Source organism: Amblyomma americanum, chromosome 2 (genome assembly GCF_052857255.1).
Source record: "Amblyomma americanum isolate KBUSLIRL-KWMA chromosome 2, ASM5285725v1, whole genome shotgun sequence".
Lineage (NCBI taxonomy): Eukaryota > Metazoa > Arthropoda > Arachnida > Ixodida > Ixodidae > Amblyomma > Amblyomma americanum.
The window spans coordinates 39,587,015-39,716,590 of NC_135498.1; the positions used below are offsets into that span (position 1 = coordinate 39,587,015).

The 129,576-nt window shown below is 48.2% G+C and overlaps 2 protein-coding genes across 6 annotated transcripts in view; both read right to left on the bottom strand.

Annotated features, from left to right (window-relative positions):
• Positions 1 to 15,973, bottom strand: part of LOC144121053 (cationic amino acid transporter 4-like) — a 17,997-nt gene extending 2,024 nt beyond the window's left edge. Inside the window, exons 1-6 of one of the 2 annotated variants that reach the window (XM_077653976.1) lie at positions 15,658 to 15,973; positions 13,020 to 14,029; positions 6,684 to 6,992; positions 5,410 to 5,760; positions 2,655 to 2,763; positions 1 to 509 (exon numbers count right to left, since the gene is read on the bottom strand). The exon at positions 1 to 509 is cut by the window's left edge and continues 2,024 nt beyond it. In XM_077653976.1, coding sequence (XP_077510102.1) covers positions 280 to 509; positions 2,655 to 2,763; positions 5,410 to 5,760; positions 6,684 to 6,992; positions 13,020 to 13,958 — 1,938 coding nt within the window. In that variant the 5' untranslated portion in view covers positions 13,959 to 14,029; positions 15,658 to 15,973 and the 3' untranslated portion in view covers positions 1 to 279. Of the gene's footprint in view, positions 510 to 2,654; positions 2,764 to 5,409; positions 5,761 to 6,683; positions 6,993 to 13,019; positions 14,030 to 14,316; positions 14,399 to 15,657 lie in introns of those variants that run through there. The other variant, XM_077653977.1, reaches the window with a different exon arrangement.
• Positions 15,974 to 21,748: 5,775 nt separating this feature from the next.
• LOC144121054 (cationic amino acid transporter 4-like) lies at positions 21,749 to 118,441 on the bottom strand. 4 transcript variants are annotated; one of them, XM_077653978.1, is made up of 6 exons: positions 118,099 to 118,441; positions 32,800 to 33,744; positions 28,784 to 29,089; positions 25,877 to 26,218; positions 24,520 to 24,628; positions 21,749 to 23,872 (listed from the first exon to the last, which is right to left on the bottom strand). In XM_077653978.1, the coding sequence occupies exons 1-6, from the start codon at positions 118,207 to 118,209 to the stop codon at positions 23,727 to 23,729; spliced, it is 1,959 nt and encodes a 652-aa protein (XP_077510104.1). In that variant the 5' UTR covers positions 118,210 to 118,441; the 3' UTR covers positions 21,749 to 23,726. The 4 variants fall into 4 exon arrangements, with proteins under 4 accessions (XP_077510104.1, XP_077510107.1, XP_077510106.1 ...); XM_077653981.1 differs by lacking the exon at positions 118,099 to 118,441 and adding an exon at positions 87,834 to 88,669; XM_077653980.1 differs by lacking the exon at positions 118,099 to 118,441 and adding an exon at positions 58,108 to 58,240.
• Positions 118,442 to 129,576: the final 11,135 nt, after the last annotated feature.

Sequence of the window (129,576 nt, forward strand, 5' to 3'; positions counted from 1 at the left end):
TCACCGAATCATTTGCTCCCTATGATTTCTGGCAATAAGTAAGTATAATGCGACGTAAAGCTGCATCCACAGACAAATCCTGGTTCACTTACTAGCGACACATCTATAGGCAGTAATGTCTTGTGGACGACAGCATAGCTGCACAACATAGATGTAGAAGGGTGACGCTCTCCGATTCAGCGCGGCTCAGCACCAAGCTTCCAACTGTTATGAATGACAATAAATACAGACGCGTGCAAAGCGACATCCAAATAAGAAAAAAACAAATGTCATGTACACCTAGGACGAGGATTTCGGAGGTGGCGAGGACGAAGAGACGAGTGGCTCCTTGTCGTCGGTGACGTCACCCGCCTCGGCCAGTCCCGTGGCCGACACTTCCTTGTCCATGGCGCCCCATTTGCGGGGCTGATCCCGAGACTCCATGGCCAGTAGCGAAGTCTGAGGAGAGATGACGCTGTCCGGGTTCAGCTTGCTGTGTTTGATGCCGTAGGTAAAGTAGACCAGGAGCCCTGCGCATCATTGAGGGCGGACGAATTTACGCACATTATCAAGCGCCGCATCAACAGCGGTGCGCCCCCTGTTATGAGTTCATTGCAAAACAGAAGACGAAACACTAAATGAAAAAAAGACGTCCAGTATCCCATGGCACACAAAAGTTCTCTTGACGGAAATGAACGAATGGTGCAAGAGTTGAAGTGCCAAATAGTGTCCAGCACGAACCTACGTTTAAACGTGTGCCTGTTCGTATTTGAAAAGGTGAGATATTAAGATCACGGTGATAGGTTCTCTTAGGAGAATTCTTAAGCTGAAAAACGAGGAACGACAAGGCGAATTCATCCGCTCAAAAAATCCATAGGAATTTAAATCGTCTCTGTGACTTGAGGCTCATAAGGTTAAATGCAAAAGAATGCGAGTGATGGCATGAGCTGAAGGTAATCAGTAAGAGGGATGAGGTGAGGAAGTTCGCTGAGATAACCCGGCCGTACGCTGCTCAGGGAACGAGTGTATAGCTGAGATTTGGTTTGGTTTTGTTTATTGGCGTTTAACGTCCCAAAGCGACTCAGGCTGCGAGGGACGCCGTATTGGGGCTCCGAAAATTTGGACCATCTGGGGTCCTTTAGCGTGCACTGACATCGCACAGTACACGCACCTCTAGAATTTCGCCTCCATCGAAGTGCGACCACCGCGGCGGGGATCGAATCCGCATCCTTCGGATCAGCATCCGAGCGCCATAACCACTGAGCCACTGCGGCGGCCGTGTTAGCGGGCATTTGTCCCGTATAATTGACTCAGCTGTGGCTCAAATAATGACGACATTTTAAGTAATAAGATAAGAAGTTGGTAAGAAATTGAAGGCAGGTCAGAAACTCCCTTTCATAAAAGGAAGAGCGCTAGGGGACCGCTTACTCCCTTTTCGCTCCCTGCTGTTTAGAGCGTAGAGCAAATCGCATAAAAGTATAAGACGGCATATGGCAACCTGAAAGGAGGTTGATACTTTTCTAGATAGCTTTTAGAAGGCTTAGCAGATCTCGTACGCGTGACAGACTGTTTACTTCAATGTGCGAATATATTCCCCAAATATTTATGCTCATGTTAAGTAAGCTTCTTGAGGGAGCAATCGCGATCACCGACATCGCAATCCAGCATAAATACTCATTCGCTCAAAATGCATGAACCCAGTCGCAGTCGTTTGGATGTTATTCCCCCGTTTTTAGTTGGGCTTCCTGCGCGAAAATAAACATTGCCTAGTTGCGCTTCGTTAGGCCTTTATCCACATCTCTTCCTGCTTTCCTATCTAACTCCCACAACAACAACCCGCACTTTCCGCCGGCATACATGAATGATGAGATCTCGGATGAGCCCCAAGTCCTAACATATACTCCCTGCCGCCACCCACCAACCATTGCCGAGCAGCTTCGCACTGCCATGACATGCATAAGGCTCATAAATATGGGAACATGTCGCATGGGACTAGTTCCGTTCAGTGTGTCGAAAGCCACGCAATAATAGGCAAAGTAGTTGCACTACAGTACGTCTACGCCAGACAATGCAGCCACGCTGGAGAAAGCAGTTCAAGGCATCGCTTGTTTATTTACTCATTACTGCGATTGATGTGCTGCTAACTACTTACCTATGTACGTTACCCCCCTTGAATAAATGGTGAGATTCACACGAAAACTCGAGCAAACACTAACCATAGATGCTAGTGCATCTGTGGCTAAGGGAGGGTATAGGCCGCGAAGTTGCGGCTGCCGTTTTGATGCAGGCAACTGCCGAGGCAAAATGCAAAGACGAAAGCGCAGTTGGCAAGCAGACCTGGAACTAACACACAGCTGCTATTGGAGCAGGCGAACAAGCGACGCTTCCGCGTTCCATGGGACAAACAGCGGTGGCTGGCACCAACTCCTCCTGATTGCTTTTTGTGCGAGCCGTAATACGTCACGCACCAGCGACTTCCTCGCTGCATATTGCGCTCCGCTCAGTATAGTCATGTGATAGTGAGGTTATGGCGTATATTTACGGACATAGCCTGCGTGAGGCGGCGAAGGGCGAGGGGTAAAATTCAATTAGATAAAATTGAGCGGATGATTTTGTCCGCGTTGAGTATGATCTGGTGATTCAATTTGTTATATAGCATCTAAGGTCGAACTTACCAACAGCCACCCATATAAGCAGCCTAGCCCACGTAAGTGGTTGCAACGTCGTCATCAAGGTGGCGTTGATGATGATGCTTAATGTGGGCAGTAGCGGCACCAGTGGCATCTGAAAATGAATGCAAGTCACGCGCATAGATCAGTGAATGCATGGACAAATGAAAAGAATGGCTTCATGTATACAGTGAAGAAGAGAGTGTGGAGAGTACTCAAAGCAGCCCACCTTGATGACGGGTCCATCAGACAAAGTCACCGGAGGGAGTTTCGTTAGAAGCAATATATCTGGTTATACATCATATTTCTCTACAACTTCACTGATAATGTCGTTGCTGCCGTAGCTTTTTACAGCAGAAAAAAAAACTTTGTCGCTCTTCTCGTTCATGCTGAGTAAATTAAAGGGAAGCAAAATCATAATCATTAGTAGTTCTTCCGCTTAGATCTGCAAGCGGTGTTATGCTCGTGAGTCGTGTTCAAGAATGTAGCGAGTACATTATAACAGAAACTGTGTCACTCCTGATGTTTATCTTATTACCTCTGTCGTGGCTCCTTCCGGTTACTTTTGATAAGTAACAACTTTGTCAAAGCTTGCAATCTACGTTGCATACGTCTGCATATATTTTTGAAACGTAGGCAGATATGTCTATATAGCGCCCCTGGGGCGCCGAAATTGACAACAGTCATACTTAGTCAAGAGTCACTACCTTGAGTTAGCAAAATTTAAGGCCACTTCGAAAGCTCCTATGCTGGAGCCGAACACAACTCCGATCTGGCACCTAGAGCTTTAAGTGCTGTAGGCAAGCATTGTACGAAGCCTCAACCCTGCCCTTTTCAAATGAGAATGATCACCATTTTTTTAGTTTTTGTTCAAGTGTTGTCAATTTCCTAGAACCTTTACCACAACAGCTGTATGAGTAACTTAAATTTCCTGTTCATAAACCGCAACTGTTTCTTGGATGAAAGCGAAACAGATTTCAGTCCGACAGAACTACTTCACGAGGCCTAACCGGCTCACCGAGTTTGTGTAAAGCTTGGCCTTGATGGTGACCTTGGACCAACCATAAATAAATAAAATAAATACTGCCGCGACTGGGATTCAAACCCGTGGCGCGGCGTACAGAAAAGCTGCACTGGCCACTGCCCGAGAGCACTATGCTATCGCCGCAGGCAATCACGCTTCGTGTTAAAGCTGCTACACACTCTCGCGCAGTGCATTGCACATCATCGTCTTCATCAACTAATACCACTATCGTAATGGTATCTTTATTTGAAGCCAGCCAGCCAGCCAGCCAACCAACCACTATCGAACTAATATACACACTCTCGCGCTGTACATTTCACATCGTCGTCTTCATCGACTAGTACATTTAATATCGTCGCCAGATGTGCCGACGACCCAGCAAAGGAGAACCATGAGCCAACCAGGCTAAATACATGCTTTCGCGCCCCTCCTCGGTTTACCTACGTTAAAACAATACCGCTTCTTTCTTTACAGTGCAAGCGGCTATCGATGGGGACTGTCTGAAAGATGGAAACAGCGGCGGGGGAAACCCGGCCTTTGACAAAGATACGTACAGCAGACTGCGAATCGCTAATAATAGTAGTACATGATACGAAAGCTATGACCATGGCAATCGCGCATTCCTGTGACTATTCCGGGGAGCGAGTATGACGTTCCTACTGTGCTGTGCTGTCAGGTGTACTTTGACTAACTCATCTAGCGTAATGGGAAATACCAACACGAGGAGACGTTCCGTTGGCGTTCGGATATGGAGACCTAGGGCTGCTTTGTAGAACCCCCGCACGCACTGCACACGCTCCGGGAAGCAGGGCCGCACATGACGCTGCTCGATGTCGCGCCCACCGAGCAGGTCCGTTGGCTGACTCCCACGTGGCATTTCCCGGGAAGGACAGGCTGGTCACGTACCACGCCACCACAATGTATTGCCGACTCGAACAACTCCGGTTTCCACCGGGCGGTTAAGCCTCTTACAAAATCTTACACGGTCATGTGACGACAGCTTCAACGCTGTCTCTCCCTACGCCAGACAAGTTCGCAGCCATGTTGCCCTGGATCTCCGACTGCACCCTGTGCGGTGAACGCTCAGATGAAGCCCACATACAACGGGCTTTTACCGCTGCTCTCCCTAAACTATAGCTGTAACTCAGCACACTTTTGAGCAGTGGGATGTCGCGCAGTTCAGCTCGGACATGGCTGTCCAACGCCGGGACCTCGATCGAGCCACCGAGGTCATCACGAAGCACGTAGCGTCGCCCTCAAGTCCCCTTTTTGTTTTTTGGAAATAATGAAGTTTTTCCTCCTCCGTACAGTGCCACCTGTATTAGTTTAGTTTCCCTGGTATCACGTTGTCGGTATCATCGTTCCGCCTGCACGCCTGATTCCGTATGCAGAAAGAGAGACTATGCACATGTCTACAAAGGTGCTGAGTCGGTGGCTAGACCATTTAACCCTGGTCTCTATCGTCCTGCAAAAGGCAACAGGATTCTAACCGGGGGCTCTTACCCGGACCGGGGATTTAGAGTATAAGTACTTCCCCTCAGCCACGAATCCTGCAATAATTCTTCGGGTGTGTGTCTATTCGTATTCTATCAATGGCAGTTCATGGGTAATGGTAAAGGACTGCAGTTTGCGGGACATCTGCGTGGCGTCATCACTGCGTTATTCACTTCGAAAAACCGCTATAGCTCTGATCCCTCGTAGTACCCTGAGGGTAAGCGGCTCCAATTTACCGTTTACCTTATAGTGCAGCAACGTGGTCGACTGCTGATGCATGAGGATGATCACGAAGCAGAAGAGCGCCACAAGGGATAGCAACACCACGAGAAGGATAGCCCAGACGCTTCCGCTGGAAATCGGCCCCATGAGCAACTGCGTCAGGAAGCTCAGCAGGAAGACGTCCAGGGTGAGTGTCGTGATGCAGTACGAGACCACGATCCCCGGCGGCTGGTTGAACGGGTAGAGCCGGTGCAAGAAGGCGAACGTGGCCCGCAGCCGACCGGCCACGTCCCCAGCACCGTCGAAGACGCCTTCGTCTTCGGGCATGCACGAAGGCTTGGTCATGTCGGGAGGTTCCTGGATGTCTTCACCCTGCGCGAATTTTCAGCCGCGAAAATTTTTGTCAGATGTTGAAAACTCAATAGGTACCTCGAGAAAGATGCAGAAGAAAGACAGACATATTTCCGGTCGGCTGCCCTGCGCTGCGAGAGAGGGAAATAACGGGACAAAATGTGGGGAGAAGGAATAACCCAACAAACTGCGTGGACCTCGATGCAGGTAAATAGCCTATAAATAGGCACTGAGGAGCCATGACCTTAGCTACTCCATCAACCGTCGGGTTGTCTTATGAGGGATGAATCGACGATGGTCAAGAAAGGTTTGATATCGGGATGCGACGGAAACTAACGAGTCTATTATCACTGCAGAATAACTATGCGGAGTCTGTTTTTTTCATAAAACAAGTAAGCCAAAGATTTTCGCCTAGCAAAGCAATACATTTTCTAGATCAGAACTCAGCCTTCGCAGTTAGTTGGCATTGGTAGAGCAGCAACTTTACTTTTTTGCTGCCAAGAGAGCCTACTGACCGGGGATTGTTTACACGCGCCACGAAATTTTTTAGTTTGTGCCTTCACTGACAGCTGAATCTGAAGGATATCAACCTGCTTCCTTGGGGAAATTTGTCTGCCGAAGGTAGAATGAAATGAGCACGAGATTAACTTCACTTATAAGCCAGTCACCGTCATCATGAAGAGAGAGCCAGGTATACAAGCGTCTATTGTCCACACGGTTAGACAGGATACTGAATGGACGTTTTCGTCAGCGTGAGCAGCTTGATATCGGCGATAACGAGTCACTTGGTAAGCGACCAGTCTGCAGAGCCGCTTCACATGCTTCCGTTTGATTCTAATGAGAAACTCTAGGTGCACGTAAGAAGACACGACCGCTTTGCCAGCATGCATGCTTACCACAAGCAAGTACCTTAAATGAGCACGAGAGAACCGTGGCTGTCTCACCATGAGCCTGGAGACAGGCATGTACCGCACGATGATGAGCGAGGCGCTGACCACGAGGTAGGCGAGCAGCGTACCGATGGACATCATCTCGACCAGGGTGTGGATGTCCAGAAAGACGGCCAGGAAGGCGGACAGCACCGAGAAGGAGTACATGGCCGTGAGCGGCAGCTGCGTGCGCTGGTGCACGCGCGAGAACCAGGCGAACAGGAGACCGTCCTCGGCCATGGCGTACACGATGCGCGTGAGCGCGTACACGTTGCCCATCAGCACCGTCACCATGCCGCACACGGCGCCGATGATCACGATCACCTGGGAGATGGGGAGAGGGGGAGGGGAGAATAATAATAATAATTGGTTTTTGGGGACAGGAAATGGCGCAGTATCTGTCTCATATATCGTTGGACACCTGAACCGCGCCGCACGGGAAGGGATAAAGGAGGGAGTGAAAGAAGAAAGGAAGAAAGAGGTGCCCGTAGTGGAGGGCTCCGGAATAATTTCGACCACCTGGGGATCTTTAACGTGCACTGACATCGCACAGCACACGGGAGCCTTAGCGTTTTGCCTCCATAAAAACGCAGCCGCCGCGGTCGGGTTCGAACCCGGGAACTACGGATCAGTAGTCGAGCGCCCTAACCACTGAGCCACCGCGGCGGGTAATGGGAGGGGAGAGGAAAGCGGGAAAATCCTTCTTACAGTTTGTTTGCGTCTCCTACTGAAGCCCTTAGTGCCTCTTGCTGAGAGGAGTCGTTTAATTAGTGCCTTAGGTGGTGGTGCACAGTTCCTTCTCCTATAATACCTTACAGTGATAGCTGTATGATGGACATTTTTCCGGCATTAATGATAGAAGTGGTGTGTATGGTTTATGTCCAAAAGCTGCACCTCGGGACAATGAAGGGCTCAGAAATATTGTCGACCACCGGAACTTCTTTAGCGTGCAGCGATGTTGCGCAGCATACGTGCGTGTTTTCAGTTCGCCTCCAGCGGAATGCAGCCTCCACGGCCTGGAAACCATCCTTGCGACCTTGGGAGCAGCGGCTGAACGCATTAGCCACTGAGCAATCCCTGCGGACCTCGGCGTAAATGACTTCGCCAAAGTGTAGCATATCATAAACAAAAATTGCTGCGTTCACTGGCTGCCCGACAATAACGTTGTCTAGGTGAAAGCTCTCCAAGCCGAGGTCAGAGCTCTAAGCCTCAATTTAGAGCACGAGCATTGAGTGGAGTAAAAGCATCAAAGCAATTATCGAGGGCAAATCCAACTGCTTTCGCGTGAAATGATCTAGAAATGCAATTCAGCGCCGAACTTTTTTCACATTAGCGCAAAAAGAAGCATGACAGGACGGGCACTATAATAAGTTGAGGGGCAGGTTGCTGATGCATTTTTTTCTATAAATTTATTTCAGCGCTGTAACCTTTTCACACGAGCACAAAGACAAGCATGACAGCGCCTGTCCTGTCATGCCTGCCTGTGTGGTCGCGTGAAAAAAAAAATGTAGCGCTGAATAACTTTTATAGAAAAAATGCACCAGCAACTAGCCCTGCAATGTGTTGCCCAAGGTCCCGTATATCTTTTCTTGAAGGGCTTCAAATGGGCCCAGTTGGTTTGTAATCTTCGACATTGTTATTGCGCTGCTCATGGTTTACACAGACAAGAACGACACATAAAGAGAGGGCGTATGCTTTTTTGCTCGCACAGCCATTATATACTAGTCAATGCTTACACATGCATAATTAGCTGCGGAATTCTCCCCTGCCCCTGCGGACACTGTAGGGGAGTGCCGACAATATTCAAAAATAAATGGTTTTGAGCCGAAATTCAGCCCTGCGGAGCATGCACCTTGTGCAGACCGTAGACAGGAAATCACGGTATGCCCCGTGGTCACTTATCTGGGGTTATTAAACGGTGGCGGCTCCCACCATCTGGAAATCCAGTTATTGGCTTCTCCATTTTCTTCGTGTTTTGAGCAGCAATGAGCAGAGGTGGGCAACCTCATGAGGTTTCGACCTAATGAGGTCGACTTCAACCTCAAAATTACTTCAACCTCACGTCGTGAGGTGAGGTTGAGGTGAGGTTGGCGACGGCTCGAAATTTTGTGAGTGGGGTCAGCAAACCAGACCTCAACCTCACGCGTGAGTTTGAGGTTAGTGAGGTCGTCATTCAGTGAGGTCGAAATTTTGAGGTCGAGACTTTCTGCAGTTGCCCCGTCTTACTCCCACGAGTACCGCTTCCGAAGCGGAGTTGCAGCGCATCACCGCAGTGTTCATGCAATGACGCGTTGTGTTCGGTTTCCCCTGTTTGGACAACCAGATGCCACAGTTCCCTCTTAGCTTCCGGTGCCGCGCCGTAATGTCCGTTCAGAACGTGCCTACAGGACGACGCACCTCTCTGGTATTCCTGGAAGGAGTGTTACTGTCACAGCACGCCACTCTCCCTCCCCATTGCCCCGCTGGCATAGCACCCGGCTGCCTGCCGGTCGGCTCAAACTCCCGGGAGCGCGCAAAGCACGTAACTCCCGTTGACCCGCGGTAGCTTTGTTTGATGCCGCAAACGAATCAGTTCAGTCCAACAAGCACGCAATAAATTCGTCATAGCGCTGATTACCCCAAGCAAGACTGCTTCGTGTTCATGCTCGTTGTCGGCGCTGACGTCATGGCTCTTGCCTTGCAGTCGAATAAAGGGGATCCCGTGTACATTACAAGCTGACTTAACAGAAACTGAAGTAGTCGGCACAGGCGAGAGAATGTGATTGAGGTGGTTCCTAACAAAGACACATGCGGATTCGACGAAAAGAGAACGAAGCCAGAAAAACCTGTATAACACCGTCTAAGCTTTTGATCGGTGACTTCCCCTTTCGAATCTCACACTTATTCTGTATATTACCGTTCCGTAACGCAAGCAGATGCAAATATAATTTCATAATTTCACTTTTTTATCCTTGCGAATAACCTCTCATTGGACTCCGGTTCCTTGCTCCTTCTCGGAAACTCGCTTATTATCCCGTAACACCGCACAGCATAGCGGTGTTGCAGCGGCGAAAAAATGCAAAACTATAATGGTTATGTGGTAGCGGATTCCTTTTCCTTTTTTTAATGAAGATGTGTGAATGGAAATGATTACATGCTCGCGCTGTGCTGCTGAGTCGCTGTTTCAAACCTTCTAATATGACCTTTAATGGTCCACGCTGTCGTTAGCTTCTGTTTTTAGTGTGCGATTTTTGTTTGTATGTTTCTAATCATTATCCTTTTTTTCTTTTCTCGTATGGGATCAGTTAGGTTGGCGGCCTGTCTTGCAGACGACCAGGCACTGCACGTTATCTTTCCTTTAACTATTTTGCAGAGACCCATCGTTCACCTTAAACGGCCTTCGCAGAATGCTAGGGTGGTGCTGTGGGTAAAAAATGTCGAGGATGCTGGCGTACCATTGATTAGTTCAGTTTTGAAGGAAAACAAGTCATTGACACAACAGCTTGTCTCAAACTGGTTGACGAAATGGTACCCAGAATTCTGTTGAGGCGTATGAGTACTTAGGCGGTTCTTTTTTTCCCCGGGGTGGGCGGGGGGGGGGGGGGGGGGGGGGGGGGTTCGCTGCGGGGAAATTTGAGTGGAGAGCCATGGTGCTCTTGACCGAGAGAGCGGTTCACGCTGCCCACTCTAGTTCAGTTATTTTGACCTGTGTGATTTTAATAGTTGGAACAGTGTTCCAAGACGTAATCTTACCCTTTCTTTTAAAATGCCGCGGGTACACCGAGTCATCGGAGAATTCCCAGGATATCGAAACCATTACCATCGCCACCTGGAGGGAAGTGGCAGAAACGGGCGAGTGTCTTGACCACCCAGGAACATCAATATCATCATTCTTAATTATTGGCTGCAGATATTCCTATTTTCCCGCACAATAATTCTCTTCGGTTGCTGGGTAATTTAAAATATTTATTCAATATTCTGGAAACTTTTAATTTGGTAACGCTCTATCGGACTTCCCCGAGCTCATGAGGGTACACTGTTAGCATCATCATCATCATCGCCATGATCTCGAGAGTCAAAGGCATGTGTCATTGCATGATCTTTACAGTATGTCATACATGAGAACTGGAGCGTTTACCTGCTGGACAATCCGAATGTCATTAATGTGGACCGGGTTGTGGGCACTCTTTGTAATGCGTCATGCGCGCATGTGTAGTAATGTGGGATCTATATGGATCTTGAAATGGGGGTGGAAGAGGGCTGGGTGGGGACCTGGTATGACGAGAAAATACATCGTTGTCACGTGAGTAGGTGTGATGTCATATTACAGTGTCGTCACGTGAGTAGGTTTGATGGCACATTACATCGCTGTCACGTGACCTGGTATGACGACATACTCACATGTCGTAATCACTAATTATACTAATTAGTCTTAGCGTTACCTAATTATAATAATTAGTATTAATTAATTATGCGACGTCATCATCTCCGTCGCGTGAATCGTCGGCTCGTGACGTCGCATGGCGCTGTTTCTTGCGGACACTTTTTTGCGGATATGACCTTGAAATTGAGCGATCTAATGCTATCGCATTAACAAAAGAAGCCGCTCGCTTCTACATAGACATAAACACAACGTGCCTTTGTTGGTGTACTACAGTCACAGCTTGTTAAGTGTTTTCGAAGGCAACATACCGAGGACTGAAAAGAGCATTCTCGCTATGCCGGATACAGCTAGAAAATCGAAATATACTGATATGCGTCTCCATAAGCGTCGCATTGGAAAGTACATTTACAACCAGTTTCTTTATATTCGGTAACTATTCTCAAGCCTGAAAAGAGTATCGTGAATACCTCCCCTTCCTCCCAATTTCTGGTAGGTGGTGTAGAAGGGCTGTGCTTGTCAATTGCCGGTTCGTGCGCGAATAAGCGAGAGGATTCTATTACGAACAAGCACACACGAAGCAGGTTGCCAAATATTGACACATATAAAGTACTCAACGACGTACTGGTAGTAACCGCGTATGGGACACCCCTGCCCGCAGTCCATATACTCTCTGAGGGTTCATCCCAAATTATAAGCTTCTCGTATTGCGTGCACATCAATAGTGTCTGTACCCACCTTATTAAATAATACCATAATCATTTTGGCTTTCCTGTCTCACAGGATTCTCAGAAATTTTTTTAACTAAAAACTTCTTAATCGCTTTATGTTTTGTTTTTCGTTTGTTTTCTGAGGTCGAGCAGCCGACCTCAACCGCCCAATTTGAGGTTTAGGTGAGGTTGAGTGAGGTCAACAGTGGCCTCCGGAAAAGAGAGGTGAGGGCATCTAAGGAGACCTCCACTTCAACTGATGAGGTTGAGGCTGAGTGAGGTCGGCAAATTCTTTTCGAGGTTGAGGTGAGGTACAGATTTTTGAGGCCAAATGTACACCTCTGGCAGTGAGTGACTTGAAAGCCACAGGGGCCATGGCAGTCTGGTGAGCTTCTAGTTTTGGGCAACCCGGGCGCCAGGTTTTGATGAGTGGGATTTATTGGGAGTTTCGTGAGTGCTAAAATTAAAGACCACTTGTCTATAGGTGCAACTGCGTCATATGGAGCATATGGGTATAGGGGTGGAAGACATCGGCAATGCGTCTTATGTTGTTCCAACTGTGGCGCGTATCACTTTCGACATCCCCGCGTTCGACACGTTACTGGGATCCTTACCCTAGCTTGATTACAAAACATGCACATTAGTTTAATGAGGAGATAAAGATAACAGGATATACCTCGCTAATCTTTGGTATAGTCCACCCACAGTCTTAGTAATATTGCTGAGAAGGCACCCTTGGTTTGACTAGGTGTAGTGCACTTGTTTTGCAGTACAAATGTGCATCTTATAATGCATCTTACGATTTTGTTGGGGGGGGGGGGGGGGAACAGTCGCAGAGCAAGGGCTCTCAATAATATTGCTGAGGCAGAGTGTGACAAAACAAGATGTACTGCTGATCAACGGGGGAGACTTTGTCACGATGACGAGCCTGCATACACTGTCACTCCAAGACTGTCGGTAGCCGATAAGAAAGCGATAAAGCGAGAAATGTCACTGTTTATTTATCATAAGCACAACTACGTGACATATTGAAAGTTTCCAGAGCAGAACAAAAGCGGGGAAGAACTGCCATTCGTCTCTGCCCGAAACGCGCAATTATAAAACACTCCTTTATTGTCGACTGCGAGTAAGTTTAGAGAAGATCACATACGGAGGAGCTTCGATGTAATAATCGACTGACCAAAGGGTTCTTCCCATTACGTGCACTCTGTATCTAAACTCCTTGTAGAGCCACATTGCAATAGCACCATAGAATGTTTGGAATAAATGTAAATCGCTTACCTTTGCCCACGTGGCACCATTGGCAGCCAGAGCGTCCGGGAGACCAGACTCACTCGTTATGTCTGTATAGTTCACCATGAGCGTCAACACCGCCGAGATTGAGATGTAGATGACAGTTACGATGCTCATCGAGATGAACGTCGCGAGAGGCAGTGATCTCTGCGGGTCGCTGGCCTCCTCTCCAGACGTGGCGATGGAGTCGAACCCAATGTACGCGTAGAAGCAGGACGCTGAGGCAGCCAGCACCCCGTGCCAGCCGTAAGGCATGAATCCTCCCGTAGCCGGATTGGTCCAGTTCTCGGTCTTGGCGAAGTACGATCCCACGCCTATGATGAGCAGGGCGATGCCGATGTTCACGATCGAGAAGATGTTGTTGATGTGCGACGAAGCACGGACGCCCAGGGACATGACGATCACGAAGACCACGATGAAGACGAATGCGAACAGGTCCGGTTCCTCCGAGAAGAACGTCGCATGTATCTTGCCCACGTGATCCGCCATCCACGTCCTGATGACGTTGCCTAGCAGCGAGTCCACGTAGGCACTGCAGGCCCTCGCCACGGCGGCTAGTCCGATGACGTTCTCCAGGACCACGTTCCAGCCGACCAGGAACGCCCAGAACTCGCCGACGGCCAGGTACGTGTACGAGTAGGCGGAGCCGGCCTTGGGAAAACGAACGCCGAACTCGGCGTAGCTGAAGGCGGCCAGCAGGGATGCCACGCCGCTGATGAGGAAGGACAGGACCACGGCGGGACCGGCCACTGATTTGGCCACGGTGGCTGTGAGGACGTAGATGCCGGAGCCCATCATGTGGCCGATGCCGAGGAGGGTGATGTCGAAGGTGGACAGGCATCGTTTCAGGGACGTCTCGAGCAGGTCAGTGCCCAACGGTTTGGTTCTCCGGAGCTTGCGGAGGAAAGCCTTGAAGCCCGGTTCCATGTTGGCGAGAAATGTATCGGGAGACTAGGCACGAGTACAGACGTTTCCGGTCAACTCCTGAGTGCGACAATCTGGAAGAGTGAGGAAAGGGCTTCAGCACTGTGCAACTGCAGAATCTTGCCACTCGTTGATCAGCTAGCACACGAGAGTCACTGTTATCCCACTGTTTTTCGAAACCCTTGCAACGAAATTCAGTCAACATAGGACATAACAGTTTATAGCTCATATGTAAACCGAAATATTCCTTATATGTCCCGGAAACCGTTATATCGTTCGAGAACAATAATTAGCGTAGGATATAGCAGCAAGCTTAACATCTTTAGCGTAGGAGGTCAGTAAGGAGGCTGCAAAAACTCACGGATCTTTTTAAGATTCCAGGCACTTGCAAACCGAGCGAGTAGAGCGCAAACAGCATACTTTCGTGAGAAACGTTCAGCAGCACTTCACATGCTGTCGAAATCGGATAGGAGGAAATGACGCCAGTTGGCTGTCGTGGCGTTGACTAATGTCGTATTGTGTGCTCGATAAATTCCAGCATTTTGTTTTGTTCCACACACGTCGGTGCGAATTCCGTCGCCAGCCTTTTCCACGACCTAATGTTTAACAAATGGTGCTGTTTTATACCGAAAGGCAGACAAGGGTGATGACGGTCACATGGTCTTCCAAGAATGTGCTCAATAAAATAAAATGTAAAGCTCTGTTTTCAAGAGCATTCGTTGTGCCGATGCTTACCCTAAGATTTAAAGCAATTGAAAACAATTGCTTTCTTCGATAGAGGGTTGCTCATGTACGTATAAGGAAATGCCACTTTCATCTGTCTACATTACCATCCTCAAGCTTTTTGCTGCTTGGTAGGTGAACGCTTTTGGTCTCTGCGAATGTAAATTAGAGGATATAAAATCACCTGCAATCGCACATTATCTTTACCAATACTTTTCAAGAAGTGTCCTGTGTTGTTTTTTGATGGCGGTGACTGCAAAAAAAAAACGCTATCAGATTTACACAAAAGTACACAACTGTCTAGAACTGGAAGTAAATATTGCATTCCTGAATATAAGGAAGTAATTGTGCATTCATTACAGCCGGTGTACAAATGTCGGAAAACACACAACGTCCATTGACATATGGCGTTCACCTGCACCGTGTGGTATTTCAGTACGTTTTCTTGTATGTTCTCAGTAAAGTAGTTCTTGCGTGCTTCATGCAATAATACCAAGTTATTTGCACATAGCTCCAGATCCTTTGCAACAAGTATCAAAGTTCGCACGCATCCCACAGCGAACAGCAGCCGAAGGCGCGGCGTTCAAAGCAACCATATGTGCTTCGCTGCAAGAACACTGAAAGACCTCGCTCTATAGCTACTACGGCAATGCGTATTTGCACTGCTTAATATCGTCGTTCGTAAAAACAAATTCCTCCCACAGCCGACGTATACAATCTACCCGAAATCGACGCGGCGAAACTACAGCGACCGACGAAATGCAACAAAGGCTTTCCATGCGGAACCATATGTGCAGATGCCGGAACTCCAACGCGCAGCTGGCAAAAGCAGCTGACAGTCGTTAATTAAGAGATACAAGAGCGCAAACAAACAGGGGACTATTTGTGCAAACTACACGGTCTTTTTCTATTATCGGGCACTCGCCCACGTCCTGTTCAATTGCTAATGCCTGCGATCCATCGACTAAGAGGAGCTCACCTCTCCTTCCACCGCGGAGGATTCGTGCAGTCAGTGTCGCTGCGGGGGATCTCCTGCCGGCGTCGTCAACATGTTGTTCCACGGCCCGACCGACAGCCCTCGTGCAAATGGGCTTATGACCCGCTGCTGGATGGTCAGTGAGAAGCAGTGTGTGCGCGTGTGTACGTTGCACGCAATGGCCGCTCCCCCTTGGACGAGCGAATCACATGCGGGGCGTCTCGCGTGGGCGCAGCCGATAGAGGCGGCCTGGGTCTGTTCGTCAGGGTCCCCCTCGCGCGATCAATAAACTCCGCCGGCGAAGCACGCTGCCTGAACCCCGGGCTGGCTCACAGTGCGCGTGCGCCATGAGTCAGAGCCGCCGCAGGGGCAGCAGCAGAAGGAGGAGCGGGGTTTTTGTTTGCCTGTCTGGACCGGGAGTGTCTGTCTCGAGCGGCGCCTGGCTGTGCACGCTCGCTGACACGTGTCCTGGCCTCCAGCACTCAAGGTTTCCCTCCCTCCCTTCTAGACCACGACCATGCGTTTCGACATCGGAAGAGCCGCCAGCGGAAGCACGTGTTTTCCTTTGCGCTTGTCGGTGATTGCATAAAGTGAACACCGAATGAAAAAGGGGGACGCCAAAGACAGTTGGTAAGAGGAAATGTTTGCAGATGAAAGAGCCACTTGCACATCTCCGACGCCTTGAAGACAAGTGTGCGCCGTGTTGTAAGGCGACGGGCAACGACTGATGATAATAATGAAAGCTTTATCTGCAAATAAAGACGTCTTTCTTAACTACCACTCTCTCCCTTTGTGCAGCCCTTAGTACAGGAACCTGGCCAAGTTCACTTACACCTTCCACCCAGCCAGCCATTGCTGGCCAGCTGGCCCGTTTCGGTTGGGTTCATTAAGGCGTTCCCACCAAGAAATCAGTTGCGCAGTCTGGAATAGGTGGAACTAAGATGATGATTTGGAACTGTTAGGCTGTGTTTTCTATAGCGAGTCTGCCTTCACATGAGGGGCAGAAAGGGGTATGAGAGGTGGGACGTAACTCGACGTAGAACAGAAGCGTCATATGGTATGGTGGATTTGACATCACGAATATACCCGTGGGCTTTGATGGACACCGTAGTGGAGCGATCTGGAAAATTTTCAGTAGGAAAGGTCCATTGGCACAGATTAAGTCAGCGAGCATACTTTGATAAAAATATTGCCAACGGCCATTTTTGAAGGCCCTCTCAGCTCATCCTGCTTAAAGCCTCCCCGTGCAGACACTGGTCTCATAAATGTGTTCTCATTAATGTAAATTATGATCATTCAAATCACTAGAGGAGCGTTATGCATGAGGAAGATTAGTTTGGGTTGCCTTGAAAGCTTGCGAACCATAATGAGGGACGCAAGTGCTTTCCGCAGGAATTCGAGCGCAATACGGGGAAAGCTCCATATAAGTTGGACCGAGGAAATGTTCAGATAAGGCAGGCATTACAGAAATTCCCGGCAGACCGCATTGTTGCGCGGTGTGTTGTGCGTTAGACAGTACTCAGAGTCTGCCGAAATTTGGACGCAGGCAGTGTTTATAAACAAGATTAAAACTTTTGATAAACCCTCGCACTTTCAAAAAGCAGTTCCGAGTGTGAAAGTAGTGGTTGTGTGGTCCATTTATCCCTGACACCTAACTGCGCTTTCTACGCACAATGTCATCGCCAAGAAAAAATTCGGCGGACACTTAAGACTCCGCCTATAAATGTATGACGCGATAGCGTTGTGGGTCCCGTTAGCGGCTCCGCTTGATCTCATTAATATATTACCCGATCACGTATCAATGTCACGTGACAACAAGCATACAGTCGTTACCGTACACGAACCCCTCACCGGCATCTATTTTGCGACTCGCTTAAACAGTATGCCCTTAATTACGTCGATTTAATCCCACGCATACTCAGCCGCAAGCTAATACATAATCTAAAGACCGTACATAAAACGATAATCGCCATTCTTTCACCAGAATATGGCGTCTACAGGGCGCTTACCCATGTCACCGTGCGCGCTGCAGCAAGCCCAGCATTCCTTACCACTGCGCTCGCGAAAGAGCTCGCAATAAGCGAGTAAGCCGCACCGTATGCCGCGTAATGGAACGCACGCCTGGCCGCTGTTTCTGTGCTATCAGGTATCAGGAATAACACAGACAGAAAGAGGTGCGAACGCCAATCAACGGAGCAAAGACCGACATTTCAGTCGACGAACAGTCTGGGCTGCCACATGACACAGCAGTTTCTCTCAAAAAGAAAAAGGCTGATAATATGAGTTGCATTCATTCAAATGTTAATCCCTCGGGAAGCGCCCGCATGAGAGTGCATGGGCCAGACCATTTTCTGCGAATAAATTACTGGGCCCGACACATGTTGAATAAAATGAAAACAGTAGCCTGACGCCGACACAGTTTTTGCGCGCCAGAGTCATTAAGAAAACTGTTTGCCGCATTCTCCTGTATTTTTCCTCCCATTATTATTCGGTCATCTATGAACAACTTTGCGTCGCCAACTTCCACTCTGCGTTCGTTATTGTCCCTGCTCTCCATATGATCATGACTTTTTTCCGATCTGCGCGCTTCTTATTTATTTAGTTGCCTGCAGTCCACCGCTTCGGGCACTTTAAAAGGCAAGAAGTAATGTACTAGCGGCAAGAAAAATAAATGGACCACGAAAGTGACGTCCAAATCTACTTTCCTGCTATTTTACTTTTTCATTTACTTTTCTTGTGACAGTATATACTGTTAGAAAATGCATCCTCACTACGCCAGTGCCTACTGATCTCCTAATTAGCATCCCGAGTATCCCTTTTCTTTGCCCTTTAACCTTGGCGGACTACCTCGCTCGCGCGCCACACGATAATTTCAAGCTTTATGGGGTTTTAACGGCCCAAAGCGATTCAGATTATGAGGGACGCCGTAGTGAAGGGCTCCGGAAATTTAGACTACCTGGGGTTCTTTAACGCGCACTGGCATCGCACAGTACACGAGCCTCTAGCATTTCGCCTCCATCGAAGTTCGACCGCCGCGATCGGGATCGAACCCGCGTCTTTCAGGTCAGCAGACGAACGCCATAACCATTGATCCACCGCGGCAGCCCACGATAATTTCAAGCATATCGAAAGTATGCCACTGACCTTGTCAAAGGCGTGAGGAGTCAGGAATGGCATCGAATCGGACGATCCCATTAGCGCCGGATCCGACACTGTAACGAAGAATATTGTTGCTCTGTTCCTTTCCCCGCTTTTTCTGGTACTGCATTTCGACATGATCGTCTCAAAACATTATGATGTCGGCTTTGTAATTCCCGACACTGGTTTCTTTTCAGCATGTGTGAACATTCGAAATTTTCAAATAGAAAATCCAATATCCTTCTATTCTATTCGATGAACAAATCAAATAGGGCATGTTCAAAACGATTCGAAAAGAATGAATCCCTTCTCAAGTTTTCGGATAGTTTCGGAATAAAGTGCATGCAGTTCGAATAGGTCCCGGTGTAGTCTTTTTTTTTTTTTCTACGACCGCTTCAAAGACAAGACTCACTCCGACGTCGCACAGCATGATGCCGCGATCGGTCTGTCCTAGGAAGAAGGTTCAACGCCACGGCGAGGTCCTTCCATATGTCGGCGTTCATAATGCTCACTCATCTAGCCTTGAAGAGTTGGCGATGTGACAGTGTTGAGCCAGGCGTAGCAAGCCCAGACTTAACGCCCGATTTCGGAGGACATGGCTCAAACTCAGATCCTTTTCGTCTTTTGAGATTTGACGCTATAGTTTATTCGCTGCCGTCATCAGTCGCAAAAGAAAGTTCTCCTGTGGCTATGACATGACGGTCATAGAGGTGATATTCTGACCTTGTGTTGCGTGTTCCCTAGTGGCGATGAGTGTTGAGTCTTTCGGCAGCTACAGGATTAACTTCATGACTTATAGTGACGCCACTAGCGATGCGATGTTTGGCATGAATTATACTCTTGTATGAATATTCACACCAGTAGCGAATGTGTTACTCGTATTCAATTGGTCGCTTTGCATCTTGCCGCTTGGAGGATGCTCACGGTAGGTGCATTCTCCCTGCCCATCGGATACGGGCAGGCAACGACCCGACTACAGAGGACACCGGCAAAGCCCTGCTCAATTCTGTCTCTACCTGCCGAAAATTTATGCCGGCCCTAGCTTGCTAGGCTTGCTCCTGCTTTCGAGGTGCCCTACGGCGTACGAGAGACTAGGTTTCGGCCGACACATATAGTAGTGGTTCACTTTAATGAAAGTAACTTCAAAAAGAATTAATTACTTTTGCTATGAAATCTCGGCCCTAAAGTAATTCGTTGCATTACTAGAATACTCAACCGGAAAACTGTTTCATTGCGGCACAAATTACCTAGAAAAGTAATTTAAGTTAGAGAAATTTCATTCCAGTAATTCAATTACTTCTTTGTGTGCGAAAAACTATACCGCTGTCTTAGCAGTGCTTCTTGATGGGTCCACGGCTTCCGTTCAGAATGCATTCCGCACACACACACACACACACAAAAAAAAAAAAAACACGACACGGGGCTGATGGAGCATGCGCAGGCGGGTTGCGCATGTCCTCTCAGCCTCGTCTCCCCTGCTTCTTTTTTATAAGTTTGCGCTATTCGCGCTAATTGAAAACTACCGCAACCTTCCGCAAACTTTCACACTCCAGCACTTTCAGAAAACAGAGTGCTAAAGAAATGGTACGGTTTTAACGTAGTTAAACCGAATAGACGTGCGAAAGCTTATGTTTAGCATGGTTGCTTCGTGGTTTTGCTTTGCTCGGTCGTCGGCACGTCTGGCGACGATATCAGTTCGATTGTGGTATTAGTTGATGAAGACGACGACGCCCAATGCACAGCGCGAGAGTGTGTTGTAGTTTAACAAGGCCTGATCGGCTGTGGCGATAGCCTAGTGCTCTCGTGCAGTGGCCCAGGGAAGCTTATTTGTTCGCGCCCTGTGGGCTCGAATCCCAGTCGCGGAAATATTTATTTAATATGTTTATGGTTTGACCAAGGTCACCCACAAGGTCAAGCTTCACAAAAGCACGGTGAGCCGGTTAGACCTCGTGAAGTATGAAGTAATGCTTTCGCATAAAGAGCCGTGCAGTGGGGCACACTACAGACATAAGGTTGCCAAAATTCTCATTTCAACATTTACATAATCATTTTAACAAACAGGCTATTCTTCGAGCCTTCTCTCACTGCCCTTAGTGAACACGTCACTTGACCGGCCGTTCAATAAAATCTAATTTCAACGTGGCCTATACGGCCCTTAAGTTTTGATAGAGCCGCCTAGAGCGACTTGCTTGCTGCAGTTCGATTGAGTTTTGAAAAGATTGGCTGGTGTTTGCCACCTCGATCTAATTCGAGCACCTCATCCTGTTCTTCATTAAATGGGATGTAATTGGCCGTAGTGATGTTAGGAAGAAAGTTGAAGCACAGTGTTGAAGGGCGAGCACTATGCTATCGTGATTTAGCGGACAGACTAGAACTGGGCATCTGATTCCTGATCAATTAGAATATATATTTATCAACATAGAAGACATAGAAGAATTCAACTGCATTATCGAGACGGTGACAGTTATTGTAATTAATCCTAATAAGAGGTGCAAATTGAAAGTGGCACAGGCCTACGCGCTTACATCCAGGCATGATGAATAGACAGCCGAAAGGTTGTGTATATATATATATATATATATATATATATATATATATATATATATATATATATATATATATATATATATATATATATATATATATATATATATATATATATATATATATATATATATATATATATATATATATATATGATTCGCAATAAGTAGAGTGCAAACACAATACACTGTACTGATGGCTGACTTAAATGCCAAAGTGGGCAAGAAGCAGGCAGAGGGTGACTATTGCATTGGTTCAAGGGACATCTGGAGTGTGCGTTGTACGGTTGAGCCTGCTTAATTAAATTCTCTGCTTTGCTTTGGCTGCGACGATGACGCGGCATTTTCCCGCATGCAGTGGCAGCAAGCAGAGGCGAGCGGATGTTGGGAAATGAGGAGATTGAGAGACAGTTCGGCAACAGTCTCCGTTTGGGAGCAATTTCTTTATTACGTGGAGAAAAAAAAAACATTAGCACCACTCTGGTTTATTCTATTGCCGTCCTCAACAAAGGAAAAAAACAACAGCATTCGAGGTTGGCAAATTTTCAAAGCGAAGATGACAACTGTCGCTTGAACGCATGTAAACACGGTAATCTGTTCATTTCCTCCACTTTTTTTTATAAAATCAGGAACTGCACCCAGCAGTGTTTCTCGCAGAGAAAGAATAAAGTGTGACTTATAAACGGACTTGTTCAGTTCTTAAATTTTCTTTTCCTAAAATGCGCATTAGGCTGCCTGTACGATTAGAAAAAAACAAGCTGACAAAAGAAAATGACACCTTGTGTTCGGTTCGCTCTCAGAGCTACCTTACATAGCAAAGCTACTATGTACACATATGGTACACGTATTTATATGTGCACTGGCACTTCGATGCACAAATATATAGGTACATGCTACCTTTATATACATATCTATAGGTTTCGAGCCGGCATAAATACCTCTAAAGGCAAGTAATAAGTATAAAGAAGTTAAAAGTAATGTCACTAAAGTACTGCCTGCGAGCGCTTGAAATTGTTTCTGCTAGCAAATGCCCACTTTAAAAACTTTTGCTATTACGTTTATTAGTCAACACCCACAGGTTCCTGAGAATTTAGGCCAAAAGTTTAAATCAGTTAAGCGGTGTAGAGGTGGCGCGAAAAACTTCGCACCTTTGTTAAAGAGAGATTAAGAATAGTATGTTAAAAAAGCTGCAGTGAGAAAGCTAAGACGTATAAATAGTTATGTCTGCAAATTATTTACAAGGCGCACCAAAATAGCGGTGAGATACATTAATTAAAAGGAAAAGGAAGCCATGCAGATATCTACGCGAAGACAGACCGGCGAACACGACGCAAAAAGCAAAAAGAAATACAATTACAAAACTGTAGACTGAACTCAGGTACAAAAAAAATCATGACTTATTTATAGTACTGAACAACGAAATTTTTTTCAAGAGATATTAGCCCGCTTTTTTTTCTTGTTCCGAAGTAACGCGCCAGGGCGAGGGAAGATATTCAACTAAAAATGGCGCATCCTGAAGAGTAAAAACATATGTTTGAAAAACATTAAAAGTCAACAGACCTTTGACATTTCTTATAAAGTGACCGTTTGGTTGGGCGCAAGATCAGCGTGACTCAAAAATGGGCGATTCAAAACTGGCGCTGCTTTGACAAATACTGTTTGATCATTCGGCTCGAGATGAGTTTAAACCGGCCAGAAGTAGTGTGAATGTTGTGCGACAATTCGCTCAGGTAGAAGCAAAGAAGGCTACGTCCTCTAAAGGCAAAAAAAGAAACATTGAAAAAGCGTTCTGCTTTGGTCATCACATCTCGTCCCATCTGACGCGTTGAAACGGGACGATGAAAAAAAAAATACGAAGAAAGTTTGTGAAAATGTGAAGGTGATCATTCCAGTGGCAAGTTCAGCTGCCTTCGTCGATGACACGAGATCTTCCGCGAGCACGCGCAAGGCGTGAGGAACGGAGGATTCCATCCACGCATGCTGCGGTGTCCGAAACCGTTCCAGGGCGAACCACTGGCTGCATCCGTCCTGCCTCGCACACACTCACATGCTAGATGCGCCGTTCACAGCTGTTCGGACAAAACTGCGTGAAGAGAGTCTATGTACAGATGATCGTAGTGGCACAGTCGTGGTTGAGGCGCGTGGAAGTTGCCGCTGCTCTCGCGAGCGCAGGCACCCCACTGCCTGCTCGTCTGTATGCACTCACGCGTACCTAACAAGGTGGTTCGTCACCCGTCTGTCCAACTTGAAAGCCCGTACGAAGGCCAGCTTCCCCTGGTTTTGATGCCAACGACCGTCGTATCGTGCACACGCTGTCCATGGACACTCCAGCGTCACCAGCGTCGAAGCGTGACACGTCGGAAGAGGAGGGGGGACCGAACGAGCCCTCCCTCAGAGGTGGCTGTTGACCGACGATTGCTGCTGAGATTTCCCATTGGTAGCGGGGCCGCCATCGACGGCGTGGTTGTGACTCGGCTCCTGCGGCTTGTTGTTCAGCTTGCTATGCTGGGTTCCGTAGATGAAGTAGCCCGTAAGTCCTGCAAAGAGGGAAAACAAAAGCAAACATTTAAACGAGAGTTGGAGGCTTTCAAAAGAGCTCGTGCCGGCGTTCGCGAGTCGTGCAAAGCTCGACTTTGCGCGCGTCATAGTACGTCATGCCACAGGGCTCTCACGGTCCTTCTGTGGACATTCCCGACTGAAGTCGTGTGCCATAGGCATGTATGCGTGCTTGAGCAGTGCACCGGGTTATGCATGGGCTGGAGCTGACTGCATTTTGTTCACAACCGATATAAACCATGAACTCAAACGCACTCTTGAAAGCAATACTGCGAAATTGTTAGCGTGGGTTATACATTCGGGACGTAGCTTTACGACGCTTTAAACATGTTCTCAGTTTGTACTCGAAATCAGAGGCTTTATTAAATTTGGGCATGACAATTCTTTTTTCAGATGACGCTGCCAGCTTGATAAGATGCGTTATCAATGTATGGAGGAGTGAGGTGGGGCCGCGTTCGTTCGTTTGAATACGTTCATCAGCTAGAGTATATTTTAAGTCTCAAGATAGTGAACGCGTAGTATTAGACACATACCGTATTTACTGGAAACAATTATTTTCGCATCAAGAAATACCTTCGTGAATGCTTGAGTACTCCAAGGTAAAAATGAACACAGTGATTTTGCTCACCTATTGCGACCCAGACGAGTAGACGAAGCCAGGTCAACCCGTGCAGTGTCGTCAGGAGAATAGTGTTCACCACGATGCTCAGGATGGGAAGAAAGGGAACGAAAGGCATCTGCGCAGCAGAGTAGAAGAAAGCAACACTGAAGCCCGCTCGCTACGTGGAAGCGGAAAGGAACGAGCATTTCCAAAGCAGTCGGCTAGCGCGTCACTGTTGACATGACTTATGAAACAAATTCTGCTGAATACGAAGAAGGATTGGAGTACATAAAAAGAAAGGCACAGCATGCAGTGGCTTGCAGATGAGTTTATTTTCCAATATCCCGCGCAAACATACGCCGGCATGTAGAAAATTTCAGTAATGCCCAAAAGCCATCGACATTGATATCACTATTATGATCCATAGCGCAGCAACAAAACAAATGACAAACACAAGCGCTAAGCGTTAGCGCTTGTGTTTGTCCCCTGTTTTGCTGCTGCGCTATGGATCATAACGCATACCCACTAGCCCGAACCCTCAGCTTGTTAAATTGATATCACAGTACCCTCTTTAGCTCTTACATGCATAGCTGGTTAGTGATTCCGGGAATTCGATTTATTTTTCCCACAGGGTGACAGAAGAAATCGATGCGCAGTATTTAGGAAATAAACACTGCGCGAAGTTAATGCTATATCTTTTTGCTTCCCTTCTTGACCTTCTCTTACGCACTGTTACTGATCTCAAGATTTTACGATTGCGTTTGTTTCAAGTTTCTTCAACGAAGCAACGCACTCAACATTAGCGAGGTTAAAACTGTGCACTGGTTAGTTAACAGGTACCGATAGTAAACGAAACAGAAATTACTAATGTACAAGCAATCATTAATCTGTATGCATGCATTCCTGCAAACATACGCCCAACATTTGAATAACGCCCAAAAGCCATTGACATTGATACCACAGTACCCTCTTTAACTCTTACATGCATAGCTGGTTACTGAGTCCGAGAATTCGATTTATATTTCTCATAGGGCGATAGAAGAAATTTATGGCCAGTATTAAGAAAATAAAACTTTGGGCGCTTTCGGTGGACTCACACCATCCACGTGACGAGTAACTGCCATAACGCTTCGAGCTCCAGGCGCAACCCACCTACCTAACTATAGCTACCCGGACATGGCAGATATGTTAGTTCTTGCGCTCTAATGGCGTTAGTGGTAAGAACACTATTTTTTTCTAAAGAATTGTCCTCCGGTCGAGTAACACTTCCCAGCCTAACCCTAGAAATAGCATAAAAGTTCGCCCTTTTCTGCAAACAGCATTCCCATTAGCGTTGAAGCTGCCCGTACCAGGAGCTGCGGGAATGGATGATCGTGGGGCCCACCTTGTATCGCTGTTCGGTGATTGCCTGCTCGTGGATAGCTATGAGGAAACACAGCGTCAGTAGGACCAGCAAGAGCACGATGAGAACGAGCACCGCCCACCAGACGCCGCCCGCGATCTCGGTCCAGAGGCTCTGCGCGTAGAAGCCCAGCACCAGCGTGTCGACCACAATGCCGAACACGCTAACCGAGATGACCAGGTCCGTGGACACCCCACCCAGCACGGAGGTCATGAAGCTGAAGCGCGGCTGGATCCGGCAGTGGCTGCCAGCGGACGCGGCGGAAGCCGGGCTGCCAGAGCCGTTGGCCTGCTTTTCGGTGATGGCTCCCATCTCTACGACGTCCTGTGATTGGTTCATGGAAACAAGGGAAACAAGAAAACAACGTATTGCAAAGTTACCATGAAACAGTCGCGGTTTGTAGACGCGAATTGGAGGCGTGTAAAGAGAGAAATAAAGACTAGAGGTGAAGAGGTCTGCCAGAGAAGCTTGTCTGGCATTAGCAGTAGCGGCAGTAGTAGGGGCCCTTGAAGGAAGCAGGCAAAGACCCAGTAACTGCATTTGCAGTGAGAAAACCTAAAAACACCTTATATTTGGCCGGTCTCTTGAATGAGGAAGAGTGTGAAGACGGAAGGTGGTCATGTCATAGTGCAATGTCCTACACAAGGGGCCGAGAATAAAAGCCCATGTCAACGCAAACCCAAAGGTGGAAACGATTTGAAGGCAGCCTGTTCGAAGAAACCCCCAAAATCTTCACATGGAGCTCGTTCCAGTGTGAGGAACATGAAGGCAAACTAATTGATAGCCCTTCTTCAGCGTGTCATGGTACCGTTGGCACTGTTGCGAATGTTATGCGCATACATTTGCATATGTGCTTCGATGCGGACAGTTCGTGCGTGCGTTTTGATCCCTTCCTAGAGAAGAGCGTTGTCACTTTCGCAAGAAATGTCAGCAAAACAACTGTGCGCCGACATGCGCCGCATGCCATTCCTTGGGCACCTCCTGTAGTCTATAGAATTTCGACAGCACCATCTTCGTTCTATGTCTCCCTCTTACTACTCTCCTTTCGCGTATCTTCCCGTACACAGTAGCAAGCCAAAGACAGGTTTCTCCGGATGAATTCTTCATCGCTCCTACTTTTAATGAGACCATCATCACATCACATAACCATGATCCAAGAAGCTAAAAACACGTCGTTACAATGGGCTTATAGTGAGCTAACCCGCCTCGCTTTTCACTGCCCGACAACTGTGAACAGCTGGTGTGTTGGCCAAGTGATTGTGACCAGCTTTCAGTCAAGCTTTCAGCCAAATAAAGCTGACGGCCGACAAGTGCGTTCGTCTCCGCAATGTGTGCACTCGTTATCATTTGTAAGTATTACGTTCTTAATAGCTATGCGCAGGAACATGAATGCATGATATTACGCACCCAGTAAAAAGGCAGCAATGAAAGCGCTATCTAACTGCAACCATGCAGCCTGGTACCTATAATATTGATATGTGGCGAAGGCAGAATGACATGAAAGAATGGAGAACGCGCGGACAGAAAGGGCTGAACAAGAAACAGTCTCTAACTGTGTCCAGTACTCTTCTAATTGATCTCAGAGAGGCGGTTGTCCTCTCCTCGACGTATTTGACATCATGTGCCTCAAGAACTCACCCACAAGCGAAATCGCCCAACTACAAAAACAGTGTCGTCGCTTCTTTTCGTTATTTCTTGCCGTTGCGTAATTCCAACACGCCGAAACCACCCAAATTCTTCATTCAGAAAACTGTATCTCACATTTGTTTTCTGGGTCAGCTACCAATGGCTATTCCTTGCGTTTACTTCGTAACCACTTCATTTGCCTTTTTTCTGATTACCTGTTGCTACACAGCCCATTATTATTGCTGAATTTTAAAACCTGTTCGCTGCATACGCTCAAGCCCCGCGACGATTTACAGCCCATGGTTCGAATGATAGGCTGAACTAGAATATATGCTGGCCCTCCACATGAGTCGTCTTGCCTTTATTACTCCCTTTGCGTTTTCCAGTCTATTTTCTAAGCCTCAAGAGCAACGAATTTGCAACTACGAGGATGTACAGGATCGGTGAAAAGTTCCCAGGCCACAGGGTCTGCTTTTGAGCAGTATAGTCTGGCAATTACGACACCTACGAAGCTCAGAATATCTTTAGAGGATAAAAGAAGCATCGTTCTAAACCATGAGAACCATGGTAGCTTTATCGGCATCTTAGGTGCCAGGATGTACCGATGAAAAGCAGATAATGTGGCCCGGAAACTTTTGACTAACCCTGTACCTAATAAGCCAACAAGAAGCTTTCCGAGTATTAAATGACATTCAAGCATAGTCGTCGCATTTGGGCGAAAACACAGGCGAATTCCACGCATGATATTTGAGGCGTTTTTGAAAACCGTACAATATTCGGAGCTATCCATGAGCTGACGTGTAATACTCAGATAATGATGTAACCTAATCATAATACAAACCATGTGTTCTATATTAATGTAAGTTAGCTTTCACGCTGAATTTATGCGACTCGGCTTAAGCAGAACATGCTTATCGTTTTAAATCAAAGCCTGCAACAAGCGAATGCCGCGATGGAGAGCTAGGTGCGTCTAGTTACAGAAGCTTCCATAGATGGCGCCAGCTGCACCAGCGACGAAGTGAAGGTACTGAGCAGCGATCAACCCGCCCAGCGGCCAGGCGCACCGCCGTCCGTTGTGCTGCCGAACTATTTGGCGGAATGACGCTTTACCTAAGCTCCGCCCCTGTTGTCTTGCCTTCATTGCCATGAAAAGCTGTCGTCGAGTTAGCTAACTGCAACACCTAGACTGATACTCATAATGAAGATAGTTGCGCCGACTGGAGTACAGAAGGACGGCATCTACGAGGAGCAACGCGCACGCACCTTCTTGGCGGGCTTCCTGTATCTGAAGATGATGATGCCGCCGCTGACGACGAGGTAGGCGAACAGCGTTCCGATGGACATCATCTCCACCAGGGTCTCGATGTCCAGAATGACCGCCAGAAGCGCGGCGAGCGCCGAGAACACGTACATGGCGATGAGCGGGATCTTGGTGCGCTTGTTGACGGTGCCGAACATGTGCATGATGAGGCCGTCGTCAGCCATGGCGTACGCGATCCTGGTGAGGGCGAACAGGGTGCCGATGAGCACCGTGGACATTCCGCACAGGGCGCCGATGATGACGACAATCTGCGAAAGAAAGCCAGGGATAGCCGGAGCAGAAATGCGTCAGCAGTGTGGGTAGCCTTTACACGGTTCAGTAAGAGGCAGAGGAAAGTAGATTTTGGCGGTACAATATGAACGTGGTGTGCACAATTTCCCATATCTGCTCCTAGGATACAAACCTGAACCTATAGCTGGAAAGTGTTAGCGGGGGGGGGGGGGGGGGGGGGTACGTTTGTAGGTTGTCAAATTCATACTAAGCCAGCTAGCTTCCTCAAGGAACAATATTTTTGTTTCCGCTCATCTTTTGCCAAAACTTTCATGCCACCGAAACTCAGACGGGCGCGGATAACATAAAACAATATTTAACGCGAACAGTTAGGCATCGTCAACAGCGGCCAACATACCGACAGTATATCAGCCTCAGTGTCAAGGAGCCATTCTGCTGAGGCAGGGCAGAATGGTGGGCCTGTTGGTATGGCATGTTAAAGAAGAAAATACCAGCCAAAAAAGACGAACACGCCAGGAGAGAACAACACCAGCCGTTGTCCTGTGTTGTTCTCTCCTGGTGTGTTCTTCTTTTTTGGCTGGTATTTTCTTCTTTAACATTCTGCTGAGTTCCTGATCGCTAGGGAGGTAGTGCGGGAGAACTTGAAATCTAAGATCAATAACTGCGGCACTATACGCTGGACTTGATTGCGTCTATGGTTTCAGTGTTTCACAGCGCTTGTTTTCTAGGGTTCATACGAACCTTATACAGCACAGGAGAGCTACAGACGCATAAACACGGAAGCACGTGCCGGCAACTGCTTCCCTGCCCGTGCTTATTGCAGCCCACAGCAGCATTCCCATTACGTAATTGCATTTTAGTTCTGGGTGACTAGCTCGGAGCCATCAGTCAACGGAAAGCAACTCCAGGTATGCAGTCGGCACGCACTCGGCCCCTGTGTTTACAGACGTCACTCAAAGTCACTCAAGGAGGTAATTGAAAGGAACTAAAAGCAAGAATAAAAAGTTCGTGCAGGCTGCACGAATTCCGTCTAAACAAAACAGATTGGTCATGGCTGAGGTGACACCGAGCACGTGCAATAGCATGTCCATAGCGTTGAGCTGATGCACTAACAGAAGTGACACGGATGCAATCACTGTATGACGCAGCTGCAGAACATTCCCGATGAGCAACACGACGGGGAATGTGCAGCGCACTCTCTACGAGCGCGCTTTGCAGACAGCAGCGTTTCCTGGCCCTGTCGAAGTAAAGGCTGCATCCGCTAAAACACGCTTGTGATTAATAATAATAATAATAATAATAATAATAATAATAATAATAATAATAATAATAATAATAATTGGTTTTGTGGGAAAGGAAATGGCGCAGTATCTGTCTCATATATCGTTGGACACCTGAACTGCGCCGTAAGAGAAGGGATAAAGGAGGGAGTGAAAGAAGAAAGGAAGCGAGAGGTGCCGTAGTGGAGGTCTCCGGAATAATTTCGACCACCTGGGGATCTTTAACGTGCACTGACATCGCACAGCACACGGGCGCCTTAGCATTTTTCCTCCATAAAAACGCAGCCGCCGCGGTCGGGTTCGAACCCGGGAACTCAGGATCAGTAGCCGAGCGCCCTGACCACTTCCAAACCAAGCTATGTAGCCATTGCAAGACGTATCCACTTATCGCACTGGCCTCAACTTGCACCGTCTGGTAGCGTAACAATTGCGGAGCGCGCAAGCACGTCACATAATTTATTTATCTCGAATACCCCAAAAGCCCCACAGGACATTACATAGCGGGACGGATTATAAATATAGAAAGCAAGACAAAATACACATTAAGTTGCGGGAGCCATCTTAGCAGCATCGCTCCCGCATGGGTCCTTGAACAATTACAAACAGGAGGTGTTTTTGTTTTCCTGGGAGAGAGAAAAACAGCTATTTCTGGAAAGTGTGCGAGCCTAAAACAACGCGGGCGCATTCCACACAACATGTGGTGTGACATGAGCACGAGGCTATTGCACACCACAGCGAAGTCCGCTGTGCTACTCAGGCGAATTCATTTCGTTTTGGCCGCTTAGCTTCCTGTTTTAATGCAATAGCACTACTAGGCGCATTTTCTGGTTTCGGACATACGTACCTTACTGAAGCCTGCTTTGTGGCAGGAGGCCTACCAGCCCACCGGGTTGTGGGCAACCCGCCAGGTGTGTGCACCTGGAGGCTTTTGTCCGGGTATTACCCGATGACTTTTAGTGTAAATGCATTGTGGTAAATGCTTTCAGGGTGAATGAAGGCCTACATAGTAAATTCCCTTTGCCAGGTGTGTACGCCTGGCAAACCTTTACCAATGTCTTTACCCAAAGGCATTTAGGGTAAATGCCTTTAGAGTGAGGGCCTTTGTATGAAAGCCTTTCTATAGAGACCTCTGCGTGAAGGCATTCCGGGTAAAGGTTTTTAGGCAGAAGGCCTTTAGGCCAAAGGTTTGGTTTGGTTTATGGCGGTTTAACGTCCCAAAGCGACTCAGGCTATGAGAGACGTCGTAGTGAAGTGCTCCGGAAATTTTGACCACCTAGGGTTCCTCAACGTGCACTGACATCCCGCAGTGCTCGGGCCACTAGAATTTCGCCTCCATCGAAATTCGACCGCCGCGACCGGGATCGAACCCGCGTCTTTCGGGCCAGCAGCTGAGCGCCATAACCAGTTGGCCACCACGGCGGCATAAAGGCCAAAGTGATTTATTATAAAGGCGGTTAGGTCAAATGCCTTTAGCACGTAAGGACCTTAGGTTCCCACCTTAACTAATGCTACTGCACGATCTTCCGCTATTAGCCATGCTGAACTATCTCAACATATTTTGTTCCTCTTTCTTTTATCTTTAGGAGCTGCGTTGTTAACGAGCCCGTAGAGGTGCGACTACAGAGAAAAACGAGGGCGGATGCTTTTTGAAGGCTGATTACACTCCGAGGCCTCACAACGTCTTTACTTATTTGACTCCAAATAAAGTTATAGGCTTTTTTCGGTAGCGGTAGGAGAATGCAAACGTTTTTTTCAGAACACGTTCGCACTGTTCAAGGAAACGGCGAAAGGAAGACCTAAAAGAACATGGCGAATGTCACGATACTAGGTGATTTCGCAAGTTTAATATTGACCTTATGCATACAAGAGAACCCGGCAGGACACCAAGTTGAGCAGAAAGAATAAAGGTTTGGTTTGGTTTATGGGGGTTTAACGTCCCAAAGCGACTCAGGCTATGAGAGACGCCGTAGTGAAGGGCTCCGGAAATTTCGACCACCCGGGGTTCTTTAACGAGCAGTGACATCGCACAATACACGGGCCTCTGGAATTTCGCCTTCATCGAAATTCGACCGCCGCGGCCGGGATCGAACCCGCGTCTTTCGGGCCAGCAGCCGAGCGCCTTAACCACTCAGCCACCGCGACGGCTTTAAAGAATAAAGGATTGTGACGAAGCAACAAGTGCGTCACTAGTGCCATAATTTTTAACCCCGTGTATCGTCTGATGTCCCACCATAAACGTCGCTAGCTAAAAGGCCTTACCTTTGTAAGGCTGCAATAAAATAAAAACCACCAGGCTTGTGTCCCTGACGTGCCTACTTTGCATGCACCGGGATGCTATGTTTCAACGTAAGAGTCGTGACAGCTTTTAAGGAAGGAAAGGTCCCTGTCCCGGTATCAAACACCACTGCCTCCTCACGAAGTCTCAACATTTCCTTTCCAGCACTCACCTTGGCCCATATCGCTCCTTTGTCTTCAAGCGCGTCCGGCAGGCCCGAGTCCGGCACGATGTCCTTGTAGTTGACCATGAGGGTGAGCACCGCGGACACGGCCACGTACAGCACGGTGACCACGGTCATGGAGATGAACGTGGCGATGGGCAGGGAGCGCTGCGGGTTCTTGGCCTCCTCGCCCGACGCGGCGATGGCGTCGAAGCCGACGTAGGCGAAGAAGCAGGCCGCCGACGCCGCCAGGATCCCGTGGACGCCGAAGGGCGCGAAGCCGCCGGTGTCCGGGTTGGTCCAGTTGCTGAAGTCCGCGTAGTAGCCGCCCACGCCGATGATGATGAACAGAACGAAGATGTTGACGCAGCAGAGGATGTTGTTGAGCCACGACGTGGCCTGCACGCCGACGGACATGAACGCCACGTAGATGACGATGATGCCGAGCGCCAGGAAGTCGGGGTACGAGGAGAGGTACGGGCCCGGCATCTCGCCCGTGGCGTTCGTGATGGCGCCCTTGATGGCGCCGTGCGTGAGCGAGTCTATGTACGCGCTGCAGGCGCGGGCCACGGCCGATATGCCGATGACGTTCTCGAGCACCACGTTCCAGCCGACGAAGAAGGCCCAGAACTCACCGACGCTAAAGTACGAGTACGAGTAGGCCGAGCCGGCCCGCGGGAAGCGCACGCCGAACTCGGCGTACGCGAGCGCGGCCAGCAGCGACGCGATGCCGGCCACCATGTAGGAGACGATGAGCGCCGGTCCGGCCGTGTTCTTGGCTACGGACGGGGTGAGCACGTAGATGCCGGAGCCCATCATGTGGCCGATACCCAGCAGCGTGATGTCGAACGTGGTCAGGCATCGCTTGAGGCTCGTCTGCATGTGGTCTGCGCCGGGCTCCTTGGTCCGCCGAAGCTTGTGCAGGAAAGTCGAGAACATCTTGCCGGCTCCCCCCTGCGGAGAAGACGCGCATTGGTGAGTCGGAGGCGCTGAACGTCTATGAATAAGCCTTAGGAAGTCAAGCCGAGTCTTGCTCACTTTGGAGTTCATTTTCCGAATAAAGCAATCGAAACTCGTTCTTTCTTGTAAACTGTATACGTTGCCGCAGTCAACGTTCTCAACTGGTCAAATGTATGAGTGTCTTCGCGTTTGGTTCGACCATAGCTTGTTGTCAGTGAAAGCCACGAAATTATGGCTAGTTGCCCAGCCTCGATCACCAGGAAAAAATTCGGCTACAGTACTTTCGAATTTTATGAAACAAAAAACGCTCACTTATCCTTTTCCATCCACCGTGGCAAATTCCGGTTAGAAAAAGCACTTTTTCATGCATTTTCAATGCCTTTTTTTTTCAACGAAGCTCACTCTTGTGGCTTAACACTGAGTGCGCGAGACAAGATAGCGAGTGAACGGAAATGGCGTCATACTTTCCGGAGAGCAAGGGGTCGTTGGTGACCGGTTATCTACGCGACGCCTTACAACCAAGCACGCTGGCATTCGGTCGTAAAAAGTACGGCCGCCCTTTTGACGAGCTCCGCCGATGCATATCAGAGGCACGAAACAGAATCCCAGATATGCGCGTACGTACACGCGTGGTCTAGAAACCCAGAATGTGACATACTTGTCGTCAGTGTCCATTGCGGTCAACGGCAATAAGAACAGACCTTTGATATCCATACCTGTGTATGTTCAACCACGTAAGCGCATTCCCCCTCACGCGATACCAAATCACACGCCGAGATAGGCATCTCAGTCGTAAAAGCAACGCCTCCAGTGCCCACACGAAGCAACACTCATCTTCCAAGAAAATCTACAGCGGTTTGAATGGTGAGCACTTGAGAATGCGTACACTGCGACTCGTTCACTGGAAAGCGTTGGAGTAGAGATACGCATAATCATGAAGCATTATATCAGAAGGCGACAGCAGAGAAGAAGGGTAAACTTTGATGGTCCACCAAAACTATCGAGAACCAACGTAAAACGTGTGTGGTTAGTGAGCATGAGACGAACTCCGTTTCAAACAAGTTCAGTGATAAGCACAAGACACTCACCTTCATCTTGGATAAAAAAGGCTTGCACAACCAGTCTCAAGGCACTAATCTTTCACAAATCAAAAAGACCGCGGAATCCTCGACGCGACAAGGCAGAAAAACTTCCCGCAAAACAACCGTGATTCCGGAGTGAACAGAGATCTGTCCAAGGAACTTGCTGTTTCTGGATACCGCTATCGAATTCCACTGAGGTAGTGACTTTATAACGAAAGCGACCCGGCTAGACGGAGGAAAAAGGATGAGCTGCCGTGACTGAGTTGCCGCGCTTCTGAGCTGCAGGAAAGCCGAGACCCGTCTGTGGCGCGCGACGAACCGCGAGTGATCCGCGCTGCTGACAGATGCGCGGAGCGCGAGCCACGGCGATTCAACGGAACGCGCCGCTTCGTATAGACCCGCGCGTACCCTCGCCGAGGGGGAGAGGGACGGGAAGCTCATTGGTCGATTCATTCCCATACAGCTCGCCGACGTCTCACCATGCCGCGCGTCGCCGCCGCCGCCGCGTGCTCGTACGAGTGAAACGAGCGACGGAGCGGCCGCTAAAGAAGAAGGGTACATAACGTTATGGTCGGCTCGTCAACTCAGCCTGGGATACGATGGCCCTTCTTGCCATCGCCCTCGAACCTTCGCACCGTCCCGCCACTTTCTCGCTTCACCATAACGTCACGCGGCCGTACACATGCACGCCAGATATCTCCTCCTCTCCCGCTAGCCCTTTTCCCTCTCTGTCCCCACCTACCTTTCTCTTAACCTCGCGTCCTCCTCTTCCATGAGCATTGCATCTAGCGTCGAAACCCCGCTTGTGGAACAGTACTTTTTGATGACGCTCAACGGAGCGGGCCGTGGGGTTGTCCTTGTATAGCTCAGCGCGGAACGCTGCCTGCTGCCCAGCTGCTGTAGGAACCCACGCCGGGCCCCAGATACGGGTTATGTAATGGTGAAAGCTCCAGCTCGAGAAGCCGCCGTAACAGTAAGCCAGACAAGGGGGAGAACGTTCTGAGACGGAGCGGGTGTCACTGCGGGCCGGCTTCTACGGTGCGAGTCCTGCCTCTCGTCTAACGCCCTTGAGTCAAGACGCCGCCGTGGCCACAAGGCACATAGCTACGCGCGGGGAAGTTGGAGGAAAGAGGTGGCGCAGCAGGATCCGAGACAAGCTGCTCGATGCAGGAAGAAGGTGTGTGCGATTGGCGAGAGGAAAGAAGAGATGTAGAGAAGCGGAGGCGGTCGAATCGAGGAATCGTACAGAAAGAAGGGCAGAAATGAGCAGTGCATCTGTCAAGCCGCGTACTTTGTCCCATCGAGTACGAAGCGCACAGGAGGAACCGTAAGTTAAGCAGTAAGGTTCGACAGGGGTTTGTGTGCGGTGTTCGTGGGAAAACCTGTGACGGATGGAGTTGAGGCTTCGGTGGCTTCAAAGCGTCGCGTACTGGTTTTCAAGGTTAAAAATGGAGGGAACGTATTGGCGAAATAATGCAACTCTGTTGTATGCGGCAGGCAAATTAAGAATGACGTCGGCGGGAACGCAAGTTAGCGCTTCTTCATTCACGTATACTTATACGCTAACTGCGGGAAAACCAAAATGCCGCTCGAAACAGCTCTCAGGTGCGATCTCCTCGGGTCAGGACGCTTGTCACTGCAGTGAGTGCTTGGTCATACAGTGACACCGGGATCGCATCCACCCACTACGGTTTTGTAGCGATAGCGGTAGCGACAACGCAAATTGGCGGAAAGTTTCATGACCACGGGGCTGCACTCTGGCCCATTGACCTGAGAGTTTTTCAAGCAGGTACATTGGACGGTCATATCGAATCAATGATAGAATTATTCTACAGGAGGCTTATGAAGAGAGAAAGGCGTTTGACAGCGACACTGCTCGTATCGGGTCCAAATGTAGATCGCGTATTTGTAAAATGTAATGAAGTAGTGCATCCTTTATCATCTTGGTCAAAAATTAATCGAACCCGACTGCGGCGGCCGCGTTTCGATGGAGGCGAAACGCGAAAGGCGCCCGTGCGCTTTATGATGTCAGTGCACCTTAATATCCCCAGGTGTTCGAAATTATTCCGGAACTCTTCACTACGGCACGTTTTTTTTTCTTTCGCTCTTACTTTCCTCATTCCCCTCACGGCGCGGTTAGAGTGTCCACCGAGAAGTGAGAAAGTTACCGCGTTTCATTCCCCTATATCCAATCAATCAAAATAAAGGTATGGTATTTCGGGCCAGCAATAAGGGAGTGCAAATGTCTAGTACGCTGATTTTGATATGTGACCAATACAAATCGTAAATGAACACAAAATACTTGAAGTCTACTTATCTTCTCACTGAAGCTGGGATGGTAATGTTCATTTTCGCTGGAAAAAAAACTTTCAGCCGTAGCTGGCGTTTTCTGACGATGTCAGGCCTTCCTACTTTTGAAAGCAAAGATGAAAATATATTTCGCTCTTTTTGTTTGTCAGCTAAACATATTTAACTAAGTCTGGTATGTTACCGCCAACGATTACAAACAGTATTCTTGCCTTGCAAAAGAGAATGGTCCGTTACACTGCCCATCCTGAACGTATGCCAACAACGAAGGAAGCATTTGTGTCGCGTAATTTGATACGAGGTGATCATTACTCATTTCGTTCATTGCCCACAATCTATATTTCACTCCCTCAAATTGCTACACTTTTAACATCTCTTGCATATCTGGATCTGTGCACATATGAGGCACCGGCCTTGGCACAATACAACGCTTTCGCACAAATTACAAGTTACACTCTTTAGCACACAATCCCCCCCCCCCCCGCCCCCCAAAAATTCCCGCAATTTCAAACATAAGAGCACAGTCAGCTGTAATTCAAACAACTGTGAATGCATTTTGTAAAATCATAGCCACTGCCCCCCCCCCCCCCCCCGTTTTTCATAAATATATATACATTTGACGCGCCTGCATTATTCATTACAATGTTCGTTAGTTGCTTTCTCACTTGTTTGATTTCTGTTCTTTATTTGTATCGTGTGACGTTCTCGCTACGTAAATTTATTCCTACGTTTATTTTTTCAGAATCTTTGCACTGCTTGCATGCCCTACTTTTGCTTCTGTTTTTTGTCGCGCTATATTTTCGAACACTAGGTGTATCAGATTTTGTTCTAAATTTGAGGCCCTTCATGATGATAAATCTCCCACGTTTTTTTAGTTTTTCTGCACTCTTGTCCCTATTATCTGCACTTTTTGACGATGTACGTATACAGACAAGTGTCCTTTTCTGAACTGATTTCAGCACGCATTTCGTGTTACATTATTTTCATTCATTGCGTGTCATCATCATCATCATCATGATCATCCTGACTACACCCACTGCAGGGCAAAGGCCTCTCCCATCTTTCTCCAATTAACCCTGTCCTTTGCCAGCTGCGCCCACCCTATGCCTGCAAACTTCTTAATCTCGTCCGCCTACCTAACCTTCTGCCCTAAACATTTCCCGTCTGCTGCAATGCAAACGATTCTTGGGCCTTTGTCAGGCAATACACGCGACTTTTAGCCCAGGAATCCATCCAATGACTACTGGAAAACAGTCTGAATGTGAAAAAATCTGGGCACTGACAAACCCTATAACTGCGCAATGCGAGGGTCTCGCTCGTATGTCTTGCTCGAAGGTACAAACGCAAGCGTTTTTGTATCTTCGCGCGCGCGCACGCCTCGACGGAAAAACCTGGCGCAGTAAAGATAAGCGCAGCGCAGCAAAGTGTCACAAGGCGAGCTCGGTCATGTGTTTGTGTCCAGATTCTTGGCACGGCACATTAATGGCCGTCGGAGAGAAAAGCGACAGTAGTATGTTTGGCGTCTGCCCGCGTGGTATTGTACTCGGGAAAAGACTTCCATCTCGTATGCATATACTTATCTACTTTCAGTGCAGAGGAACTTCCGAGCAGTAAAAGTAATGGCGGGCATTTTCAACGGCGGCATTACAGGCTCAGCAAGAATGCCACGGTTTTCCCGCCTCATCGTAGATATGCGTAGATATAGCCCTAGCGCACCTGATACGGTCGTCTCGTAGAGTTATCACACATACCTAAGTGTGTGTCATCAAAACACGGCGCAGGGGATCCAGGGGATAAGAGGAAGTAGGCCTGCATGCCGTGAGCTTTCCCATCTTTAACTGACTTGCGTCAAGGACCACTCCAGTTAGTCGGAATGGTGAACAGGCGCAAAGGTATTGTTACGGATACTTAACCACTATTGATTTCGAGCTCACCGCCTCGTTACGTGTCATGCTGCGCAGGCAGAAGTAAAGGTAAGTAGTTGCTACAATTCGGTTGGGTGGTGGACACGACAAGACTGCACATAGCCCGTAGCGCAACGATCGTCTGCTTGCACATAAAATAGCCATTTTTTAACATATAATACGCAATGAGACATTTATTTGTAATGTTCGTGGCATTTTTTCATCTAATGAACATTTTTTTTTTCAAAAGTGACTCCTTTCGTGGCAATACTCCCGATATTAGAAACGATTTCTCTCGATATTAATTTTCTATGGCAAGGCTCCGCTCCTTCTAAAACCATTTCCGCATTTCACCGAGAATTCCGAAGGTAAGCCTTATCATCACGACAGCGATGGATGATGATATCAACACGTAACATCAGCTAAAGAGATGGTGATGGAGGAGCATAATGCTTGGCGAAGTTTCGCCAGCAAGAATTTCTCCCGAGTGTTTGACGTCACAACGACACGAGATGCGTGAATATAACTTCGTCAGCCGATGAATCAGTTTTTAAAGAGCAGCTAATTAACACCGCACGAGGGATTGACAGGTCCGCCAAATCAACGCGAGAGAGTGGGTGAGGGAAGGCAGGGAGGTTGACCAAAAGGGTGTTGGGGTCGGCTACCCTGTTCTGAGGGAGAAAATGACAGGGAGAAAAAGAAGGAAAAAGAAAGAAATGATGACGTCACGAAAGCACTAGCGTGCGGCACTGTCACAACTTGCCGCGCAAGCCAGGGTGCCGTGACGAACCGGAAAAGTGGCTGGCAATCGTTCGTGGCTGGCCAAGCTAAAGCGTAACAGCAAATCAATAGTCAGCAGAACGACACAGGTGTGCATAAATAAAGAAGTCGTTTTTGCAAGCGAATGCTCTCCTTGTTCGCGTTCATGACAGCTAAGACGCAGTACGGCGTAGAGTTACGTTTAACTCGGCTTAATACTACTACTACTACTACTACTACTACTAATAATAATAATAATAATAATAATAATAATAATAATAATAATTGGTTTTGGGGGGAAAGGAAATGGCGCAGTATCTGTCTCATATCGTTGGACACCTGAACCGCGCCGTAAGGGAAGGGTAAAGGAGGGAGTGAAAGAAGAAAGGAAGAGAGATGTGCCGTAGTGGAGGGCTCCGGAATAATCTCGACCACCTGGGGATCTTTAACGTGCACTGACATCGCACAGCATACGGGAGCCTAAACGTTTTGCCTCCATAAAAACGCAGCCTCCGCGGTCGGGTTCGAACCCGGGAACTCCGGATCAGTAGTCGAGCGCCCTAACCACTGAGCCACCGCGGCGGGGCAGAACTCGGCTTCCGCAAACTGTCGTCAGAGGGAAATGTGCGGTTGCAGCAAACTAAAAAAAAAAGGTGGCTGGTCGTCTTGTTCCTCTGAGCACGCTTTCTCTGGCACTTTTGGCACACGTCATTGAACTGCGTGTCATATACGTTGCAGCAAGACATGCAGTTCCGCGTTATCAAAAGGATATATCTTTCCGACTCAGCTTGCTCCACGTACAAAGCTTTTGTGAAGTTAACCTTGACAGCCGGAGCTTTGGAAGTGTTCCCGATTGTGCAGCTACGCAGTCAGTAAGCTGCTCTGGAATTATGGCGCAGCTACACTACTTTACACTCTAAACACAAATACACCTATATGGGGGTAAAAAAGGGAGTAAGCTGCCCTCTAGAGCACACCTCTTGCTAAAAGGGTGTGCGCTAGAGGACAGTTTACTCCTTTGTTACTCCCTTTTTTAGAGTGTAGAGCTGGAATAATTGCAAGATATTGTATAATGTTTCCTTCTAGCTCAATGGGAATAACGCAGATGTGTAGTTCTTAGTGGGAGTGCAGCATAAACCGTTTGACGAACTGAACGGCTAAAAACTTCGCTATAGAGCTGCAGAAAAAGGCGAGCACAAATCTTCCTATGTAACTTCGCTGTAACAATACAACTTTAGCGCAGTACAGTGCGCTTTTTGGAGACCCTGCGACTGGTTAATTAAATTTAATAAGCTTAAATAACTTCTTTAAAACGACGTTATGCCATGTGTAAGCGAACTGCGTATACAAAATCGGGTGTCTTTCTAGACTAGTTGGTTCGGTTCTGTTACGTGTCTTTTTCGTCTGTGTCCGTTCTCTGCCAGCGCTGTGCGTCCCATATGTGTAGAAATATGTAGGACGACAGCACTACTACGATCATGAAGAGCATTTATATCTACGCAGTATTACACAGCGTTGCCCAAAGCTTAGACTTCATGGACCCAAATGATTATTGCATCTGTTATTGAAATGCCAATATGTGGGTACGCTCTGTGGCATCGCGTCTGAGTCGAGTCAGAACGGATTGCGGAACACTGTTAGACCACTGTAATAACGCGCAACACTAAATGTCTAGTTGGCTTCTATTAGAGAGTCACTGCCCAGCGTCAACTTAAGCGCAGCCGTACGGCTAGTAAGGAAAGCTATGCAGCTTTCTCAGAAACTTCGCAATTCAGGCAAAGTTCGCCCTGGTCTTGGGATCGAGCCCAGGACTATCGCCTGTCCGGGGTGGTCGCACTGCTAACTAAGCTAACCAGGAATGCTAGCAGACCGTAGAGCAAGGCCGAATTTGTCAACAACACGAAGAGAACGTTGTTAGACCAATGTGTGCAGGCTGTATTGAAGTGGAAGCTAGTGATTAATTGTTCCTTATTCAGGTTATGAAACAGTTTGAGAAAACAAATTAAGGTTCTGGTTTATTTTATGGGGGTTTAACATCCCAAAGCGACCCATGCTATGAGGGACGCCGTAGTAAAGGGTTCCGGAAATTTCGACCACCTGTGGTTTTTTTACGTGCACTGACATCGCACAGTACATGGACCTCTACAACTTCGCCTCCATCGAAATTCGACCGCCGCAGCCGGCATCGAACCCGCGTCTTTCGGGTCAGCAGCCGAGCGCCATAACCACTCAGCCACCGCGGCGGCTAAATAAATAAGGTTTTTCAACATTTTCTATTTTTTCTTATACATGACGAAACACTACAGGAATTTTATATCGATTACTACTTGTTTTTTCTGTTTACTTGTGTAAGTACACCCGCTTCTATTAATCATACACCTAAAGGAACAGAACAGATGTCTGAGGCACCATGTCAGGTCAGCGACCGATCTTAAATGCAAAAAGCTGGGTGCCGGTGAATGACTTACTTTGTGCTCTGCTGGCGTACATTGGAGACGCCGGCTCTTTATTACAGTCGGGGACGTAAAAATGCATCGAAAACAAGACATCCACAGCCTTCTGCTTCTGCGAGGCTCTAAAACATGAATGCATGCACAGCGCCAACACCGTTCATCGCCCTTCAGTCATCGTAAAGTTCGCGCGGGTTGTGAACACACGCGTGTGTACGTACAGCAGCCGATTTATTTACATTGTTGAGAACAGCGATCAAGAACGAGACAGAAAACGAAGAAGGTATCGCCGTCACATTGCCGTCTCTCGCTTCATTCGCGCTGTTCACAACAAAATATCCTTCAGCGTCTGGCGCAAACTGCTACCTTAGTATCTTCTATATATTGGTTCCACAAGATTGAATCCTTTCTATTTTTGATTCCACCCCGAATATGAACCCGGTTTCCATTTCTCTCGTTTCTACGATATATATGTTTTTACCTTTGAACTTTGCCATAGACACGTATGCGCCATTGAGGCAAGTGGATTTCTCGCTAGATATTCATAAAATGCGAGCACGCTCTCCAGAAAACTTGTAATATCAGGCTAGAAAGTTGTTCTCGCATTTATTTCATCTTTTTTTTATATTTAGGCATGAACTATCAGGAGTAAACAAGACCGCAAACGAATTCTCGAAGAGTCTGGAGAATGTCCTAAGCTGCGCAGTGCCCAGCAGCTATTGCAGGAGGGCCGCCCCAACACGATATGAAGCCTGCCACCAGTCAGACAGTAAAACAAATGTACCGTATGCATCGCTCTTCCAGACGTGTTGTGGACCATCGACCTCTTGGATCTGAAACCGGCGTTTGGCCAACATAGCCATGTATTTCGTCCTGTCCTCTTTTTATAGAACAGTATTTGTTGCAGATGTTCCTATCAACGCAACAGGTTGACAGCACGACGCCTACGAATGTAAGTGGGTGAGCTTCTTTAAGCTAGTTAGGCAGCAGTTTTTATTTTCTGTAGTGAACTGAACATTTATTGCATCCTAATCGTGTTTCAGCCATCAACCATGACCAATTCCGTCATTTTTCTTTGTTGCTTATGCTGTTGGTGTTTTTGTTGGTCGTGTTGTGGTCGGTGATAGTGATGGTGGTGTTGGTGATGGTGGAGTTGCTGCTGTTGTTGTCGGTGGTGGTGATGGTCTTGTTGATGGCGACCTATCACAGATGACAATAAGAACAACGGGCGGTGGATGGGGAGGGGGGGGGGGAAGAGGGGTGCCTGACGCCATCTAAAATCATAAATGGCTGTAACCGTCCAAGATATAACGTTCTGTTCCAAACCAAAAGTATTGTTACCCCCCTCTGACGTTAGCCTTAAGAAGTTGTAATTAGCCTCCAAGCTTGACAGCCAATAGTTATCTTTTCCATTCTCCTAGGAACGTGAATTTCTGACAACCCAATTGCGTTGCAAGCGAAAAATATATATCGAAAAAAAAGTCAAAATTTAGAAACTAGAAAAAAAAAGGAACGCTCGGTGTACCGAACACACTTGTTTCATCTAACGAAGAAATTGACACACTTGGTAAGTTAAGGCGCGGAATTTCGCCGAACGTCGAGGCGCCGTAAACGAACCGCGCCTCCCTATACCACCTGGCACGCCGACTCCACACGCACACACAGGGTCCCCCTCTCTTGTTTTCCCCTCTCACGCTTACCGATCTTTCAGCCAGCGGCCTTCCGCAGTCGAACGCGCCCCTCGGGGTCCTTGTTCCTCGGCTTCACTCCAGAGTTTCTGAGCTTATACCGGAACATGCCAGCAAGCAAAGCAGCAGCAGCAGCAACAGCAGTAGCACGTGGAAGCCGCGCCGCTCGTGCCCCGACCGTTTAACGATCGCTGAATAAGTGACAGCGACGGGCTTGAACTCGCTCCAAAATGCCGTGAAACAAAGGTGGCAGGGAAGCAAGCGGTGACAGAGTAGCGATGGGCGGTAGCTTCTTTTTTTCCAGACAGAAGAAACGGTAAAGCCGAAACGAAAAGTTGAGGACGCCAAGAAAATTTCAAAATTATTTTTGGTTCGACACAAAGGGAACGAAAGAAAACAAAACATGTAACAAAAATCTCAACATAAACATAAACAGAAGTAGTTCAAGAACCAAGTAATTTGCTCGCAGTCAGAAAAAAAAAGCGCGGATAACGAAGCTAAAAAAAATTGGAGGGCGCTTAAGCTTCGCCTTTAACCCTTTAACGCGACAGTGGAACGCGACAGCGTTATCGGGTCCCGGTCGCCTCGCCTTCTCATTCGCCTCTCATGCTCTTGAAGTGCACACATTTTTAAACGTCCACAGCGCGGCTTTTTTGCTTGGTTTGGTTTAGTTTATGGGGTTTAACGTCCCAAAGCAACTCAGGCTATGAGAGACGCTCCATTCTGACTTAATGCACACATGTACGGTCGCCGCTGCCTTCCCGCTTGAGGCCCGAAGAGGTAGCGAAAGGTTGCACCCACGCTGCCGCTCGCTGGGGCGAAATTGTGTTATCAGCAGGCTCCGCGTTCGGACCTGTTGATGTCTTGAGAGGTTTCCTCTGCCGGTCCTCCAAATTCGAACCCGCATCCCCTGTGCGATGTCAGTGCACGTGAAAGAACCATAGGTCGTCGAAATTATTCCGGAGCCCTCCACTACGGCGTCCCTCATAGCCTGAGTCTCTTTGGAACTTAGAACTCCATAAACCCTAACTAAAACCGAACACGGTCATAACACCGCCTATCGTACATCAATGCAAGCTATTCGCATTTGCTTTCATCTCTACAAAATAGACGGAGCTGCTTTGCTACAGCTCATGGCAGTCAATTGAAATGCTTTATAGAGTAGAACGCTCTTGTTATCGGGTCTCGTTTTAAAATTCGCATACTCATAGTCACACATGCACGCATCAGTACACAAACACACTTCACGAAATCAAAGACCACAACGCATATACTAGGTGCACTTTCATTCAATTCGATCCAAAGAGCTTTCGTATCGTGTTCTGCGTACGGTCACCTCGCAGTCTGAAAGACCTGGGTTCGATTCCCCGTATCTCCTCAAGAATTCTTTTTATTTTGATATTCTCGCGTTACAGCGCCGCCAACGCCGACACCTGCTTTTCTGCGACACGGGGACCTTAACGCTATCGCGTTTAGACAGACAGCAAGCAGCGTTCGAGAGCGGTAAGACAAAGCAATGCGAATGCAATGAAGAGCAGCCGAGAAACATGGTGGCAAAAAGAGAACAGGCGAAAGGGCATTAGGAACAAGTAAAACTGCGCGCAGTCTGCTGCGTAAAAAGTAGACAAGTTGGCCGCCCTTCATTCCTGGTTTGGGCGTTCCCTCCACCCCATTATCACTCCCTTTATCCCTTGCCTCAGGTGGTGGGTTGCCACCTAGAATGAGACCGTTACTGCGATTCCCTCGTAACCTCCGCCATCCCTTACTTCCATTCTTTGACATTCTAAGAAACATACAATTCGAGCCATACAACAACGCAAGTCTAAGCAAAATGACGTAAACATGATTGTCCCCAAAAATTTCTGTTCGGGATTTTAAAGCGAAAGCTTTAATGGCCTAGAGGCGCCGATTTCGCTGTCTGCACAAATGACCTTGAACGTCGCAGATATGACCTTGAAGCGGCCTCAATTTAAAAGATAAGAAAATTGTGCTGCAGGTCGGAATCGAACCTGGGCCTCCGGCATGCTAGACGGGGACGCTTCTTTCCATCTGTGTATGGAGCTGAGGAAACAGAAATGTTACATTCTTAACATGTGGATGTGTCATATGATTAGTTAATATCAACGGACATTCACTGAAAAACCGCATGCCACCGCGGAGGAACTGTAAAGGAAAATGATAAAGCAGATGACAATCATTTTAAAAGTTATAACCAGGCATTTATAACTTAACCCATCTCCTCACCCTGTTTTGAAAACCTCTCTACAATAAAGGCAAAAACAAATCGAAAGGCAAAGCCGATACAAACAACGAAACGCATATCGCATGGTTCGTGACGAAAGTTACGCTGTGGTTAGCAAGAGTCCATAAATAATTAACATGCGGAAGAAATCAGTGGAGAACATGCGAAAAGTCGGCAACTAGGAGTACGTAAAATTCAACGTGATAAGGTGAAGCGAGCCATAACTGCTTCGAGCACATGCATGCGGTCTAAAGCGAACGCTATCGCATTCCGCCAGCGACGCAACAACGCGAGGCACAGGCCAGCTTATCATGCGAAAAAAGAGTAAATAGAAACAAGGAGCAGAGCGCGTCTAAGACTAACAGGTTAGCGTCGAACACAAAGAAGGAAGGAAAAAAATTCAACAAAGAATCAAAAGTGCGTCCTGCCTCCCTTCAAGGCTTCCTCCCTTTGGTATCGCAGGAAGAGCCGCCTCGAACGGAGGGGAAATGGAAAAGACGGAGAAAGAAAAATGTAAAGAAAGTAAGGCTGCAGTATCCCACGTGCACTTGTAACAACCTCCAGACAACGCCGCACAGTAATGCCAGCCTGTCTGCTCTTTCCCTCCGTCGATCCGCGCGAGGCTCGTAGAGGTCAGGACCTCTGCGAGACTACGTATTCGAGCGTGCGACGAAAGAATGAAGAAAATAATAGAACGAAGAAAAAAACAAAAGGCGTCTCAGCTGCTTGGATGTGTGTGATGTCTGCGGGGCCCTTCTGTACTACACGAAAGGGCGCAACGCGAGGAGCTGAGTGTGAAAGAGATAGAACGAAAGAGTGAGTAGCAAGCTTCGGACCGCACGAAACTACAGAAATTACAAAATCAATCTATTGCGCAGAACAACCGCACTTCTCTTTTACCCCCCTACCCCCCCCCCCCCCTTTTTTCCTGTCATGTGTCTTTGACGGAGTTTCTAACAGAACAAACGATAAAAAGATAAATCGATTTAGGAGACCGTGAAACACCGTCTGGAAAGACTAGTACCGGACGGCTTACGAAGGCGACTCTAACGGTCGACTAACAAACCAAAGCGCACGTCTTGTTGGCTGGCTGCGTCTTATCTGAACGGCTTGGGTTGGATGTTCATGATGATTTGCTTTCTCTGCTCGCACGCAAGCGCCCCGAAACGGCGCTGCTGATGCAGACAGGCGCGTACAGTGAGTTCTTCTGAACGGCCAGATGTAGTGCGGATATAGCCACAAAATAAAACAAACACAAACAACAAACAGGGGAAAAGGAGAAGAGCAAGAGGTCATAAAGAGAAGCTGCTGTAGGTCGCGCTTCATCTCTCCCGGCAAAAGCCAAGTGGGGTGGGCGAAAGCTGTGTGAGAGGGTGTCTGGCGTTGTTTTGGAACGTTTCCATTGAGGGCTGTGGTCGTGTCTATGCACGTGGATGTCGAGCAGCAGGGAAAATGAGCGGGGAGGGGGGGGGGGGGGGAATTGGAAACGCGACAGATTTGCAATGCGGGAACAATCGGTGCATCGACGGTACAGACTGCAAATAGAAATTTGTGCTATACATCTGGCAGGGAGAGATACGTCGGATGTGTTGAGAAAGTGACAAGACTTGTATATAAAGTGAAAAGCGAGCATTTTAGCGAAGCCCTTTTCGAAAAGTTTTTCTCACATGAGCAGTTACAAAATGCCTTTAAATAACTTACTATCGACAACTATGCCGCCTGATCTCGAAAACGTTCACTACACCCAGGTATTGCAGTTAAAATGTGTTTTGTACTGTGTTTATTTTTGCTGCAATTTTATTTTCGGAATTTCAGCAGCTTTGGGTAATGTATATGAAAATATGAATATAATGGCACAAAGTACGAACTAAGGATACAGTTTCAGGCAAGTAGATACAAAAAATTAGCAATAAAAAGTATACAATGATAAATACAAAATAAAGAGGTATAAAATGTAAAACAAAAACACAATTTGAAGCAAGGAAACCGAAATGCCATATCTTATCCATAGCGGTCATTAGGTCTGGTGTGAAGAAAATAGTGTCAGGTGATAGGCGTGCACAGGTCTCTCTATAGGGGTGGGGGCAGGCGTGGGGGGGGGGGGGGGGGGGTCGATATTTATGGTGCCACCCTTTCATGTCTTTTTGGTAGCGCAGGGAACAATATGGTGCAAAATTTGTGCCCCCCTTCCCCATGTCTGTTAGGGGCCAACTGCACCCCCCCCCCCCCTTGCCCCCCACTGCGCACGCCTTTGAATTTGGCTGTAAAACCACATCGTTCTGCTGGTTTTATCAGCGGTGAATGGAGTAGAGCATATAACGAAAGGAATGCCTCCGAAATGAAAGTCTGAGTAATTGCCTCACTACTTGTTGATATTCGAACCGCCTATTTAAGGAAGGGATGAAAAGATTAAAAAGGGCGGAAAAAATTGTAGGCATTAATCACGCGCGGCGCCCACATCACCATCACCATCATCATCAGCCAGACTACGTCAACTGCAGGGCAAAGGCCTCTCTCATGTCTCTCCAATTAACCCTGTCCTTTGCCAGCTGCGGCCACGGTATCCCCGCAAGCTTCTTAATCTCATCCGCCCACGTAACTTTCTGCCGCCCTTGCTACGCTTGCCTTCTCTTGTAAATTCTCATGTCCTTCCCACGTACGCACTACATGCAGCGATAAGCATGTCAGACTGCTGTATGTCAGACGGCGCTCCGTCCCGTCTTTCTGTTTTGGGTTGTCTTTTTTCGCGCCTGTAACCAAAGAGGAACAGTTACCAAGTTGCCCAGTAAGACGTTATTTTATGCTCGATAAAGAAAGCTCACAAACTGGGGAATGTGTGGTATGGAGGCGAAAATTCGGTAAGCAAAGAAGAGGTACTTCAAATGTGGTTTGCTATTGTGGAGTGCCTGTGCGTTTTTCTGACTTCGGGATCACCACGTTTTTACTCATTTTTTATTAATAGGCCCCGATATTATTCAATCTGACTTTCTTATTATACCAAGAATTGTAGCTATAACATTCTAGTAGACACACGTGGGTTGACGCGGCCTGCCGCGTTCTCGGTCCGTGGCTTACATGAACTCAGGCAGGGTTCAAGTTTCCGGTGGCTTTCAGCGACGCTCTTATAGACACCATCCGCTACGGATGCTCCGCCTTAGGCCGACGACCTCTGCGGGAAGTTTCCCGTGAATACACGTGGTGGCGAACACGAGCCCAAGAATTAATAGTACACGTGGAGCATTATTCATCGTGGTGACCTGCCTCGCTCAATAATTATACGCGCGCGTTTTTTTTTTTTCATGCTTCACCTCCATTTGTTCCTCAGCTCTTGTGATAGAAATGCAATTTACAACTTTCGCCCGGACAAATACCGGGATTCTGCACCTGTTACTTTCTGTTTTTCATACCGGTATTCACTGCTGGAAGCCGACTTTTTCAGAAGCAAAGTCACAGTTGTAGAAAACAGAACATCTGCGCTCTTCAGCCCGCCGCCTATCTTTTGCACACACCAGAATTTTCCGTCAGTGTCAGTGCAAGTTTACAAACAACTGAGTCGGTGATGCGTGCTGTTTGGTTTCATTTCGTAACAACAAATTCCTCACTCCGCCAGTAATGAGCACGGAGAAATATACAGTCGAACCTCGTTATAACGAAACGGTATAAAATGAATTAATGGGTATAACGAAGGAATGACGATTCCTCGTGGAAGCCCGGTAAACACGGCCTACAATGAAGTTACGGCTATAGCAAAGTAATCACCGGGCCCCGTAAACTTCGTTATAACGGGGTTCAGCTGTATGTTATCCGACGGCAAGTTGCTGCGGCATTGCTGCAGGCCCACTACTGCGCCATATATGTTACTCGTGACGCTTCTTAATTTGAGGATAAAGTCGGAGAACACGTTTTACAAACCAGAAACAAAGACACGGGTACAAATCAGGAGTCTTATCAGCACCTCAGAGACCTTTTTTGCCTTTTTTTTTTGCATCTCCTCAAAACTAATGTCACAAGCGCAGCTCAGGTTAACGACGCCCCAATCCAAGGCTTCTCCCTGAAAATGGTCGCCCTGATTGAATGGTTTCACAGTGAACAAGCAAAGGCAGACAAGTCTTTGTACGGACACGGGAAGTGCTACGCAGGAGGTGACAATGTATTCGGGAAACAATTGTATTAAATGAGAACTAATAACTGGAGGGGATACTTAAGTTCCGCCTTACGAGTATGATGCGATAGCGTTAATGGGTTAATGACCAGATATGCGCAATCGGGCATTTTCTACTTTACATTCATATATCGCAGGCAGTCGTTATAACCCTCCTGGCGCAGTGGTGGTGCGGTTAAGCAATGCGCCACGGCCCCGGCAGGCAGCTCATTGTTTCAAACACAGCCACCGGTGGGGCTTGCAAGAACCAGGGTGGTCTTCCCGAGCAACCCCTTGCAAGCAATCATTTATTTAACTCCTACCGGCCACGGTGGGCAGGTTGGGATGACGTCATAAAGTCACGAGGCCTAGGTGGCCCCCCCTGCCACCAAGGTTGCTTTTCTGGGGATTTTTCGCTCAATGACGACGCCTGGTTTTCCTCTGAATATCAACATTAACGGTATGGTGTTAAAATAAATATCTAAATTGGTAAAGTGTTTTTAGTGGAACTTCAATTTTCATATGTTAAAGAAAATAATGAGCAAAGAAAACGCTATTTTATGTTGACATAAAACAAGCTGTAATAGTAGAGTGTCTTTTGCGGCAAAAAAATCAGCCCCAAAAAAATCCCAATTATTTAACTCTTGGTTGAATAACCGGATTTATACCCGAATATAAGCTAAAGATATATCGCCTGATTTTTAAGCCCCCAGTTTCAGAAATATAAAACCCGCGAATGAACGGCCCCGGATACGGGCAATTATTTGTTGTGCACACGACCGCAATGTATTTGCCTGATACAACGACTGCCACTCACTGTTTCCACCGAGCGCTTGTTTAGCTGGAAAATTGCCAGCGGTTGCACAATCGTGAACCCCCATTCGTCAATTATTCCAGGTCTTCCAGCGCTCTTCCAGTTCCAAGATGTAGCTCGGCGCATGCGGCGCGACATGACTTTTGCTAGTACTGATACAAGCATAGGCACTGCAGCGCCGTTCGAATACTAATCTAGGCCGATTCGAAGCGGCAATTCAAAAAGGCAGAACGTTCGTCCAGACAGGTTCATCAAAGAACACGAAAGTTCGTGCAAGTGGGTTTCTCCTCTGAACGCGCTAGTCTTGCGAAGAAGCACACCTGCTCCCATCAACAAACATGTTTTATAGTCGCGGCAGGAGTAAAACGCTTCGACGTCTCAATTCTTTCATAGCGTTTGTAAAAAGAGACAGTAATATATGCTGGGGTGTTGCGCAACCGCACAAGCGGTATTTCCTTGCACAAAGATCAAAACATCCTGTAGTTTTTGCTTGGTACGCTACATAACGCGTCAAAGGAGTTCGATCGCCGGTACGCGTTCTGTACCGTTCTCGCCGCGACTGCACGGAGCCTCGCCTTTGCCGCGAGACGCATCGCGTTTCACGCACAAACGCCATCGCCTTGCCGCCGCGCCTGCGAACTTGATACCAAACGCAGCCAACAGGGGGAGTGCTTTTTTTTTCTCTCAATGTTTGGTTGCGCGAGAGATGAGCGTCACGAAACCCAATGCCGGCGTGTTTTTGTGTGTAGTTGCGCACTCCGTGCGTGCTAAGTATGCACGCGGCTGCCTAAGCGGCTGCCGACGGCCCCACCACTACCGCGACTGGCTTTCCGGAGCCCGACTGCGGCTAACTCTTTTGTCGGAGTCATCGTTCGTGTCTGGGCATGCGGAGGCCATCGCACGTGAGTGTATTGTCTATCCGTCCGGGGGACTTTGTGTACTCTTGCAAACCCACGTGCCCACTTTGGATTCGTATTGCAGCCAGCCCCCGACTGTTCGTGGTTTCTTTAGCAAGGGTCGAATTCGTTGAGCATTCCTTACGTGACGGCGTCATGTGAGGGACAGAAAACATGATCACCCGCCAATCATGATGGCCAATCATGAGAAACATCCGCTGTGCAGTCGTTAATTACACGTTAAAAATCATGGGAATACCATCTAATGTTTTTAAGAATATCAGCTGTTCGGAGCAATGTTGTCCTTTGAAAGTTTCTTTACTATGATAAAGGCAATACGTTTAATGTTCACGTAATGATGTGCTAGTGCTATCCTGACTTTTGTAAACTCTGAACTTAGTGATGCATAAAGTTGTTTTCCCCCTTTCTTCTTTCTTTCCGCAGCGGACGTTCTTCCTTCGTGGACAGTAATGCCAAAGAAAAATAATTTTTACGCCACGTGTGAGCATGACGTGAGCGAAGGTCAAGGGACGTCGCAGCGAAAAGTCGAAATATTCCGATCACAGCGTAGTGCCTCTTTTGTTGTTTACGATATAAGTAACCTAAATGCAAGCTCCTCTCGCATTTGGCTTACATCGTAATGCCCCAGCTACGGTTGGGTGTCGACAGCAAGTCTACCGTACTCAGAAACAGCACAAAAGCCTGCAGGCTTCGGCCTAGTCGCTAACAATCGGCGATACCGGTGATTCTATCGCCTGCAGCAATGCTCCGGTGAGTTCGGAAATAAATGCGTTAGATGGAATTCTCCACACAGGCATAACTTCCGGACAGTAATTACCCGAAAAGAAGATTCCAACGCATACGCGTTTCCCGGTAAACCAGAAACGCGAAGTTTCCCGGAAAACTATCTTCGGAAATTGTTCTCTTCTTTCTTCTTTCACTCCTTCCTTTATCCCTTCCCTTACGGCGCGGTTCAGGTGTCCAACGATATATGAGACAGATACTGCGCCATTTCCTTTCCCCCCAAAACCAATTATTATTATTATTAAATGGTTCTTGAATAAAAATTCTCAGTGAGAACAGCCCCGGAAAGAATTGTATATTGAGAGTACATGTAAATAGAGCTAGGTGACCTTCTAGAGCACATTTTTCGCCATCATGCTGGCAAGGAAAAACCAATTCAGAAAGCACCTTAAGTGAGACGGTTAACGGCAGAGCGGTGTACTACCTCTCTTCTTCTTGTGTCAACTGTCGAGACACCGTTTTATTGTAATATTCCGACCAATGGCACGCGGATTTTAAATCGCAGACACCAACGTCGGGCCTTTCATTGCACACAGCCCCAAGTTAAAACCACGCCGTCGCTGTAATGTAGCCTAATTAACTTCCTCCTCGGCGCTAATTTAAATGTCTGTAGCATATGCTGGCTCTCATCACTGAGAAGCAAATCGAGACAGCAAAAAAAGAAAAGAAAAAACAAGCAAAGGCCTTGACGCAGAACCTTCGCGCCTCACGCGAACTGTCTTTCTCATTAGTGTTCCTGTAGATGCTCCCGCAGGGAGCAGAGTTGCGCAAAGATACGCCATCATGTTCCAAGCTGTGCGGGAAAGCCGCCGCTCGTGCGTACAGGGGCTGTATTCATGGGCTCGCTCTGTAAAGCGCTTGGGCTTGTTTTTTTTTTTTATTTGCGTACAAATTGCACTCGGTAGCAAGTTTTTAAACGTAACGTCAAAAATTAATATGTGATTTGCCGAGGGTGTGCATACAGCATGAAAAAAAAAATCGCCAGGGGTTAACTGCAAATTGAAGTCATGACAAATTGACGAAAAATACTACAAAAAGGCTGCAAGAATTTTTTTTTTCTGGAACAAGAAATTTCAGATGAACAAGCAGTCCTGTTCCGGATGGGACAGCGTCTGCCCTGCCCTGCCTTCCTGCGTGTTCGTCTTAAAAAAAAGTATAGCGATGAATTAATTTTTTCACAACTTGCGCCGCCGCGTGTTCTGTGCGAGTTATGCATGGAAAATATGAAAATGCATCTCCCTAGACCCACATTAAAATTATTCTGCAACTTGTTTCAGGCGAGCAGACAAAAGCAACACCAATGCATTCAGCAGGCGATTCTGACCTAACGAAAAAAAATTCAAACTCTACACCTTGACTAAAACATTTTATAAAATGCACCCCGTTGCTAAATGCAGTGAAATGACGAATATTTAAAGGACCTTGAAAGTACTCTTTCTCGTTGGTATTATTAGCTTACCTAACTTTCATTAAAAAGCATCTTTTCATCTGAGTTATTCAATTACAATATTCGGTCGCGCTTAACGCGGCCCATTCTCAAAAGCCACTTCAATCGCCGACGCACTTCAGCCGCTGAGCTTCCAAATTGCAGTTCGTAAAACGCTTTGGCGTTTCCAGTGCGGTTGCTGCAGTTTGGCGTACTGCACGCAGTCATAGCTGACAACTACGTGGCTCACTGCCACAACAGAACCCCAAACCTGACGCCACAGGTGTGCACGGAAAATGTGTGAAATATAGCCGAGAGCGAGGGCTCACATGAGGAGTCGAGCTGATGAGGGGTCGCTCTGCACTGCGCCTGTGAAGTCAGCTTCTCTGCGGAAAGCTGAACACTTGACGTCACGAAAATCAAGTGATCGCCTCTCAGCGAATGGCGTTCGGAGCGGCAAGGGAAAACAGACGCGAAACTCTGCTCCCTGCGGGAGCATATACCGGAACACTTTCTCATCTCCTTACAGCGCCCTCTAGCGCTCGGTCTTAATCTCGTTAAGCCTTTTTTTTAATTCACTGTAAGCCCGTCGCGGGCTGCTACACGGTTACAGTCCTGTTACAGCCTTGCCTTACCGCACACGCTGTCTGAAGTCGAATCTGCCAGCTTGACAACCGCACGCTAATCGGTCGAGGCGCCGACCTAGAGTACATCTTCGCTCACGGCTTCGTAGCGGCCTCCGACATTGATGGGAGTGAAACAGAGACCGCTTGTGACCGGCCTCCGGCGTGCGAGCATACACTATGCGCCTCTGCTAGATGTGCTAGGAAAGAGTGCGAAACCAATGCCATACTGGCGGTTGAAGCCTTTTGAGTCGAACAATAACACTCCCCCAATCCCATCTACCCCCTTCGCACCTACCACCCCATTCCCATAATTTTTTTTGTTTCTTTCGGGACAGTAGCCTTCTTTTGATATCCCTTTAAGCGAGCAGCATTGTCCAGCTAGTTAAGTTAGTAGCGCTCGCTGACTGCTTCCGCGTAAAAACGAGAGTCGCATAGCGTATGATGCGTTTGGTTTGGTCAGCTGATTGCGCTGCTAACGGTAATATTTTATTGTCGAAGAGCAAATTAGACACATGCTTTTTTTTTCATGCGGTAGGATATGGTACGGTCTGAAAATGCGCCTGAAAGTATACGCCTCGCAGAGCTCGACGCGCCCTCAGGATTGCCTGGTTATATGCTCTAGGAAAGACTCCCACAACAGCTGTCAAAACAACACAACACTGGGAATTTAAATGTACGCCCCTTTCGGCCATACATCGATTCTTTTTGTATTTCGTTCTGGCTTGCGGCGTTCTGGCGCATTTTTCAACATGCCCGACCGTACGAGTTTCTGGTTGCGATATTTTTTACAAACCTCACATTCGCAAGGCAACGCTACCAGCTAGCCATTCTTCGTGGCGACTACATTTCGATTAAGTGTGTGACTGCTCGAAAGGGTTATGACAACAGGAACAAACACACACGACACTGAGAGGCGCACTGCACTTCTAAATGTTGTGTGTGTTCCCTCCTGTCATCCTAACCCTTTCGCGCAGTTACACCCTTCATCGATATGATCCAACTAGCCCGAAACTAGGCTCAGATAATACGTCAGCAAGATCAGTCCGAAGTACAGTTGTTTGTCAGTGCGCTCTGAGCGAGCTTCGTGCGGATACTGCTTCTAAAAGCAAACAGTTTAAACTTGTATAGCAGCCAAATTCAGCCCATGCTCACGGGGAACTTTGTCCCGTTGTCAGGAACGAAGTCTCTCAAAATGAGTTTCTAGGCACGAAATACTTTGTTTCCATTCTCGGATAACTCAGTCGAACACCGCACAGAAGGCGCACCGAAACGCGCGGTCAAGCTGAACGTTCCGAAACTTTACGAAATATTCCTAGGTCATCCGCCCGAATTATAAGCGAGAAAAACTTTTCTGATCTTAGCTCCCCGAAGGAATTCGAACTAAAGTCGGTGCAAAAAGAGCGGCTTCGTTTTCCGATGCATCAGAGTATTCGGCCACCGCCGTAGCGTCACACGCTCTGTGTTTTATTGGGTATAGGACTTGGCCGCAGCTACGCTAAATGGTCGTCGTCGTGATGATTCATTCGTTCGCTTCGCGCTTCCAAATCATCGGCCGCTGCAGTGGTACTGCTGCCCCGCGGCCGCGCAGTGTAACCGAATTAGTCAGGAAATAGGATGACTTGCCAAAGCCGCCAATGGCAGCTCAATGTAGCCGCACACAAAGGTGAGAAGGCGGCCACTTCAGCCGAACGCTTTGCTAAGGCCGAACAGAGGAAGAGTGCTACGGCGTGTAAAGCAGCGAAAGCAGCGATGGATTCACAGCGCGCCGCTCCGCACGAAAAAGAAAAGCAGGAAGTGAAGCGGCTGATTGCGTATGGCAGCTCCTCAAGCCGCGAAAGCAGCCAAGGAGACCAATCGCGTGGTCCAGCTTCAGAAAAGCAGGTGAAGGTGGCGGCACATCCAGCATCCCAGGGGCTGGCCGATAACCGAGCGCGGTTATGCCACTAATATACGAGCCTTCCTAGAACGGGCTGTGACTTTACAGTGAATTGCTTGGTTAAACTTTATTTCGACAATTACACACTGAATTTTTCTTTTTCATAACGTATACTTTGGTCCAACAACGGATACCTCTCTGCGCAAACTTTATGAACGACAACTGACTGTTTTGAAATGAAGCGTCATGACAAGCCAACATGTAAGGGAGTTTAAATTTAAAAAAAACGCGGTTTGCGACTCATGTTTCAGTAGTTTTCATCTCCGATGGTGAATAGAACACGTTGCAAGCAGCTTGCAATGGGATAGCAACATGAAATTGAAAAACATAAAAACGACGCTAAAAACGTTCGCATGACTGCTGTTATTCCTCAGTAAGATATACAGCTCCATTAATTTCTTTCCTGTCCCAAGCATTTCTGCGCTGTATTTCTGCCACTTGTGATTCTTACTGCTACTGTAAAAAAAAAGCATTTCGATCATACGATCCTCACTGGGCCTTTCACTATACCCTGAAGTTCGAATTAAACGTAGGCAGACCATCCGCCTCGGTGGCTCTCTAAATAAGGCGTTCTGGGCCAGAGCAGTAGATCATGGGGATAACATCTCGACCCACGGCGTCCGGATTTTGGTGGCAATATGTAAAAACGCTCATATGCTATGCGATATCCGCTCACGTCACAGAAGCCAAAATGGTCGAAATGATTCCGAACTTCCGTTAAATGCTGTCTAATAGCCTAGGCGCTGCATCTACGCATTAAACTTCACATAATCCACGTAGGCATACGGCAGAAGGATACACGAACCCGTTAATAAAGCAGAAAGGGCCCCATCTCTTCGTTGTTTATACATCACACTTACAAACAATTAGAAAGCAGGTAGAGAGTTCATCTGCGTTCCAGTAGGAATTCTGTTCGAATTTCATGCCCCCCCCCCCCCCCCCCCCGATCACCATTTCATTCCTGCACCTAAACGACCGATGGACGCATCGACCGTGGCGGCCGTGTTTCGATGGAGGTGAACCGTAAAGGCACTCGTGTGCTGTGCGGTGTCACTGCACGTTAAATATCCCCAGGTGGTCGAAATTATTCCGGAGCCCTCCACTACGGCACTTCTTTCTTCCTATATTCTTTCACTCCCTCCTTCCTTCCCTTACGGCGCACTTCAGGTGTCCGCCGAGATGTGAGACAGATACTGCGCCATTTCCTTTCCTCAAAAACCGAAAACCAATTTACGCCACGATGCCTCCGCCCTTCGCACGTTAGAGTAGTAAGAAGAATTACCTCTTGTTCGGTGTAAGAAAGACGAACGCCAACGTGGCGATCTGCAAGTCGACTAGAGACACCAACACTGGCACTATTGTCGACGTCGAGTGAGGTTCTGTTGCACCTTCCCTCAGGCAGATTTCCAGTATCAAAAGACAGGCGATTCCCTGCGGGTGCTTTTGCGAGGGGATTTCGAGGCAGGATGCTATTCAACAGCAGTCACACACTGTACACTGCTGTGTAAAAAGCCCTTTGCTTTTTGTTTCTTTTTTTGTTTTCAGGGTCGGTGGAGAAGCTTCCCTCAAAAAGAAGGAGAAATAAAATAAATTAAAATGTAGAGAACAGTAGAAAGGCCAGCAGGTGTGCCTACGCTGCCTTGAGCTTCAAACTTTCGAACACCTCTTCTCTTTTTTCTCTCCCTCTCTAAATGGTTGCCGTTACACCTGAAAGCGCCAACAACGCATGGGAGGAAACGAAAGAGACTTTCAAAGCACTCTGCTCCAGCCGCACAGCCGAGCTCTGCGATAGAAATTAAGCCAGCTGTGTTGCGACAATGGCGGATTGATCGCTTCTTCGTACACGTGAACGAGCGCTTCGAGCTCTTGGCGGGAACACAGGTTTTGCGCCGCCCAACTGTCCCTTCGTGTTCGGCACGTGCGCACCAAAATAGGCTGGCTACAGGGGTGCAATTTTAACATCCGTTTTCAACGTCTACGCGTTCGCGGTCAGTGTCCTCGGTTCTTCGCACTTCCCGCTTTGTACTCTGACCTCGGTCCTCATATCAACGCCGAATAACACAGTTAATTGGCATGGGTGCAACAGATGGACCGGGGCCACAGCATGAAAGATAACGATTAGCATCCGAAGCAACGGAATCTTGGGGTTTAAAAACACACCCAGACTTTTCCCCGTCTTGTGAGCGAGAAGCTGACTTCACGCAACAATTGCCTTCCCCCTCTTCTCAACCTAACGAGGCACTTTCACACACAAGACGTTCAGCCACGGAAGATGTATGTTCACACCCAAAGAGTGATGACCAAGGGGCCAACATACGTCGTGACCAGTATCCCCTTCCCCCCCTTCATAGCAACAACCACCACCACCACAGGACGCACACGGAACGATCACACAGAACGCGCGATCACACTGGACGCACTTTCACACAGAACGCGCGATCCCACAAAACGCACAATCCCATGAAATGCACAATCACACGAAATGCACGATCACACGAGAGCCGCCGCGGCGGCTGAGTGGTTATAGTGTTCGGCTTCTCTCCCGAAAGATGAGAATATGATCCCGGATGCGGCGGTCGCATATCGGTATAGACCAAATGGCAGAGGCCCGTGTATTGTGCAATGTGAGTGCACGAGAACCCCAGGTGATCGAAATTATCGGGAGCCCTCCACTACGGCGCCCCTCTTAGCCTGAGTCACTTCGGTACGTTAAACCACATAAAATAACGCGATCACACAAAGTGAATGATCATACGAAATGCACGATGACACAAGATGCATGACCACACAAGACAGAGGCATGATTACACAAGATACGTTCAAAGTGCCCGCTCTTTAGGACGCCTTTAGAGCATATGCTCAGTGGTCAAATCGACGAAGGGGAATTTTTCGACTTCGACATACTACGACGGCGACGGTGCTGTCCTCAATGAAACTGCCTTATGCAGCTGTGATCATAAATAGCACAAAAGGAGCAGATTGGTGGGTAATAAAACGGGAACCAGTTCAAACAAGCCGTCAACGTCAGCGCCATATTGTCTCGTCAGATGCAAACTTTTCCGTTTATTTTTTTGCCATTGTTAGGTTCGCGGTCTCTTTCAGAACTTAATGAAGTCGTTTAGGTGAGGCGGGCTAAATAGAACGAAAAAAAAAAAACGGGGAAGAGAAAGCAGCGCCTCCCGAATGCCCCAGTTATTCAGAAGTGCGCTTTTCTCGCGTAGCACATTCCGCTACGACCCGCCCGCTGTCTTCGCCCTGCATTTGTCGAGTGAGATTGCCGCTGAGAATCGGGACATCGATATACTGCCGCGCTCATATTGGAAGTTTGGTTGAACGGCGTTGTATTAATCCGAAGAAGTCTCTTCGCTCTGCACTTTAGAAAACTAAAACTAAACGAAGAAATAAAGGCACGAGCAACGGAGAGTCAGGTTGAAAGCACTCGCCTGAGATTTGCACTTCGTCTAAGTCTGCGATATTACTATTTAACTAAACCTCAAGCGAATTATACAAAATCTTCGCAGAACAAAGGCTGTCGCCCTTCTTTCAACTCACATGAAACGGCCGGAAAATTCGGGCAATTTAAAATCTGTGACGTAAAGTCCCAACTGAAAGGTCGTTTTAGTGGAATGAACTGGGCAGGAATCTTATTACTAAGAAGGCTAAAAACCGCACCTGAAAAAAAGAAAAATGCCATCAACAGGCTACTGAAACTCATGCCGAACGGCCCGTGAATAGGTTCACTTTTGATGAAGGCTATAAAGCGGGAACGCATGCACTTATCTAGAATTCCGTATTCTAGGCATAAGTATACAGCGCGGTAAGTCAGGGGCTTACGATCAAGCAAAGAAAACTATTTCACGAAGTTAAGCCTAAAATTCAAGCAGGCAACGTGGACCTGCTTTCAGGTGACGTCTCGTAGAGACCCGGGCTGTACTCGCAAATTCAAGCCTCAAACAGTTACAAATTTTCGAAGAAAAGAGGCTGCAATCGAACTTTGCACATCTCGACTACAAATCTGTTGCTCTGGCGATAAATTTGTGGCCAGATTTGCTTTTCACGTTTAAAAGAGAACAAAATATTTGCCTTCACGAGAAGACACAGTGGTTAAACTCGTTATCAGCTCAATGTACGCAGAGTCCCGGTCAAAAATCTTATAACAAAGGCTTTTCTCTTGGCCCACATTAATCAGATCATCTAGCAATAGTGTATTTATGGTTTGTAATGATTACTAATGATTGAATAGAAAGCTTAAATGACCGATTTAATAAATAAAATGATTAAATAAATAATACGGCAATTAATTTCGCTAGTTACGTTGAGTAATTCATGAAATTGGTGAATTACTAGTGATGCGACCAGAATTGAACGACCAATAAAATAATAATGAATGTAACTGTTTAATAATTAAGGAAACTAAATATCAATTCTTAATGTTTAAAACTAATGTATCAGCTATTATTTGTGATTAATGATTTAATATCAATGAATAATTACATTACTAACTAGCAGAGGAGGCAACAGAACTCGAAATGCTTTCGCATTTCCGCACGTAAGGTGACTTAAGCGCACCTTTAATTTTTTTCTTCAACGTTCTGTTCACAGCGATGAGTGAATGTCGAAGTTCTCGGAAAATGTTACAACCGTCGAAGCGATGGGCCGGATACGAAAGCCTCACAAGCGATGAAACTGCGCGATGACACCTTTCGTAGGCAACGAGTCCGGCACGAAACGTCAGAGAAGTTGCAATACACGCTTGATTTATTAGTACGGCATGCGTCACATTAGAACACCTGCTACACTCCGCCTTATTTGTTGATTTGTTCGCGCTGTGTTCTTCATGTTGCGTATACACTTTCCGCCATGCCATGCCAATAAAGGAGCGCGAAAAATGCCCATGCGCAGTTTCGTCCGCCAAAGAAAGCAAATTTTGAGTCATCCAACCACTCTTAATTGTCAGTTTAACCGGAAGTTATATTAGCTGCAGGTTACATGTACCAACTAATGGAACAGCATCGTACGATATCACCCCTCCCATCGTCGAGGCCGACAAACAAAGCAAGTCTAAAGCATACCTTCGGATCCCTCCCGTGGGCACACGCCTCTTAGGCCATTGCGTTTAGGATGTGGCGTGCAAAGTACGGCGATCACGAACTTATTCTTGGAGAAATAGTAGAACAGGCCACTTTTCTTCAATGCGCCGTGTTTCGAGGTGGTCCCAAGATTCCCACGTAAACGAAACTACTACAAAAAATCGGCCACCCACCCTATGCCGAAGATGTGATACCTATAGCGACAACTACCCCCACCCCCTTCTTCCCCTCAACCCTGCAACGCACCATACTTATTAGAGCACCTGCTAGAAAGCCCACCTGCAACTTAATACAAACCACGCAGGGCACGCCAGGGAATGTCAGCCAGGAGCCACTATGACCCTGGTGAAACGTTCCCTTCGGTGTTTCCCATAATTTCGCATGTTATCAGTATGGCACATACGGGAAATATAAGGAAGATATAGATTATGTGGGGGTACTACGGACAATGCCTACGGAAAATTCCATATTCAGACGGACTTCATATGACGTCACGCATACCATGTAGAAATCCATGTGGAACCTACACAGAAAAGACATTGAAGCCACACGGAAAACATTGAGAGCGTGCATATTTTTCCTATCATACGGACGGTCATGTTTCCTTAGATCTCGATGAGCCGGTAAAAAGCAATGTTTCAGTAGGACAGTGTGCCCACTAGTCTGGCACCTGGATGACATCCTAGTAGACCATCAACTGAATGGGCAAATTTTCGGCCACGATACGCTAAGACAGCGCCAACGCATGCACCGTTTCATTGTACGGACAGCTTTGCAACAAAGCAAATAGCCTGCGACCCTAGCTTAAAATTTTGAAAAGGGGCTACAGGCAAGTCTCGGAAAGCCCAAGGAGGCTCTGGAAGGATTCCCAGTAACCCAAGGGCGCAAGACACTGCAGGTGGAGACCCTGAATCAACAACAGCAACAACATAAAGCCGCAGAAACGCTGCAATAACGGTGGAAATATGAGTGTCCCTTCCCTTATCAGCGGCGTGATAGCTGTTGCGAAACAGCCCGCAGTGATTAGGGCAGTGCAAGAAGACTGCGATCAGATAACCGACAGGGAAGGACGTCTAAGTGTGTGACGGACATTCGGACATTCTTGCCGGAGTCGTGTCAAGGACTAGCGTACTGCAAGTGACACTATATACAGACACGAAGCGACCTCCCGGCTCAGGCTAAGATTGGCAGTGGGCAAGGGCGCTTAAGAAGACGAGTGCGGGCCGTTATCTAACGCGCCCCCACCTGGACAGCGTCACCAGACAACACGCGGGGCTTGGGGCAGTGACGCTCCCGCCTTGCACAACTTAAATTAAGCGTCGCGGGAACCGGTGAACACCGGTTCAGGAACCGCGTGACAATTGAACACGATGACGACGGTCTCCTCTACCACCTCGCACCCTCCTCCTCCCTAGAGGGGAGAGAGAAGTGCAGAGGGAAAGGAGGACGGTTGACAGGTGGCACATAAAGGCAAATTCCCCTAAGCGCCACCGAGCAGGTGGAGACTTCACAAAGATGCCGATGTCGCCGGACAGTTTTCGCCTCTATTACCCCCATAATGCTCTCGCATTAAAGAAACAATCTCAGTGGTAAAGATACGTATTAGCGATGTACACTGGGAGAACAGTACAGTGTGGCCCCAGAACTTGAGCCAACCCAGCAAATATGCACAATGACATTCCCGTGGAAAGTCTGAAGCCAAAACGAGGGCGCTCCTAACTTGGTTGTTTTTAGACTTGCATGAGGAAATTATACATCCTGGAAATCTCACAAGCAATAGTTGTTTTTTAGAATAGAAATCCTGACGATCCTGTCGACTGCGCCATTTCCGTGATGTCCGGTATCCGGACGGAAGGAACGAACAGGCTCAAACAGCAGCTTAACGTAGACTGGTTACATGTGCTAGAAAACGTTACTACAATATATTTGTGAGAGGCTGTTCCTGGGGTAAATGACGCCCTCAATTACGTCATCTCACGACGACAGTGTCTTTTACTATTAAGAAGTCTACTAAATTTAGCTGCAGAGTTCAGAATGGTTGCCACCATAATCCCATATGAGCCAGTCTGGACGAATGCTTCTCGTGCAGGCGCAAAGCAATAGCATGATACCACAATACTTTCAGGGAAACGTGAGCAGTAAAAAGCAAGAAATTTGGAACACTCCAGGAACACGTGCGCTGGTTTATTTTCATTGCCAGAAATCCAATGCCAAAATACATGCCGCTTCGCGTGCGTACAAGGAAAGCGGAAACGCCCACTTGTTTTCGTTTCCCTTTGGGTACAGCCGAAAACACCGATGTTCTGGTTCAGCCTCGCGATCTGTGCCGCTAACACCACGCACAAAGCTACGCGGGTTGCTGCGTCACGATTCCCGCGCAGCTGCAAGTTCTGAGGCCGTGCTACGAGGAAAGCGGGTACTGTGCAGAGAGCTGCTGCTGCGCATGCCATCTTGCACACGAGCGCGGCAATCTCTCCCCGGAATTTAAAAGAAACTTTTATATATCTCTCTCTATCTCTCTTTCTCTCTCTCTATCCAAGCCGTAAAATCGTTTGCACGACGGAATAGCGCTTCTGCGCGTGGCATGAAATATTGAATGCCGTCGCGGATATATTAGACGTTTTTAGCATACCGGAAACGTACTAGCGTAGACGTATACCAGTTTACCGGACCCCTCCTGTGCAGTGGCATTGTTGGGGTCAGGGGGAGACACTGCGCATGCGCAGGAGGGATACGGTAAACCAGTATATGTCTACGCTAGTACGTATCCGGTATGTTAAAAACGTCTATTGCCTACCACTTCGTACGTATATGCTTTCACAGACAGCGAACGCTAGTGGGGAATATTTCAGAAGTTGAAAAAATGTGAACACTGGTAAGACAGGTGGCGCGCAAAACGGACAACAGCTGGTCATAGTGGACACCAAGAGAAGGAAATCGTGAACAAGAAGACCGATCGGGAGGTAGATGGAGTGACGAACTTGGGCAATCAACTGGAACTACATGGCTATGGCTGATGCACAGCACACGCAAAAACAAGCCTTTGACTTTCAATCTACTCATCTCGGCTGGTGGAGGTGATCTTAACGATAAATTCGTGTCGTATATTTAGGTTGGGAGCACACCACAGGTCAGGTCAGTGCGGCTGCCCGCAGGGACTTCACAGTAACTTCGGAAGTGCGTCCTCAGGACCTCCTCCACGCTTGCGCAGTAACTCTCAGCACAAACCACTTTGGCTTAATAAACAGTCCGACCTAGCACACGAGAAAGCCGACCGAAAGCGGTGTCTTGGTACAGTACAGTCGCAACATCAAGGTCAAGGGTGATCTGCACCGAGCTTCACCATGAGCGCTCCTTGTGCTAGCCTGGCGAGTGGGTGAGCAATGCGAGACAAGCTACGGTTCGGCTCGTTCCCTTTTAAACTGTGCTGGACTGCATGCAAGGCAGGATTTTAAACCCCATATCACGCTCGGTGACCGTGGCTTAGTGCGCAACATTGGCTATCTAGGCACAACAGCTTTAGTGCTTGAACGAAATGTTCAGCAACGCCCTCATAACAGGCAGTTCATTTTAGTTCCGACGCATTCACTGCGGATAGAGGGAACATTGATGAGAATTAAACATCCGTCAGCGGAATGCAGAGTCACTGAGTTCAGCGTTCGAAACTGACAAATGTCCCGCAGGCCCTCAAAAAGCACTCAGTAACAGAGCAAAGCAATTTTCATACATCGCGAAGTTCACACTTGCCAGTTTGAAGACCAGATACAGCAGAGGTCAGCGCTATCTACATTTAATGTCACTTTTAGTAGCTCAGGTTAGGTTAGGTTAGGCTAGCAAGTTTTCACGTACCAATGCAGCCAGTATGGGTTACGAGGCACGCCTGCAGTTCTTTCACATCCACCGAAAGTTCACAACACGAGCGTTATGTATTTCGCTCGGCAAAAACGCCGAATGCTAATGCAAATCGGTGAAGTTTAAGGAACGCTGAGTGATTTGCGAAACGGAAATGAAATTACAAGTGGGGATCTTTAACGTGCACTGACATCGCACAGCACACGGGCGCCTTAGCGGTTTTCCTCCATAAAAACGCAGCGGCGGCAGTGCACGTTAAAGATCCCCAGGTGGTCGAAATTATTCCGGAGCCCTCCACTACGGCACCTAATTCTTCCTTTCTTCTTTCGCTCCCTCTCTTATCCCTTCCCTAACGGCACGGTTCAGGTGTCCAACGATATATGAGACAGATACTGCGCCATTTCCTTTCCCCCAAAAACCAATTATTATTAAGTGGACAATAAAACGTCAAATGAAACGCCGAACTAAACGCAGAAAACGAGATGCGCGGCGAACGCCGCAGCGTGGATCGAGTCTGCGAAACTGGCATTCAGCATTTGAAGGCCATTATCGCTAAGCAACGGCTACAGCTGCTGGCGCTAGCTCAAAGAGCACGCATTTTATTTAATACTCTTATTCTAGTTTCGTACACGCAAGCAGCTGGCCTGAATATATTCTCAACTGAGGTTCGACACTGCGTGACGTATGCTTTTCTACGCTGAGCATTTCCAAAGTTTCGACTGCCTTCCCGTCGACAAAATGCTTGGCAATCGTCTTTAGAAAAGAACGTAGCTTTAAAGCTTCTCTTTCCATATGTAAGAAAGAAGGCGGAAGAGGGGAACATATAAGACGAGAAGAGAAGGTCTTTACAGAGGACGGGAATATGTATAGACTCCAGATTGGTTAACAAGATTTGAAAAAGAGCACCAGCGATTACAGCACGACCAAGCTTACCATTCTCTCGACGTCGACATTAGATGGCGGGGAGAACCGCACATTGCACACCCCAACTACATATACATGGTTTTGCTTGATGGATAGTTTCCGGCGCGTACACCCTCACTGTCACTCTCCATTTCCCTCTCCCGAACAGCTGCCGACTCCCTACTGCTTTCCCTGAAATGGCGTCGTATCAGCCGACCTGCAACGTGTCAGCTCGTGGGGTTTCAGTCATGAAAAGTAGCGCCGTAGTCAGTATATCGAGTTATCTCAGCGGCATTATATGAGATTAAAGTGTTAAGTCGGAGATGACATGGTAGACACTGTTGCCATTAAAAAACATTTAAGAAAGCAATGCAGCAAGCCGAGCGATGTCTCCCGCATGGTGACATTAGAACGTAAAGCGCGATCGAATGTTCGAAAAAAAAAGGGATAAGAGTTTAACGTAGTTAAAGCGAGTCGACGTGCGAATGCAGGTGTTCATTTTTCAACTGAAGGAGACACTCGAGCTCCGCTTTAAGGGTACGACACGATAGCTTTAGCGGGTTAATGCCTACATCTGCAGAATTTACCATTCTTTACTTAACATTCAGAGATCGCGGCGAGTCCTCATACCACTACCAGTTTCGCAGCGGTTAAGCGACTGTCTGTCTGTTGTTGCCAGGAAGAAAGAAAGGGAAATTTCACAGGCCTGCCCACTGGCTCAAGCCGGGCCACAATCGCTACCACGTGCAGATAGTAGGAGAGTTGAAAGATGGGATAGAAAGACAGGATAGTACAGACAAGGCCGATCCCGGAGGCAGTGCAATACCGGGCCAACCGGTGGCGGGAGTGAAGCATCCTTCAAACTCTCCGCCACATTTCCAAAAATAAGTCCAATTGGACCCGTAACAGATACTTTACGCCACTGCCCCGGCAGGTGTGGCTGCTTCTGTCACAGCCACCGGTAGAGATTGTGTGGAAAGTGTTGCTCTTCCCGAGAAACCTGTCGCGACCAATCATTAATTTAACCGCCGCCTGCCACCTGCCTCCCATTGGCCATACAGCAGGCACGACGCTCCGCCGAACTTACCCGAGCTTCCTCCCATTGGCTGCTGCTTTCTCGACTCTGGTTCGAACTAACTCGACCTCAACCGAGTAACTGGCCTTGGTTCGGAGCACGGGACAAGACAAGATTCCTTCTCGACGTTGGTACAATTGGAGAGGTGCTCGCGCTCTAAAATTTCAACATAATCTTCCCACGCACGGATCATTCCTTGCTGGAGACATCCGCAGTCTGTGCCCAATGAATGGCTCAGCTTTACTTCATGATGAAGCTCCGCGCTATGATCATGTAATTCCTGTCGTTTAGGGAACGTGCACACTATAGACAGGTGTTCATTGTCAAATTATTTCGATTGGCGTCCTTGTTCATTACAACCTTTTCTTTTCTTTCTGAAATGAGAGGAGAAATTGTGCGCCCATGCACCAAACCGGCTTGACTGGTAACTAGCTGGAAACCCTCAATGTGGGCTTTTTTATTGGCTGCTTCTGCTGAATATTTTACACAGAGAAATGAAAATACCAGGGCAAAGAAAAAAGGAAAACAAAAGTAATTATGGTGGAAGCATATTGAAAAAGGGAGGGATGGTAAGTTTATGTTTTAGAGGGGGTTAACGTCCCAAAGCGACTCAGGCTATGAGGGACACGGTAGTGAAGGACTCCAGAAATTTCGACCACCTGGGGTTCTTTGACGTTCACTGGCGTCGCACAGTACACGGGCGTCCAGAATTTCACCTCCATCGACCGCCGCGGCCGAGATCGAACCCGCGTCTTTCGGGTCAGCAGCCGAGCGCCATAACCACTGAGCCACCGCGGCGGCTTGAGAGAGAGATGGTAAAGTATCGGTCTGTGAATTATGTGATGTTGTAAAGTACGTGTCGTAAATATATGCATGATAAATTCAAAGTCAGCAATCTCATTTAATATTATCGTCAAGCATCCCGTAGTTTGCATATATCTCCAACGCCATTATTCATTCATTCATTCATTCATTCATTCATTCATTCATTCATTCATTCATTCATTCATTCATGAATTTCTTCCTTCGTTCGTGCATGAGCTTGTGCGTGAGTTCGTGCATTCTTTAATTATTTCATTTATTCGTTTGTTCATTCATTCATTCATTGCATGGTATGAGGCGCGCCGAGAATGAAAATGATAATAAATCCGTCACGTGACTGCTTGACAGATGCTTGGTCCACCATCTGTTGCCCTAATAAAGACGCTTTTTACATGAGTGCTCATTTCACAGGTAGACAGTGGAAGTGTATCAGGTTTAGAAATAAAATATTTGCTGTTCTTTTACGTGCTCTGAATTACGAATGCGACAGAGTCTCGAACCACTGTCTGCTGTAAAGCACACACAGTCCATAAGTGTATTCATGGCTGAAAAGCCTATTCCCAGAGCACGTCGCTACTTCCCAGAAAAAGTATTGCGGTCGTCTGCGTGTCGAATGAATTCAATTGAAGCGTCAAATGGCGGAATCGTTAAAGGTGCAGCAGCACAACAGCTGTGACGAATGAATAAAAACCCAGGGGCAGCGGCCTCGGCGTAACCGTATACTGACGGAAACAGTACCCAAACCAGGTTTATATCGCCTTTACATCTCAATGCGTTGACACTGCACATGCACAGGAAGAGCGAAGCCCTCGAATCCATTGGTCGTGAAGGATGTAATAAATATATACTCGCTGAACACAGTTCAACTCGCTTATATTTTTAATTTCTTCTTCATGCGAGTACACAGTTTCACTGCCTTGACAAGAGTCCATTAGAGGAAGCGAGAAGCTGAAACTGCAGTGACAAGGAACGACCTGTAACCGCGGCGTTTTCCGCATAGAGGGAGTTCATTCGCTTAATATTTTATAGCAATCCGATGAATAAGAGGAGCACAAAAGGAGCTCGATAATACCCCTAGAACAGACCTGCTCGGTGGCTTGAACCACGGCATGAACAATTTTCTGCCTACGCGTTGCACATGATTCTAGCGCTCCTGATTCGTCAGCGCACGTTTACCACTTAATTAATTTTTAGGTTAAAATTACAAAAAAAAATCATGGACACCGGCGTGTTACTGTTGTCACATCGTGTCAGTGCCATTACCACTAAGCTAGGGGTAGGCAACTCCAGTTAGTTTCGGTTTCAACTACTTCAGCACACCTCGTGACTGAGGAAGGCATGATGTTAAAAACTAAACTAATTCTTCAGATGCACACAGCGCGGCAGATTGCTGCCGTGGGCGAATTGTCTGGGGCACAGTGAAACGATGCGGCACTGTTTTCGCTGGCGGTGGTTCGAATCCTGTTCGTAGTTGTAGTTTTTGTCTGCGTAACAAAGTTTCCATGACAATGATACGACGCTCCGGTTGGGTTTCCTCCGGCCCCTATGGTAGAAACTGCCGCAGATGTCTGTATTGTGTGGACAATGGTACATATGGAGGCTTGCTACCCCTGACAAAACTACAGGAAGCAAGAGAAATAGGAAGCCTAGATTACGGGATCATGGGGAGAACCTCATTAAAATGTGCATATGAACAATGGATGCACACAGTTTCTTCGACAAAGATTCAGTTTTGCCGTCCGCATCGATGACGAAAATCCACGCTCCAGTAAAGTTCAGGCTGAACAGCGTGAACAGTAGACGGTCCGAGTGCACTTACTCTGATCGCATAGCTATAGATACTGCCGCTCAGCGACCACTACGTCAGTTAAACGAGTGTTATAAGTCGCTTCACGCAGTACCGGCAGTTTGGGAACGTCCTCGATATTTTGAACTCGCGTCACCGATGGCCGAATTCCTAGCACAAACCATGCGTAAAGCGTGGCAGACTGTAACTTCCATGGGACAACCACGATCGTCGCCAAGTTTGTCCAATTTTAACAGGAAGAAAAGAATCAAAGCCTGCTCTATGCTGCGCACAATCATGTACATGTGCAGATTCTGTGTACCCTTTTCGCGCTTCCCTCACCCAGTTCATGGCAGGAACGAAAGCGCTAAGTATAGAGCAAAGGGAACAGCCTTAAGCGAAACAGAATCGAATCGGACGACATGCCGCCAACCTGACGAAACCAGAGGAGGACCCCGATGGAGGGAATGAGAGTTAAGTGGACGAGTCAGCTCAGCTGGAGGGGAGACACATGGCGCATCAAAGCCGGCAGGAGAAAGACAGCTGGAGCGCCTGGCAACGCGGTCATAGTGTCTACACAATGGCTGCATTAGCATACGCGTCGACCTTGATGCGCAATCAGGTTGCGACAGCTGGTCTATTCCGGGAGGGGCCATAGCTAAGAGGGAAGTCCCGCTCCTTGGATTCCGGGCGGCATTCGCCGAAGGTAAAGCGGCGGACGGTTGGCCGTCCAAAGAGAATCAGCCATTTCTAAACCGGGAAGACGTGTCGCTCGGGGCCTGAGCCAACTGTCCTTCCCTCAACTCTCTCCGCTGCATCTTCTGCTTTAGTCTGTCCGTCCACGCCTGTATGTCAGAGTTCTTTCCCAATGGCCGCTACTTGTCACGGTGCATGTTAGCTCAGCGGCTCGAAGGCGTTGTCGAAGACTGTGTGCTACACCCTTTCTCTCTCTCTGTCTCTCTCTCTCAAGGCCTGCTGCAACATCGTCTCCTGTAGGAGACACGGAGCCAAGGACGGGCCTTGTTGCGATCTGGGTCGGGCTTCCTCTTCTTGTTAGACAGGAGCCGCGGTACGGCCACGCTGAATTGATGGGACGTGATTGAGCGGCGCGATGTACGGAAGAGCAGAGAATCACCGCAAGCGATGATGCGTCGACGGGATGCTGCGAGGCCTCCCCCCACCTCCTCCTCGTTCGTGGAAAAATCCTCGACTCTAGCGACCGCTAGGGACAAAAAAAAGTTACCTCGCAAACGTGTCAGCGCAAGTGAAATTGGAATCGAACTTTCAAAAGACCGAAAGAGCCGCAGAATAATTTTTCAACGACCTTGAGTTCGATCTAACGAGTGAAGCCGATGGATATCCGTGAAGTGGTTGGTAGCATAACAGTATGTTTCTGCCTTTCTCCGTCTTGTTCATAACGATAACATTTTAAGTGAGAAATATTTACGAGGCCTATTTGCGGGCACTTTTGGTATTCCTTCATAAGATATCATTTGGGCACTGTTGCCAGCCTCAGTGTCCTTGCCTTTCTCTCTATAAGGAACCTGCTCAGTCCAGAGGCATAAATTTTGCTTTTTTTTTTCAACTTGTGCCATCGTTCTTCGAGCATGTAAAGTGCAGTCCGGAGGCATACGCGCACGACAATATTGTTTAATCAAAAGTGAAAGATGAGTAAGAGGAAGGCGGGAAGCGGGAGGAAAACCGGTCAGTGGGAATATGGCTGGCATCTCGAGTAAAACTGAGTTTTGGTCAGCCGCGGTACACGTGAACAGTTCTACAGCGACACCTGTTAAAGGCCCATATACCTGCTATTAGCGCCGTACTAGTAAGTCGGCGTAGTCGTAGGGCGGTAACCACGCAGAAAGGGGCTACCATGAAAGGAGGAGCGTAAGGCAAGACCGAAGGAATGCGCAACCGTAGGGTGCTCGCCAGGGGAAGAACACGGAGGAATATGGCACGCCCCGTCTAGGACGGCTGCTACGAAACACGCCAGCGTCAGCGGCACCGCGCGCCCAGGGCGGCAGGTTTCATTCATTCATTCATTCATTCATTCATTCATTCATTCATTCATTCATTCATTCATTCATTCATTCATTCATTCATTCATTCATTCATTCATATTTTATTCATACACTGGAGTGTACAGGAGGCCAAGGTAAAAGCCGTTCTACGACGGCTTGAGGGGTCCCTGGCCCCCAAATACAGTGGCAGCGGAAAGCATAAACACATCAAGAAGAAAAGATTACAGCCTTATACTACTTGTATGTGAGCATGCGCAAACATAGAAAGATTATACAGAGAGATTATATACACAGAGATTATGCAGATTGATACAGATTATACAGAGAGGATCTATGAAATATATACATGTATGGACAAAAAACAATAGAAACATCCATGATGACAATCAGTTTGTAAATAGCTGTTTTAAACTCAGACAGGGTTAATTTCACAAGATCAGTGCCTTGTCTATTGTAATCATTTAGAAGCCTCGGTAAAGTATTCTGGAGCATTTGTGTACCATAATTGGTGCGGCATTTTGTGATTTTCCAGTATTCTGTGTTTCTTGTGTGATAAGGCAGATCATTTTTCGTCAATCCTGCGACGTCCAAAAGGAGAGATATCGAGTCTTTTGCGCTAAAATAGAACACGCGAGACAGTATTTAACCGTATAAGTCATGTGCTCGGCGCACGTTGAACTGTTTAAAGAGAGGGGAAGACGTCTCTGTATATTTTAGATTTGCAACTATGCGTAAGATTCTTTTTTGTAGTTTTAAAAGCTTGTTTAAATTTATAGTGGAGCGCTGGTCAAAGAGCTGACATATGCGGAAAACTCAAAAGAGTACTTCATATCTATATGTATGCATATCGGTCTCAAATTCTTTACCTCAGTTTATTGCGAAATGAAAATGCTTTAACAGCTAGCTGTCACTGAATCTCGTGTTGCACAGTGGTAACCTTTTATCCTATGGCCTCGACGCGTGATACAAAGATAACTGCATCGCCCTTGCGTCAACCCTTTCAGGCGGTGCTCACCACTTCTGCGGCTGACACCTTTCAAATGGTTTGGTCGTGCCAATCAAATCCATCTGTCCCCCTCCCCCGCCCACCAGAGAGGACTGGGAGGCGATCCTGCTCGGCTGTCAGGACCTCAAGACCCAAAGGCGTTAGTTCAACGGATGCGGGCGCCGTTGTTTGCCAATGGGCCCCCGGATTAGGGGCTCCACCTAGTATTGTGAGGGGAAGGGGCCAATAGAGTCCCCACCCAATCACCTCTTTGTAACCTGTTAATAAGTGTTTTTCGCCACCACCAGTTTAAGAAAAGAATTCTTTCCATTAACAGTCTATGCCGACATCAAAGAAGCCGGTTACTTAGTCTTGCAAAGAGAAACGTGATTCGCTAATTTTCTACGGGCATGTACAAATGCGCCAAATTGAAAACCGAACTCGCATGTGTCGTACCTTCCTACCCCGCAGCGCGATAGTCCTTTCCAACCGATTTATCAATTAATACATACTTCGATAGTTCCTTCACCCAACAATGAATCACGCTAGTTGCATCCTGCAGCAGAAAGCAGAGGGTTAAAATATTTTGGTTTTTACATAAGCACTGTTCGCGTTTCATTCGAGCCTGATTGTACAAAATTTTATGCAAACCGTCGCTATTGTTGAAACTATAGCTTCAAAACATCAGTATTCCAGGGCGTGCCAAAAATTTGGTTGTTTGCTTTTTTTTTTCTAAGACGCACGTGGCTCTGGAAACCCGGAATTAGATATCATGTCGAAATCCATCTCGATGATTTCGTCTAAGGCATGCTGAAAAACTCATCGCTTAGAAAAATATTATTTGTTATGTTTGGTAGGTAACAGAGGACATCAAAAATGTTTTGCAAAGAACGCTAAATTCATCTGAAAGATCACTGCCAGGCAGAGCGCACTCTAATAGCATATTCCAATCGGTGATCCGAAACCCCTCTCCGAATCAGCGAAGGAGAGAGATGCCTAGGGACCACACCGTCGCCGTTCAATCAAAATGCAGGCTCCGAATCCAAACCGCCGATTGAAACACGCTCTTCGGTTTCTCGGAGCAAGCAAACCTTCTCCTGATTGCCTATTGGAATACAACGTAAGAAAAAAGCTGCTAGTGTCTGTTTAAGACGTCTTAACTGATTAAATGGCAGGGTTATACAGCGTCTTGCCAGAACATTCTCCCATCTTGTACTTCTCACTAGAAGCAAGAGAAGAAAATGTTTTCCATTCCAGAAAACCGATGAAGATAATTTTCTGCAACAAACATCGCTTTATTTTTGTCTGCCACCCAGTCGTCTAACAAGTGACCAGAGACTATGTGTTCTGCAAAAAGTGACGCCAGAAGGCACATACTCATTGCCCAGGAAGTAAACGCATCAGTGCATCTCTACTTTTAATATTCAAGATATGTTGACTATTTTTTATGTCGCAAGGGCAGATTAATCAGAAAACGCAGCGGTACGAGCTATTTGTCTTACACAAGGTGTGGTCGGAGAACAATTTCCCGAACACTTTCTTCCCCGAGAAGTCGATCATCAGGCCAGGTCAAGGCTTCATGCATTGTGTAACCAAGGTTGTACCCGGCGACACTGGGGATCGAACCCCGCACCTACCGCATACGAGGCGGACTCTCAGTAGCCAAGGTAAGGTCACTTGATCCTGGACTAGAGACGACATTAATTTTACTGCTAACGCAATTTCCTAGCACAGCGATAACTGCAAAAACCACGACGATGCCGTAATATCCATAAAATCTGCATATTACACCTAACGTTACAAAAACGCCCACCCATAATGCAAATCCGCTACGCTACACATCCCCTCTCCAACAATCCGCGCAGTAACTGAACACCAGACGTTCCCCAATCGTTCCTCATCCTCCAAACCACTACGGATAAAGGGAAGACGTCGGGAAGGCCACACACGAGGAACGGATTGAGGGGGGGGGGGGGGGGGGGCGCAAGGAGGAGGGGGGGGGGGGTGAATCGGGTACAGTAGCCAAAGATGCTGCAGTCACACAGGCACCGCGGCTCAGCCAAAAACAAGGAGCCACGCGCTTGCCCGAAGACCTCGTCGCCCGCTGCCACGGTATGCAGGCTCCCACCGGCGAACGCTCAAGGGAGCCGCTGTGGAGGAGAGACGACCGCGAGACAGACGGAGAACAGCAAGTTCAACGTCCTCGCTAGTTTGCTGTCCCTCCAACGCGCCGACCGGGGGAAGTTCCGAAAAAAAAAAAAGAGGACGCGTGGCGTCGTCGTCCCGTCACCTATGGCTATAAATACGGCACTCCCGGTTTGTCTAGATGCTCGCGAGGCATGTGAAAGCGCGTGGTGTCGGCGGCACGCGCGTGTCGGAGGATGGAGACGACTGAGTTTTCGCCGCCAACGCAAGGAGGAGAGGCAAGATGCGTCTACGTGAACGGCTCGCTCGTCCAGGGCGCCTGTGGCAGCTAGGTTGTACTGCTGGCATCGCACTTGGCGGATGCTAATGTTTAGCGGGGCAAGACAACTTCACGAGCGCGAATGTTTCACGTACGAAAGAAGCAGCGGCGTCTGCGACGAGCTACGGGAGATGAGGTGGGCCACCGTGTGAAGTCTCGACTCGTCGGTTGGTCCTGGATTTCCAGAAGAGGCACGCGACTGTATACTCAAAACACACGCTGGCCGAGTACACCCTCCTGATTTGTCAATGGGCCTACCCGCGTGTATTGTGGCGGGGCACGCTTCCAACCCCGACAGGCTGGGGCCCACCCCGCTTGCAAATAGGCGCTGTACCGTCTTACGTGTAAAATAAACTAAAGAAACTACATTTTTACCGTGTCTTCGAGGCGAAGCCGCAAATTTTGAGAAGTGGACATTCTGTTTAGTGGCAACAAAGAGTGCTAACGTGACGGGCGGACTGCAGGTGCGTGTCATGCCAGGGTTAGACTAACAATCCTCAGTACCGCGGCTTTTTAGCGGTCGGTATGCAAAACCACTCGCCAGGCAAATCTTGGTGATCGCTTGCTTATTTAAGAGCACATCCAAGTAACGGGTCACGAAGTAATCATCTAGAGCCCTGGCTGTCGCCGCTGATATTTTTCGGGGTACGACATAGATCCGGTTAGCTTTTCATCTTAGAAATATCCAACTCATCAGTTAAGTGCGAAGTAATGCGGTCATGAATTTATTGCGAGAAAAGTTATTTCTTGCATGCACATTTGTCGTTTAAACCGGAGATCCGCTACTAACTAGGAATGGGAAAGTGCCGAGCGAAATGAGCATCTGTGCTGGAACACCTAGCATCCCAGCAGCCGTCACTTGCACGCCTAGGGTTTCTCTTTTTCCGATCGAGACTAAATTAAAAACACTTCCATGTGTCGTGCACTATCAGTGCGCGTTAAAGAGTGCCAGGCGCTCTAAATTAAACCGGGAGTGCTGTGCTAGAGCGTCTCACCCATCTCAAGGGGCTTCGTTGGGACGTTAAACCCTACATACCACCAGCAGCACAGCCCAAGAACGTCTTTTGCACTACGCCTCCATCGAAACGCGGTCGCTATAGATACCTCTGGGCGACTTTTGCGCCTCTGTCGTAGAAGCTGAGAGCTCCAGCCACTATCTACCCGACCTAGGGGCTTTGTTCACAGCCCCTTACGAGCTGGGTCGAGTACGCTGGTGTTACCGCAATCTCAATTTTCAAGCAGAGCCACCGGTGGAGCTTTTGAGCCCAGGCTGCTCTTCCCGAGCAGTGTGAGAAGGAACAACTCTTGCAAGCCTCATTCTTAACGTGTTAGCGCTAAAGGCTCTCTTCACCGGAAAATCCGCTGTCGGCGCTGCCGGCGTCGGCGTTGTGAGGGAAAAATCACGAGCATGACGCTGGCAGGAGGTCCCCAAGTAGCAACTTAGGAGGCAGGTGGGCCACCTAGGTCACGTGACCTTGCGGCGTCATCACAACCTGCCCACTGAATAGAGAGCAAACTTAAAGCTTGGTGTCACTCGGGAAAAGCATACTGGGTCCCACAAGGCCCACCGCTGGGAGCACCTGCCATCGCAGGGCAGTGGCGCATCGCTTAACCGCTGCACCGCTGAGCCAAGAGGGATATGAGCACTCCTAGGGATCTATGAATGAAAAGTAGAGAATGACCTTATGCATACAAGAAAATTAACCCCCATTACGCTATCACGTCACACCCTCAAGAGAGAGCTTAAGTGTCCACTATATATTTTTTGCTAGTCCGATCCAGGAAGGTGGAAAGTGCTCGAGTGACTCCTGTACACCGCTGATTGAGTAGACCAAATTGACCTGGAACAGGCTAGAGCAGAGAGCACCTATTTGCCAGTTCGGGCCTACGAAGTGGGTCGCTTGTGCAGGCCTCTTAAAGTTGGGTGATGCGGGTAGCTCAAGCTCATTTAGTAAATCTCTCCTAGAAAGGACTGGTAAGTTTTCAAACATCATAAGACGGCTCACGGCTTTCCAGCTACCCCCCCCCCCCCCCCACCCCCCGTAAGACCGTGAGCCGACTTTCATGTGCTGCTCTGCAGAGACAATGGGCTACCAGGTATGGCGGTGCTAACGTCTAGAACAGGCGGAGGACGTTTTCTCACGCTCGTGGCTTCCACCGCACAACCAGATAAGGCTGTTTACGCACTTGCGCTATGCGCGCCCCAAGTCGCACGCTCTCGCGTGGTTGAAAGCCGTGCGAAAAACAGCCGAATCGCACACATGAAGATGAGAATGCTTGCTGCTCGTTTTTTCTTTTTTTTCTCGGGCATCATTTCCGTGCGAAGTAATGCAGTTGGTGAGAAAAAGCATGGTGGCAGGTTCGCTCTCCTTTCTACCACGCGATGCTCTCTTTTCATTGGCTTTGTTTTTGTTTTTTTCTGTCTCGTAGTGACATCTCCTTACATCATCGCTTCCTTTCCCACGCTTGGAAGGCATACGGGCGTACGGGCCTTTCATTCCTGCGCTTTGTCGCTGACGCGATGTATACGAGTTTATTTCCATCTAACCCTTTGGGTCATGGCGTCTACAATTATGCACGAGACTTTTCAAACATTTTTTTCGAACAGTCTGGAGCTGTTTTAAATAAGTCTGATGCTGGAAAGATTTCAAATTCCTGCAGGAAAGAGTTCAGACCCCCCTAGGAACAGTTCAGACCCCCGCTGAAAAGAGTTCAGACCCCCGCTGGAAAGAGTTCAGGCCCCCGCTCGAAAGAGTTCAGACCTCCGCTGGAAAGAGTTCAGACCCCCGTGGAAAGAGCTCAGACCACCGCTGGAAAGAGTTCAGACCACCGCTGGAACGAGTTCAGACCACCGCTGGAAAGAGTTCAGACCCCCGCTGGAAAGAGTTCAGACCCCCGCTGGGAAGAGTTCGTTTCCTTGGTGGACAGAATGGTAGGGTCATTTCGTGCCTAGAAAGAAAGACGGCTTTTCTTAAACAAGATGGACGTCGCGAAGTCCTATGGTGTGCCTTGGAAGTGCAGTGTCTGGTGCTAGTAACTTTTTCTTCCCTCACGCCGTGGAATGTACGTGTTACCTAAAGGTGCACTAAAGAGGATTCTGAGCTCGGCTTTTTACCGCGGAAACTCGATCTGCGTGCTCCGAGCGTTGTTAGAAACTTCGAATTATTGTCCCGTGCGGCCGATTTTCCTATTAAATCAAATTAAACACCCCGCCTCCAGCCTTCCTTTTTTAACTCACCTCCGAAAAGAGGAGTCCGCCAACGCGTGAAGTACCTTTCAGCCAGCCGCGTGGTGGCTTGTCACTCTGCCGGCGGCAGAGTGATACTTAGCGATCGGCGAAAGCAAAGAGTCTACGCGTATTTTTATTCCCGTGGACCTAATTTAGAGCTATATAGTAGGCGACTGAAACTATTTATGCACGGAAACAAAAAAAAAACTAAATAAAACGAAAGAAAAGCCACCACGCGACTGGCTGAAAGGAACTCCACGCGTTGTCTGACAGCTTTTTTCGGAGGTGAGTTGAACAAAAAACAAAAGTCGGTAGCCAGGACGTTTAATTCTATAATTCGATTAATTAGGAAAAATTGGCCGTACAGGACAATAACTTGCAGTTTCTAAGAATGCTCGGAGAGTGTAGATCGAGTTCCCGTGGTAAAAAGACGATGTCAGGTTCCTCTTAAGAACACCTTTAAAACACTGTAGCTGATTTTTCATTCCGGAAGCGGCTTAGGGTGATAAACAAAATAATTAGACATAATTGTGTTTTAGTTAGAACAGAGCTGAAATTTTTCAAGCTTAAAAATGTTTGCATTGCGTGAATTCTTAAGGTATTTTAGCCGTTCATGTTATTTCTTTTAGGGTGGTTGGTAAATATACGCACACATTTTCAGATTTTTTCTGATAGTAGAACATAATGGTGCCTGAAAGGGTTACCTATGAACAACTGCTGTTAGTTTTGCACTTAACATCTCACGCGGGGCCATTGCATTAAATTGGCTTCACTGCACCGGCAAGACTGCACCTATAACGCTGTCACCATATTTACAGAATAGTTCTCGTTTGGTTTGGTCAATGGGATTTAATGTCCCAAAGAACACAGGCTACGAGGAATGCAGTACAGTGGACGGCTCAGGAAATTTCGACCACCTTCGATTCTTTAATGTGAACTGACATCGCACAGTACACGGACCTCTAGCATTTCGCCTCCATCAAAATGCGACCGACGCGGCCGGAATCGAATCCGCGTCTTTCGGGTCAACAGCCGAGCACCATAACAACTGAGCCACAGCGTAGGTTACAGTATAGTTCTGATGCTTCTTTGGCGCCTTCCATGCTTTGTTGTTTTCGTATACTTGTAGTCTCGAGAGTACACCTGTCGTGTAATCTTGGCAATATCTCATCTCGTCTATTTCAGCCATTATAAGCTCCTCCTAACACTCAGGATACTGCTATGTGTTTGTCGTAATAGCAGTGACGAAAACGATATATTTGACGTGAATCATGGAATCGTGTAAATACTTTCATGGTTTAATTACTGCTACCGTTCACTTTGGCGGCTTAACTTTTCTGAGGAGCGCCCATGAACAGCGACGGTGGCAAAAGGGTCAGCAGGAAAACAAAGACACCCGCGCACCCTCCTGTGTTAAAAAAAAGAAAGGCGGAGGGGAGGGAGGATAAGTTACACATAAATTACAACTCTTCCGGCATATGATACGAACTTTGTTTTGCCCACTTGCTACCTAATGGCTCGACTATACGATTCTGGGTGCTCCGCAACATTTGGGGGAACTGTTCGAATAATCACGGTGTATGCTCCAAGTGACCTACAGGATATATGATTACGAGCATACATAAAGAGAGCTATCGATGGGTAATGCGAATTTTCTTCTGGCCTTGGCTGATGTCAGCATCCACCACCTAGAACCCTTTTCCCACGTTTTACGGAGAGGTATTCAGGGAGAAAAAAAGACTGCTTTGATTTAATGTTATTTCCAGTATATACCAATAAGACCTCGATATTCTAGTTTTCATAGAGCGCCGCGAGCCTACTTCACTATACCACAACGTGACCATGTCCCGTATTTTTGACTTAGCATGCAAATAATTCTTTTTGTGCGGCGTATCTAATTAAGAAGGAACGCTTGATGGTAGGCAACAGCGAGATTCTATAACTTTCCTCTACCGCATTGGCTGATGCAATTACTGCTGTTTCGCACATTTAGTTTAGTTATCGAGGTGACAACCCACTCAATCTTTGTAGAAAAGCGGGACCGGCAGAAGATATCTGTCGTACATTTTCTTCAACAACGCGCATGCTGGTTAAGTGAAGAAGCGCTGTAGCTAAACGGCTAGATCTGTCTTAACCGCATATTATCTCGTAAAAGTTTTGCCAGCGCTGGAGCTCGGGTATGCAAATCATGACAAATAATATTTATCGATAACAATAAAATTTTCTTATTACCTTTTTTGTTCACTGAAACCAGGAAATCTCTTTCCTGAACTATGTGGCGAAGTGGTCGCAGTAAATCGTGTTTTTTTTTTAAGAAGAAAACAAAATGCTAAGAAAAAATGCATTTCACAGTATTTTACGACAACCACGTTCCTTTCTACCCCAACTTACTCTTAAGAGAAAATGCATATCGTAGACTTCAAATAGTAGTAGTAGTAAGTTGTGAGGCTCCTTAAAGAAGGCAATGTCTTCAGCATACATTAACAATTTAGAACTAGTAGTAAGCCAGCACGACAGTGCGACTTTTCAAACCTTTTTTTTTTGGCGCATGATAATCTCAGATTAATTATGCGTCATTAAACCCAGCACACGAACCAGACTTTTTGTTCATCGGTAAAAAAAGAGTCATGCCTTTGATTTTAGACTGGATCAGTATTACATGCCGCGATGTGCGTGTTTTGAGCAAAAACTGCCTGCAGAAAGAGGACCTCTATATCCGAAGCACGTTCACTACACTGGCTTCGAAAATGAATGTACCGACCCCCCCCCCCCCCCCGCCCCCCTCTACGGTTTGAAGGGCGGGGGGCATTTGGAAGTGCATGGGTGCCGACAGATTGAATTAACTCAGCGGCACTAATCCGAAGAACGCTTCGATGACGCGCAGAAATGGAAAAACACGTGTGCACATCGTGACGGCATAAGGCGATGTGTATTCTTCGTTTTCGCTGAAACCCTTCTCCCACGATGCGCAGGCAAAAGGGACTTGGAGTGATGTTCATCCATGGACACTGGGATCAACTCCATATGCAGCTTTCGTTCTCAGTAATATTTGATTTCGTGGTATTCTAGGGCTCATGGTGTCCTGGGGGTCGACGACATTTCCTGGCGGCTATATTGACCGTGCTATCCTGGCGTCGTTCTCGGCCCCGAGGAAGGTTTGCCAGAAATGAATCCACCGACGTCTTCTCACGTGCTAGGCCTAAGTGGCCCTGCCATTAAGATCCCATCGGGAACGAAGCAGAGGCGACGAAGGAGGGGCGGCGGGCGCACCGACAACAAAGAAAAGGGGGTTTTGAAAGGGGGAACCGACGGGAGACGGAGGGGTGGCGGGTGAGAGCGGCCGCAGCCAGCGGACGAGACGGTCGGAGAGAGCAAGGCGCAAGACCCGGGGCTGCGTCTCGGCCTCAGAGCCAGGGGTTTCGCCGTCGCTCGAGATCGGACTCCGCCAACGCGCCCACAAGCCTGGCAGCTAGCTCAGGGAGAGCGACCAGTCCAAGAGGGGACAAGCACTGCCTGGCCAGTGCCACACCACGCCCACGTGGGCCCACACTAAATATTTATATGCCTATATGGGAGCAAAAAAGAGATTAGGCTGGCCTCTAGCGTCCTCCCTTTTATAAAAGGTATTGAGCTAGAGGACAGATCGCAGCCTTTTTACTCCTTTGTGTTCGGAGTGCAGCGACGACAACCCCAACATTATTCAACATAACAGTCCCCGCAGATCATAGCACTTTGGACGCAAGAAACTTTCGCGAAAGCGAATGTCGGTAATGTGGCTGTGTTTAGTGTAATAAGCTTAATCTTTGGTACCCCAATGTCCACATAAGTGACCACAGAGTGTAACCGGATTACTGATGATATAGCAGAAGTGAAGCTGTGAAACAATATTTAATACACATCAGCGGTGACCTTCAAGCAATATGTGAATGTTTTTTAACAGCTTCACTTACGCTATAAATCTGTAATTTGTTATTTTTTTCTGGCCCCGCCACGGTGGCTCAGCGGTAAGAGTGCTCGGCTTCTGATCCGGAGTTCCCGGGTTCGAACCCGACCGCGGCGGCTGCGTTTTTATGGAGGAAAAACGCTAAGGCGCCCATGTGCTGTGCGATGTCAGTGCACGTTAAAGATCCCCAGGTGGTCGAAATTATTCCGGAGCCCTCCACTACGGCACCTCTTCTTCCTTTCTTCTTTCACTCCCTCCTTTATCCCTTCCCTTACGGCGCGGTTCAGGTGTCCAACGATATATGAGACAGATACTGCGCCATTTCCTTTTCCCCCCAAAAAACCCAATTATTATTATTCTTCCTTTCTGTCTACGAATGTATGTGACCGTTCTGATACAAAGCGCTGAAAATACACTGGCAATGTTTTCGGCCGCTCTTTAGAGCTTTTCTTTAAATTTATAATGCGACAGTAGGGAAGACCCCCTGGGGACTCCACATTCTCAAGACGTAATAATAAACCACACTGCATTTTGGTATTGTTGGCTTCTGTGTGCAGTTACAGTTAGCATCCACATAAACACAGCAATATAACTAATAAGGAAAGCTGTACATTTTTCACAACTTCTCCCAGTGGAAGAAAAATCCGCCCGTGATCTCCAGTGTTGGAAACATCGTAGTGCATGCGTTAAAACGCACATTTCTGTCGCTACAACAGGGGAGGCGCTATGCGGGCTAAGTTAATAACCACAAAGGCCAGCAGATAGCAGGGCGAAGTTGAAATAATTTAAAATTTAAAACGTTCATTGACAAGTTTCACCACGTCACAAATATCCTCATTAAACGTCTCACAGAGAGAGAAATTACAATCGACCATACTGCAGGCGCTTTTTGTAATGAAGGAAACGCGTTTACGTGGACAAAGACCGAACTCCAAATTCCTGAGCAGTCCGAAAAATGTATGAAATTCTTTTTACTGCTCTTTCACATCCGTGTGTGCACGAACGCGGCACACGCTACACTTTGAGTAGCTGCTGCTGCAGAACAGGGCGAGGAATGGCCGAGGAAAACATATTACCTTCGTACTAGGACCAAAGTTGGAGATTGTGTTGCGTTACCGATGCATTCTCGTGTTCTACACTCTAAACAGAAAGGAGTAAAAATGGAGTAAGAGTTCTTCTAGCGCACTCCTCTTCATAAAAAAGAGCGCGCTAGAGGAACGCTTACTCTATTTTTACCGACCGCGGCGGCTGCGTTTTTATGGAGGAAAAACGCTAAGGCGCCCGTGTGCTGTGCGATGTCAGTGCACGTTAAAGATCCCCAGGTGGTCGAAATTATTCCGGAGCCCTCCACTACGGCCCCTCTTTCTTCCTTTCTTCTTTCACTCCCTCCTTTATCCCTTCCCTTGCGGCGAGGTTCAGGTGTCCAACGATATATGAGACGGATACTGCGCCATTTCCTTTCCCCCAAAAAACCAATTACCAATTATTACTCTATTTTTACTCCCATATAGGCGTATTTGTGCTGTCGGTGTTGCCGGCAAGCACTTGGTTTGGTGACGTCACAATAACTGGGACAAGTTCAACTTGACGTCACTCGATGTGGGTGGAAATGCCTAGCAGCTCCTCGGACAGCATGTGAAATCCATACCCAGCAATTCTGGCCAACTGCGTTTTTGATGCGGGAAACCGCTTATGAACGCAATTTTTTTCATATAATGTAAGATTTCACTATAGCAATCAATATATCCGCAGATCACCCTATACGGCAGTCTTGCTTTTTTTTTTCCCCTATTCACGTTTTTGCTATCATCAAAAGCGTTCCCCATTGGTTTTCTAAGGCAGTCTTAACTGTTTGATACGATTGATTGAAACACTTTAAAAGAATGTTTTTGTTACATATCAGGTTAATGGACCATTCACTTCAATATTTCCATAGCAGTGTCTTACAATTCTGTAATTTTTAAAATGTTTGCCCGATAAAGCTGGACTTGCATATAATAGCATGTTCCGCTCAACGCCTGCAACTGAAGCTTGTTAGAAGTCATCTCCTTAGGCCCCATATGAAAGAAATAATATCGTTTGTTTGTGTTCGAAATTTTTTGTCGGTACCTCTTTAATGCAGAACTGAGAAAAACTCTTGCAGCCGCTTGTAAAATGTAGGTACTTTACTGCTTCTATAGAGAATTTAGGTGCCGCGACAAAATATTCGCCCCATAAGCAACACCTAGGAAGAATAGAAGAGGATGCACTTTTTAAAGACTTTCAGTTAAGGTATACAGTTCACATAAAATGCAGTTTATATATGCTACAAATAGTGTCGGGACAACTTTTGAGGCCTAAGAAACCTTCAGATAGGGTACACATGTTTGCGTAGAATACAAACTATATGCAGAGAATTTAACCTCTTTATCCAACACGTGCAGCAGACTCTGCGGAATCAAAGCGACCTTAGTGATAAAAATAAGTTGACGTTCACAAAGGCGCGCTGTCCTCATCAATGCATGAAAAAAAAAAGTCTCCGTGTTGGATGACAAAGCACATGCTCCACTTTCAAACCATGTCTTAAAAGCCCGGACAAGAAACGGTGCGAGTAAAGAATAGTCATCAGTGCCTTCTCAAAAAACCTCTTGCAACCTGCAAAGTGCCACTTGTCTCGTCAAGAGCGCCAGATACGATCCAATTTAATATCAGAACGTTTATTCCCCCGTGACGCGCCCGACACCTTCGCGAGTTGACGTAATCTGATCCCGCAGGACTCCTCTTCCAGAAACACCACTTTTAAATCTGTCAGCGCACTAGGGGATCATCACCACCACCACCGCGAAATAAATCTCCGAGCCACGGAGCACGGAGGCGATGCCACGGCAGCACCGAGGAGCAGAATAAATACCAACGCACTGTCTGCTGAACGGGTTCCAGCTCGGTGCTCCAAGCGGCCCCCCGTCTCGGCGCCATTATGAACAAAGCAATCGCAAAGAAAACTCCTGGCATGAGACCAGGAGCATCCAGCATCCAGGAAGCAACACCACAGCAGCAAATCTGTCCCCTCTAGTGAGGAAGGAGTGAAGCGAGAGAAAGAGGGGGGGGGGGGGTGCGGAAGGGGTATGGACATTGTAAACAGCCAATTTTAACCGAACCTGGCAGGGCAGGGAGTAAGGGGGGAACCCGAAACCGAAAAAAAGTCCAGAAAGGGCCCGAGTCGAGTCTCCGAAATAGAACTCGACCACGACTCGTCGGCTTTTGTCCGCGCAAGCAGCCCCGGCACTCTAGACGCTGCGACGAGAGACGACGAGTTCAGAGCGGAGTAAAAGTCGCGACGACACCAAAATAGGCGGCCCCGCGAGCCGCCGAACAAGACACGACGCGAGACAGCACAGCGGCGTTCCTCCACAAAGCGCTGTCGCCCCACCGCCGCCATCGCAGCGTCATCAAAGGTTGAGCAAAGTCGATGTGCGCGACCCGGTCACTGGAGCAAGTTTTTACTATAACGGTTAGACGGTCGGGGACAGCGCGACCCCGAAAACGTATCTTCCGAGAGGAAGTAGGTCGGGCTGCACAATGTATGTACGGCGGGAGTCGCCAGAGCGTCTCGCTTCGGTTTTTAACCGCTTAGACAGAGGGGAGTGCGTTTGCACGCGTTAAAAATAGTTTAGCTATGTAATGGTGAGCAAAACAGATCAAAATACAAACTGAACCATCCGACCTTGCCCGATACTTGATCGCATCGTGCTCTCTTCTCATACACTGATTCTCCCTCGCCAGTGCGGCATTGTTGAAAAAAAAGTTCATATTGTTCTAATTAATCTACGTACCTCTCATTCATTTCGTCAGCTATGTTGCGCCCATGATATTAATTATAAGTGCTCATTACCCGAAGCTACCGACCTCTCATTTGCTTTGACGTTGACAACTAAAAACGTACAAGTCGTTAGTGTTCGCGCCGCGTGAATGGCGTCATGAATTAAAGAAAAGAGAAAGCAACGAATATCACCTCTTTCCCGATGTTCACGTTAACTAGACCTGCGTTGCGACATCAGCAGAACAGTCGATGAGACACTTAACTAAGTCCCTTAACTATGAGTTAAAATTAATGATCGAATTCGCCTTCGCGCTTTGACAGAGTGCTTATAAACGATTCTTCGTTCTCCTTCACGTGTGTCTACTAACTGAGCCGACAGATATAGATAGAAAGAACACGTGCACGTGTCCTGTCGTCCTGTAAACCAGCAAACACTATGGAGGAAGAGAGTTGAGAAATGTGATGCAGAGATCGCATTGCGCATCTTTCGCCTTTGCCACGCCAATAGCGGAGGAGGAGGCGTAACATAACGAGAACCCATACATGTCTAGCGTCAGAGTGACATGTCACTCTTTGCATGCTCGCCTTTCCCCTCGCTTCGCTTTCTCTCGCGAGCCGAATGACACTTCCCTCATTTGGGGAAAGGGAAGTGCCGCCCCAAGCCCCTGTTGAATGTAAACATCCGCTACTGTTTGTCATCGTCGGCAGTTACGTGGTTAACGACAGGTTAGCGAAGCACAACACCTCGCATATATGACAAAAATTTCGAAGAGTTACAAACGCCCCCCATTCAATCGTCAGTCGCACCCGTGCGTCAACTGCGCTTGACAGTGCTCATCCGTGACGTAACCGATCACCACTGCAGTGCATTACACAGTTCCTTTTCACGCGCGAAGACTGGCGCGCGTCCTGAGAGCTCTCTGGCGCAACCACGTCCAGTGAACGACGCTAACTAACCGCAACGCTTACCGGAAACAAACGCACAAAGCATGAAAAAAGAAACTGGCAGAAGCCAGAGCGAGAACTAAACTATACTCACTCCTTCCACCTTTTCCTTCTCCACCGCCGCCTCCTTCCAAAAACAACGAGAACGATGCGTTCCGCCGCTGCTCGCTTCTGCTCGCTGGCGGCGGCGTCGTTTTGCTTGCTGGCCGCTGCTGCCGCTTTCCGGCGTCCACGCAACCACAACAACACTGACGAGTGCGTCCCAGCAGCAGTGTTTGCTGAGCAGGCGTAGACGGTGTAATTGGAGGCCCGAGAGAACGCAGTGTCGCTCCCCAACTCTTCAGTGGCACCTGCACCTCCACCACCCGCGCCGTCTTCGTCTCGCAGGAGCTCCGGCGACGCGGCGACCCTCGCGGAAGGACAACAACAACAGAGGAGGCGGTGGCAGCGACAACAACAAACCACGGCAGGCTTCTCGGCAAGCCCGCGGGAGTGGGGTGGCGGCGGCGGGAGCCAAGCGGCGGGCAGACGGGCGCGCGCGAACTGTGGCGGCGACGGTGGCGCGGAGGGGGAGGAGTCTACGCCACTACTCGTCGGCGCCGAATCCGTGACACTACTGCGGTGGCCCGCCGGCGGCGGCGGCCGAGTTCGCCCAAAATGCTCCCTGGCCCACACAGCCAACCGGTTTCGGCAACACCGCGGTACAACCAAGCGACGACGGTCGTTCGGTTCGGCCTTTGGACGAGGACCGGCGGCAGTGCACGCTGACGGCGACGGGGACACACGACCAATAGTCACAAACCTGGCGCGCAAGAAGCCAAGAGTCCGAACAACGAGAACCCCACGCGCGCGCGCGCCCGAGCTCGAACCCGCTACCGGCGCCGGCGTGCTCCTGCTCGGCTTACACGCACAAACGCACGCACTCAGTACAGTATCGCCCAGTGAGGGGCGCACGCCGGCGTGTTCCTCTCTCTCTCTCTTTCAGACGCCCTCGTTCTCTTCCGGCGCCCTCCTCTAATTTTGGGGTCGGTTCCCAGCCCAGCCGTGAGAGGAAGAGGAGGGGCATGAGGGGGGGATCAGCATCACATCACAAGAAGAACAAGAGCGAAAACGATAAATAGAAATGGATAGGAGGGGTTGCGGAAGAGAACGCCGTTCTGTGCTTTCGTTTTCTTTGTTTCCCTTTCTTTTTTTATTACTCGTATTCTGCCATGAGAACCAGGAGCGAATTCGCTCACTGGGAGGGATCAGTGTTATTGATTTCCTTTCTTTTTTTCGCTTTTACTTTGTCTGGCGCGGTTCCCATCGACAGCGTAAATAAAATATTTGCATTCCGTTTACAGGGCATGGCACGGTAACACAAGTCCCCTTGTCAGCGCAAGCCGGGGTTGGAGTTGGCACGCGCCTGCAATGAACACAGGGCATCCTGTGTTCTCTCCCTCTCGCTTCCTTCCACTTTTCACTCGCCCTCTCCAGATACTCCCAAGAACGCGGGTGGTTTAAAAACAAAATACGTACAACAAATTCACAACTTTTCGAGGAGAGAGCACAGCACGCTTGATCGCATCAGCCATTTTGTTTGGGATCGTCGGCTGCTTTGCACACGCGCAACTTTTCAATGGGAACGCCATCCACAAACAAAATGGCATGAGGCAAGCACCATGTCGCACTTCCGGGAACGCTGGCAAATTTTTTTTGTCATCAATCTCATCGAGGCTGCCGAACCGATATTCCATTCGAAGCGCGTTCCTTAAAGCTATCTAGTGTCCAACTTGATAGAATCATCTGACTTTAGATAAAAGTCACATCGCCACATTGTGGGCGATTTCTTCGTCCTAGCTCAATTTTTATCAGGTGTATTTACTTGAGCGATAAGGGACTTAACTAATCCACTAGCGAAACAAAAAACTCAATTCGCAGGCTCGTCACCATGGCTGCACCGCACAGTGGTCTATATTTAGTGCCAAGGTACAAGTTACGCAATAACTGTACTGCCACTGCTACTAATGTCAAGACGCACTGACAAGCTCCCTTAGAAATTTCAAATGTAGTCTATTTCCGTGATACATTTGTGACCTATTATGCCACACTACACAATTTTCAATAACAGTAACCCTGAGGTTTTCCATCCCTTGTTCACTTTGTGATTTAGAGACCAAGAGCACATTTATGGGCGCTTGCAAGGGGAAGTCTTATATGCTATGCATTTCTTGAAATTTTCAGCGGAACGGACGGGTGACAATGGGGAGAGGTCTCCCCGTTTTTTTCATTTAAATCGGCCCTTGCAAAGCACGCCCTCCGATTTCGATCCCGGCATCGTGTACTGCTTAATGTTTACGCTGCTGCTATTTCACTTCTGGTATCAAACAGTCATGCAGCGATTGAGACGTTATTGGAGAACCGTTACTCTGCCCATATATGCGAACTCTCTACGCTTTACTAAGTTTCCCTCCCATTTACTCGCTCTCCCACTGCTCTCCCCCCCTCCTCCACCCCCGGCGCACACTGTCCTAACTCCCTTGATGCCAGAGGCAGAGCAGATCCGCCCCTCCTCCTGCCTGCCCTCTCACTCACTTCCTCCTTCCTTCCCGCCACAAACTTCCCTTTCCTGTTCCTCTCCCCTCATCTCTCGGCCTTCCTGTTTTGTTCTCATTTGTTCCTTTGAGCCGCCGCCAGTGCAGCCTCCCGCTGCCCCCGACATGCCAAAAAGCACAGGCTGCTCGAAGTGGCGCGTGCGGTGCGGCCAAGGGGGGGGGGGGGGGGGGGGGGGGTGCCGAGAGGGGCTCTGCTCGAGACGGGGAATAGAGGAGGCGCCAAGGCGCCAAGAGCTTCGTGCAACAGACACAAAGACGCAAACACACGCATCTTTGCTGTTCCTGTTGTGAATGCTTCAGTTCGGTGCTGGCGGAGGTGAGCCTATACCGTGGATGGGTGGGAGGACAGTCTCGGAAGCTGGCAGTCTGGGAGACGCAGGCAGATAAACGAGTGGCGTGGTTTTGGAAAGTCGTTTCAGGCGCCGGGGATGATTGTTGCGCGGAACATCGTCACGCCCCCTTCCCCGCCAGAATCCACCTTTCCCTTTCACGCTTCGTTTTCTGGTGAATTCGCTTCCTGGATTCTTCCTCTTTCTGGCTCCTCGGTAGGCGGGTTCTCTCATTTTTGTTTGAATTATTTTGTTTGCTTGTTTCTGCGCCTGCTTGCTTCCACTCTGTGAGCGCTCTTTTGAATATCCCCAAGGCCAACGAGGTGATTTAGGAGGGATTTGGATGACTCAAATAAGAGAATTCAAGCACAAATGCACCATAAATAGAACAAGTATTTGTCAGTCCTCCCGATAAATACTCAACCTCTCGCATTCTTGTTTAAAGCGTTGGAGGAGGCTCGTTTGTGCCCGTCTGCTTCTTTTGTTTGTTCTCAACCCGATGTATGGAAATTGGTTTATTTGTTCCAGTTTTTCCGACACACAGAGCTCCGCTGAAGACAATGGAATGAGTAGAGAAATCAGAGCAACTTTACAGTGCGGCCTTTAAAGTATCTGCCGGTGATAGCAGCGCATAATGCGGTAATATCAAATCTTAGGTTTCGCAATGCAGGTTTGTCAGATGAGCCTCATCTTTGCCACCCCCGGTTTTCGACACAGACACGTCGTAATGAGCGGTAATTACGCAAAATAGCATTCCAGGTTTTCGGCCGTCACACTAAAGGAACTCCGATTATGTAAGATTATCACGTTGCAAGCAAAGCTGTTTGGAGTGACTTCCTGGGAAACGCTGTCACGGGAGAACGGGTGCTGTTGGCTGATAGGAACTCGGGGCCCTTGCAGTGAAGTAATTGGTGAGTTGCAACGCCACGACTTCCCTCGTTAGTTTGCTCTTTCCGTACACACTCCGTACTGGTGCCTGCTGGAAAGAGGCGACTGTTGTAATGCGTAGAAGACATCTAATCGCAGCAATTCAGAACAATACCGCACTACGTACCACGGATATGAACGAACCTATGCAGCCGTTAGCAGAGGGATAACTCAATCAGCGGCCCGCCGTTGCCTCTCAAATGCTGCTTGCGTTCCACAGCGCTCTGATTTGCTTTATTTCAGACCAAATCAATCCGCATTCCTACGAACGCTATGCCTAAGTCGAGAACTTTCGTACGCTGGTTTTCCAGAAACCGGAAATTTCAAGGGCGAGTGTTTACGCATCTTCTCTATCCGTAACCAAGGTCGGGAAAGGAAGCTTGCTGCCGCACGCCCGCGGGTATTAACTCTAATCCCAGGGCGAGATTGGAACGACAAATCCCTTTGTATCCCATCCGCCACAATCGCCCGCAACTACGCAGCAAGTGATGGCTGCCAGCGCAGGGCGTAAACATGAATGAGCCGTTTTCGTTGAGTGGTCTTGGCAGGGAAGGACCTACTTCCGCAATCCCTCGTAGTTTGGTGCAGCGGCATTGAAGCCGGAGCTCAATAAGGATTAGAACATCAATAAGTACCACTTCAAGCGCACTCTCTGGGCAGTTCTGGTTTTGCTCCGGACTTTGCTTTAATCAAAAACTCTCGCTTCCTAAAAGTTAACCAAGAGATATAGTTTGTCGGACTGAAATTTGCAGCAAAGCGAGCACACCTATGACGTCATAAGCGTTCCAAAGCGGTGGGCTTCATTGCAGCGCGTAAGTGTGCCGATGATCTCTACCTTCAACCTCATCAACGCGTTGCACGTAAGTAGTGCGACTATGAACCCACATCCGCTGAGGCGAATGTCTCGGGGCACCCATCAGCGCTGTAGGCCGTAAAGGAAACGAGCGATGTATACACCGAGGTTTATGTCGAAGCGAGGGGCTTTTCTGTTGCGGCCACCAAGAGTGGGTTCATCGCAATCACGCTGGCGTTGTTTGTCGGTAGCGCGGGTTAACTGGGCGGTGTTTGGGCAAAAATGAAACCATGTCCCTAACACGCAGTTTAGCTCAGGAGGCGTACCATATTCGCCGTCTGAAAGCGCCGAATTCATTGCACGCAGATATTTGGTCTTTGGACAATTGGGCGCAATGTCAGAGAATGGAACGACAGTAGGCTATTTATCAGTGATTTTGCACGCGCTTAAGGAACCCTGAACGACTCCATCTAATCTTTATTCTTATAGCAAAAATCGATTATATCCCTTTCTCTTCTTGCTGCTGTTTCTCCATGCAGCAAAGGACTTTAAGTCGAGGAAATTTTTTGAACATTTTCCCGCAAATTGTTTCGAACAAGTGACGTCAAGACCAAAAAAGGACTCCGTGATCAACAATTTGGAACTGAACGGCGGTACCGTCTATGGCCTCAAAAATCCGTGATTTAAAAATCTCCCTCTACGCACTTCAGGTTACTTGCGAAGCCAGCCAGGGGTGGCGACACCGGTATCTCATTCAGCGCTTTTTAAAACGCGCCAATATATCCATGCACTCAGGCAAACTTAATTTTTTCCTCTGTTACCCTATGGGGATGTGGTGGAGGTAGACTTGGAAATTGTTTTCGACAGCCCCCTACTCACTGGCGGGCACCAAAAGCCTCAATACAGGGCCGCTCTTCACGTCATATTTCAAAACTGCAGATACCATACTTAAAAACTAAATAAAGATCACTGCACTTAATTATTTTCTGTTCTTTGCAATCATGCCTGCAGAAAATACCACCGAGAATAAGCAGAGTCGATATGGCCGTCAACAACCCCCCAACAACGCGTTCTCCCTCAAGTCGGCTGCAATATTACGTCATGATGACGCGGTAGAGGAAATGTAATAAAGAAATACCGCCTTATCTATACTGCGAGTAATCGCGCAACGCGTATCTCGCGCAACATAGCTGTGATGTACTCAGCACCAGACACCCCACCCCTCCCCAAACTCTACTCTCTCCGACATCCTCCGGAAAAGTCAGCTCACCACAGCGCTCTCTCCAACCCTTCTCTTTCGGATGCGCTCCGACCCCCTCTGCATGTGCAAGCTGCCCACACCATCATGCCTGGCTCTCCGGTTCCTATCCGGAGTGGAGAACGCTGCTAGAAGCATCCCGTTGTCATATGTTTGCGCGTTCAGGGTAGTTTAATTATTGAGGGGCTTTGGTTCACGGTGCACTCTGTCACTCGTCATGGCTGCTCGGTGGAATAAATCGCGATTATGAGTTGCTTCTTGCCCAGGTTTCTTGCAAGAACACTAGCACTATACACTCTAAACACGAATACGCCTATGTGGGAGTAAAAAGGAAGTAAGCTGTCCCTTAACGCACTCCCTTTTATATGCGCTAGAGGACAGCTTACTCCCTCTTTACTCCTTTCTGTTTAGGTTGTAGCGAGTTGCCTTTCATCATATTATTATAAAAGGCCCGTTTTTTTTTCTCCGACTCCACGGAATAAACCTCGCTGGTTCCGCTTTGAGCTTTCCCCAGTGGCAAAGTTTCCACATATTTTCACGAAGGCATTCGCGTTTGCAGCGAGGATGGTTCCCTGCGGTTAACGTCACTCTTTTCTGACGCGAGAAGCGATCATGATAAGGCGACTGAATCAGTGACTCTGTGGGGTCAAGTTTCCCGGAAGCTGCCACGTACACCCGCTTGCAGCCCAGACGGGTAATAGAAACCTTATGACAGTCGTAGATGGTCTCGCTTCTTTTCGTTAGCCGCAAAAAAGCATGGCTGTATGCCGCCAAGGGGCTTACCTAATTGGGCTCAAAATGTACAAACAGTTGCAGCGAGAAACACGGCTTGTCCCGTACGAAACGCGATATCTATTCCACACCCTATCACCGTACAGGTACCGCATTTTGCAGTTGGCTGAAACTCACGAACGAAGCGGAAAAATATACACTTAGAGGCGGCTATTCAATCAATGGCGTTGATCTAGTCATGACATCGCTGTCGGAGGCGACTGATCGCGACTTTATGACAACAGATCGACGTCATTGGTTGCTCGGACTATTTTGGGGTGGAAAACTTCGTTATCCTGTTGCACGCTACTACGTCTGTGCCCGCTTTTGCGAGACGCTAAAAAAAGCTGTCATCGAGAATATATTCTTTCTTCAACGTAGAGAAAAACATTTAGCCTCTTCAATTGGAAGGTGAGATTATTCATCCAAAGCCGAAATTCTCTTCCACGCATCTTAACGTTCTGTATGCTGATAGACAAGTGTCAAGAGCCTGTTTATATAGCATTATTAATCACGGGTTGTTTGGTTTCGGAATAGAATGCCACGGTTTTGGCCCCTTCCGCGTTTTAGAAAATCGTAACGCCTACTCAATGACTTAACCGGTGTACTTCTGATATATATCAGTGTTTATATTAGTGTCAATAGATAAGTGCGTATACATATATGAGCACTATATATATATGAGCACTTAAAGATGAGCGCATCAATTGTGAAAGCGAAACGATGAACTCCTTTTTGCTGCGTTTGAGTTTCTGCTGATGGGGCATGTCGACAGTGGGCAAGCTCGCGGGAGTCTGTGCGAGCAAATTTTACGGGGGTGGACAGAAAAAAGAAATGGATTCATGTTCATCCTGCAAGCGGTAAACCAATTTTAAGCACTTGTTAGCTATCTTAACAGTAGAATCAAGGTTCACAAGCACACATCTGAAAGAAGCAGGGGCTCTCATTTTTCTGTGTGCATTGGCCATTTCAAAAATTTTCTTATTGAACATTTTTGAGCCCACAGCTGCAAATCAGTTTTTAAATGCAACAAAAATACTCACATGTTTTTAACCCCCAAAAATTGGCATATCAAAATCTTTTAAAAAAAAGTGAAACAACTTTAACACAGGAGCTGAAGAGGATACTCAGATGAGCTGCAGACTAAAGTAGTAGTCACTGCACGTGCTTCGCGCGAAGACACAGGTGCCTTCCTTCAACAGAGTGATGACGTAGAACGAGGCACGGTGACGTGGTGGTCTGACGCGTGAGGCTGACGTCAGAGACGCGCGGAGGGCCGCATTGTGACATCAGTCAATTATTGGCACGCGTCAAGTTCGTGCGTACAGGGCAGTCACCGTTCCAAGGAAGCCAGACAGAAACAACGTAGTGCATACGGGAGACAGCTGCCAATACGCTGCCTAAACGCAATCCGCTATAACAGAAGGAGGAGGGCATTTATGTGAGCTAAAAGCTTAAGCACACTGAGGCACAGAGACAATGATGCGCTAGTAGAACTAAGCTTAGCCCTAAGTTCGAAAATATATACGCAAAAAGAAAAACATAAAACAACTCGCGAAACGGAGGGAAATTAGCGAGAGTTGTAGGAGGCCAAAGAAGAGGTTTTTATAAGCTACAGGCGGGACTACAGACTTTTGCGAGCGAGCGCCTATGACGCAAGCAGTTCTGGAACGGATTGCCGATTCCTTCCTGCTTCCTTATTGAGACATTGCATAAGCCAAATTTCTTTTTAAGCGCACCTTCATGTAATGCTTTCTCGTTTCCCAATTGTTCTCGCCTATATGTTAAAATAGAAAACGGTACGCTAGCTCCAAGCGGACCAACCCTATAAAAGCTTCCGCAAAAGTTGTGGACTATTGCTAGTGTCTACTTTGACAACAAAATACACGATGACAGAGATAAAAGGGGCTCAACATAAAGCCGGGGTGTTAAGCCGGACTTTTAAATTACATAACAGTAGCGACCACAGCGTACTTCTGCAATAAAATGTCGATAAAAGTGAAAAGTCTATTTTGTTGACACTCGGACGGGAGCATGAGGACAGTTCTTTCCATATTGTCTTCAGAGCTCCGTAACAAAAAAAGTCTTGTTAGTAGTTTGTTGCTTTTTTGGAGCTGATTTATTGAGTCAGCAGCAAAAGTATAGACGCGAGAGATGCGGTGAGAGCATAAAAGCGTCAAAAACAAAAAAATGAAAGCAAAAGATGGAAAGCACATGCATACAAAGATACGTGGCAAAATGCTTGAGGAAGTAAATGAGAAAAATCCTATGTATTCAGTCAAAATTGTGATGAAGAATGCCATAGAAAAGTTGAGATTCGTGTGCAGCGTATACATGCATACGTCCCACTCCCAGACGTTCATGACCCACAGATACGCTAAGCTGGAACGCGTTCGCTGTTTTTTTATATAACCTCTCGTCTAGACATTGCCGCACGCACTCAAGCATAAACAAACACATCGCATGTTTGTGCCCCATCCTCCCAAATTTCTGGCTCCATGCGCCATCATTTACAACGCTCTCGAACCCCCAGCTGAGAAGATTGAGAGCCATTTCTTCCGCCGTCAGCGCACAAACAGACTCGCCCTGTCTGGCCTTATCATCAACGCTGGCGCGTGAACTCGCCTCATCTCAGGGTCATAACAATAACAACGACCGCCACGCTTCCCGCCGCCCGCGCATCGACAACAAATGGAAAAAGCATGCGCCAGTTCTCTGCCAGCTGCTACGTCTGGGAAAAAAAAACATAAAAAAAGCCAGAGAAAAAACAAGCCAAGAAATATCCGGAGCAAGGGGAGAAAGCCTCGGCGGCGTTATAGAAAGCGGAGCGCACGTGTTTTTCACCTTGATGAGATAAGGGGCAGATAAGCGCGGAGCTGAGCCAGGAGATCGCAATGAAGACTCTTGCTAGGCAAAACACCGTTATAGGCAGATACGATGAGGAGCAGCTCATGAGGCTGCAAACGAGGTGCGTCAAGATTTCTCTGCTCCCTTTTCCTTACCCGGAAGCCATAAATGGTAAAGAGAAAAAAAAGAAGACTAGCCCATAAAAAAACCTTATTTCATTCTTCGGCCAGTTGCAAGACATGCAAGTGCGATTTCATTTATTCCTCCAAGCCGGCGCCCATAACACAGCACTGCTGCTATTGCCAAGGGCGAACAATGCAACACTTTTGTGTGTTTTGATACTAATGGGTGTGTTGCGGCGAAGTTTAATCAAGCATGCGTGGTTGGGATGTCAGCCTCAACAGCGCAGTTTATCTCAACTCGCTATTCTGCATGTCAGGTATGTATTGAAAGAATAACTGCCGCTCATGAAAAAAAATTAGCCTCATGTACGCAGCGTAAGCAGCTCTCATGACATTCAGTATCCTATGCGTAATGTACAGTCTTGGATAAAACTCTTTAGGCCATAGAGAATAATTTATACACTAGGTTTATGGTTTATGGGGGTTCAACGTCCCAAAGCGACTTAGGCTATGAGGGACGCCGTAGTGAAGGGCTCCGGAAATTTCGACCACCTGGGCTTCTTTAACGTGCATTGACATCGCACAGTACACGGGCCTCTAGAATTTCGCCTTCATCGAAATTCAACTGCCGCGGCCGGGATCGAACCCGCGTCTTTCGGGGCAGTAGCAGGCCGCCATAACCACTGAGCCACCGCGGCTCCAATTTATACACTAGATCAGTGTAAAACAAGAACTCTAGTCTTCACCATTCAAGACTTCTTGGCCTTATGGAATGGCGTAAGTGCTTCACTAAGCGTATCAAAAGCCATGCGGCCTAAAGACATTTGGCAAAGGCTGTACATGGTTTCTTGGTGCATATTTACGTACATGAAGCCATAGTATACGCAAGCTGGCCAGAAAAAGTAGAAACCCGGCCGGCGCGGTGAATACATTACTCTAAGTGAAATGTGTGGGTTTCTCAGTAGGCAAAGGCCACTACCCACCGCGGGTTCGAGCTTCGCGCGAGCCAAGGGCCCCGATCAGCCGTCACCACACGCACCCTGGGGCACCGCTGCGGCGGCGTTCAACCTCTGAAGAGAGGAGAGCGGCTCGCCGCAAGAAACAGGCCTCCAAGTTCACGAAGGAGACGTTTATTGACGCCGTCCTCCAGCGGTACATACACACACTCAACAGTCACCCCGTCCCGGGGCGCGCTCAGAGCAAGGCTCCGGTGCGCGCTCGGGGCAACAAGAGAAATGCGCGCCGCTAGCACGCCGCTGCAGGAGATTGTCCCCGCGGCACTGCTGTGATCTCTCTCGTGTCGGCCGATGGGCCGTTTGCGAGAGAGAGTGGGCAGTCAACGCAAGGTGCGCCTGTCAGAGGTCGTTGGACCCCTGGACAGGCTCGAGCCGCGGCGGATCAAGGACCCACGCTGGCGAGCTCGAGTAGGAACTGGTCCGAACGGCAGAGGCCGGCCCGGACGAACAGTAACGTACGCACCTTACGCTGTCTCGGAGGGGTCTCTCTCTCTGGGCCCCGCTCGGAAGGTCGCGCGACCACCCCAAACGGGTCCCGAATTCCCGCCAAAAGTCACCAATGGCAAAGGCCCTTGGGAAGCCGGGGGCGGAGCTGCGGCCGAATGACAGCGATTAGCCACCAGCCGTCTCTCCGCCGCCCGAGGCGGGAGAAAGGGAAAGAGAGCGACGCGGGATGCCGCGCAGACGCCACGGCGGGAATCTCGCAGGCTTCCCACATCCTCCTCTCCTTAAATGCCCTCCTACCCATCGGCGGAAGCGTGCGGCAAAATAATAAACAAAAAAATAAAAAAATTAATCCATATAAAACTACCACACTTCAGTTCCAGCCATAAACTCAAAAGACAAACAAATAAGAACAGAAAACAAACAACACTTGCATACGTTTCAAAGAGACAAAACTAACTACACTGTACACTGTACACAAGGCCAGCTTACAGGTGGCCTGCAGCCTCATAATGTTCGATGGCGCGGCCCATTGGGCCAGTCGGCGGCCAACTCACGCTTTTGCTGCCTTCAGGGTCCTGGTGGACGATTTATCGACGGCGGTCCCTTGTCCTCCACAAGGTCTTCAAAGTTGAGCATGAGGACGTCGACGACGCTCGACGATCCCGAAGAGGACCCGCAGCCCGACACCTCCTCGCCGGTGGACCACTTGCCTGGCCGCCGCTAGGCGCCGGCACTCCGGGGGCCAACAGCGCGGCGAACGCCGGGCTGGCCTCCGCCCGCCGGCGGGAACCCCAACGGGAAAGGGCGCTGTCGTTCCTGCCCCCCTCTCGGCGTTGCCTTTGATCTTGGGAACACGCACAATCGCAGGCACGCACCGGCACAGAAGCGGACATTCATCAGTCACAACGACCCTCTTGTCGGAATCGTTCCGAGGCGCCGTGGCAGGGGTCAAAGGACACACTCCTCAGACGCACTCTTCACGCTCCCCATAGCCACACAAAAACCATGCCACGAGACACTCGCTCCTTAACGAGCAAACCACTCCCCAGCCGGAAGGGGAGACTTTCGCCGACCCCTCCGCGAACCAGCCGGTCCCGTGTTCGCAAGGAAGGCCGCACCCGTGGGGTCAGAACATAAATGAAAACAAGGCGCGCTGTACAAAAAAGGCCATCTCTGCGCTACAAGAAAAGTGCAATCGCGAGTAGGCTGAACTTTACATATGTACAAGTCTGGTTTAAAAAAACTGAACGCCAACGCAAACGTATATTACATATGTACAGATCTCTGAACGTTAGACGAAACAACGAATAAACTGGAAACAAAAATATGCTACAGACTGACTAAAACAAACAAACGACTAAATAACTGCACAAGGCTGGAACTGAGCATGCTGAAAACAAAACAAAAAAGAAATCGCCGTGCTTCACCTGGGTAGGGCCCGGCGAGAAAGCTCGCCAGCTAGCTGAGGCTGCGTGCCTTCGGTTGCGGAAGAGTCCGCCATCCGGCATCAATCACATCGGTGACCGTCGCCTCAGATTGTACCGGTGCTCGGTACGGTTGCGTTCCGCAGCACCAGTTGTGCCTTTGCGCTGCTTACTCCTGGGGAAAGGCCCCATCAGATCGCAGGTGGCCATCTGCCACGGACGCACACTGTCAACTGGTTTCATCATTCCGGGCGGCTTGCCGCCCCTTGACTTCACCGCTTGACAGACATGGCAGGAACGGCAATAGCGGAAAATGTCACGCTTCATGCCGGGCCACGTCACCGATTGACTCAGTTTTGCAAAAACTTTGGAGCCACTCAGGTGACCGGCCAGTGGTTCGTCATGAGAAAATCGCAACAGTGCGCCTCTCAGACTTTTGGGGATAACCACCTTGAACGGGTCAATGGACTCATCATCGGTGGCTATGTATTTCAGCACGAGCCCGTCATGGCCCAGCAAATATGAATCCCCCGGGGCTCGCCGCGACACACGCTGGCTTTCACCCCCTGCGCCCGTTACAATACAAGTAGCGTCCCGGCGCTCCGTCTCCCTGAGACCGTCGCTCATCTCGCGACACATGGGGTCATTTTGCTGGGCTTTCAGCAGCTCTTTCCGGCTGAAAACGATTCCTGTTACCCCAGAGGGGGGCCTGGTCTCGTCCCCCTTCAGGTTTGCAGCCAAAATTTCCGCTCGCGACGGCGTCTCCGAGGCGCTCACGCGGAGCTTTGCCTCCCGCCCGCTTTGCGAAGCGCTGCTTGCCTGGTTAGCGGAATGGGTTAGCCCGTTTGCGGGCTCCCCCTCCTTGCCGCCCGGCGGCTCGTCCGCTTTTTCGCCCGCTCCGCCTGCTGGCGTCAAGGCGCCGCTGGCGAGTGGGGCACGGGATAGCGCGTCAGCTACCACGTTCGTGCTCCCCTTTCGATACTGCACCGAAAAGTCGTAATGCTGTATCAGGAGAGCCCAGCGCGCCAGCCGACCCGCAGGCTCGCGGAGCCGCATCAGCCAACTGAGCGCACTGTGGTCTGTCTGCACCACGAATTGCGTTCCGTCAAGGTAGACGTCGAATTTACGCAGTGCAAACACGATGGCGAGGCACTCCTTCTCGGTCACGGAATAATTCCTCTCCGAGGGCAGCAAGGAGCGGCTGGCAAAGGCCAGCGGCTGCAGCACGCCATCGAAATCCTGTAGGAGAACTGCTCCTAAACCCAGATCGCTCGCGTCAGTCTGGACTACGAACTGTCTGGTCAGGTCGGGTAGCCTGAGCTGCGCTGTCTCGGCAATGGCACTAGACAGGAGGCGAAAGGATCGCTCTTGCTCAGGCCCCCATTGCCACGCGGCAGTCTTTCCCAAGAGCTTGGTCAAGGGTGCCTGCACGCGGGCACAGGACGGGATGAACGACCGATAGAAATTGGCCATTCCCAGAAAACGGCGGAGGCCGCGTACGTCCTTGGGCACGGGAAACTCGAGTATGGCTCGGAGTTTGTCCGCATCGGGCTCAATGGAGCCCTCGCCCAGCGTGAACCCTAGCAACTGAACTCGGGTCCGCGCTATTTGGGCAGCGACTGCGCTCCGGCCTCGGAGGAGGCTTGGGCGGGCTGCACGAACGCAGGAGGCAAGGCGCCCAGTTCGATGAGCGGCGCGGTTTCCACAGGGAGCCGGGCCAGCGCCTCACCGTTCCCAGAGCAGAATTGACTGCTCGCGGGGCACGGCTGCTGCTGTGCAGGACGGCCGGTTGCGGCAGCGTCGCACGCACCGCCTTCGCACTGGGTGCAAAGCACGCACAGCGGAGGCATGTGATTGACGGGTGCACCGCAGGGTGCTCCCGATACAGCTCCAATGGGAGCTGCGTGATCGACGTTGGGGGTTGTAGCGCCGTATGCCCCAATGGGGGCCGCGGCCAACCACGGTGTCTGGCTATTCGAAGAAACAGCCGCCAACGGATCAAAGGACGCTTCGACTCCTAAGGGAGCCGACACGTAGCTGCCGAGTGCCCCGATGGGGGTGGCAGACATGGTGCGCAAGCGTGATCGTCAAGGCGACCTGCTCGGCAAATGTGCTATCAAAGGCTAAGAGCCAGTGACTTAGCACGTTGGGCGCCAGTTGTGGGTTTCTCAGTAGGCAAAGGCCACTACCCACCGCGGGTTCGAGCTTCGCGCGAGCCAAGGGCCCCGATCAGCCGTCACCACACGCACCCTGGGGCACCGCTGCGGCGGCGTTCAACCTCTGAAGAGAGGAGAGCGGCTCGCCGCAAGAAACAGGCCTCCAAGTTCACGAAGGAGACGTTTATTGACGCCGTCCTCCAGCGGTACATACACACACTCAACAGTCACCCCGTCCCGGGGCGCGCTCAGAGCAAGGCTCCGGTGCGCGCTCGGGGCAACAAGAGAAATGCGCGCCGCTAGCACGCCGCTGCAGGAGATTGTCCCCGCGGCACTGCTGTGATCTCTCTCGTGTCGGCCGATGGGCCGTTTGCGAGAGAGAGTGGGCAGTCAACGCAAGGTGCGCCTGTCAGAGGTCGTTGGACCCCTGGACAGGCTCGAGCCGCGGCGGATCAAGGACCCACGCTGGCGAGCTCGAGTAGGAACTGGTCCGAACGGCAGAGGCCGGCCCGGACGAACAGTAACGTACGCACCTTACGCTGTCTCGGAGGGGTCTCTCTCTCTGGGCCCCGCTCGGAAGGTCGCGCGACCACCCCAAACGGGTCCCGAATTCCCGCCAAAAGTCACCAATGGCAAAGGCCCTTGGGAAGCCGGGGGCGGAGCTGCGGCCGAATGACAGCGATTAGCCACCAGCCGTCTCTCCGCCGCCCGAGGCGGGAGAAAGGGAAAGAGAGCGACGCGGGATGCCGCGCAGACGCCACGGCGGGAATCTCGCAGGCTTCCCACAAATGTAGACGATAAAAGAACGGAAACGAAGCCGCCAACGTAATTTAGAGGCAGTGGCGATGTGTGCGCACACGGTATTTGAGAAGAGGCGTATTGTACACATGGTACTCCGTAAATAAGATCAGCGCATCGTGTACGGTTGCTCTCAGCTGTTCACGCAACACTGCTCTGCTTTCGAATGCCGACACCACGTGCAACACACCAGCGAAACCCGGAACAGAGAAGGCAATATCCGCTGAGTCCTCTATTTGAACGAAACGATAGGAATGCCGACGCACTGTTTTGCCGCCGCCACCCGTAGATGGAAGCTGCGGCGAAATTTGAGCCGAGTCTCCTTGAGCTGTCCAACTAGATTTCCTTCAAGGACTGTCAAACTGTCGCGGGCTCTTTCGACGACTCTTCTTGGCACGCCGACGATGGTCATCCTGCCACAGCCGCGTTCGAGCGCTCGGTTCTTGTTCCGGAAGAACTCAGAAACGGGATTCCAATTTTTTTTTTACCGTAAGCATTCACATGGAAACGGAACTTGACAGTTAGCCAAGCTGCATTATATAACATTTAGAGTATTTTTTCTGATATGCCGACGAAGGCCCAAGAAAAGAAACATAACATGTTCGTGTATTGTGGTGGGCTTATGGGAAAATCTTGGAGGGTACAGTGGGGGGGGGGGGGGGGGGGGGAGAGGGGGAGGTATTCTATTTGCACAATGCATTTTTCGACGTTCTTCAAACAAATGGGGATTTCAATGGTTTTCCTCAAAGAAAAATTTCTCGCTACGGAGGGTGGAGGGCATGCCGCCGGTAATAAATGTGCCGTTATTTATTTATTTATCTATTTATTTATTTATTTATTTATTGTGTCAGCACTTATACCTGGCCGTATTTTAGGCTCCACTCCGGGAGATGTTCTCTTTAGCCTACTTAGGCCTTAAAAATAAATCAGTTCCGCAGTCGAAAATAAAATTACAGATATAAACTGAACAGAAAGACGGCGTGGTGTACAATTGAAAGGGGAGAATGTCGACAACAGAGAAGGCTTCATCTAGCGGAACATGGTAAATTAAATAAATAAGCAAGAAACCATGAGAAATCCCCCCCCCCCCCCCCCCCCCCGAGTGGTGACGTTCATACCTGTGTGCGTATGCATACTGAGCATGATCCCCGCCGCGGCTTCCCCTTTTTTATGGACACTAAATACAAAAAAAAAAATTAACTCACGTGCCGCGCCATGCCAGTGCTACTTGTGCTCCTCCCTGGACAAGGTTCACCCTCCCGATTCTAACACCCTTCCCACTTCACACCCTTCTCCCTCTCACCGGGACGTCCTGCTCGGAGTGAAGACCCTAATTAAACCCCGCAAATGATGAACGCGTTGCCCAGACGAAGACAGGTCCACTTGTCGAAACGTTGGCAAGCACCCTGAGGCTTTCCCCTCCCTTGCTCACTTTGTGATTATAGTGATTGAGTACGGCTCTATCCAAATATTGTTCCCAGTAAAAAAAAAGAAAAGTTATTTCTCTAGCGCTTTTTGGCTACGCTGGGGTTGGTCCGGCAGCCAAAGACGCATTTAAAGCCGGAAAAATTGGATTTAAAAATCTTCCCGCCAGTCGATTCAAACTTGTGCCGTCGTTACCGAAAATGGTGGGTGGCCATCGTTTCAAGTGAATGGCGGTGCAACGGGGCCTCTGGGATTCGCTCACAAAATTCGATGTCAATGCACGCATTTCAGTTTCGAAATTGACAGGAGACTTCGACGCCTGTATTTTGTTTCGGGGGTCTTTTGTAGCTTATAAGAGCGCTATTTTCGGTGACAGTGATCTTGTGATTAGACCGCGGCACCTTATCAGTTCAGGCCAACCTCTGTATCTCTTCAGTGTCCCTTTAAAGAATGCCAGATGTTGGAAATTAATCTAGAGACATCCACAACGGAGACCCGATCTTATAGCCCACGTGCCGCTTCGGGAAGTTAAACCAAACGTAACACTGCTGAGACAATATCCGTTTAAACATAACGTAAGTTAACTAATTTTGGCAACATCCGTGCTACAAGAAGGGAAACGAATTGGAAGAAATCATGCCTCTTTTTCCAACATCCTATATCAGTCCACTCAACGAACTTCAAAAGAGACGAGATTTTCAAAACTGACTCATTGTATTAACTGAAGATCAGTGCCAGGCTCGAAAGCGTCGGTCCACAGACAGTTCTCTGGACGCCTTCCAGCTGAAGTCGCGACAGGTGGAAGAAGTCTTTCTTCCTACACGCCGGCGCCCCACGACTACAGTGGAAAACAACCCAAGGAATAAAAAAAAAAACAGGAAAGCGCCAGCGAAACCCAGACGTGACCGCATGGAGAACCATAGGAGGTCCAACCGACAGTGTCCCGTCGTCTGGCACGAGTGGCAGGGCTGACATGTCGAGAGAAAGTACCGTATTAACGCGAACTTTGGCGCATTTTTTCTGGGCTTCTTGGTCCTCCTATTTTGTAAAGCAGTAGCTGGATGAGAGATTTCCGGATTGGTGCCAGCATCATGGCCTCTCATGACCGAATAGTCCCTCGTTTACCATCTCTCCATGGCAATGCTGGGACATGCGGGTCGTCAAAAGGGCATATGGAACGACAAAAGTATACGTTGGACAAGAGATCGACAAATAGGGCAACAAATAGGAACATGTGGGACAAATGGAAACATGTGGGACAAATGGGAACATGTGGGACAAATGGGAACATGTGGGACAACAAGGGACGTATCGGCCAGGAAGTGGAGCTCTTGAAACTGCTATTATAACTAAGTGGCCAAGTTTTGCAGTAGATCCACTCATGTGCGCGGTGTAGACTTGAAGTTAAGCGGTTTTGCTGCCACGTGTTTGTCTTGGTAGCGAGCGAAAATTCTGGGAACTATTTTTTTTTTAGGAGAACGTTCTTCTCAACTTTGTGCACTGCGGCAAATCGAACAATGTATAAATTTAGATTAATTTTTGTCTCCGTGAAACGGTGGTCATAACAGTTGCTAACCTCGCTCTGCACATGTCTTAAATTCTTAATGCAGAACACCGCTTTACGCGGTTTTACGGGTGAAAAGGTGACACCAACGTGTTTCTTTTTTGTGTGCGTAATGACCTAAAAGTCTTCTTCCAATAAGGGTGACGAGATGCGCATAAATGTTTTTGGCATATGATCCCTGAACAAAAAAGCAAGTGAACAAGTGAACATGCTACTCGTCAGGTGTTACGTCCCACCACTGTAACAGCCACACGACCAACAGTATTTGTAAGTAAATAAATAAAAAATATAAAAAGTACGTGCCAACCCGCTGCGGTAGTTTATTGGCAATGTTCTCCCACTGCTGAGCACATGGTCGCGGTATGAAAATCCCGGCCGCGGTGACCAGATTTCGATGGAGGTGAAATGCAAAACCTTCCGTGTATGGGATGCCAGTTTAATCCACATCCTTCTACTACGGCGTCTATCACAGCCCATGGGCTGCTTTAGGTGGTTAAGCTCCGGCACCAAACCACACGAAAACGCACAAAACTGCACCACAGCACGCCAAAGCACGCCAATTCGTTCCAAACGGCCCCAAAGCACACAAAACCGCACCAAAGCACATCAAAGCACTCCAAATCGCTCCAATGCACCAAACTGCACCAAAACACACCACACTATTCCATTATGTGTGCCAACATGTCGAACAAAGGAGATATAGGATGGATGATGTCTCCCTTCGGACCTTGGCACGACGTTTTTGTTGGCGTTTTCAGAAGTCCCGGCGATAAGCAGCGAATCTGTCGATTTCTTTTTGCAATGAAATTCGTCTTGTAACCAAAATTTCGGCTCAGGTTCTTGCGGGAAATGTAATACTTCCAAATAAAGTGAGCCTCGAAATCTGGCTCGTTCTTTCTTTTTTTGCTGGTACATGCTCCTCAAAACATGAATGCTGCTTGCCATCGCGCGTGCTTAAGTTCGGGTCAACACGGTACGAGGCAGAAACAAAAACGCTGAAAAGGGAGAACTGACAGAGGGAAGCATAGCGCGTGGCGGTATATTCAAACAGAAAAACTAAAGATGGCGTGCGCCTTGTTAAGGAAGCGCGCTTTGACCTTCAAAAACACCCACTTCGTCGTCACTGCGTCAACGATCCATCACAGCACTCGCGAACCTGCTAACTCGTCCCTTAACTCTCTCTCTCTCTCTCCCCCCCGCACCGCGGAGGAATGGGCTCCCGGGTTTATATTATCGTTTCTTTTTGGACAGCATCTATTGAAAATGGGCGAGTGAGGCTGTTAATGAAGAACACCACGTCCCAAACAATAGAAAACGCCGACTAACTATATATGACTTTGCAGAAGAACTGCAAAACGGCCCGCACTGGCGAGACCAGGCGCAGCCGGTCTTGGGCAGTTTTAGGATAATAATTATAATAATAGTAATAATTGGTTTTGGGGGAAAGGAAATGGCGCAGTATCTGTCTCATATATCGTTGGACCCCTGAACCGCGCGGTAAGGGAAGGGATAAAGGAGGGAGTGAAAGAAGAAAGGAAGAGAGAAGTGCCGTAGTGGAGCGCTCCGGAATAATTTCGACCACCTGGGGATCTTTAACGTTCACTGACATCGCACAGCACACGGGCGCCTTAGCGTTTTGCCTCCATAAAAACGCAGCCACCGCGGTCGGGTTCGAACCCGGGCTGTTTTAGGAGCGGTGAAAAGGAATACGCAGAGGAAAATTAGTACACAATATCATTAGATTTTTCACATTTTTTGTTTGTGTTGTGAGTGCTGAGCGATTGCTTTTGTGAGTGCTGAGCGATTGCTTTTAACGGTGCGTTTTCACACACTGTTATGTGATGTCCTTTCTATTATTTTATCTTCACGGTCATGTTACTGTATTATATCTTCATTAGTTTTCCAATGTGCTTCCTCTTGAGAAATTACGTGTTTGCTGCTCTTTATTATCTTGACATTTTTTGTTGCTGCTTACTTGCCTTATTTGGTTCATGGTTTATGAGGGTTTAGCGTTCCAAAGCGACTCAGGCTATAATGGACGCCATAGTGGAGGGCTCCGGAAGCCAAAAGGAGAGCTCAAATAAAGAAACAAAGGGGGCGGAGGTGGAGGTGCTGTGGAATTAAGATGCTTGAAGGAACGCGGCGATTATTGCCGAACTGATTGCGCAGCTATTTTAGAAAATGCCGACCTAATAAAGAATAGCGAAAGTGCTTCCCGCTTTACGGCGGCAGCTCCTGAGCGCTTAGCGTGGGAGACACTCTTAATCGTCCCCACAAAACTTCCATGGCCTGTGATGTCACCCCAGCAGCGACGCAGCGACCGTACTTGGCTTATTCTGAGCAGAATGTGCTTCGCCTGCTGGCAAATGGCGTAAAAGGTTTTCATTGGCGTCGCTGTACCTTACGATTTGAAAAATCGTGCAGCCAAATCAGTAATGTTGGGTAGCGCGTCCAAAATTTCGGGTCGCATGATAGGGAAATGTCAGCCTGTGCTTGTCAAAAGTGTTATAAAATGAGTGGGCCTCGCTCGTAGTTCGTGCTTTTACATCCATATGCGGCATCCCTACACACCCCATAAACCCATCCACATTACCATGCAGATTCTCTCGTCTCCGCTGGAGCTCAGCCTGCACATCTCCCCGATTTAATCGAAAGTGTTCCCGACCATCCAGAAAGCTCGTAGAGCGGCATATGCATACAACCATTGACCCTACTGGGAACAGCAACTGTGGCCTACAGTGGTGCCTTCCACACAATAGTCAGCGCATCTGCGACAGCAATCCCTAACAGCCCGTCACCATCTAATCTTCTCGGCTTCACTGGTGCCCAGGTATCCTCCTGCTAGAGCTACTCGGCATTATCCACGCTATCTAATCCAATATTTCCTTTCTTCCCGCTTCGTTTGCCTGCGTAGTCTATACGGTTAGCTTTCAACCGCAGAAACCTTCCGTCAAACCTCCGTACAGCCCTAGATGACACTCGTGCAGTGGCAGCCACACCCTGTAACCCTTCGAAGGATTCATGGCCATATGGGGCTCACTGCTGACACACCAGCTCGCCCGCGCAATTTCTCACTGGCCGCAGGAGATGCCATGGTCAAGCCCACAGGGGGTAGTCATCAAAAAGGCCATCAATTTACACTGCACAAGCATGCGATTAAACCTAATTAAACTTGCTCCTCCGCATCCGTCCCTTGAAATCTGAGTAACTCGCGTAAACTGCGTAATTCAATTCCAGTTCCCCCTCCAGGGTATACCTATGCAATTTTATACAGCATCCCCATTGCCCCAACAGCCCTTCCTCCTACGCCCATGTGGAACACTGTCTGTTCTCTGGCTACGTCGCTCTCACTCCCCCCACCCCCCTCCCCCCATCCCAATCCCCCTGCCCCTACCTGGGCCACCTGGTTGGCGGACTCCAACGAGGACCTACAACATTCCGTGGTCCAGCAGCCATCGATGTTCTAGGCGTCTAGATTAAGACGGCCATTAAAACTGTTTTTCTCTTCCTCCTCAACCGCTTCCGCGACACATCTTTCGCTAAACCATCACTGTACCTCGCAAAACTACTTACCGCTTCTGAGGGGCGCGAGTACCTCGAATATCGACTGGCAACAAACCGTGAATGTAAACTCAAACGCTGCCAATCGAAACGACGTCCAGTGCCCTTCAAGCACTGCTCGTAGCTGTCCGTTATTAAGTTCGTCAAAATCGTTGAGTTACCCCTTGGCGTTCTTCCGCTTAGTCGTATTACCTGAACGTGCCAATCTCGCGTAAACCTTCATTTCGAACAAATCCCTTTTCCGGAGTGTTACATGCAAAAGCACATCCAAACAATTTGATTGCGCCGGTTTTTTATCACGTTGGCTTGCGCATCATCTGACATAACGTAAATTAGAGATAATTTTTCAAATGCAGGGATGCATATTTCGTGCTTGCCTTTTCCCTATCAGTAGGTTTTATGCCTGTCTGCCCGTACAGAAACGGACACCTCCCCTGGATAGCAGTCGAGGTTTAAGGCGATGTAGATAAAAATAAAGAGCATAGATGTCCTTGTAAGCGTACATGTAATGCACACAGTGCATTGAATAAATGATCGCGCAAGTTCCGGTTATCCATGTTACCAAGGTGAACTTGGATAAGGAAGGATGAAGCAGAAAATGCACGACATAGTACATCGTTCACTATCTGAACCACAAGCACTTGCTTGCTACAGCGGAATACTAGCATTTAATATTCCCAAGGATTGTTCTTTAATGCCAATCACGGCAATTTGATGTATCCATGGCATTCTTGTGCTACAGAATTCCAAGCCTAAATTTCTATGCCGTTGAGACTACAAGCTGTCGAACCTAAATGAGTCATACGGTGAAGTTTAACCCTTAGATCACTATCCTTACCTGCCAGCGGTTGGCTCCTCACAGGATTTATTTGAATAATCCCCTCGCTCGCATAGGACTATCGATTACTATTCTTGTTCTCTTCTCGTTCTGTACAAACGTTAGAGGGCGTGCCCTGAAGCCAGAGCGCGGGTTACTCCATAGTTATATAATCGAAATCAGGACATTCCTTTGTTAGCTTACAAAACAATCTGTTTCCCCCCTCAAAATTTCATTATTTGATTTTTACACAATTATCATTCTAAGCATTTCACAATTACAATAATATTGCTAATCTTCCAATACAGCGCCGTTTGAAATGAGCTTGTGTTGTACATATTTTGCTTTCATCATCATCACCAGCCTGTATTACGCCCACTGCAGGACAAAGGCCTCTCCAATGTCACCTTGTCCTTTGCCTTTGCTTGCGTTTGCCTTTTTGTCCTTTGTATTTTGCTTTCGTGCGCACAAAACACTGGCTAATCATCCGCCGTGGGTTTGCGCTATTTCCAAAAGCAACAACCACAATGACAGCACCGTCTTTTAAAGGAGTTTCCGTACAGAGACGAGCAGGGTAAAGGCGCGCTGTCACGCGAAGCCTTCCATGAGGGAGCCCCAGAGGAGTCTCTTCACTCATCCGTGCAACATCGTGTGCGCGGGAGTGTTCTGTTTTAATTGTAGTCAGGGCAGAACGCTTCGGCGCCTGGAATTTCTCCCGGGAAAGAAACGCACCAGCACTCTCCTCAAAGCGAGTCCTCTTAGATCATCTACCTTCCTTGAGCCACGAAAGCATCACCTTCTCTTTCCACCTCACCCGCCGAGGTGGCTCAGTGGTTAGGGCGCTCGGTTACTGATCCAGAGTTCCCTGGTTCGAACCCGACCGCGGCGGCTGCATTTTTATTGAGGCAAAATGCTAAGGCGCCTGTATGCTGTGCGATGTCAGTGCACGTTAAATATCCCCAGGTGGTCGAAATTATTCCGGAGCCCTCCACTATGGCACCTCTTTCTTCCTTTCTTCTTTCACTCCCTCCTTTATCCCTTCTCTTACGGCGCGGTTCAAGTGTCCAACGATATATGAGGCAGATACTGCGCTATTTCCTTTCCCCAAAAACCAATTATTATTATTATTATTTTCACCTCATACTTCGTGAGCCTCATACGTCAACACTTCCCACCTAACTGTAGGCAACGACCTCATTCCAGGTAGGCGTGATTGCCCCATTTCTGACAACTGAATTCCGCGAGCTCTCATGGGCGATTTCGAAAGTGGAGCAACTATAGAGCCATAACGTGCGCCATATGGCGAGTGGAAATCTCGCACCGGCGGCAGCCGCTATGAAGGGCAGAGGCTTTCGAGAGAGCGATGTCACCCTTATCTATACGACATTCTGCGCGCCGTGTCCCATGTAACAGGTCTATAAAACTCGCGCCTTGAGCGCCTATAAACGAACGTAAAATAAGCGAAAAACAAAGGAAATAAAAAAGAGCTTGTCGCGCACCATCAGCTCCAGCCACCAAACAATTACGACGCGTTTCCAGAAAGGGTGGTGTTCCTGTCGCCCTTTTGATCGATACTCCCCGCTCCCATCACGCTTGTTTGTTGCCGCAGTCTTTCGCAATCTCTACCCCTCTTTCCTAAGTGACGCAACTTCGGCCTCCAGAAATTTTCCGTCGTACCTCTCTGGCTGTCAGTATGCCTCCGTAAGAATTGCCTCTTAATTGGGTGCTAAACTGTGGTAGTGGGTCACGAGTTGTTCTGCTCGAACCCAAACTCCCTTGCCCCTGTTGCTTCATCCTCACTTCTCTTATTGCATTTCTTTGCTCCAAGGTCAGTAATGCGGCCCATCCCACTGTCTACGCAGTTGCTTCTTCCCCCGTGTACACCACTCTCCATTCGCGATGCCAGTCACGAGATGCGCTTGATGAATGGCAAGCAGCGGAAGCATTGAGATTGCGCGCCGTGGTCGCGGATAGGGTAAGAGTACGAACGCCCCAGCCGCTGCCGGGCGTCGCAGATCTTGGGTTCGTCTTCAGAGGGGAGCGCCGACGCCTCTGTCGCCCTTGAGAGACTTACATGAAGGGGACAAATACAAACACGGAGTTGAGAAGCACGACGCAATCGTCTAATTGTCCCGAGACGGGGGGGCTGTGACGAGTGCGAGTGGCGAGACGTATACAGAGGGGACTATGGCGTCATGGTCGTCCTACTCCTCTTTCTATGGTTGCGAGCGTGGGCTGACTTTAATCGAGTTACTCACGTGAGGGACTGTGTCGAAGGCCTGCCGTTCCTTGTTCGGTCCGCGTGATTATATACAGGGTGTAGTAACAGGCGAGGTTGCTAGCTAAAAGCCGTTAGCTAGCAAGTTAACTAGATTATAGTAGTTATCGTTCATGTATTTTATTCGACCTGGTGAGGAAGATGGTGATGCCTGCACGTTGACATTAGCACATGTTCGTCTTCAGTGTTGCATAGCTTAACGTACTGCACCTCGCCCAAAAGATGAACTGCTTATTGCAGAGGTCAATTGCCGCCTTGCAAGTCATGACTGGTACAGCTTAATCTACGCCAGCGGCAGCGACAGGCCGATGCATGGAAAAGCCGTTAGCTGAAAAGCTGGCTAGGTTTAATGTTGCACAACATCTTAAGGCTTGGAAGATGCTCCCATTGTTCGTTGTTACATTTCTTTTCTTAGTGAATGTTTTCAACTGCAGTGTTTCTTGGTAAACATTACGGCGCCAAATTTATCCGTGAGCGCAACAGGGTGTTTATCACCCGCTAGGTTAGCTCCAGTGCGCACAATGAGTGAAGAAGACTACATGTTGTATCGCTCAGAATTTACAAATGCGCTTTCACATACACAGCTCGCATCCCTACTCGTCCAACGGCAAAACAAGTTGCAAATGCTTAAGGAGACCACAACCAGGAGTACTGATCATAACTTTTTGCGCACCAAGACTACACTGCTGACTACGGTACACGCGTTCGTCTCGTCTGCCTGGTGTTTTTTCAAGCCCACAGGAACCTCAGCACACTGTTACTCTCACAGCTCGCCTCTGCCGCAATGCGGTCACCGCCAGGTCGACAATCTAACCCGCGCCCTTGCGCACAGCAGTCTATAGAGCCTTGATCACACAGTCACGGTGGTGTGTTTATCTAATGAGTGTAGGTAAAGCAGGAAGCTGAGACATGCTATTTGGCAAGGCGTGCATCTGAAGCCTTTATTTGCCGTCTTCTGCAGCTGTGACGCAGCGAATTCTTTGGCTCAAGCAAACAGTCCATGGTAATTCAGCAAGTAATTTATCTCTACCGTGGCATCCCAGCAAAGAACCACTCGACCGATGGTGCTTGGGCAGTTTTCCAACCAAAAACCACCAGAGTTCGCGTGCACATGCAAACGGTCATGGGGCACCTCGTCTCTTATCGCAAGCGTCAGCGCACTGGCTGGCGTGACATCTGGAGCCCGTAGACGGGGTGCCTGTTATCTGTTTGTCAACCGTGGCTATCTCTCTGAGATGGCATTGAAACAACCGAATGACACCTTGATTACGCCGTGTTACGCCCCCTTGTTCCTTGCGTACAAGCACGATACAACCCGCACGCGAGGTCTAAGGGTGATAAGGACGCGATAAAAGAAAACATGTCATGTAAATCGACGCTGTGCTGCTAACTGGTCCATACCAGGATAATGTTAGCGGAGTCGTTAAGAGTTGTGTTGTGTGGTGTTTTATATCACAGAGGCAACTGAGGCCATCATGCGCCAAGAACAAGGTATAGGAAAAGTCTTTTGTTTAATATTATAGAAATGTAAGAATCATCCCTGCTCTAGAGGCCCTCAAGCATTAGTATTCTCTAGTGAACACATACACAAATTTTATAAATGGCTACAAGTAAAAGCTTTAAAGAGGGCCGGGTAACCTCAGTAGCTTTCCTTGACTGCGGAAGGATATCGAGGCTCCCAACCAATCAAAATAAAAGCCTCAGCTTTCTTCTCAGGCATGAGAAATTGGCTGAGGTGTACTAAAATTCAAACAAACCAGTGGGTAAAAATTTTAGTCTCTTGAGAAATCCCGTTTCGTTAAGAAAGCTAAAAACACATGATATATCAACAATTTCATCATCTCCTAAAAGCAGTGCGGGATGAAAAGGAATGCATTCATTATAAAATTCAGTAAAATACGTTTTTCTTAGTTCTTCCAGTTCCACAGAAGAGAATAAAATGTGGTTAACCGCGAGTTCATCTCCACATTCTGGAGTCGATAAGATGCGGCTGGGGTGAATTAGTGAGCAGATATGACATACCTAGGCTTTCTACAAGTAAAGTACTGTCGATGAGTTACATAACGCAAAATTGCAAAAATTACCATATTGCGCTCAGATTCGATAGCCTGAAGAAAAAATCGACAAGACGATTGCCACTGGTTGAAGCGAGATTCAGCTACATCTGTTAAGGTATTTGTACTTTACGGTATGTTGTGGTAGGGAATATGAGAGCGACCTCTACGCCTGTGTAGTTTCATGGCGCTCTAGTTTCCGACACATAATCGTTTTTCATCTAGGTACACTCTCCAGTCCGCCGCTCTAGAAGCGCAGCGCCGCCGATGGTCCTCCCCTCTGGCGGCACATTTCCCAGCAGCTGCTGCAAATATACGTGCTATATTTGTGTTTAGGGTACCTCTTTAATTGGCTACGTGCTTAGCGTCATGTCTACTTGTGAATGTCACTGTATCCGGTAACCTTGGCATGTGTACATATGGAAATAATTTTTTTCTAATCGTGCTATATTTCTCCGCTCTCACAGTACCCTTCCTCCTGCTTCCGCGGTAACGACGTTCAGGATGGTTACCCTGGTACGCCTTCCTACACTGTCGCCATAATCTCCTTCCACGGCACCCCTCCCCCTCCTTCTAGGGTAACTACACCCCGTTTGGTTCTCATAGCAAACACGTACAAACTTTTCCTTCTCGCGCTCTCGCCATACCCTCCGCCTTCCACGGTAACCACCTTCTGGACCGTTACCGTTGTAATAACCCTCTGGTTACGCCTTAATTGCTACGCACTCTCAGGATAGCTACCCTCCTGGTGTTTTCCGTGGCAACCGCCTTCTTACGCTTTCGCCGTACCCTCCTCCTCCGCCCTCCCGATACCCTCCGCCTTCCACGGTAACCACCTTCTGGACTGTTACCGGTGTAATCACCCTCTGGTTACGCCTTAATTGCTACGCACTCTCAGGATAGCTATACTCCTGGTGTTTTCCGTGGCAACCGCCTTCTTACGCTTTCGCCATACCCTCCTCCGCCCTACCGATACCCTCCTCCTTCCACGGTAACCACCTTCGGAACGGTTACCGTTGTAATCCCCCTCTGGTTGCGCCCTAATTGCTACGCACTCTCGCCATAAAGCCTCCTTCTATGGTAACCCTCCTCGTCCTTCCAGGGTAGCTACCCTCCTGGTGTTTTCCGTGGAAACCGCCTTCTTAAGCTTTCGCCATACCCTCCTCCTTCCACGGTAACCACGCTCCGGTTGGTCGCTTTTGCCTTCTGTTGGTTTATCTTGCGTAGCGACTGACATTTGAATTTTTGTTCTTGACACACGATGCACTTACTGCATTCTACGAGACCGCGGGTTGTTTGACGTGCACTGACATCGCACAGGCCTCGAGCATTTTGACTCCAGCGAAATGCGACCGACGCTGCCGCGATCGAACCCGTGCCTTTCGGGTCGGCAGCCGAGCACGCCCCATAACCATCGAGCCACCGCGGCGGCGAAGCTAGCAACGACGCCATAACCAATGCTAGAGAAACTTTCACTGGAAATGCGATTTCTAACTTCTCAACGAGTGTCTAGGTAAAGTGCACTTCCCGTATCGAATATCAAGGATGTTACGGTGTTAGAGACAAAAATTGCTCTCGTTTCCACTCAAAATTAAACTACCGCATCAAATTAAGTCGCCAAGTAGTCATTAACGTTAACTTTTTAGACGCTTTGTGGATAGCACTAATGCTGTCGGCGTCGTCAAAAAAAAGTCGATGAACTCCCCATCGCATTGATGCAGGTAAGCATAGCTCTCGTTTCCAAAAAAGATATCGCACTAATTCTCGAAGAGCCAACATTCAAGTCAAAGTTCTAGCAGCCCTTCGATATCACATAAGACTCATAATACAAAAGTACACACATTCGCAGCGTGCACTAGGCACCTGTCAGACAAGAGGCGACACCAGATAAGAAGTGCGCCGTGACAAAGATAACTCCCGTTGTGGTCTCGATTCACGTTGAGACGTGCCAATAGGCGCTGGAAGCATTTGTGGTAAACATTCTGCTCGAGAGAATGATCTACGCTCGTGCATGTTCAGTGGCAAAGAAAACATTTGTTCCAGATTCCTTGTTGCAATTAATCTTTCGCCGCAAATGCATGACGCGATAGCGTAGTGGATTATTTGCCATATATGCAAAAGGTCACTCTGTCTTGGATTTATAGATCCTTGGCAGTCCTCATACCCCTCCTGGCGCAGTAGTGCAGAGGTTAAGCGATGCGTCAGTGCCCTGCAACGGCACGTGCTCCCAGCGATAGGCCTTGTGCGACCCAGCTTGCTCTTCCCGAGCACTCACACGCGAGCGCTCACACGCTTTTTGAGCGACACGGACCTTGTCTCGCGTTTGTGATGTCAGAAAGTGTGCCTTGTTTCTTTTTTTTTAAGTAGTTTTCCATCTGCCTCCTCCCATCATCATCGTCCCCCATCGTGACCTTCTTTTTATCTCCTCTTCCCGTCCCCCAGAGCAGAGTAGCAGGCCAGATATTTATTTTTCAGGCCAACCTCTCTGCCTTTCCTATCAATAAACCTCTCTCTCTTGATCAATATCCGGTAAGCAGGTTGTGATGACGCCGCCAAAGTCGCCTAACCTAGGTGGCCCACTTCCCTGCTAGATTGCTCACTGGGGTCCACCTGCCAAACCCATGCCCCTGATTTTCCGCTCATTCATAGATCTCTGGGAGTCATCACACCGCTCCTGGTGCAGCGGTCAAGCGATGCACCACTGCCCTGAGATTGTAGGTGCTACCACTGGTGGGGCTTGCTCATACCGAGCAACCTGTCGCAAATAATCACTGATTGAACAGTTTCGTATATACCACGGTGGGCAGTTTTATCACAATCCTGTCGCACAACCTAGATGTCCACGTGCCACCTAGGTTGCTTCTCGCAGATTTTTCGTTCACGGCCACGACGCCGGTTTTTGTGCGACGCGGGACCTTTAATGTTAATGCGATAAAAGTGCATACAAGATGCACTCTCCTTCAGCTAGTTACATGGCGAGATTCGACATAATTTTCCGAAATGAAACAGACTAATGATCGCACGATAGGAGAAAACTGCCAACTTTTCCAAAGGTGCTCACGCCAGAACAATCATTGTCACACCGTAATCACGTTGGCAGAGGGAAAAAAATGAGTCAGCAGTTATAAGCAAATGTGCGAGCGCCGTACCCAGCCCTACTAACAGACCCGTGACTCACATCTTGGCGTCGTTCTCGGCTCTTGGCGTTCAGAGGAGATCCTCCATTCAGCAGTGCCTCGGTGACCTCGGCGTCCGCAGAGCACAACGCGTTCTTCTCGGCGGCGCTCATTGCTTTCCAGTGTGCGCGTTTTCGATGAGGAGGACAGAAAAATGGAAACTGGGAGGAGCCCCAACGCCACTCCGACGGGGTCCGGGCGGATTACTGGACGCTCTTATATACGGCACTTTGGTACAGCTCGGGGCCATTAAACGATCAGCGGCGCTGATAACGCGGCCGAGTGCTCACGATTGCCATGTCAGCGGCGAACCAACGCCGCCGCCTCTGTGCCTGGCTGGCTGCGCGAAGACCTGCTAGTATTGCTGCTGCCCACTCAGGTGGCCCTCTCTCCCACGCTCAGAAAAACCGAGGCGCGCGGCTTTCAACGGCATGTTTTTGCATTTCGTTCAACTCACTATACATCGACTAGAATGGTTACTGACTGTATTGTAACAGATATTAACTACTTTATTTGTGTCTACTCCAAACGCTACATATATCATGTGAGGTGTCTCAAGTAGAATGTCACTGAACACCGAAGGGCTAAAGCAAACCAGGACTGTGGATCCGGCTCGAAACTATCAGATGTGCGCATGCGCGGTGTAGCTATCGCGCGTGCGCAGAATATTCGGAGGCGGCGCCACGCATGCGTCTAGTCCTCAAGAACAGGGTCGGCGTCATTCAGCAATTCCTTATTGTGGTTTGGTTGCATTAATGCCCAGCTGTTGGAGAGGGTTCGCCGCTTTTGTTCTTGTCTCCCCATCGCACAGGTTCCAATCCTTTAGACAGGAACACTCGTTGACACGATCGGCGATACAAGGTTAGGAGAAAGTGTGTGGACAACACACAATACAACCGATATTTTTCTTTTTAACGCGAAAGCCCCATGAGCGCCAGAATGCGTCACCTGCCATAAAATTCGCGAATTCGCTGTAGAGAAGTGAGGTCACCAGACCGGAGCATTCCCATAGCATTCCCATAGGAGAAAGGACGTCATCAGACCAGCATTCCCATTTTAGGGGTAGGGAAGTGATGTTACCAACGGGAACATCACCATTGTTTGGAGGGAAGTCACTTCCACTAAAGGCATGAAGAGCTACTAACCCTATCGCTTCTCAAGCACACAATAGAATTAGATGGGGCAGTAAATTTTTCTTGCTAAGTAGACTATGTGGGGTGGTCCACGCACTTCGAAAGGTGACTGAAAATGCGTTACTAAGTGCTCCACGTGACCTGTGGAGTATAAAAAAAAGGGACGAATAGGTCTCTTGGCCATTCTATCGCTTGCGACGCGGTGAAGGCGCGGCAAAGATGAAAGCAAGCTCTAGGATTTAGAAATTCAAGAGATAAAACAAGCTTTTCGCTCGTGGTTCCATGAAATACATGTCGGGCTCGCGGAGCTGCGCATTAGCCGTCCTCTAAATCTTCCCGTGCGCATAAACCAAAAGAACGGATAACACGCTATGCTGCCTATGACATTTCTAAGATACGGTCTAATCCGACAACATTCTGTAAGCTGACAACATTGTAATCTGACATTCCCAGCCATCTCACGCGATACGTCCTCACGTGCGTTGAACAAAGGGCACAAGGTGTCCAATCTAATCAACAATACGGGGTGTTTACATTGGGCTTCCCAGCAGGAGTGACTGCCGAGACTTGATCATTTGTGAAAGACTATCAGCCAACCACGCTTCCCCTCTGTTGAGATCCGAACAACAAACAATGCAGCACGCTCTTCTGACTGTCTAGGCCTTTCACCTTTTTTCATCCTTTCTGTCACCAAAAAGTTCAGGTGTCTAGCCGAATCGACACCGTTGCCGAGAACTTATTTTCATGGTAACCTCAGCGCCCTTCTATTGACCCTCTCAATTCAATGTAAACGATCAAAATTGTCCAGTTTCTAATAAAACCACCCTTTAAAAATATCAGATTCATTACCGACGGGTGAAACTCCTTTAGCGAATCGATAACAACCAATTGCATGTATCTCATGACATCACGGAAAGAAACACGAGACACAAGAGACGTCACAGCGGAGAGCTCCTCCCCTCTATGCTCTTCAGCGAACGCTCGAACAAATCAACGCACAGCGGCTGTCTCGTCTGGATATAGCCTCCGCACAATAGTGCCGGCCAAGATTACCAGCTTCATCAGGCAGCGCTGTGGGACACGCTAACTTAGTGTGTCTCGACGCGCGTGTTGGGGGCTTACGGTGAGTCTGCCCTTTTGAAATATCATGCGACAACTATTTCATGAAAATGCCCAATATTTTGGTTTCTGTTTTCTCCACGGTAACACTGGGAATCACAATAAATAATGTGCACAATGAGCATGAGGGCAGTGAGCATGATCCCCGTGAGCATTAGCGCAGTGAGCACGAGTGCAGTGAGCACGAGTGCAGTGAGCACGAGTGCAGTGAGCATTAGCGCAGTGAGCATTAGCGCAGTGAGCACGAGCGCAGTGAGCACGAGCGCAGTGAGAAGTGATCACCTTACATTGATAAGATAGCACCCATATATGCAAAGCATTCACTGCACACATGGTCACGTATGGCGCACCATGCATATATACATAGTCACGTCAGTAGTACTGTAGGCTATCTGTATTATCCAGCTGATATTTAAAGAGGAAGTGGAAGAAGTAGTAGACGAATATAAAGGAGAAAGAAGAGTCAATCTGTGTTTATTGGACAGAATCTGGAGAAAGCTGCAATAATGCGACACGACCACGGTTTTCTGTCCAGATGCCGGGGCTAGCAAAAATCTTTTCCTTCCTTTTTACTATTATTTTTAATAAAACCACTACCACCACAACCACCAAGCACACCAGTGGGCTGGCGATCATTATGGGAAGAAAGCAAATAAGCCACCCACACCGCAACTGAGCCAAGCTTAGTGCTAGCACTTGAGCATCGGCCTGCAGAGTGGACGGAAATAAAGGGAGTAAACAATGATGAGAAACTGAAATAGATCGACAGGAATACACAGGAGGATGAAATGCCAGAAGAAGCACATTATTGAAGGCTGGGTTACCAAGGTCGGTTTGCAGCAAGCAGTGGTATAGACAGGCAATAAGCCTCGATCGAATACAGGGACAAGGGCACAAGGACCAGAAAACCGAGGGTTTCTATGAGACCATTCACTATGAGACCATCTGAGACCATTCTATGCATACGTGCCCTAGTACAGCCCTTCGTTAGGGCGGAGGCAAGTGAAAGTTTTTATCGCAGGTGCACACAATTGAACTCGTTGGTTATTCGTAACATATGCTGCGCGCAGATAAAAGGGACAGCTGTGAGACTACTCGCACGCACAAAGCGCTGTGTGCCTCTGTCGTCCCCATGTCCGTGTCTGAATGAAACAATGGTGGGACAAACCTTAAAACGTTTCCCCATCTTCGTGTCGGAAAACGTTACGCCTCTTTTATGTGTGTTTGCCCCCTTTTCTCTCGTTGCACTGATTCGTCATTTTTTTTTTTCAAAGTCTTTAAGGATAGACCGCCGCTCACAAGTTCTTGAAGGACTCAGGACTGAGTGCAAGATTGTGAACAATCAGTGTGTGCTCTGTGTACCCTGCAAGTAACGGCCAGCGGACACGTGGAAAAGTGATCATATCCCTTTGTTCTCTCCCTCCGTTAACCTTCCCACGTGTAGGGTAGCATACCAGGCGCTGCTATAGTTAACCTCCCTGCCTTTCCGTCTTTCTCTCTCTCTCTCTCTCTTTCCTGCGCGTATGGCAAGTATCAACAAATCTTTTTCTCTGATTATTTTATGCACTGTCTAAGCGCCCCGTTTTACTCAAACACCCTCCGGAAGAGTGCCGTCACGTGCTTTTATACGAAGGAAAGGTGTTTCGTTTCAACTAGGCTGAACAACCGTGAGGCGCTTCGAAAACCAGTTTGGACCAGATGTGCACGAGACCGGAAGCAGCTCTCATCAGCGGAGCGCCTGATAACGCTAAGCATCCAGCCACAAAGACAGATTACCGGCTTTCCCAAAGCAGCAGCAATTTACGGAATACAAATGCAGATATACCGCAATTTCTGAGATTCAGTCCGCAGCCAGAGCAAAGTTGGCAGCTTGTTACGCTCTACATTGGGAGCGTACGTTCGCAAGCCGGCTTCAGCGAAGCCATTAACGATCAGTTGACAAGAAATCGCTTTCTAGGCTTCTACCACCCATGCACTCTCAGACTTGTGCGTAGATCGGTGCGCTTCCTCTCATTTCCCACTGGTATTTCCCGACGGCTACCGACATGGCAGTGACCATTGATGCTCGGCGGGATCGACTGATGCAACTCGGAGACGCTGACACTCACTGGCGTTTTCTCTTCACGTCACAGCGCGCAAAAAATAGCCACACGGCGACGACGTAGTTGCCACAACTTTGTCGCAAGCTCGGCATTCGTGAAGGATACCGTACAGAAAGGAAGGCGGGCAGTCGAGGCGCCAACGCGATGTGGGGCGCGGGTTGTAGTTTTGAAAGAAGTCCGTCTATGTGCTGCGAGAGAGAGAGACTTATTGTGAGCCAAGGTTGGAAGCCCCCAGAGGGTGGAGCCCTTAGTTGTTGTTTTTTTTTTTGGAGGAAATGAAATGGCGCAGTATCTGTCTCATATATCGTTGGACCCCTGAACCGCGCCGTAAGGGAAGAGATAAGGCAGGGAGTGAAAGTAGAAAGGAAGGAGACGTACCGTAGTGGAGGGCTCCGGAATAATTTCGACCACTTGGGGACCTTTAACGTGCACTGACATCGCACAGCACACGGGCGTCTTAGCGTATGTGGAAAAGCGCACTTTCCGAACTTTGAATATCAGCCTATTTGGGCTAATTTCTTTTAATTAAGTGATTAGTTTTAAATACCCGTACTAGAAGAAGCGCCTCGCCAATTTTGACTTCATTTGGACCGTTCCCACAATATTTTAGGTTCATTTGAAACTTCGCGATTTTTTTTAATACGCAGGAGGATGAGTGCCAGAACAAAAACAACAGCCTGAATTTGTAAAAAAAAAACACGAAAAACACTACATTCAGCGGTCGAGCTGCTGAAAAGTGAGCAGGCATGCAAGCCCGAGCTGCCCGTATTTTTATTTACTTTATTTATTTAGCGTACCCTTAGGGCCATTAAGACATTATAGAGGGGAGTGGTACAAGAAAAGGGTAAGATCAGCAAGCTGTAGTTGATGAGGAAAAAACGGTATAGTATACACAATGGGAACGGCACCTAAATGTACGAAGTTATCAGTGGCGTTTGTGAAAAATAAGTTGAACAATGTGAAGAAAGAGGTTCCTAGTTATACAGTGATAGCTATTGCGTTCTTGAAAAATTCTGAGGGCACTTAAGTCTGCTTACGGGGAGGAATGCGGAAGCTTGTGTTTTGGTTTTTCAAATTTAGCGCCATTGCTGCTTTCCGGTCAACCTGCTATATTCCCGTGCAGTCTATACGGCCGTCCGAAGACTTTTGCTTCTAATTAATTAATTGAACTATGTCAATCAAACTTTTTGTTCGATTAATTATCATTCATCACACACATAATCCATTTCAAACTTTTTTTCCAGTCTTTTGTTTATTTTTCGACTATTTTGCCATCCACGGTTGTTTTCCCGTCCGCTAAATATATCGACATCCGCGCTTTTTGGACGGTTTTTCGGCATTTTTGGCTCTAAATAACTGCTGTTGCTTTTCTGCAAGACCAGTTCAATGTCGTAACCAAGCGGCCACTTCAAACTGATGGATTCGTGGTTAACCTGTTCGTAGTGCAGACCTATCCATACCTGCGCGGTAGGTCTGAAAAGCTCGATTGTGCTTCGTCGGCGCTGAAGCCGACGGATCGCTTCCGTTGCGCGCGCACATCGTGATATGATCGAATTTACCCGATATGCCCATCTTTGCTCGCTCGTAATCGCAGAATGACTTTTTTCCCGCAAAATTGTCAGCATAAGGTGCATTCTTGGCATTCTTTTGGTACGGAAAGAGCATATGGCGTGTTGACCATATTTCATGTTACGTGTTCTAGGCAGCACCAAATGTATCGATGTCCTCGCTATCTACGCATCCATAATGATGCAAAGGAACCAGGGAACCACACAGCATACGACAGAATTAAACAGAAAAACAAGTTCGTACAGGAATTGAATATGCGAGCTCCTCCTGGTTATGTTTTTTATGGCGAAATGAGTAAAGCTTTCGCTTCCTGTATGGAATAGGGCAGCGTTCGAGCGCTCTAGACAGGCATGCAGACGATTGTATGCATTCGTGAGGCCGCAGCAGGAGAGACGTCAAAACGGGAGAATCTACAACGGCGGATCTTTATTAAGCCGTGACGAACAGGTGGCATAATGACACATGATGCTTTTCGCACTAATGCATTCTTTTATTTTTCTTCTCTCGCTTTCTAATTTTCCGCCTGTGATCATGGTGTCCCGCTGGACTGAGTGGCAGGAATGCGTCTATTCTTAATCGAAACAGACACCTGCATTAATGAACACTGATCTCAGCGAAATTTTCTTTTTTTAGTAGAATTTTGAGCACAACAAAGATATCACAAAGTTGACTTCGCAGTTGCTGTTCCTAGTTGTAGACGCGGGGCCTAACATTCTTTTATATTTTGTTTCGTACTCCCTTTTTTTCTTTTGACCCGGAGACATTCCTTGACTAATGAGCTCGCTAATGGATATTTTTTTTTTGCCAAGCCAAAAAGCACGCCATTGCGACACGCGAACAAAGTACAAAATACTAACACAGGACACATATCAGCTGAATACGGGGCCGCACGACATGCGGGTACCGATTTGAGCGCTTTGATCATGCGTTTTCTTTCACTTATGATGCTTCATCCCAAGAAGTGCGGCAAAGCCTACTCTCTCGAATTGTGGTGAAGCATCTCTGCGATGTTGAGGGCCGCCAGTCCCGGCAAATGATGCTGGAAGGCGCCTTTTAAGAACTGCTTTAAGAAGCCTCCCTCCGTTTCCTTTATCACGCACGGGAAGGCATTATTTAGTGCGGATGACATGAGCCGAAACACGCGGTTAGCAGTTATTACCAGCAGCACATAATCAACGACAGAAGCGATCTCGATTATCACCAACTCACCGATTTGTAGTTCAAGTCCCTCATCTTCAACAGTAGCAGCAGCAGCAGCAGCAGCAGCAGCAGCAGCGGGTGAGATGTAGTGTAGCCGTACTCCGCAGACGACAGGAACAGCAAGCGCACAACGACGACCCGCGCTGTGTGGCTGGGAAAGCGACTACGCTGTTCTGACACCGGGGATTCTCTTATTACAGGAACAATTGCGTAGCTTCGCGCACTACGAATTTCTGTGAAATACCGCAACAAGTTACGTTACCTTCGTCGAAGCGTCTTATTAGCACTAGCGTTAATTTTAAGACAACAGATTAAATAATATGGCCGACCCAACACTTGCGCGACTCGTGAGCACTTGAGAAGATGGGCGTCGAACTGCAGACTGACGACTAAACAGTTCAGATGACTTCAGCGCGCATGCGCGCCTGTCGCAGTCGGAACTCGGGCGAAAAGCTGCCCAGAGCGATGTCCCTGCACAGCTGACGGGACTTAATTGCGCAAGCCGCGTCCTTTTTTTTCGTGTTTACTGCGTAGCGATATTTTTATCGCTTCGTAGCCCAAGGCTGGATTTATAGGCCCTGTCTACATCAAGGTACGTACAAATAAAGCAACTGCTAGAAACAAAAATGACTGCGCCTCTCTAGATATGACACTCTCGCTGTGTCCGTCACAACAATGTCGATGAAAGGAATGCCTGGATGCTTCCAGCAGAAATTTTTCATCGTTCCTGTCTCTCAGGTGTGCCGAACGAATGCTACGAATGCTTCCACTCTTCAAAGTGCTCGCTTTTTTTGTTCAAAGTTCGCCAGCTGGCTTCCAGCTTGATCCGCCTCTCAAGTCCGGGTTGCGATCAATGAATTCGCGGTTCCTGGTATTCACTTTGGGTGACGGAAGCAGCTCAGCACGTAGTGATCTCATTGTGTTCTTAAGGCATCCTTTTATTGCGTTTTCTTTTCTTGAAGTTAAACAGCGCTACATTTTTCGGCGAATACATAGCAGACATGACTGAATGGGCGCTGTGAAAAGAAAATGCATTACCAACAAGCCCCGCAACGTGCTTTATTAAGCGAACTTTTATTGTCATAGCCTTAAAAGCATCATATATAAAACAGTGTGTCGTCGGTCATAAGATTCATCCATTGCTTGGAGGGATGTGACGTCACCATACCGGAAGTGACCATACCGGATTGCTAATGCAATCGAATTGACAATACATAAGTCATTGATGGGTCACGCCGTACCCAAAAAAAAATTAAGGGTGGCCCACCGGTTGACAACGATACACAAGAATTAAAGGTCTAAAAATCACTTGCCGAAGCGAACGTGTCAAGGACAATACATAAAGTAATAAGTCATTGATGGGTCACGCCGTACCCAAGAAAAATGAAGGGTGGCCCACCGGTTTACAACGACACACAAGAATTAAAGGTCTAAAAATCACTTGCCAAAGGGAACATGTTAAGGACGTGACTGAGTTTGTGAAATTAATCATCTGAGATGAGGGAAAATTTTTCTCCAATTTTTGCCCGTTACTCCCAAAAACCTGAAACGCTTTCCTGCAAAAACTTCCTCCAACGAAATGATAGTCCGTATCTGAAGGGGTTTTGATGTGGCACAAATAAGGAAATGTGCGGTTTTTGAGCCTAATACAATAATCTGGGAGCTGCGCCTACACCTGAATTACCTTTGCGCCTTTGTAGAACTGTTCCCCTCTCAACCAGAGACAACCGTACACGTTCTCAGCATTTACAGAGTATTCAACTTGGAAACCTCTAGGCAAGCGATTTTCTGGTAACACAAACAGAAATTAGCCGCGGTGGCTCAGCGGTTATGGCGCTCGGCTGCTGACCCGAAAGACGCGGGTTCGATCCCAGCCGCGGCGGTCACATTTCGATGGAGGCGAAATGATGAGGAACGCGTGCTCTGCGATATCAGTGCACGTTAAAGAATCCCAGGTGGTCGAAATTTCCGGAGCCCTCCACTACGGCGTCCCTCATAACCTGAGTCGCTTTGGGACGTTAAACCCCACAAACCAAACCAAGCACAGAGAGAAATCCTCGTACAGCCGGCTGGAAAGAGGTTGCGATCATCAACGGTCATGCGTGATTTTGAACCGTAAAACTTCGTTCCCGGAAACTGTTTACTGTGGGCTGCGTGGGGCAACGTACTTTGTAAATAAATGGCACACAAATAGTCGTGACGACTGCGAGACCCGCACTCACGCACAAAGTGTGGGCATACACCGTGAGTAGCGACGGGAGAATTTGCATTTCGTGCATTAATCACGTGGAGTGAGCCACGACTCCGGGCCAACCGGAAAACCTTATCTTCGCCTAGCACAGCTTGCAGCCCCGATACGGCACTCAGTTGCGAACTGAGCCCGGTAAAACAAGAAGGATAAGTTAATTTTATTTCAGAATCTCTATGCAAATCATCATCCAAAATTTATGTAACACATTATTAGTGTAAAAACTTAATTCTATCCTTCTCTCCGCACACTGCCTGGAGCAAAGCATTTGCAGCCTAAATGGGAAGGTTCGAATTAGTGCACTACTAAATCTTAAACCGTGCGCACTGGATGCCAAAAAATTAAATTTTCCAGCCATAACCACGTTCCAAAGAATGTTGCTGTACGCTTTTATTATGTTCTTTTCTTTTGATATTTTGCAGAAAACGAAAGAAAATTGTAAAAACGAAAGAATTTCCGGCGTTATATCTAGATGTGTAGACGTCACTGCAGAGGCAGCCGTCTATTCTCGCCTTTAAGCCCTTTATTTTGACAAAGCGAAGCTGGGACAGCGAACAGTGTAGTGGTTTATCAGAAAGGCGCAGTTGGTTCCCAACGTGCGTACGGCCGGTGACGGGACGATACCGCTTCTTTGCCTAACTTCTACTTGTTTCCCGCTCCGTGTAATCTTTATCGCCGCCTTCCTGCCTTTGCTGCTGGCTGGCAGCTGTTCACACTTCAAAAGCTCCCGGCATGCTGCCTTAGCATGCCGTTATCTCCCGAGCACTAGTTGTCCTTGAATTTCCTGGAATCCGTAATCTATGACATACTTTACGTTTTCATGGTCGGCACCCTCAATGGCATGGATATGGCACTACCGTTTACCCTTTTTGGATGATGGCATAGAGCGCACGAAAAGACGGAACACATAAGATGAAACGGAACGAACAAGAGAGCAGCTTCTCCAGTTCCTTATTTTGTAGTCCGCCTTTTCGCGCGTTTCTGCGCCATGAACCAACGTGCACAAAACGACGGAACGCATCATATAGAACTGGGCGGAGAAGATCACTTTGTCCCGTTTTGTCTCGTCTTTTTTTGCACGCTGTTTAAAGAGCGCCAAAATAGCCACTTGCCCAACGTTCTGCCTTACCATACCCCTTAACTGCCTTTACCTTAACTCTCTAAACGAAGAGCATAATGAAAATTTTTGAGCGCCATCACATTTAAAGTAGTTGTATTTACACCGTTCTCTTAATGCAAGGGTAACTCAAGACACGCAAGTTGCGTAACACGCAGGAGTGAAGCCCAACATGAAAAATATTGGCATGACAGGGAACCGCCACTCACGACGTGTCGTTTGTGAAAGCGCCAGCAACGGGGACGTATCCTGTCTTAGAAACTTAGAAACTATGACAGTGAGGAGGTTCCAAAGTTTCATTTCACTGATTTATCTTAAAGGCCCCTTTCGATGTATTACATAAGGAGCGCGGCAATCGCGAAGTTTTATTACAAATTGTGCAATACACACTTAGATATCACCAGTATAAACACAAAAACTGTAGCCCAGTGCTTAAGCTCTCGATGTAGTCGAGATTAAGAATTGAAAAGGGAGGTTTGTAGATAAGAAGTCTCATTGGTAGAAGAAATTACCAGTGGTCTAAAATTGTGCAACGGTGGACATCAAATTAGGGAGATCTAATCGGGGGCGCCATGAATTAAGGTGGAACTATAACATAACATACATATGACGGACAGATTGGCTGTGGTTCGTAGTAAAGGTGGCCAATAATTGCAGATCAGTGGAGGGGACTTCATCTCACTGTGCGCGTAGTTATATTTGTTTATTTATTTATTTGTTTATTTATTTATTTATTTATTTATTTATTTATTTATTTATTTATTTATTTATTTATTTATTTACTTATTCGGAATTTCTTTCAGACACAATTGATCTTGGATAACAGGGCTTAAGGTAGATGCTCTCTGCCTGACGAGGGCCCGGGCATCCATACACTGGTCGGCAAGTGCAAGTGATGGATTAAATCTTTATACAAATGGTAATGTAAATAAACGATTTGAAAAAGCAGCAACAACATAAAACGCAAGTTTTGAACATTATACATTTTGGGA

What these genes read in the sequence shown, in the direction of transcription:
- LOC144121054 (XM_077653978.1), bottom strand. Translation starts at nt 118,209, where the DNA reads ATGAGCGCCGCCGAGAAGAACGCGTTGTGCTCTGCGGACGCCGAGGTC. An exon ending in GCCGAGAACGACGCCAAGAT is followed by an intron (nt 33,745 to 118,098) that starts GTGAGTCACGGG and finishes TCTTCTCCGCAG; the next exon opens with GGGGGAGCCGGCAAGATGTT. An exon ending in AAGGAGCGATATGGGCCAAG is followed by an intron (nt 29,090 to 32,799) that starts GTGAGTGCTGGA and finishes TTTCTTTCGCAG; the next exon opens with ATTGTCGTCATCATCGGCGC.